The sequence below is a fragment of the Callithrix jacchus genome, chromosome 16, assembly GCF_049354715.1.
Source record: "Callithrix jacchus isolate 240 chromosome 16, calJac240_pri, whole genome shotgun sequence".
Lineage (NCBI taxonomy): Eukaryota > Metazoa > Chordata > Mammalia > Primates > Cebidae > Callithrix > Callithrix jacchus.
Window position 1 is genome coordinate 54,068,463 of NC_133517.1, and position 138,513 is coordinate 54,206,975.

Consider the following 138,513-nt stretch of genomic DNA (forward strand, 5'->3'; position numbering starts at 1 on the left):
AAACAGCAATGACAAGCAGAGATGAAAAGGAAGGGAGATGAAAGTGATTTATCCAAGAGGACATGGCATCAACAAAACTGTGAGCAATAGAATTGTCATCAGGTAATTGTGACCGAGAAAGGTCAATGGCCGAAATTTCTTGCTGCAAACGTGAGATGTCAAGAGAGAGATTGTTATGAGACCAGATGCCCTGTAAATGGGCCTTAATAAGTGGCCACTGCCACTGGGAACCATTGTAGGGAGCACTGGCAACACATATATATTTATAGTGAGCATGACATCTAAGTGGAAGTCGATTTTCTAAGTTATACACTTTGTCCCCTAAGATGGTTACAGTTTGTTCTAAGGCATTCAGTTTAGCTTCTAACTTATCATCAATAGACATTTGAGTTCCCATAGCAATAGAAACATTTTTTGCCAAGTGATTCACATATATAGCAGTATTAACGGATTTTGAAAGACTAACAGCAGCTGTAGCTGTAGAAGCTATCACAGACACAATGGCTATAAATCCAGCAATGAGTATACCAAGGAAACATTTTTGATGCCAAAGGAGCAGAGATTGGGTTTTGTAAAACAGAGAGTATGAATGCTCATCATACCAAGGACCTGGGATATTTACAGGAAGCATAATGTAAGGGGGCTGATGAACAACAAGAATTGTGTCAACAGGGAACATGGGGCATCAATACAATTTGTGAGTAGGCAATTCAAGCAGGAAATAGTATAATGACCATTTTGAACCTGAAAAGGTACTGGCCCTAGTAGAAGGGCATAGGGAGCAGCTATGCATGAACGTATGGAGAAGGTTTGTACAGGCTTATCAACGTTGCTTCCGTGGCCTGTGTAAACTGTAGGATGAATAACCAGGAAAAGCCTCCATAGAGAGGAATCGGTTTTGCCAGAGGCTGTGGTATACAGGGGAGTGTTCCATGCTCCGGGGGACTCATTTCGATGGATACCAGAAAGACGAGGAGAGGGTACAGACCAATCATAAAGAGGAAACCCTGTAACAAGGTGGGAACGAAGAGCATGAGCTGATGGGGAAAGACAAGAGTGCCAGACAGGTGCGGGGTCAAGCGATTTGTTGGTCACATGGCAATGTTGCTGGTCATATATGGGCAGTTGAGCAAGAGTAACTTCTAACGATTCCCTGAGTCCAATATAGGATGCAATCCAATTTCTATTAAATTGAGGAGTATTTCTGGGTAGAGTTTCAAGGCCGCTATAAGCAAAGGAACGGCGAATGCCTAAATTGAAGCAATAGGAGGGTGAAGGCTGAGCAGTAGATACAGGTGTGTAATGTAGATCTTCTATGTAAAAGGGCATAGAGTACAGCTTGGCAGCATGGAAACACATAGGAGGAGAAATGGATTGACCAAAGAAGGTGTAGTTTGCTGATTGAGGATAGATGTGAGCGGCTGAAGGGGTGCCAAATATTGACATGTCGTTAAGGAAGACAGTAAAGGTAGGATCATCCCAGGTAACAGGACGGAGTAAAGGAGGATCAGGAACATAGGCCCAAAAGGCGTCAGGAGAATCATAAGTAGGCACAGTGTGTGCCAACGTAGAAAATGGCTAGCATGGCTAAAAATAGAGCAACCGGATTAAGAGAATGTCCTTGCTGATGGACAATGTGTGATGCGTCAGCCACTGGGTGTCGCATCTGGGTCCAGGTTGGGACTGGAACTTCTTGAGGAGGCGTCGGCTGGTGCCGCTGGCGATGGACACGGAGGGATGTCGTCCTCCGTAGGCGTAGACGTCGGATTCTCAGGGGAAGGGAGTTCGGTGAAGTCATCTGAGGGAACGGCCGACGGGGAGATGTTAGTCGAGGAAGAGGGATGGTCACTGGTCTCGGAGAGGACTGTCTTCTTTGGGGCATGCTTGACGTGTCACTCGGGCACCCAGATAGGTGAGGGGGCAGATCTAGGAAAGACACAAACGTGACCTCTGCCCCAAACTAACACTGGGTCAGGGCCATTCCACTGATTAGAGAATAAATCTTTCCATAACACCACAGGTGTGGCTGAGTCCTTTGGGTGCCAGAATCGATCAGCTGCTGAGTGGCCCTCGGCATCAAGGGTTAAAAAATTTAGAACATAAAGAGCATACCGAAGTACATCATGTGGAGACTTGCAAAAGGAAGGAGGTGAATTATTTAGTTTAAGTAATAAAGTTTTAAGGGTGAAATGAGCACATTCAACAATTCCCTGTCCTTGAGGATTACAGGGAATTCCTGTCTTATGAATCACCTGGAATTGAGAACAAAGGGTTTGGAATGAAGAGCTGGTGGAAGCTGGAGCAGGATCAGTCTTCAAAATGTTTGGTGCACCTAGGCTGGAGAACACGAGTAGACAATGAGCAGTCACGTCTTTGACTGCCTCTCCTGTATGGGCTGAAGCTATTATGAAATGAGAAAAAGTGTCAATAGTTACATGCACATATTTTAAATGACCAAAGGAAGCAATATGGGTGACATCCATCTGAAAGATGTGGCCAGGCTGTAGGCCACGAGGGTTTACTCCGGTATGTGCAGTTTGAGGCAAGTGAGTCACACAAGCAGGGCATTGCTTAACAATGGCAGGAACCTGTTCTCTGGTGATCTGGAATTGTAACCGCAGGCTACGGGAGCCCTGGTGGTGCAGGGCATGGGACGTCTCAGCCCGTTGTAACGAGAAAGGGCAGGGGCTATGACTGGGCAAGTGAGAGCATCAGCACGCCTGTTGCCTGCAGAGAGAGGACCGGGTAAATCAGTATGTGCACGAATGTGACCAATAAAGAATTGCTGAGTCCACTTGCGGACGGTCTGCTGTAAAGGAAGAAGTAGGTGTATTATAGCAGGACTGTCAGAAAATGACAAGGGCACTGTCTCCAGCAGACTGATCAGGTTAACTACATATTGACTGTCAGAGTATATATTAACTGACTGACCACAAGTGCAGAGCACGTGTTGAACAGCAAGCAATTCCACCCTTTGGGTGGAAGTTTCAGGTGTCTGGAAAGAAAAGGGAACATCATCAATCTGTTCAGCGGCAAGTCCGTTTGAGTAACTGTCTGTGAATGCCAAAGCGGCCTGAGAAATTGGCTGCAAAGAACATGGCTTGGGGAAAATAAGATTACATTTGGAATAAAAATGCAGTATTTTGTCTTTGGGATAGTGGCAGGAAAGCTGTCCTGTGACACCTGCAAGAACTAATTGCCATGAGTCAGAAAATGACCACAACCACGATTGTTCTTGGGTGCTGTAAGGAACAATCACAATAGGTGGGTCAGAGCCAGAGAGAGTGAGTGCCCTGAGGTGGCCTTGGGCAATTAGCATAGACACTAAGTCATGATAAGGAGTGACAATACGAGGCCGACCGGCAGACAGGTGGAGCCACTCCAAGACTCCCTTTTGCCAGAAAAGACCTGTGGGGGTGTAAGAGGTGCGTAAAATGCATAAACACCAAGGCACTCCAGTAGTGACACGGTTTAGTTTTTGCTCAGAGAGAGCATCTTGCACCAATTGCAAGGCATGTTTAGCCTCATCAGTAAGTTCTGGGGAGACTTTGGGTCTGCGGGGCCTCTGAGCATATCAAAAAGAGGCTTAAGCTGACCACTAGTTAATTTAAGGCTAGGTCTGATCCAGTTAATATCTCCCAAAAACGTTTGGAAATCATTCAGTGTACTGAGATGGGCAGTAGATAGGACAGGAGTCTTATAGGACACTTGATTGGAGTCAATGAGGCGACCCAAGTAATGGAAAGGAGTTACCTTTTGGACTTTGTCAGGAGATATGACTAAGTTTGAATTTGTAAGGAGGTAGCTTAAATCCCGAAAGGCTTCCTGTAGGAGGCCGGGGGAAGGAGCGGCCAAAAGGAGATCATCCATATAATGTAGCAAAAGGACATCCAGATAGCGCTCACTGAGGGGCGCAATTACTTAAGCAACAAATTTCTGACACAAGGTGGGGCTGTTCGCCATACCTTGAGGAAGAACGGTCCACTCATAGCGCTCAAAAGACCTGTCAAAATTGGTGGCAGGAACACTGAAGGCAAACCTGCAGCAATCTTGAGGTGCCAAGGGGATGGAAAAGAAGCAATCTTTCAAATCAATAACTAGTCATTCCCAATTCTGAGGAACAAGAATAGGCGAAGGGAGACCAGGTTGCAGTGGTCCCATGACTTCCATAATTCATTTACTTTCCTAAGGTCTTGTAAAGGGAAGCTTTTCTCCATGGGCAGAGAATGGACTGGAAACTAGTATTAGCATTTTCATAGGCCAATTGTTTTGTAAATAATTGAGCTGACTCGCTATCTCCAAATTGCCGTTTGACTGCCTGCATTAATCTAGAGACAAAATTTTGGTAAGGTTCCTCATTTCCCGGTTTAATTTTGGTAATTTCATCAGTAAATTCTCCATGAGTGGGAAGCTTTCTCCAGGCACACAAAGCTAAAGCATTTACCTGCCCAAACGCCGCTTCTGGGAGGGCAACTTGTGCCTGAACACTTTCATAATCACCTGTACCTTTTAACATCTGCAAATTAACTCCCACTATTTGTCTCTCATTCCTTTCCGCCACATCGAAAGCGGCATTATCATAATAAGCTTTCCACAATAAGTAGTCGCTGCCTGAAAGGCAGGCGTTGGCGACGTGATGCCAGTCTGCAGGGGTCATGGCCTGAGTACCAAAATTTTCAAGTAAAGAGAGAGTATAAGGTGCAGTAGGTCCGTAATTACTCACTGCCTCCTTGAAATCTTTCAGGAATTTTGGCGGAATAGGTTCATAATGATGGACAATCTCACCATTTTGATTGGTCACTTCTATAAGGGGACAGATGAGGTGGAGGTCAGAATCGGGAAATCCGTTTCATAGATTCAAAGGCATAAGTAGTTGCAAGGATAGGTTATCTTGGGGTAGAGCGCACCACAGGCTTAGAGGAAGGCGTTGTAACTACAGGAAAAGCCTGAGTGGGTTTGGAAAGTGAAGCCAGGAGCCTGGAAAATTGCTCGGGGGTAAGGATTAAGGGCGCAGCTGAAGCCATCACCTGCGTGTTCTCCGAAGCGCCATTTTTTACTTCGGTTCCGATCCCTTCATCCCGAGCTCCTCCATTTCCGGCTCCAGGTCCGACTCCTAGGGCAGAATCGGGCTTGTTTAGAGGATTACAAGGTGGTAAGTTACAGCTGCCCCCTCCATTATCAGGGTTAAATTTGTAAAAGAAAGAAGAGGGATTAGAAGCAAGAGAAGCAGCAGGCAGGCAGACTGGCGCAACTGTGGCCAAACCGAAAGAAGCAGCTCTGCCTGCGGGGAAGATTGATGAGTGGCGGCGTATTCCTCAATATTAGTTCCTATTTTACTCCAGGTAGATTCATCTAATGATCCCTCCTCAGGGACCCACGGGCACAATTCGTAAACAATCTCTAAAAACTTAGAAACATGTTCCATTTTTACATCAGCACCTTTATTTCTTAACATTTCATGTAATAATTTCGTGAACACAGACTGATTTCTGGACTCACATTGCTCCATATTTTACTCCCAATGAATTTTGAGTCCAGAACTACAAGAACCGCAGCCTTATCTTGTCTCCTCTGATTTGGGGTGCGTCCCTGTCCTGGGCACCAGATGTTGGGGTCTGGCATGTCTGCGGGGGGGTACTGACCTGCGGGAGTCCCCGAGACCGCCAACGTAGATGTCTCATTCAACCTGAGGGACAGACTGTGCGGAAGTGAAAGAAAAAAGGAAAGCGGAGTCTGGAGGTCTGCGTATCTTATGGTCAAAACGCAGCAAGTTTATTCTTGTGGGCTACAGCTTTTATACCTTTTTTCTTGTTACACTTACTTTATCTCAGCAGAAAAGGGGTAAACAGAAGAAATAGAAACTCCATAAAAATAGTGATCAGGGGCTTGCGATAACCGCTCACAAAGCAGTTTAAGGGGGCTTGTGATAATAGTTTACAAAGCAGTTTATGTTTTTCAAAGATGCACAGTGCAAACAAACAATGGCGCCTTTAAGGTGGCTTGTTGATCCTGTTTTCCATCAGGGGGTAGATCAAAGGCTTAGCTCCAGGGAAAATATGGGCAGGGGTCTCTTGTCCCTCTTAGGCATCTCGATTGTAGCAAGTTTATTGCTTACACAGAGACTGATGGGGACATGAAAGCAGACAGCACAATGTCCTCATAAACCGCAGACCTTTGCTTTGTATTCTGTTTTTGCCTCAGTGACTCAGCCCGAGGCCTTTTGTCTCAGCTCGACAGCCCTCGAGAGGTGGGAGTGCAGATAGGTCCAGCAGCCAAGATGGGGCAAGTCACGCTAACTGTCTCAAGCCCTTGGCGTGAACGCTGCATAATTTTAGCCTTTTTTCTTTTCTTAGAGTCTTGCTTTGTCCCCCAGGATGGAGTGAGTGGCACAATTTCGGCTCACTGCATGCAACCTCTGCCTCCAGGTTCAAGCAATTCTCCTGCCTCAGCCTCCTGAATAGCTGGGATTACAGGTGCCTGACACCATGCCTGGCTAGGTTTTGTATCTTTAGTAGAGACGGGGTTTAGCCATGTTGGCCAGGCTGGTCGTGAACTCCTGACCTCATGATCTGCCCACCTTGGATTCCCAAAGTGCTGGGATTACAGGAGTGAGCCACCTGGCCCAGCCTAGCCATTTTAATGTGTACAATTCAGTGGCATTGTTACCATCACAGCTTTGTATAACCATCATCACTACTTTCAAAACTTTTCATCACTCCAAACAGAAACCCTACACCCATTAAACAATGCTTCTTCAACCCTCCTTCCCCAGCCCCTGAACCTTTAATCTAATCTACCTTCTGTCTCTAAGAATCTTCATTCTTGATACTTCACGTTAAGTAAATCACACATTTGTCTTTTCGCGAGTGGCTTATTTTACATAACACAATGTTTTCAGGGTTTATTCATGGTGTATCCTGTGTTAGAACTTCCTTGCTTTTTAAGGGTGAAAAGTATTTCATCGTTTGTATGGACCACATTTTGTTTATCTTTCCATCCACCCATGGACGCATGGGCTGTTTCCCTTTGGCTCTTGTAAAAAATGCTGCAGTGAACACGGGGGGCACAAATTAGGTCCGAGTCTCTGATTTCCATTCTTTTGGGAATACAGCCAGAAGTAGGGTTGCTGGATCACACGTTAGTTCTATTTTTTCTTCTAGAAAGGCAGATTGCCACAGGCAGCTCCTCATTTGGATGTGTTTGCAGTCTTGACAACCTTACGTTCTCCTACAAATGGACCTTGAGCGCTTGTTTGGAGCTTCTAGCGGGGGAGCGCAGCACCTCTACCGGGTATGGTTGTCCTCTTCGACTGAGCCGCAGCTTCGGGAAGGACACACTCGAAGTGGCGAGGAAGGGACACCCGCCCAGCCAGCCAGAGCAGCCAAATCAACCCTGGCGGTTACTGGGGTGACAGATGTCACAGCCGGATCGCCCTCAAGTCCGGCAGTTCTACTTTTTTTTTTTTTTTTTGAGACAGAGTTTCGCGCTTGTTATCCAGGCTGGAGTGCAATGGCGCGATCTCGGCTCACTGCAACCTCCGCCTCCTGGGTTCAGGCAATTCTCCTACCTCAGCCTCCTGAGTAGCTGGGATTACAGGCACGCGCCACCATGCCCAGCTAATTTTTTGTATATTTTTTAGTAGAGACGGGGTTTCACCATGTTGACCAGGATGGTTTCTATCTCTTGACCTCGTGATCCACCCGCCTCGGCCTCCCAAAGTGCTGGGATTACAGGCTTGAGCCACCGCGCCCGGCCTGCAGTTCTACTTTTAACCTCTTGAGGAATCTCACCAGCTTCCTGCGGCGCTGCGCCATTTGCATTCCCACCAACAGCGCACTGAGGTTTACACGGGAACACGTTCTTACGGAACCACAAGCTTTCCTGCTTTCAGGGCTCCAACAGCTCTATCCAAGGAACCTTGCTCTCCTACGTCTTCTCCTCCGGCCACAGTAAGAGCGTTCACAGAGCTTCCCGGGCCAACCGTAACTGCTAACTGGCCCTTCTCCCATGGCGCCCCCCTCCCCGTAGAGCCTAACTCTCAACCGGCGCGAAATGAAACGCAGGGACGTGGGAAGGAGTTGCAGTGCGGCCTGGGACGGTCGCAGGTCTCGCCCCTCCCGCAGTTTCCCAAGGGCACGCGAATCCGGGCGGCACAATCCTAGCCGGACGGCCCCCCACAGCAGGAGCCGCCACTTCCCAGCCACGACCGGGCCACTTCCGGGCGCTCACTAGTGACGTCCCGCCTTCTCTGCTTGTGTGCGGCTCCGCCTCCCCGCTGCCACTGCCAGGGCGACGGCGGGTCGTAGGCGGCCGGCCGACATCCGGGCCCGCTCCCCGCGGCTCCGCCCCGGCCCGCTCCGCTCCGCCTCGCCCCGCCCGCGGGGAAACGGTCGCGTAGCGATGACGTCGCGGGGGCCTGGCCGGGCGTCGGGGACTCAGGAGATGGAGGAAAAGGAGATATTACGGCGGCAGATCCGCCTCCTGCAGGGTAGGTCCTACCGGGGCCGGGACGCGAGTCCCCTTCTTTCCCCCTCACCTCGCGGCGGGTCCCCAGCCCCCCTCGTCGGAGGGTCGCCCTCCGCCCGCGGGTTCCGAGTGTCGGCTGGGGTGGGGGACGGTAGGGTCTGTCAGGACTTGCGGGCCGGCCCGGGGCCCGGGGCCCGGGGCGCGGGTCAGTCCCCTGCTCCAGCTTTGTCGAGGGAGGGGTGCTGGCCCTGCGGCGGCTGCGGAAGGTGGAGGCGGGGCCGTCGCTTAGTAACCCGCGGGAGGCGGCGGCCCACCCACCCCCCTGAGCTCTTGGGTTCCCAGGTTCCCCCCCTCTCTCCCCGCGCCCTCCTGCGGAGCTGGGACTGGTTCCTGGCTCACTGCGGCAGAGCAGGCTCGGGGCGCACGCAGGTTCCTTCCTTGACGCCCATTTTTATTTGTTTGTTTGTTTTTTAGAGACAGAGGCTTGCTCTGTCGCCCAGGCTGGAGTGCAGTGGCGCGATCTCGGCTCACTCTAACCTCCGCCTCCCAGTTCAAGCGATTCTCCTGCCTCAGCCTCCCCAGTAGCTGGGACTACAGGCATGCGCCACCACGCCCAGCTAATTTTTGTATTTTTAGTAGAGACGGGGTGAAATATTGGCCAGTGTGGTCTCTACCTCCTGACCGCAGGTGATCCATTCGCCCTGGCCTCCCAGAGTGTTGGGATTACAGGCGTGAGCCACCATGCCTGGCCTCAACTCCTGTTTTGATGGCCCTTTTCTCCGTGCGGTCACATTCCCCTTGGTATTCCAGGCGCAGACTCAACAGGCTTCAGCTTCCACACTTAAACATTAAAAAACCCAAATTGGTCTTTCCAAACTTAAACAAAATAAAACAAACAAACAAAAATCATGGCCAGACTCAGTGGCCCATGCCTGTAATCCCAGCACTTTGAGAGGCCATGGCAGGAGGATGGCTTGAGCCCAGGAGTTCCAGACCTTCCTGGGCAACCTGGCGAGACCCTGTCTCTACAGAAAAATGTTAAAAAATGAGATGGGCGTGGTGGCTCACGCCTGTAGTGCCAGCTACTCAGAGGCTGAGGTGGAAGGTTCGCTTGTGCCTGGGAGGTCCTGGCTGCAGTGAGCTGCGTTTGGGCCTCTGCTCTCTAGCCTGGGCAGCAGTGAAGTCCGTCTCAAATAAAAAGCCAAAACCAACCAAACAAACAAAAACTAATAAAATGAAAAGGAAAAATCCTTTTTGGTTTTATTCTCACAAAGGAAAGACTTAAGGATTGGGAAAGCGTGTGTGGAGGAGAGGCCAGGTGGGCCGCCTCCCACTTGGGGCCACTTCTCAGGCTCCCATTTCACCTGCTCTTGGGTGTCACCAGGTCTGGACATGGCTTTCTGTGCCCTTGGGGGCAGGGGCTGTGGCAGGGGAGTCTGGCTGTTGCTGGTTTGCTGGGTGAGTCGGAGCACCCCAGGCTGCTGCTGTCCTTGCCTGTGTTCCTGGCCCTTCTACTATCCAGGGACTTAACTGTGGTTGTGTCAGTTCATTGCAGTAGAACTCCAGCCCATTGCTCTCTCCTCTTCTGCAGGGAGGACTGTGACATCTGATAGGGCAGTGGTCTATGCTTCTAGTACTCTTGTTTTCTTTTTTTGAGATGGGTCTTGCTCTGTCACCCAGGCTGGAGTGCAGTGGCATGATCTCGGCTCACTGCAATCTCTGCTTCCCAGGTTCAAGCAGTTCTCTGCCTCAACCTCCCGAGTAGCTGGGATTACAGGCACACGCCATCATGCCCAGCTAATTTTTGTATTTTTATAAAGACAGGGTTTCACCATCTTGGCCAGGCTGGTCTTGAACTCCTGACCTCGTGATCTGCCCGCCTCGGCCTCCCAAAGTGCTGGGATGACAGGCGTGAGCCACTGAGCCTGGTAGTATTCTTGTTTCCTTTTGTCAGGCATGGAGTCCTCAGGAGTGCCAGTTCTGTTACACTCAGTGGAGTGCCCCCTTTCCATCTGTGGGCAAGCCAGAGGGCCTGTGCCGTCAATTTGTCTCCTCTGATCCAAATAATACAGAGGGGATCACTGCTGTTCTCTTCATACTGAGTGATACTTCTCATCAAAGGATTGTGGACCCAGTAGACCAGCAAATAGGGGTTGTTTTACCACGTGGTTCATTTTTGTGTTAAGCAGGCAAAACTAGGATTGAAGTGGAGCTGATGGAGAAAAGGCTCATGGAAGCGACAAGCCCATATGACGTGGGCTGAGTTGTCAGTGAGTCCCAGGCACTGGGGGCTGTCCCTCCTGAAACTGGCAGGGGCTCAGATGTGAGATGGGGTCTGGGGGTGTCTTGCCATTGATGCCCTTCGGGAGTGGTCATGACTGTTGCGTTACCCTCTGGCTAGCTGAGCCTGTGGTTCTGTCTTCTCAGGTCTCATCGATGACTACAAAACCCTCCACGGCAATGCCCCAGCCCCAGGCACACCAGTAGCTTCCCAGTGGCAGCCACCCACTTATCACAGTGGCAGGGCGTTCAGTGCCCGTTACCCTCGTCCAAGCCGGAGAGGCTACTCCTCACACCATGGGACTTCGTGGCGCAAGAAATACTCCCTAGTGAATTGGCCTCCGGGACCCTCAGACCCACCTGGCGACCATGCTGTGCAGCCATTGCACGGGGCTAGGGGTGGCCAGGCTCCTGACCCACGGCAGCATGTCCTTGAGAGACAGGTCCCGCTCAGTCAAGGTCAGAACATGGTCATCAAAATTAAACCACCATCAAAGTCTGGCTCTGCCAAGGCTTTAGGGGCCCAGCGGGCCTCTTTGGAAGAATATGAGGACACCCCCTGGAAGGACCAAAGGCCCCAGGAAGGTGAAGGTGAGCCCCCTGGGGGACAGCTGCAGCCCTCAAGACCAGCAAGAGCCAGGGGCACCTGCAGTGTGGAAGATCCTCTTCTGGTCTGCCAGAAGGAGCCTGGTAAGCCCAGGGTGGTGAAGTCTGTGGGTAATGTAGGCGATAGCCCCCTGGAGCCCTGCCGGACTGTCAGTGAGAGTGTGACTGCCGTCAAGGCCAGCTTCCCGTCCTCCACTCTGCCCCCACGCACTGGCACGGCCGTAGGCCGGAAGGTGGCTTCTCATTCTGTGGCCAGCTGTGCTACACAGTTCCTCGGGGATGGGAGAGTAGATGCTGGCCACGAACATCAGCCAGTTCTGTCTGGCTCAGTGGTGGGCCCAGGCAGACCAGCCTCAGGATCCAGGCAGGCCCGGGAGGCCTCGCCGCTTGTGTCCTTTCGAACTAACAAGTTCCGGAAAAACAACTACAAATGGGTGGCCACCTCCGCGAAGAGTCCTCGGGCTGCTCGGAGGGCGCTCAGTCCCAGACTGGCTGCGGAGAATGTGTGCAAGGCTGCAGCTGGCACGGCAGGCAAGGTGGAGAAGCCACAACTCAGAGCCGACCCAGAGCTCAAGCCCAGGAAGCCAGCCACGTCCTCCCAGCCAGGGTCTGCCCCCAGCAAGTACAAGTGGAAGGCATCCAGCCCCTCTGCCTCCTCCTCTTCCTCCTTCCGTTGGCGTTCGGAGGCCGGCAGCAAGGAACATGCCTCCCAGCTCTCCCCAGTCCTGTCTAGGTCCCCGTCGGGGGACAGACCAACGGTAGGACCCAGTGGCTTGAAGCCTCTCTCTGGGGAGACCTCACTCTCAGCTTACAAAGTGAAGAGCCGCACCAAGATCATCCGGAGGCGGGGCAGTACAAGGTGGGCATCTCAGTCGGCTGTGGTGGAGTGTGAGGGGCTGTGAGGAGGGTTTCTTGGCACTCCAGGTGCATCCGCTGAGCTCGGAGCTTCGCCTGCGGTCAGGTTCACGTTTCCAGCAAGGAATGAGGCACGGAGTGCTACTATCTGCCAGAGCTTGTGGGTCAGGCTCTGGGTGGTTTGGGGGCTTGCCTAGGGCCTGGCACAGACTGGGGAGGGTGGGTGTCCCTCCCTCATGGTGCTGGCAAGCCTGTCCTTTCTCCTGCCGGTGAGAGATGAGAAGGTTGCTGGGGGCAGCTTCTGTTCCAGTTGCCCAGGGTTCACAGATGGAAGGCTTTGTGCCAGGCCAGGCGCAGGGGGAACAGCCCCTAGGGACCAGACCAGGGTCCCTGTGTCCCAGGGGGTGAGACAGTGAAAGCAGTGTGTCTGCCCCTGGCCTGGAGCTGCTGGCCACAGGTCTGTGCTGGAAGGTGGATTGGCGCACTGGATCCTGCCAGGGGTGCCTGGTTTTTCCTGCATGCCCTGAGTCTAGGACTTGGGCTCCAGGAGGCCTGACCTTTGCGGGCCCCCAGGCTGAGGGCTGCTCCTGCCGGGCTCAGTGGGCGGGGCTGGTAGGCGGGGCTGAGTGGGCGGGGCTGGGGGGGGCTGGTAGGCGGGGCTGAGTGGGCGGGGATGGGGGCTGGTGGGCGGGGCTGAGTGGGCGGGGCTGGGGGGGCTGGTAGGCGGCAGCCTCCTTGGGTTTTCCTGGCTTTGGGCTCCGTGGCCTCCCTCGCAGAGTGCGGAGGCCACAGCTGGCCTTTGGCTCCAGGGTGGGCAGATGGGTGTTAGGTCCTAGCCCCTTGGCCAAGCAGCTGGGCAGAGTTACTCCCTTGCTTGGCACATATCCGTCCTGGCCTTCCACCCTTGCGGACTTGGGATGAGACTCAGAAATGGTGTCATGGCACAGTGCTTGGTCTGGACTCAGGGACTCCCATCAGGTCGGCAGCTGAGGTGGTGGCTGCACCTTCTGGGCAGAGGGCAGAGGTCCTACCCTCATCGTCAGACACGGAGGCACCTCCTTGCTGTGAACCCCTGCTGTCTGGCCTAGGTTGCTGGCTCCTGTAGCTCATTCTCTCTGGCCCTGGTCCCTCAGACAGGCACTGTCTTGAGGCTCTGAGGTGCCCAGATCCTGCTCCCGGCAGCTCTGCTGTAAACCATGCTGGTGGCTCTCTCTGTCCAGGAATTGTGGAGAGGGAGTGTAGAGAAGCTGCCCCCTTACCGAGGGGGCTCGGAAGGCCATGTGGAGCTGGCGGCCCGCTCTCCTTAGGGATGTCGGCGCCTCCCCTTGCCCCACACAGGGGCTTCTCTGGCCTGGGCCGATGGGGAGGAGGTGGCACGCAGGTGGGGATGGAGTACTGAGGTCCCTCTTCTCTCTGTGACAGCCTGTCCTAGCTTGGGAGTCATCTGGGCTTGTGGGTTCAAGCCCACCACCTCAGTCTGGCTGTGGAGGGTGGGCTGAGCTGCTGTTGGGGGAGGCCTGGCCCTGACCTTTGGGGACTGCTCCCATGCCTCTTGAGTCCTGGTGAGGAAGGGTGAGTGGGCAGAGCCCCCAGGGCCTGTTAAGAGCTGCCTGCATTGTGTTTCCACAGCCTTCCTGGAGACAAGAAAAGCAGCCCCTCACTTGCCACCACCACCAAGAGCCACCTCAGCGTCCGGCGGAGACAGGCCCTCCGGGGGAAGAGCAGCCCTGTCCTGAAGAAGACCCCTAACAAGGGCCTGGTACAGGTCACCACACACCGGCTGTGCCGCCTGCCCGTGAGCCGGGCCCACCTCCCCACCAAGGAAGGTACGATGGGGGCAGTGGCGCTGGGTGCTGGGGCTGGGTACGCCTGCACTGGCTCTGCCGGCCTGTTGGGAGCCATGGGCACCTTCCCTGTCTCATGCTGTTAGAGGCCCTGGCCAGGAGGGCACTGCCTGGCAGACAGTGGGTGGTGGGCTGGCGGGTGGAGGAGAGGGCCTGGGTGCTGTGCCCTGTGGTCCGGGTGTGGGATGTGCTGTTGGACAGGCGCTGTGGCCTTTTCCATATGTCCCTTGGTGTGTACCCAGCTCTGTCCCTCCTGAGGGAGGAGAGGGTGGCTGCCGAACCCTGAGGCGGGGTGAAGCCCTTGCTCGTGCTGTGCTGGGCACCCCCAGGCCTCTGGGTCCTCCAGGGCCCTTCTGTGCTCTTCTGGCTGGGGCTGCAGATCCACCTGCCCTGCCCTTTCCTTTCTGAGTGTCACATGGTGCTGTTTTTTTCTTCTTGAGACAGAATCTTGCTCTCGCCAGGCTTAGCTCACTGCAACCTCCAGCTCCTGGGTTCAAGTCATTCTCCTGCCTCAGTCTCCTGAGTAGCTGGGACTATAGGCTTGCACCACCAACCCGGGATAATTTTTGTATTTTTAGTAGAGACAGGGTTTCACCATGTTGGCCAGGCTGGTGTTTATCTTTTAACCTCGTGATCTTCCCACCTTGGCCTCCCAAAGTGCTGGGGTTACAGGTGTGAGCCCCAGTGCCTGGCTCATGTGAATTTTCTGAGTGGCCTGACAGAGCCGGTCTGGTCTCTTGCCATATCACTAATAGTGTACCTGGTCCCGTCTGAGCCCCTGTGGTGGCCTGGGAAGGCCCTGGTCTGCAGGTTGTGGGGCATAGCCCTTTTGAGGTTGACCCTACCTGCACTGTGGTGGTGGTGCCAGGACATACTGGGGGTGCGGCCTCCAGGTGGGCACAAGCTTGGAGGGTCTGGAGCCTTTGGATGTGGCACCCCCCAGACACTGTGGGGGTCAACGTGGAGCCATGTGCACCTGGTCCTGTGCAGCTCTGTGGTTCCCCAGGGCATGTTAGGGCAGTAGCTTCCCAAGTTTGTATTTGTGACATCTGGGGAAGGTGGGCATTGGGGATTGAGCAGGCTCTGACCTGGACACGCTGACTGGGAACTGGGGCTCAGAACCAGCCAAGGCTGGGAGTGGTTTCTCATGCCTATAATCCCATCTCTTTGGGGGGCCAAAGTGGGAGGATCACTTGAGGCCAGGAGTTCAAGACCAGCTTGGCCAATGTGACAAAACCCTGTCTCTGGCCAGACATGCTGGCTATGCCTATAATCCCAGCACTTTGGGAGTTCGAGGCAGGCGGATCATGAGGTAAAAAATTGAGACCATCCTGGCCAACATGGTGAAACCCCGCCTCTACTATAAATACAAACATTAGCTGGGCGTGGTGGCACGTGCCTGTAGTCCCAGCTACTTGGGAGGCTGAGGCAGGAGAACTGCTTGAACCCAGGAGGCAGAGGTTGCAGTGAACCAAGATTGCACCACTGCACTTCAGCCTGGTGACAGAGTGAGACTCCATCTCAATAATAAATAAATAAATAAAAAACCCATCTCTATCAAAAATACAAAAATTGGCCAGCCATGGCAGCACACACCTGTAATCTCAGCTACTGGGGAGGCTGAGGCACAAGAGCTGCTTGAGTCTGGGAGGTTGCAGTGAGCCGAGATTGCACCACTGCACTCCAGCCTGGGCGACAGAACGAGACTCTGTCTTGAAAAAAAAGAAACCCAGCCAAGGGTACTATCTAGGGAGGCATCAGAAGGCTCAGGAAGGAGTGGGGCCTGGGCAGAGCCAAGAGCTGTGTGGGGGCTGCCACGGGAGGGCAGGGCGTGGGGTCCCAGAGGGAGGGCTGAATGGGGTGATGCAGCGGGGAGGGGTGCTGCAGAGGAGGAAGTGAGGCTGGGGAGGTGCTGGTTGGCTGTCCCCATTAGGTGACACCTGCTGCATGCCAGGACACATGTGAATTTCATCCTGGTGATAGGGAGCAAGCAGAGACCCACGGGTTCCCTGGTGGCTGCAGTGAGGTGGCCAGAAGGGCCTTAGGTCTGGAAGTGGACACTGGGCGGTACCCCCTCACTTGGGGAGGCAGGGTTGAGGAGGCCTCCAGCGCTCTCCCAGGCTGGAGTACAGTGGTACAATCACGGCTCACTACAGACACCCTGGCCATGCCTCACCCTCCTGGGCTCACGTGAGCCTGCTGAGTAGCTGGTGCATGTCGCTATGCCTGGCTTGTTTTTAATTTTTTGTAGGGACAGGGTCTTGCTAGGTTGCAGCACGTAGTCCTAGGCTGGGCAACATAGCAAGAGCCTGTCTTGAATTCCTGGGCTCAAGTGATCCTTCTGCCTTAGTCTCTTGAAGTGCTGGGATTACAGATGTGAGCCACTGGGCCCAGCCACACTCATAAAGACCAACAGGAAGCTTTGCGCAGGGACAGCGTTGTAGCCTGTGAGGGTTATCCGAGGCGCGATTATTGCTAATTGAAAACTCCCAATACCCTACCATGATGACTTGAAGTATAGTCGGCCCTGGCAATTTTTGCCAGTCTCTATGGAGGCTGAATCTGTTATTTATTTTTTGAGACGGAGTTTCGCTCTTGTTGCCCAGGTTGGAGTGCAATGGCACGATCTCGGCTCACCGCAACCTCCGCCTCCTGGGTTCAGGCAATTCTCCTGCCTCAGCCTCCCGAGTAGCTGGGATTACAGGCACGCGCCACCGTGCCCAGCTAATTTTTTGTATTTTTAGTAGAGACAGGGTTTCACTATGTTGACCAGGATGGTCTTGATCTCTTGACCTTGTGATCCACCTGCCTCAGCCTCCCATGGAGACTGAATTTAAAAAAAAACGAAAAAATAAAAAAAGACCAACATGAGGCTGGGCGTGGTGGCTCATGCCTGTAATTCCAGCACATGGGGAGGCCGAGGTGGGTGGATCATGTGAGGTCAGGAGTTTAAGACCAGCCTTGGCAACATGGAGAAACCCTGTCTCTACTAAAAATACAAAAATTAGCCAGGTGTCCTGGCGAGCGCCTGTAATCCTGGAACTTGGGAGGCTGAGGCAGGGGAATTGCTTGAATCCAGGAGACAGAGGTTTCAGTGAGCCGAGATCGCGCCATTGCACTTCAGCCTGGGTGACAGAGTAAGTATCCGTCTCAAAGAAAAAGAAAAAAGACCAGCATGATGACTGCATGGAGTGAGAGGAGAGGGTCCTGTGTGAGGAAGGGCTGGGGAGGCGTCTCACTCACTTGACCACCAGTGACTCATCTGGCAGGCGTGGTTGAGCCACTGTGCCCGGCAGCCTGCTGGCTCCTGGGGTCACTGCGTGAAGGTGCGGAGAAGATGAGGCTGGAGACGCTTTACAGTGGTGGAGACAGGCACTCACCAGAATGCTTGTACATTGGCCAGAAAGGTGCTTCCAGGTGGAAAATGCCTTCTGAGGAACAGGCAGGGGCATACCATTGGGCAAGCTGCAGAGAGGTGCTCTCCGATGGGAGGGCTTCTCTCAGGAGGTGACCTGAGCAGAGAGGAGGGAACAGGGCTCAGTTCTGCAGGCGGACATGGAGGTGGGAACGAACTTAACTGTTTTCCAGGAGCACAGGGAGGCTGTGGGGCCAGTTCACTGTCTAAGAGTGTGGCTTGGAGGGGATGGAGCCAGCGGGGCAGAGGACCAGGGCCCAGGCAAGGGTCTTGTAGGCCGCAGGAGGGAAAGGGGCTGGTTCTGGTTACTTGGGAATCTGGAGAGGTGCAGGGGAGGACCCTGGGAGGGGAGGATCCAGGGTCCCAGGGTGTCTGGCCTGAGTGGGCAGTGAGTCAGGAGGGCCTGTGTGTAAGGCTGTGGACACCAGGCCGAGGAGCAGAGCCTACAAGCTCTCAAGCAGGCAGGGAGCGCGTGGAGGTGAGAGGCCAAGCCTGGCCACTTCCCTTGGTGTGGCCACTCAGGTAGCTGGCTGCAGGGGAGATGGGTATGGCCAGGGCATCTGCTGAGGAGATGGGAGGCCGGGGCCCGGGTAGTGGGTGCGTGGGTCCCTCAGGTACCCTCCTGCAAGGCCCACCATCTCCATCCCTGCCTGCCTAAGAACTGAGGTCTGCCTATCCTCAGCCCTGGCCAGGTGGGCTCCTGGACAGGGCCCAGCTTTGTTTTGTTTAATGCTGCAGTGTCTGGAGAGCCAGGGAGCTCTTCCCGGACCCTCTCTCAGCCCTCATGGGTGGCAAAGGCCTCCATCAGCTGGGGCGTTGCTGGATGCTGCTGTTGTATGGGCTGTGGATGGGGCCAGCAGGTGGGGCTGCTCCTTCATTTGGCTGCTTGCAGTTTTCTCTTTCCCCGTTTTCTGCCCAGCAGAAGCTCAGTTCCAGCTCCACCTTTCCTCTTAAGGAGACTGCAGTGTCCCAGTGTCCAGCGGGGACTGCCCTGTGGGGTCCTGCACTAGGGACGGGGCTTCTGGAGGCTTCCAGGCAGCCCTGCTGTGCTGCCAGTGGCCAGCAGAGGGCGCGCTTGCCCCGCTATCCCCCCCATCCGCCCTTTTTTGGTAATTGATTGACTGATTTCCCCTTTATGTGAGAGAAAGCAGATATCAAGTAATTTGCAGTAATAACCTGCTAATGCCGGGCCAGTATCGAAACTCCCCTGTTCATTTCAAGTGGCAGATAAAACGCTAATACATAATTATCCTTGCAAATTGGATTATTTTAAATAACCAAAAGGCTACAGCCAGGAGAAAGCGATCCCATCTCCCCTGAGTTACTATTGCAGCGTAATTGCCACGTTCAATCAATTTCCCTGGCATTAGAAATTCCATCACAATCAACATTAAGCTTTATTCATTGTGATGGCTAAGAGCCGGGCCATTTCTTCTCTTTTTCTTAACTGGCAAAATTAATCAGGGAAAAGATTTTAAACATTTACCCGTGCGAAAGAGGTCAGCCCTGCCACTATATTGCTCAGCAGATAAGGGGGCTAATAAAAAGAAAATTGAATTACTAATGATCACCAAGAACAGAGTATATAAAACCTGGCAATCGCCAGTTCAGGAAAAGGGAGAATCAATTTTCTCAGGACAAGGTGCGTTCATTTTTTATTTTGGCGCATATGATCAGCAGTTTAATTTGAGAGGCATAAACAGGAGGGAACAGTTAGGGAATAATGAGCCTGGAGGTGTAAAGTGCCGCAGGATCTATGCTGTACACAATTTATTTGGCACAACAGATAATCGCTTTAATTGAATTCAAAAGTGCCTTGTTCAGCAGCAGTGTGGCTGCTTACGCCTGCGGACTGAGGCTGTTAGGAAGGTTCCAGCCTGACTCTTCGGTGCCTCTCCTCCCCTCCCCGCCTCCCCGGCCCTCAGAGTCCTCTGGGCCTGGAGTCAGACCTCGGCTGGCTGCGGGCAGGAGATTCTGGGGGTTTGTCCCTCTGCTATCCGTGTGCCCCTTGCCTTCTGTTTATTCCTTCCCTTTTCTCCTGGGGATGGGTCTGTGGGCAGCCGCGGAATGAGGACATGAGACACTGGCCAGGCATGGAGGCTCATGCCTGGAATCCCAACCCTTTGGGAGGCTGAGGCGGATGATTGCTTGAACCCAGGGGCTCAAGAGCCTGGGCAACATGGCAGAACCCCATCTCTGCAAAAAACACAAGAATTAGCCAGATGTGGTGGCACATGCCTGTAGTCCCAGCTACTCAGGAAGCTGAGGTTAGAAGATTGCTTAGGTCTGAGAGTTCTAGGGTATAGTGAGCTGTGACTGTCACCACTGCACCCCAGTCTGCGTGACAGAATGAGATCCAGCGTGGGCGATGTGGGGCCAGCTTCGTGGTGCGTCCTCCTGGGGCCCATCGCTGTGCTCGGCCACCGTGAGATGACAGGCATGGTGCCCTAAGCCTGGCTGGCCTATACAGAGGGTGCTGACCAGGCTGTACACTCCGGGCCAGGCCAGCTCTCCCACCCACCACCCCGCGCCCAGGCTGGGGAGCTTCTTGGTGGCAGGAGGTGATGGGACTCCTGCCAGCCACATGGAAACATCTGCTGTTTAATGCCAATGAAAAGTTGTGGCAGGTGGGTGGCCCGTGGTGTCATCATCTGCTAGGATGGGAGGGCCCTCTGCTTCATTCACCTGGGATGGCGGACACATGCCGGTGGCCTGCCCCCTTCCCTTATGGTCTGGGATGAGCCTTGGGCCCTGCCTGGGAAGTGGCCACCTTTCCAGACTCATCACCAGCATGCTGGGTGAGCGTGTGGGCCTGGCAGGGCCTGGGCACACCTGTGGTGGACAGAAAGGGCCCAGCTTGCAGAGTGGACTCATGTGGACAACCAGGCTGACCCCAGGCTTTGACAGGAGCCAGGCCAGGCATCTGCCTCTGGCCCAGAGCTTGGTGGACACATGAGGGGCATTTCCTACCCGTCCCTCAGTCTGCTGTTCCGGCCCCAGGGTTTGGAGGAACTGCTGTCAGCACTCCCAGAGGAGAAGCAGAGTCTCCACTCACACCAGGTCACTGGCAGCAAGACAGGCCTGGGTCTTGGATTCCTCTGGCTGGTGTTACCAGGTTCCGGGGCTGCCCTGCCTGGGTTAGTCTACTGGGGCCCAGATGCCCGTTCCTCATAAGCACGGATGTTTATGAGTCCTAGTTTCTCTGAGAAAGTGCCTAGGGAGACCCTGTGTGAGCTGTCGGCCCTCAGCCCCTCCCTGCTACTAGGTCATGGCCTCCCCCAGTCCCAGCCCAGGACCCAGAGTGGGACTTGAGGAGCTGGGGTTCCTTGATCACATGGCGCTCCCTGGATACTGGGTCTAACACTCTTGCCCTGGCAAAGCCAAAGGCAGCCTCCCCAGGGCCCTGGCCGCCCACCCAGTCCTGTGTGGGGTCTCCCCACTGTGGTGGGACAGTTCCTGGACTGCTGCCTCCTGGCTGATGGGTCTCGGAAGGGTCTGCCTTGGCGACTGTTCAGAGAGCTGTGACCCCTCTGAGTCCTCAGTGGTCCCTAGGGCCCTCCCTGTGTCATTGGGTCCTCCCCAGGTACATGGCTCTTTTCTGTGTTGGCTCCCAGTACCTTGGGGAGGGGGTGGTTTGCCAGGCAGCCCTGGTGTCAGAGGCTTGGCTGGATTCTGCACCCGGCCCATGCTGTGGCTTTGCACTGTTTGGCCACGGATACTTTGGGGATGTCACTGAGCAGGCACCTGCTTGGGAGTGTGATGGCCCCTCTGCTCCTCTGTCCCCAGCGGCTTCTCCCAGTGGCCACCACAGCCTGTGGATTCCGGTGCGTGGGAAAAACCCAACTGACCCTGCCCCTTCTCGAAGGCCCTGCCTAGCTCCAACCAGGGCCACCCTCTGGCCAGGCCCTTCCCCATCCGTAGGTGTGCGCAGTTTGCTCCCCTCATTCAGGGATCTGTGAGGTGGGCCACGGTCTGCCTTCCCAGGCCAGCTCCTCGCTCCGCCACCAGGGGCATTCCTTCCTCCTGCCTGTTTCCGATTACAGGAATTGCTGTGTATTGTCCATCCTGCCTGTTAGGAAGGCTCTTTGGGGAGCACCCTGGCTACCCTGTGTGCAGGACAGTCACCACACTCAGTGGGCAACTGAGGGGTGAGGGCCTGGCCGAGGCTGCCCACCAGGAGGAAAAGTCACAGGGCTCCCTGCCCAGAGACTGTCCTGCCCCTTTGAGACACGCAGGCTGCTGGAGGTCGGCAGCAGCACTCAGAGACCCAATGAGCGAGCCCCAAGTCTGGTGCTTGTGGCCTCGATCTTTGCTGGGTGCCAGGAGGAGGGTTATGAGCCCCCAGGCATGGTGCACGCATGGCCTGGTGGGAGACTTTGGGTCCCATCTGTCTGTTTTCCTTGCTGGTGCTCAATTCCGTATCTGCGAATGGGGTCGAGAGTTGTTGCTGTGGGACTGAGTGGTGCCTTCAGGTGCTATCCCCGGCGTGCTGTTCCTGCTGGGCTGTGCTGGCAGCCGGCATTGGCCACCTGGGAGGCTCTGCCTGGCGTCTCTGGGGTCACCATCATTTGCTGTGTGCAGCTGGGCTGTTTGATTTTACTCTGGTGAACCCTGTGAAAGGGCATGAGAGCAGTTACATATGGAGTCTTGCTTTCATAAGGAAAAAAGAAAATGCTGAATTAGGCTTCAGGAAAGGCAGCCACAGCGATCCTTGAATGTTGCATAAATTATCAGCCATGCTGGAGGCCTCCACGGAACTGGTGTGGGATCGAGTGTGTGCTGCGGTGGTGCTGCACTGGTCTGTGGGCGCAGAGCTGAAGACCTGGGCTGCCTGGTCAGGGTGGCATTCTCAGGAGAGCCAGAACTCACGCTGCTGCAGGTCCCTGGGTCCCCAGGCTGGGACAGCATGGTCTGCTCCTTTTGTTGAATGGATTGTCCCTCTCCTCCCAGCCCAGGGCTGGCACATCCCCCAATCACGTGTCCTGGCAGACTTTGAGGTGAGTGCAGGACACCTGCCCGAGAGCCCGGGCGGGTCCCTCTCACCCTGGCGGCCTCTCTCAGGAGCCCACCGGGCAGTAGGCACTGGGGTTCAGGACACAGGCTCTGCTGCCACCTGTGTTGGGGCTGCATGAGCCCCGCCACCTGCCGACCCTCACCTGGCAGCCAGGGGCACGCTGCCAAGTGCTCAGGTGGCTGGGGCCCATGGCCCATGGCTGTCCCCATGGCCATGTCTGCTGGCCTGGTCCTCCTCGCACTCTGCCCGCCTGTGCTCCTCTGTGGGCGGCCTCTCAGGGGTCTGTCTCCAGCATGGCCAGTGTGCCCACCCCCCTGCTTGCCTCCTGGCAGTGTCTTTTCACCAGCGTTCGATTCTCCCACCTGGGGAACGGGGGATATGGCTCTGCCAGCCTCAGCCGGCCTTCTGTTGAGGGGATGGGGAGGAGTGTGGCTCTGGGTGCTAAGGCGGCCTCCTGCTGGGGATGAATGCGGCCTGCGCCTTCTGGGATTTGGCCCCATCTCTGCAGAGGGTCAGGTTGTTGCTGGGCCCCCGTCTAGGCTCCTGCTAGGGCTGTAGCATCCTGCGCCCCATCTGCTGCCTATAAGTGGCCCCTGCCAGCCTCCTCTGTCTCTCCAACTTGAACCTTGCCTGAGGGCACTGCTGTGGCACCGCTGGGTGGTGGCAGTGCTGGGTGTGGTCAGAGTCCACGTGGACTTGGGCATCGGCTGGGACCCTCGTGATCTCCACTGGTTGTTCCCCCTGCACGAAGTTCAAATGCGTGTTGGGCGGGGTCCTGATGGGAAGGAAGTCCTGCTTCCCCGAGGGGTTTCCTGCTCAGCACCAGCAGGTCCGGGAGAGGAAGCAGCCTCAGCCCAGTGTCTCCTGTCCATGGGCACCTGGTCTTCCTGCCACTCATCCCCCAGAGCTGACCCTGCCCTTGCTCTGGTGTTATGCTGGGACTGTGGCTGGTGGGCCAGCCTGGCAAGGCCCTGACGGCACTGCTGCGGCTCTTGGTGGGAGGTGCTGGGCTCTTGCAGACAAAGAATGTCCAGCCAGGGTCTCTCCCACTGGACCCCACTGAAGTCAGTGCCCTCTGTGGCCCCATTGGGGCAGCAGCCTGCACCCTAGCGTGGGTTTCGGTGTGGCCCTGGGTGGACTTGAACTGTGGTGGCTGTGGGGGTTCTCTAGGCCCCCTACACCTTCAGTGGATGTACTAGCCCCCTGGGCTCTGGGCCAGCCACAGGCAAATGCCACTGAAGTGGGGCCAGTGCCAGGCGCAGGCAGATGGCAGGCTTGGGGTTGTGTGGCAGGTGTGGCATCCAGATGGGTGGGGAGGCCTCCTGGGAGGGTGGCGCATAGGCATTGCCCATCCCCCACCCTGGCCTGGCCGGTTCCCTGTCCTCCTGTCCCTTGGTACAGATCTGCTGCAGTGCATGGCCAGCTCTGGTCACTGCGTGTGTACTGGGTGGTGGAATCCCAGCTGGCCATCGAGCCGTGCTCCCTGTAGAAAGGCATGTGGGAAGGTGTAGCAGGAAGACCAGGGCTGTCTGTAGCACCCTTGATTGGAGCCCCCCTTTCCAGGACTGAGCCCCATGACTGTAGCCTCTGGTCCGTGTCCTCATGGGAGCAGGGCGACATGCAAGGAACCCCCTCACATGGGCCCCGGAGATGCTCCTCTCCCAGCTGAGACTTCCCCTTTCTGTGCCGTGGGGTCCCTTGGGTGCTCTGCCTTGGGGGGCACAGAGAGTCTAGTGTGTGGGTCCAGCTCTTCTGGAAAGGGCTGGGCCAAGTGTTCCTTTTCCACTGCTAGGGCTTCTAGACAGCCATGGGAATCCTGAAGAGGAGCCTGCGTCACCCGCCACCCCTCAGGGCCTCCTTTCTCATCCCTCACCCGTGGCTCTCCAAGGCTGTACTGATCCTGCTGTCAGGAGCCATCACTCAGCAGGAGGCTGGCACTGTCACCCGCTCCTGGAGGAGCCTCAGGCCAGGCAGAGCCCTGCTGTGAGGTGTCGCCCAGGCCAGGAGAAGCCAAGAAAGTGCCATGGCTGCATCTGGCCCAGCTGGAGATGCCCAGGCGTGACTCTGCATGGCCTGGGCCTTCTCAGGGCTGACAGAGTAGGTGGAATTTCAGAGGAAAGCTAATGCTAGAAACGGGGACTGCAAACTTGGCAGCTTTTGGGCATGAAGTGTCAAACTTGGCAGCTTTTGGGCACGAAGTGTCAAGTTCTCTGTTGGTTTGCTTGAGTGTCTGTTATGGAGCCCTGGTCTTAGAGATCAGCCCCAGGCCCCCAAGTTCCCTTCTGGTGCCTTTGACCCAGGGGCTGGCAACGATGTGCATCCAGGCCAGGGGCTGGTGTGGTCTGTGTCTGCTTCTGCTGCTGGCTGGTCTGCACAGTGTGGACACAGAGCATGGGCTTGGGGAGGCTGGAAGGTCCCCTGCTGTGGGGTCTTGTGGGCAGAAGCATCAACTGCCCTCCCTGTTCCTCTCGATCCTCTTCCTCCAGGGAGCTGAAGGCAGCCACCAGTGCAGGGAAGCCAGCAGTGCAGCGCAGCACTGCTCACCCTGCTTTGCTTCAGAGTCGCTGCCCAGGTGCAGGTGTCAGGTGTGTGCCTGGAGCTCACGGGCCAGTCTCCTCTCCCCGGGCCAGGGCCAGCTGCTATTGGTCCTTCCTTGACCCACCCTTGTGCAGCTTGCCTGCTGCTAGTGTGACGGGGTTGGGCTGGCTCTGGGGCTGCGTTCTCCTGCCCCAGCCAGGATTTCTTTGAGGCAGGCCAGCGGGCAGTGAACTCCGGGCCCCGCAGCTGGATGTCTGGCCAGTGTAGTCAGGCATGAAGCACTGAGGCTGCCCTGCACTTGTGGTGGCATGGCTCCTGGCAGAGCATGGCACGTCAGGGGCTCTGGGACTCTTAGCCTCGACCCCCTGGGGAGTTCTCCCCTAGGGCCTGGGATCATAGACTGGACTCAGTAGCTGTGGACTCTGGGACAGCATCCCCACCTGCGGCAATTGTGGGGAGGGCTGAGGAGTGGGCTCGGAGACCACCAGGGTCTGCTCTGTGCTGGCCATGTTGCTGCAGGGCCCGTCCCTGGTTTTGAACTCCTGACCTCAGGTAATCCTCCTGCCTCGGACTCTCAAAGTGCTGGGATTACAGGTGTGAGCCACGGTGTCTGGCTTCCAATAATTTTTTTTTTTTTTTTTTTGAGAAAGAGTCTCGCACTGTTGCCCAGGCTGTGTGCAGTGGTGCGATTTTAGCTCACTGCAGTCTCTGCCTCCTGGATTCAAGCAATTCTCTTGCCTCAGCCTCCGAAGTAGCTGGGATTACAGGTGTGTGCCACCATGCTCTGCTAATTTTTTTGTTTTTACTAGAGACGGGGTTTCACCATGTTGGCCAGGATGGTCTCGATTTCCTGACCTCGTGGTCCACCTGCCTTGGCCTCCCACAGTGCTGGGATTGCAGGCATGAGCCACCGTGCCTGGCTTCCAATATATTTCTGATGAGCTGGAGGAGATAGGTCTGTACTCAGGTCAGGGAGTCTTCTGTGCTTTGCGGTGCTGCAGCCCACAGGGTTCTGTGTGGCCCACGTAAAGGCTTGTCAGGAGCTGCAGTGACATGTGCAGCGAGCCAGGCTCTGCTCTGGCCACAGGTCATCAGGTTCTACTTAATGGGTAAACTTGGATCCTGAGGGAAGGCCAGCAGAGGACCAGGCCTCAGTGGGTTCAACACCAGGCCACACGCTTACAGGGTGGCCAGCAGTAGAGGGACCCCAGACACACACCTGGGCAGGCATACCCCTTCTAGTATGACCCTCCACAGAGGGCACTTCATGGGGATCCCCTGAGTCCCCAGCAGGGAGAACCCCCATGGCAGCTGTGCCCGTTGATGTCCCCTCTGTGGCCAGAGGCTGGGGCTGCATGGGCGGGGTGGGGGGTGGGGAACAGGAAAACCCTCCCTCCTGTTTCGGCACCCCCAAAAGATGCATGTGTGCTCAGTTTACGTTCTTCCTGGGGACCCCTTGTCGGGGGCTCAGGCTCTGAGAGCCCCAGGCAGGTATACTGGTAGGAAGTGGGGCTCGTGTCCTGGCCTCACTGCTGTGGGGTGAGAATGCAGTGAGGTGGTGCAGGGAGGATGCTTGGATAGGTCTGGCCTCCCAGGCCATCCTCCATGCCCATCCCACCTCCTGCCTGCTCCAGTGGGTGACTGGGCTGGGGGTGGGGGGGTGGAGGGATGGCTGCAGGTATGGCTTGTTTCTGGGCCCTTTGAAAACACAGCTAGCAGATGCCCCATGTGCAGGAGGCCTGGAGCCGTTCCAGCCTGGGCTTCCTGCCCACAGCCAGTCCCCTGGCCTGCTAGGAGGTCCCTAGAGGTGCACATAGTGCTGGGGGTAGGGCCGTTGGTGGTCCCTTCCTGCCCAACGGGGCAGCATGACTTGAGGAGCTCTCAAGGCCTGGGAGGAGGTCCCACTGGGTGGAGGGTGGGGTCAGTCCCTTCAGAGCTTCGAGGCTTCATACCACGTGTCTGCACTCTCGAGGCCTGGGTCTCAGTGTGCTCAGTAGCCCCGTGACCTCGGCCAGTACCTCCACCCCACGTCTCCAGGTTCCTTGCCTCGACTTACTGGCAAAGGCCTCTTGGGAGGAGCCAGGCTGCCAGGCCATGATTTTCTTGTTGAGAACCCTCTGGACTGGGCAGGGGCTGTGGTGGGTCTGGGTTCACCCTGCCCCGGGTCTGTTTCCATGTCCTCGGCCAGCAGTTTGCACTGAGAACCCGGTGGGCTTGGTAGGTAGTCTGCCTGTATGCTGGAAAACCTGCTGCTGTGATCCTAATGCCCTCTCTGGGAGTTCAGGCCAGAAACCTAGCCATGGGGGCACTGCTGGGCAGAGGTCATAGTTCCCAGCCAGCAAAGCGAGAGGATGAGGGCAGGGAGGGGAGGCTCCTGCCTAGCTCTTGGGCTGGGGTGGGCCCTGGTGGGCACAGTGAGCTGCCCCTCAGTGGGAAATTAGATGTTCTGCCCGAGGATGCTGTGAGGTTTAGCCCCACAGCCCTGTGAGTGGGCAGTGCCTGCCAGCTGGGATCTGCGATGTCTCGGGGTGGATACCCACAAAGGTGGAAAGGCCTGGAACCTTGTGGGAGATGGAAACAGCTCAGCCTGGGCTCTGCCCAAGGGTTTGAGGATGCAAAGCTCAGCTCCTTACAGGGCAGGGTAATCTGGGCGTGTCTGGGTGGGTCCCCCTGAAACCAGCACGCTGCGGCAGATTCCTGACCTGCGCCCCAGTGCTTCCCAGCCTGGGAGGTTGAAGCAGTACTAGGGCTGGGCGGGGCACAGGGTGGGCAGCTGGCCATTGGCTCCACCGCCCCCTGGCCTTTCCTGCAGCCTCAGCTGCCCCTCCCACCACATGCGTGGCTGGGGTGACCCCGGAAGGGTGGTCTCACCTCCTCCCAAGTCAGGGCCCTGAAGGGGAGCCTGTGCCCAGCCTGCCTTCTCAGCCGCCTCTGTGTTCTGTTGAGGAGGAGACCCCACCTGCCTCTTCTCATGGCGGCCCCTGGGCATCGTTTTCATGATGCTGGCCGTGTGTCCAGGACCGGGGCTGCTGTGCAGAGCTCTGGGCACCCCCACTGCTCCTGCCTCCTGCCAGGGTCCCTCTTTGGACCCCAAAGAAGCCCACCCAGCTCCATTGTGCCTTCGTGTGGGACCTGGGGCTGAAGGAAGGGGTGGGGCAAGCAGTGGTGTTCCAGTCCTGCCAGGCGTAGGGGGCAGCCTTGGGCAGGCTAGGGGGTTGTTTTCGTCTGCTGGGATGGCATGGGGCTAACTGTAGCTCCGCTGTGAGACTGGCTCAGAGGTGCTGGGCCGTGGCTTCCCACAGGCAGGGCCCTTCTGGGCCCTGGTGTCATGTGTCCCCTGCGGTGCAGCCTTTGGGCTGGTGAGGAGTCCTGTGCATGGGATGGAGTGGTGGCCTTGGCTGCCCCGGGGCCTGGTCAGACTGTTGTCCCTAAGTGGCCTGCCCGTGGGGCCCATGGCTGTGAAAGGTGAGGCTGGCCACTTGCCCGGTGCTGCTGTGTGGACTGCTGTGGCTCACGTGCACACCTGTCCTTGTGTGGGCGCTGTGTGAGCACACGTGCCCGCTGGTCAGATCCTGCCCGCATTTGGGGCTCGCCTCGGTTTCCGCAGCTGTGGTATGGGGTGCTCAGACCTGGGGTAATGAGGAATGTGGGGCTCAGTCATTCTCAGCCTTTGTGCTTTCAAGACACGTGAGCTTGTCTTACTGAAAGGTGTGCTTACGACGCCAGGTCTCGCCCACTGCACTGTGCTCTGGCACCCTGAAGGCCAGAGGCTGGCACTGGCCCGGTACTTATCACCCCTGCCTTCCCTGCCTGGCCCCGAAGGCTGGAATGTAGTTAGGGGAGTGGAGCTGGTGCGGGGCCTGTCTGCAGCTTGTCTCCCGGCTCCTACCCTGACGCAAATGCTGGGCCACTGCCTGTCTGGCCCTGTGCCCCACTGCCCCCCGTCAGCTCTCAGCACACTCGCTGCCTCCCTTCCCCTGTCCTTCAGAGGGCCATCGAGTCCCCTTCCTGGGGAGGCTGGGGTAGTGCCCGCTGCACCCTGGCCTGGCCTTAGCCCCACAAGACCCCTCGCTCACTGTGCACTGGGGAGGCGTTGCCGGGAGGTGGGCATTGCCGCTGGGGCTACACTTTGTGCTTGGAAATGGAGGGTCCAGAGGAACGGAGATGGGCCTCCCGAAAAGGTAAGGGCTGTCTGCCAGGCTGCTGCCACCGCAGCCAAGGCCCGGGGAGCCTCTCTGCCTTCCCCCTGTGGCCCCGTTGGGTGGGTTGAGGGCAGGGGAGCCCCTTGCTGCCTTCTCAGGGTCCCCAGTTGCATGTGTGTGTGCCAGAGGGAGCACAAGCAGGTGAGCCAGTGCCTCTGAGACTGCAGTTGTGGCTCCCACGCGCCATCTCCAGCCTTGGTGGGCCTGGCCCTGGTGCTGTGCTTCCAAGACCAGCCCTGGAGGAGGCCCTCGGGACACACCTGGTGCCAGGCACCTAGGGCCTTCCCTCTGTGGCCTGCCCACTGTCCCACAGCCATCAGAAAGGCCAGGAGTGGCCCAGAGGAGAGCGGCGTGTGGCATGGGGTCCTGGCAGCCTGTGGCTTCTGAGTGGGACATGCAGTTTCTGTCAGGACTGCTGCTTTCTGTAGAGGGTGTTGCCAGGGCTCTCTTCAAAGAGTCTTTCTCAGGCTGTGCCTAGAGGTAGCAGAGGAGGGTTTCTGAGAGCAGCCTGTGCCGCATGGTAGAGCTGGGGCTCTGTGCTGCCTGGCAGCCACTTAGCCCCAGATCTGTTTTACTGACCTCGGGATCCAGCCAGGCCCAGCCGTGTGAAGTTCGGGTGGGCTGGGAGGGAAGGGCCTGGGACTCCCTGTGTTAGGCTGAGGCTGTTCCCAGCCCAGGCTGTCCAGTGGAATCACCTGGTTCCCTGAGACGGTTGCCTGACTGCGCTAGGCCATGCTGGCCCAGGAGCTGCCCACGCGCCTGTAGCACCAGCCTTTCATGCAGAAGGCCAGGTCCTGTGGCCTGGGAGACCTGAGGCTGTGCTGAGTGGCTGCCTGTAGGTCCTGTCCCTTGAGATGTGGTGGGCAGGGCCTCAGGGCTCGGCTGTGGCTCACTCAGAGCCTGGAGCTGCTGTCCTGCCCCTGAGCAGGTCTGTCCTCTGGGAGCTGCTCTTTCGCCCTCAAGTACCTGGGTGCCCCCAGTAAGGTGTGTAGGGCAGGTGGGAGCAGGGTCAAAGCAGAGACAAGCTGAAGAGGCGTTCTCAATCCTGTCAGAGCTCCCAGCCCTGGGAAGGGCTCATCCCAGGTGCCCCTTAGGGCTCAAGGGCCAGATGGGGAGCAGGTGAGCCATAGGCCTGGGTCCTGGGCACACAGGCTCTCTCCAGGCGGGCTGGGGCTGCAGGCTGGTGAGGAGAGCTTGGGGGACATGGTTCACGAAGCATGCACCCTGGGCTCTGGTCCCCTTCTTTGTGAAGTAGGGGTCGAGGCTGGGTGCACACCTGGCTGGGCCCAAGCCCAGCTGTCCCTCACTGCAGCCTGCCTGCCCTGAGCCTACCACACCTGCTCAGAGCTCGGCCTGGGGTGCAGGCCCAGCTTGGTCCTGTTTCCTCCTGCTCCTCTGTGCCCTGCCCAAGGCCTGTCCTGTGTTCAGCCTTTTTGAGAACCCCCTTAGCTGCCTGCTACACCGTCCTCTCCAGCTGTGGAGGGCAGGGAGGCCCCCTCGGCTCAGGGACTGTGGTAGGTTCCAGGGGTGGGCGGCACTGCTTTTCCCCTCTCTTCCCCTGCACCTGAGGCTGGTGGAGCAGTGGGAAGAGGGGAGGAAGCCCCACCCTCCACAATCTATAGCCACTGTCAAGGAGCAAACTACTCCCATTTCATACAGACGGGTCAGGTGTCGGCGTGCGATCGATGGCTGGCGCACGATAATTACAGGAACTAGCAGCTTGTGTTGCTTGAGTGACTTTAAGAAGAGTAGGGTCTCAATCTTCCCTTTAATAGGGCTCTGACAGTTGCGGCGGCGGCGGCTTTGGTGGTGCTGCGTCTTGGGCTGACAGTGTTGTCATTAAACACCAGGTAGTGTGGAACAACAGAGAGCATGGATCCCACACGGGGGGACAGGGTGGCCGACAGCGGCCATTTGTCATCACCGAGCTGCCCAGACTCCTCAGACTGCACCGCGGACAGCTGCTTAGGGTGACTTATGGTCCTGTCGTGTTGCTGTTGTGATTTGATAATCCGTAAATGTTTGTCAAAGATGAATCCCTGGGTCCCATGGGGCTGTGGCTGAGGGGCCATCCGCTGGTGTGGCTGGTCACGTGCTGCCCACCTAGGAAAGTGCTGGGGCCCAGCCTCCCGGGACAGGCCGGATGCACCTGTGCCTCCTCTCCCAGGGCTGGGGTCCTCTGCCATCTCTGTTGTAGAGTGAGTTTGTGCATGAGAGTGAGTGTGTGTGTGTGTGTGTGTGTGTGTGTAGCTGCAAAGTTTCCTTTCGTGCTGAGGAAGCTTTAGGGCAAGTTTTTCTGCCAATGTGGGATTCTGGCAGGGAGGGCCTAATGGCAGTGCCTGGCAGGCCTCTGCTCTCCACCCTGCTGAGTGGCCTCAGGTGCAGGGCCAGAGGTTTTGAGGGTGCTCAGGAGGGCCCCACGGCCCCATGGCCCTGCTCCCAGACACCACCACCACACACAGGGGCTCCTGCCCTCCATCTGCAGCGCTCGAGGTCCCGGGAGCCCTCACGCACAAGAAAAGTGGAGTGATTTATTAGGTTCATAAAAATTCATACTTTGTGGTTCTAGTCATCCCACATCTGAAGCTTGTTAGAGCGCGGTCCTGGCAGCTCCTGCCGCGCCAGTGTGGGGGCGGGGCACTCACCAGGCGCCCCCTGCCTCGGCTGCCATCGAGGCTCATTTAGAGAAATGGACGGGCCTGAAGCATGCATGCAGCCACGCACGGGGAGGGCTGGTGGGGCGGAGGGCCCAGCCATGTCACCTGCACACTCCCTGCACCTGCGGGGGGGGCCTGGGCTGGAGCCAGCGGGGCTGGCCAGATGCCAGGGTGCTGAGTGAGGGTAACCCCTGGGGCTGGCTTCAGATGGGCTGTGAGCCTGTGCCTGCACAGCCAGGGGTCTGCCCACATGGACGGTGGCCCTGGTGCATAGGTGGAGGTGGCTGGTGTTTCCAGCGGTCTTCGGGGATGGAGGTGGAGCACCTATGCCTGTGTTTCCAGCCATCTTCAGGGATGCAGGTGGGGGTGGCCCGTGTTTCTAGCCGTTTTCAGGGACAGGTGGAGCACCTGTGCCGGTGTTTCCAGGCTCCATGCCCCCCAAAGGTGCCCGCAGAGGCTCCTTGGCCCAGCACCTGCCTGGCCCAGCTGTGACATCCGACGGCATCGTGGGCAGCTGTTATCCTCTAGGCCTTGGCCACATTTCCACATGCGGGCCGAGGGGGTGAGGTGCCCTCAGCTGACATGGCTGGCATTGTGGTTCTGTGTGATGGCCAGGAGGGCCAGAGGCACCTCCCTTCTCGTGATGGGGACATTCTGCTTGAGCTGGCTAGAATCAGGCAGGAGTCCTACCTGGGTCTTTGCCTCCAAACAGTAGAGGGGCCTGGGAGGCCTGTTCGGGTGGGAGAGGCTGAGCTTCCCGTGGTGCCCACTTGGATTCCACTTTTCCGCACAACTACAGGGTTCCTGCAGCCTGCCAGTGCCGTCTACCGGAAGCTCGTGTCACACATGACCAGCTGAGGTCGTGTGCTCATCAGTACTAATCACCGCAGCCTCTCACTGTGCCCCAGGGGCCCTGCCGTTGACCCGCCTGGCTGGCGTGATGGAGAGCTGAGGCGTTGCAGGCAGGGGAGCGTGGCTGCAGCGCAGGCTGACTCTGTCCTGCCCTTCTCGGTGTCTGGATGAGAAAAGCAGCTGGGAACTGCCCGAGCGTGGTTGGGGAGCAGAAGAGCAGAGGCTGGGCTTCTGGATTGGGGGCGGGGTGGGAGCCCCATAGCAGGCCTGGGCCCCAGAGACTGACCTTCATGTTTCTTAGAACCCAGTGGTAGGGACTGGTGAGTCTAGACAGTGGGGGCAGGGCAGAGCAGGGTCCCTGAGCCCCCAGCATCCAGGGGAGGCGGGTGTGTCTGCAGGATGGTGGGGGCACTGGGCTGGGCACAAGCCTCACCCTATGGGAGCAGACATGCAGGACCACAGCAGGTGCAGTAGGCAGGCCTAGCTGCACATGGGCCAGACAGAAAGGGGACTGAGGAGGGCAGAGAGAAGAAACAGACAAAAAATCAAGGAGGCCTTTCCTGTCTTGCCTCGGACAGTGGCCTTGGAGAGTGGCCGTGCAGTCCCACTTCACCGGGTGCCGGTAGAAATTAGTTTGTTGTTCCTGCAGGTGCACGTCCAGGCAGTGAGCCCAGCTCCTGGGCTGGGCCACGTTGGAGCTACTGTTCCCTCTGAGCCTGAAATAGGGAGCACGATGCCCGGCCCCTGCACGGCCTGGCTGGGCATAAAACTCCAGGGCCTGAGGGGAGTGAGGGCAGGGTACAGGTTTGTGGGGTGAGCAGCCCAGCCCTGTCCTGACTGCTAGGGGCTAGAGCCACCAGAGCAGAATGACCACACACGTTCTCACGCATGTGTGCACGTGACTCTCTGCGTGTGCTCCTGGGTGCACTTGCATGTCCTGGCATGTTCACACTTGCTGTGTGGTACCACCGAGTGGACACTATGAGGCAGCCTAGGTGGCCCAGTGGCTCCAGACTGGCTCCACTGTGGACACTGCAGACACTGGGGAGACAAGGGCCCCAGTGGGGCCAGGGTGGGGCCTGCAGTGGCAGCCCGGGTGGGAGTGGAGGGGACCCACGGCCTGAGGTTCCTGGGGAAGAGGGCAGTCTCCTGTGGACCTCATTGTGGCACTTGAGTGCCAGAGGCCCTCTGTTTGACTTCACTGCCCCTTGTACATGGTGGGCCTTGGGGGAGCTGTTCCTCCTTATGGCCCCTAGGGCCTGGCCACACCTCCTTAGAGGCCAGAGTCAATGTCACCCCCAATGTAGCCTTGGTCTTGCTACCTTCAGGACCAGGCACATAGAAGTGCCACGAGTGAGCACCAGGCTCTCAAGGTGGTGACTGGGCGGCTTCAGAAAGGGCCTGGTGGGGAGGGCCTGCTGAACTCAGACTCTGCTGACTTTAGAAAGGGCCTGGTGGAGAGGATCTTTTGTGCAGGCCGTGGCGAGCTGCTCTGGTCAGGGGCCAGGCTGGGTTTTAGCTGCTCCATAGCCCTGCACCTTAGCCTCCACCGTGTCCACCCCTGCCAGCCTCAGTGAGGGCTGTTAGGAGCTGCTGAGGCCCAGTTGCCTTCCAGGAGGTGCCCCAGACTAGGCCTGGCTGCACAGGGAAGGGCATCTCTGCTCATGATGGGCAGAACCTCCTGCCCCAGCAACAGTGAGAGCTGTTGCCTGAGCTGCCCTTAAAGAGACAGACAGTTCTGCGGACGCCACCTCCCACCCAGCACAGACATACGTCACGGTCTGAAATGTAAAAGCCTGGTACCCTTGGGGACATGGGCCACATGCTCTGTCAGAGTTTTCATGGCTGTTTCTCAAAGAGTGTGCTCAGCTGCTGTCAGGGACGCTGCCTGCTGCGGCTCTGTGAGCTTGAGTCTGCAGCGTAGGGCCTGTGCTGGGTGTGCAGCAGCCTTGGTGGGGGCCGCAGCAGAGGAGATGGGGCACCTGGCCCACCCGCCTTGCCAGCCTGCCTGGATCTTGCCTGTCTCCTTCCCTGGGGCTCCCCCTGCTCCCCTGCCTTTTCCTCTTAGCACTCTCCTAGCCTAGTTGGGAGAGTTGGGGGTGTGAGGGCCTTTGAGCTGGGCCTGCAGGGGTGGAAGGTGGGACCTGTGCTGGGCAGGTGCTTCCTGAGGGCAGCATGGTGCCAGAGGCTGTGGAGCCAGCTGAGGCCGCGGGTGCGAGTGTGGTGCCAGCCATGCAGCAGCGCTGGGTGGGCCTAGCCCTGACTCCCATCACCCCCAGCTCTCCCCCACCCCCTGACTTGCCCAGCAGCGCCTGGGCACCCGCTGCCCAGGCTATCCTGGCCTCTTGCAGCCCCTACTCCTCCAGCCCTGGGCCTGTGCCCTGCTATCGCCTCTACCCAGAACCGCGGGCTCTACTCCTTCCAGACAGGCTCAGCTCTCCTGGAGGGGCCCTTCCAGGGGTCCAGCCCACCGTGTGTAGCTCCCCGCACCACTGAGCGCTCTCTGTAGTGATCACAGCTCTAATTAGGCGATTAATCGTGGGAACTCTGCTCTCTGGGAGATGTTGTCTTGTCCTTGGCGCCCTCTCGCGGCTGTGCGGCTGAAGACATAACCCCTGAGCCCTGGGCCGGTGAGGAAGAGGTCAGTGAGTGGAGTGGGGCATGTGACTGGAGCTGTGTCAGGGCGCCGGGTGAACTCCGTTTCTAGGGACGGCACTGGGCCTTCCACCCTCTCTCCGGTATGTGTCCTGCTTGCCTGCAGGGCACTCATGGCCCTGCCCAAGGGTGCCATTCCCAGTCTGTGCTGCTGCCTGGCCCCTCGTGCCTCATGCTCAGGGCAGCGGGGCTGGAGACCTGGGCTGGCACAGAGTTGGCACCGCCTCACAGGTTGCAGCAGGCCTGAAAAGACACGGACCCGGATCACAGGCACCAGGAGAAGCGGGTTTGCAGGTGTGCATGCTTCCTTTAGTCAGGGAAGGGCATAGGGCATGGAGGTGTCAGGGCCTGATTATAAAAAGCGCATCAGGCAATGCATAGAGGTGGAATCGCCAGGAATTAGGGATGGGGGACTGGCTGGGCGCAGTGCCCTTAGCTTGCAGCCATCCGTTTCCCTGGGCAGCTTGGCAGTGGCCCGGGGGCTGCATCTGGACTGGCCCCTTCCCTGCCTACTCCCCTTCCCTGCCCACTCTGCCCACCTGGGGTCTAGGTTGCCCCAGGTCTGTCCATGGGCCTGGTCCATCCTGGCTGCGCCTTGCTGCCACTCATCTGGGGATCTTGGTATGGTGCTAGGTATCTGTTGGGCAGGTCAACATCATCCCTTTGTGGGCCCCATGCTGTCCTGTCTGCTGGTATGGGGGTGGCTGTGGTCAATTCCAGAAAATTCCGTGCCAGTCTTTGGCCTTCGTCTCAACCGTCCGCACTCCCCAGCTGGGATGAAGCCTGTGGAGGCTTTGGGAAGGGGCTTCTAGAACCAGGGTATTTCTTGGACCAGCAGCCTAGTGGTGACAGTTTTGCTGTCTTGGTGCTGAGCTCGTCTGCACCTGGTCCTGCTGTTCTGGAGGACCTGGTGCTTCCATCTCTGTCGTCACTGTGGATGAGGCCCAGGGGCTGGTGGATGCTGGCCTGGGGCACAGCCAGAGGCCTTCTGGGTCTCCACCGCAGTCGATGGGTGAGGCCCTCCCTGATGGAGCTGGTACTGTTCCCGTCGGCAGCCTGGGAGCTGGACAGACAGCTGGACGGCTGCCCGGGACGCTCATCTTGGCCCTGGCGGGCTGGACAGTGGGATGAGGGAGCAGCCTTCTCTACTTCATGGCAGCCTCAGGCAGTTCTTTGCATGTAGTAGTAATTCTAGTTTCATCTTACTCATTAACCAATTGTGAAATTAGCAACTCATTTTCTTCCTAGTTATTTCCCTTTGAAGTTCCATAAAAATCTGAACTCTCCCTCAACTCCTGCTCCGCATAAAACAGAGCAAGGCCGCGACCTCCATCTGATCAGATCAGCCATCTGTGTTGGAATTGTCCGAGGAGAGCAAGCTGGGTGGGCAGGGCCAGGGTCTGCAGACGGAGCAGCGTTGCTGGAGGTGGGACCAGACTCCTGGGCCCCCGATAGCCGGGCCCAACTGAAACGGCTGCCCTCCTGACAGCGCATCATTGGCATGTGGTGCTTGGTACACAGCAGGGCTCTTGGGATGCCCAAGGGCGCCCTACCTGGCCCCCGGCCTGAGGGCATGGTGCCGTGTGCAGGAGCTGGAACCCTGCTGATGGATGGGCTCATATCCTGTTCACATATGATGCCAGCAGTTTTTCTGCAGTTTGTCTTCCATTGCGGTAGTAAAGTTTTTAATTAGGAGAGCTAATGAGATCGATTAGTCATTAGAAGTGACCTCTGGATGGCGGGCGGAGAGGGCTGCATGTGTGGGGCTGATAAGGCGGGCTGGGCAGCGCTGGCAATAAAGGCGCAAGGGCCTTGATGTGCGAGGAGCGTGCTGGGGGATGGATCACACGGAGGAAAGAATTACAGCCCTGGGAGTCTGTGATGAAGGGAATGAAACCAACATCCTGTCTAAATAACACGACTATCTACACAAACCCCAGCCGGCTAGGAGGGATGGGCATCTGGGCCGGCGTCCTCAGGGAGTAGGGCAGAGGCCTGTCTCTGCCTGGGTCCTTGTTGGACACAGAGTAGCATCCTGGAGCCTCCCAAGCCTTGCCACCTGTCCACCCCATTGCTGCACACCCTGGGGAACAGGGCCAGGGAGGGACCCTTCTCCAGCCTTTTCTGGGTCCGTGTGCCAGGCATGGTCTTAGGAGCCCTTGCTCCTGCCAGCCGCTGGGGGCCCGGCTCGGAATTTATCCCCCACTACCAGTCTGTGTGGCTGTGCCCTGCTGATCCTGGGTCATCATGAACTTGTCCAAGCTGCCCATTTGGGAATGAAAGGGACTGCCTGTGGTCTGCAGGGCAAGCAGTGGGGGGCACAGCCTTGCTGTGGGGGTGGGGTGCAGTGCTGGACCTTCACTGGCTGCCGTCTCCCCACTTCAAGCCCCTTGAAGTGCCCCCACTCTGGTGGCGACTGTGGGAGAGGGTCTGTCTAGGGTGACATGTGCAGGACATGTCTGCCCAGCCTGACTGGGCTGTGACAAGAGGCCAGGACCACATTACTACCATGTGGTTTGCAGGAATGAAGGACACTTGGGCACTAAGAAGTAACACGCAGTGAGGCAGAGAAGCCTGGCCTGACCTGACTGCCGCCTGTGCCACGCGGGAGTGTGATCATGGTGCTGCTGCCTGCCGGGTCCTGCCTGCCCCAAGCTGCCCCTCCTGGGCAAGAGTGTTCTAGAATGCAGCGTCCAGTCCTGCATGCAGTGGGGTTGGGACTTCCTGGAGGAGATGGCATGTGCTGGACCTGGGAGGGAGGGTGAGCTCTGGTCCCCAGGGTTAGAGTTGATTTTAGCCAAAGGGGTGCTGTGCACCTGGCGACAGGAATGGAGCTGGCTCAGGTCTGGGGCCTCCCATGCTCAGAATTTGGGGAAGAGGTTGATGAGGAGGGGAACATGAAGCCCCAGGGCCCCAGCGTGGCCCAGTGTCCCTCCTGCCTTGCTGGGCACTGCCTGGCTTCTGAGCAGGATTGCGCCCTAGCTTTGTTGTGCTATGGAGGCTTGTGAGCAGGCCACGGTGGAAAGCAGGCTGCAGGCTGGCACATGGGTCACCTAGGCACTCTGGGGTTGGGAGTGGGCAGGTGGCAGCCCCAAGCCCTGGCCCCATGGCTGGTGGTGCTCCGGTGGGTATGCTGACTGCCCAGGTGCTGAGGCTGGCTTCCAGCTTGGCCCAAGTGGGGCAGGAGCATCCTGGGCAGCCCATGCCCTCCTCAGGCAGAAGCAGGGAGCCTGCAGCAGGGCTGGAAGCTGACACATCACCTCGGGGTTATTGATAACTTCAGGACTTCTATGTTTTCTGGCTCTTAGTTGGAACAAGCTATTACTGATTTTTTGGTTGGTTTCTCTCTGCTTGTAAGACTTGAAAATTCAATTGGCAGACTCTCTGCTGTGGGCTTGCGAGGGCTCTTGGGAAGTCTTTGATGCCATGCTGGGTCCAAGTATTCCTGACTTGCTCCAGGGCAGGCTGGCAGGTGCCTGGGTGGAAGCTGCAGCTTGGACAGTGCTGGGGCACACCTGCAGGAGGGGATCTTTGTCGACAGCTGGACAGGCTAGTGCAGGCAGGAGGGTGCGAGAGCCCGTGGAGAGATGGGCAGAAGCGGGGCTCAGGGAGGGGCCCTGGCTGCCTGAGGTCCGGTGGGTTTCGGGCTCCGGAAGAGATTTCAGGAAATGGTAACAGTTTCTAGTCCTGTCTAAGGAGCAGGGTACCTCAAGGGCTGTTTGGCTGTGGGACCAAGAAGATGTGAGGGAGGGGCTCTGCTGACATCTGGCCGTCTCCTGCGGGATCTCCTGGGCCCTGGGCTGTGAGGGGAGCTGTTAGGAGGGCGGGCCTGTGCCCACTGCTGTGTTGGCTTTAATTATCTGGGCAGTCAGAGCTGTACATGATGAAAGTTGGGCAACTAGACACGATCCTTGAAGCTATGGATAAATTGCTGGCTATCAAGTGGAAGGGAACTCGGGCAGAACAGATTCCTGTTAATTGCATGAAACGTTCAGCAGGAAAAAGCCATTGTGTCTGTCACCCTGCAAAATGTTATGAAAACAGTGCTGAAGTACATGCACCTGTCTGGGCATGGCAGTGAGCAGGTGAGTGCTCCAGCCCCCCATGTACAGGGCACAGTGCTGAAGTACATGCACCTGTCTGGGCACGGCAGTGAGCAGGTGAGTGCTCCAGCCCCCCATGTACAGGGCACAGTGCTGAAGTACATGCACCTGTCTGGGCACGGCAGTGAGCAGGTGAGTGCTCCAGCCCCCCATGTACAGGGCACAGTGCTGAAGTATATGCACCTGTCTGGGCACGGCAGTGAGCAGGTGAGTGCTCCAGCCCCCCATGTACAGGGCACAGTGCTGAAGTACATGCACCTGTCTGGGCACGGCAGTGAGCAGGTGAGTGCTCCAGCGCCCCCCCCATGTACAGGGCACAGGCCAGGAGCCTACCTTGCTGTCATGGGTGGAGGTGGCCCATCTGCCTTCCTCACTGCTCTGCTGGGAGTCAGTCATTCACCTCGAGTCCCCCTGGTGCAGATGCTGTCTAGGGGCCTCCGAGGTGTCCCTGGCTGCCAGGCCCCTGGCTTCTCCTGGTTCTCCCGTGGGCGGTCCCTTGCTTCTCCTGATGGCTAGAGGGTGTGCGGGGCCAGTGCCCGCCTCTCCTGGAGGCTGCACTGGTCACACTCCTGAAGCATTGGCTCCCAGGCACCCGGGGATATATGTGCCACATGGGGTGGGGTTTCCATCTAGGGGGTGACAGAGAGTCTTCCAGCCCCAGAGGAGGCAGCAGGCAGGGCTGGCACCGTGGGCGTCCTCTCTGACCCTGTGCTTGCCGACCTTCCCTGACCTATGTCTGTGCCCTGGGTTTTCTCTGCAGCATCCAGCCTGCATGCCCTGCGGAGTCCACCCACTAGCAAGGTGATCAAGACTCGCTACCGCATCGTCAAGAAGACCCCAGCCTCATCTCTCGGCACCCCGGCCTTCCCCCTGTCTCTGCCCTCCTGGCGGGCCCGGCGGCTCTCACTATCCAGGTAGGAAGGCTTCCTCCATGCTCCTGCAGGCCTGGGTACTGGGCTGTCTGGACCCTGCCCTGAGGTCCGGGGGAGGTGAGCACATTCCAGAACTGCTTGGTGTTTGGCTCTTGGCTGGGGACCAGCTTGATTTTTCTGTTTCTTTAGCAATTTCTGTAGCCAGTAGGAGGCCAGCCTGTGTATACCACACATATATGAGGACGGACGGACATATGCGCACACACAGGCCCTGCTGTTCTCAGCGAGCCTGTTAGCTGGTGGGGGCTCTGTGCCATGGAAGCATCGCCACCCAGACGGTCAGGGCCCACGCCATGTGCTTTCTGAGCATCTCTCAGGGAGAAGCTTCTGGTGGGAGAGGCTGGGCCTTGAGCGGCCTGGCTGGAAGCTGTCAGTGTATGATTGTCAGGGTGGCAATGTGGGCTCCTCCTTGCCCTGCCCGCCTACGGTCTGGCCCCCACCCTCCAAGCAGGCTGGGAGGGCGGCTCCATTGGTGGGGAATAGCTCTTGCCTTCCTGGGGTCCCCACTCTGGGAAGCTCTGCCACCCACTGAGTTGAGGTTGCTCCTGGCCCTGGGGATTGGTCCTTCCTTTGCTTGGTGGGGTGTCCATCTCCATGCTTGGGAGAGGGTGAGAGCCCTGGCAGCAGATGGGAAGCAGGCAGTGGCATGCCCTCCCTCTGTCCTCTGACCCTCGCTGTGAGAGCCTGCTCCTGGAGGAGTGGCATGGGCCAGAGACAGTTGACAGGGCCACGGGACAAGCAGCCACAATGCAGGGCACGGCACCCCACCGTACTGTGGCTGTCTGGTGGGTTCCTGCTAGAGGTTCCCAGGCCTGAGGCTAACCCCAGGGGATCCACCCACTGGTGTGGACAGCCCTGCGTGGCTCTAGGGCCTGTGACAGGTCAGGCAGCTGGCAAGCCCACTGGGCGGTGCCCCGCTGCCTCCTGGATTGCCAGGCCACACTCAGCATGGCCCTGCCGCCGACTTTTCTGGAGGCAATAGCTGGAGTATATTTTAAATTAATTTTACTGTACTTTTTGTAATATTTTTGTTTTAAATAGATTTATAAGCATCTCGGGGGCTATTTCTACAAATTTATGAAGATAATTTTTATTCTCTCGATAAGGTTAAATTTACACCTGCTATTTCCATATTAATTCACAGCGCTAAGTGGATCTAATTTTCTTCCGTTCTTCTATCTGGTGAGCATGGCCTTTCCTAATGCAATTTCCCCCTCAGTAAATCACTGTGATCAGGAGTCATGATCGAGCTAAATTAACTTAAATTAATTTACTTAATAAGAGCCCCGGATCATCGGGAATGAGGTCCAGATTTATGGATTCTCCACTCCTGCCCTCCTCCTGCAGTGGTCGTCAGGCCGGCGTTGAGGGTCCACCTCTCCCAGGGGCACGGCTGGGGGCTGAGTGTTGATGTTCCTCAGGGCAGACCCAGCAGAGCCTTTTCCTCTGGATTGTTAGGCCAGGAAGGCCTTGGGTTTGGGTCCGGCTGGGCCCTGGTGGTGTCGTTGTACACCCCAGTTCTGGGGCCAGGGAGGCTGGGGGGAGGAGGAGTCGGCAGCCAGCCCAGTGCCCAGGGCCTCCTGTTGGCGCCATGTGGCTGAGAGCTGTGGGTCAGCTGAGAGGCTCCCTCCAAGCTCCCTGTCCCTCCAATGTGGATCCTGGCCAGCTGCCCTGCAGGGAGCGGCCATGACTCTCTGAGTGCCTGGGTGTAGGGCTGGACCACAGGCAGGGTGCACAGGAGGTGGAGTGGGTACCACCTTTGATGGCTCAAGGCCCCAGCACCAGGATCCCGAATTCAGCCCACCCCTGGAGGCCCTGGCTGTGGTTGGTGGCCATGGGCTCCAGGCCTCAGTGTCCTTCCTGTGTGTGAAGGCCAGGCTGAGCCCACCCCAGGAGGCACACATGGCTCAGGGGGTGTGTGAGGGGCCCCTCCTCGCTGTCCTGACCACTGCAGCCCAGTCCTGTTCCACCCCTTGCCAGGCATCTGGGAGCCTTTGGGGCGTGAGCCCTGGGCTTATGGATGGGGTGCTGAGTTGAGGGGCACGACTCTCAGGAGGCCCTGGGAAGAGTGGCTGCCAGCAGGCTGGGCCTTCGTCACCCAGGTTTACCTGCGTCCCAGCATGGCTGCTGGGCCTGCTGTTGGCTCAGGGTTGTTGAGACAGGAAGGGCCTGTCTGGCCAGCGGCTGGTCTGGCCTGGCCCATGCACCGTCTCCCTTGCTCCATCCAAGCCAGGCTGCCTGCATGTGGCTGGATCCTCAGCCCTCCCTGGGCAGGCCCCGGTCACCCTTCACTAAGAGCCGCCATGGAGAGGAGAAGGCAGGCTGTCTTGCCAGGCAGCTGGCTGGAGCCTGAGACCAGGGCTATCTTTGGGCCCCAGCTCTCTCCCCCATCCCTGGAGGGGCTGGCAGGCAGGCCTCAGCAGTCCTGGAAGCCACGGTGGTCAGAGTTGGCAGGGGCTGGTGGACACACAGGAGGGGAGGGAGACAGACAGGGTGACCAGCGGCTGAGGGCCATTGCTGGTGTGGGACACCCTCTGCCCACCCCTCACTGTGATGGAGATCTGGTCATCCCGAGAGGAAGTCGTGTGTGGGAGTGGGGTCTGCTGCCCCTCGAGGCCCTGGAAGGCCTCTTCCCCTCACAGCCTCAGCGTCTTGCTCTGTCCTTGAAGCAGACGCACGGGTTCTGAGCGTGGAGCCGGGCCTGCTCTCTGTGAAGCCCCAGTTCCCGGAAGATGGACTATGTGGACTACGCCCGATAGCACTGCTCTGGGAGGAGAGGGAGCCGCTGACAGAGGCCCTGCGAAGGGACAACGGTGGGGAGCGCAGCGAGGCCTAGGGGGCTCTGAGTGTTGAGGGAAGGCCTTGCAGGTCTGGGCAGGGGTCCCAGAGGTCCCAGGGCTGCTGCAGGGAGCAGCTGAGCATCCTGAGCAGGGTGTGGCTGGGGGCAGCGAGGCGCGAACCTGATGGCTTGTCCCTGCCTGCCTGTGCCGTGGGGAATGGGTTAGGGTCTTGAGGCTCAATTCTGGTGGGGGGCTCCGGACAGGGCCTGCCTCTCAAAGGGCTGGAACCCCAAAGACGGAGGAGGGGGCAGGACCCCCACCACCCCTGTCCTGAGAGGGATGGGACTGGGCCCTGCTCAGGGGGGACAAGAAAGCATAACACAGGCTGCCCCAGTGAGGCTTGCAGGGCTCTGCTGCTGACACTAGCCCTCACCTTGTCCCCGCTCTGCGCCTGTCCCTGGAACTTCCCCTCCCCTCCCTTCCCCTTCCCTCCCTTTCCCTCCCCCTCCCCTGCCCCCCTCCCCTCCTTTTCCCTCCCCCAGCTGTGATGCTTATGACAGGGACTGCACTGCCCTGAGGGAGGGGGGTCCCTCCTCCTGGCCATGAGCCCCCAGGACCCCTCTGCAGCTACTCTTGGCTTTCGGTTGGAGAGCCCCAGGTCCTGAGCTGTTGGTCCTAGCTCTGCCCTGGGCAGTGGGGAGGGTGCAGAGTGATTAGGTCTGTTCCCTCCTCTGGGAAGCTCTAAGAACTGCCCTTCCCTGCAGCCCGAGGGAGGAAGGGTGGGTGAGTGGGTGCCCGGCCTGACCCCAGGCTTCTACCCTGTCCCAGGGGGTGATTTGGCACGCACCCTCACTCTCCCCCTCCTGATTTAAGTAGAAACTTGCTGTCGACCCAATGGTCACGTTGGGCCCATGTGGGAGGTTGGAGGGCAGCGTCAGGATCCCTTGACAGCTGGGTTTGTAGTAGAGGCTGGGGCCTCTCCTCTCTGTTAGCAGCTTCTCTGGGCCTGGACATGGAAGAGCTGGTGGGAGAGCCAGCTGGATGCTGGCCCGTGGCCTCATGTTCGTGGCTGGCCAGTATTTGTCTTTGTTGGGTGGAAGGAAGGCAGGGGCTGCTGGGCAGCAGCTCCTGGGGCTTCTGTGTGCTGCCAGCCAGGGTCTCTGAGGATGGCACACCATTGTGGCATGCACCAGACAGTGTGCAGAGATGGCGGTGGGGCAGAAGGGGGAGGAGAGAAGGAGCAGTGCCTGTGTGCCACGGGCAGGGCGGGACTCCTGCCCCAAGGGGCAGCATCCACGGTGCCACCTCTGCTGCCCATCAGGGGCCATGTTGCCTGTCGCCCTGGCCTGCAGATGCCCCGCTGTGTGGCTGGGTGGGGAGGGCAGCAGCTGACAGGGGCTTGCTGGTGGTGTCCTGGCCATGTACCACCTCTCCCCGGAGGCTTGAGGCATGGGACCAGGCTATTCTGCCCAACGTGGTGCCCATCACATCTGCCACACACACGGGGTGGGGCCATTGCTCTGGCCCAGGGCCTCTGGGAGCTTCCTGCACTGCTCGCTGCCTCACATGTGCCTGGCCCTGCTGAGTGGTCCCTGAGAGCCTGCCCTGGCCAGCCCTCCCCGGTGCCACAGGACTGCTGCCTTCATCTGGGGCCTGTCCCAGGGGCAGCAGGCCCAGAGCCAGCCCAGGGGCTCAGAGGGTGTCCGTGCAGGCCTGGGGTGCAGGGGCACAAGGCAGAAGGTCGGCGAAGGGTTTCAGAGGAGCCACCGTGAGGGCTCAGGCTCTGCCGAGGGAATTTAATTTTTTTGTTGTTCTGAGATTTGTGGATTTGCCACTGCCCTCGCCGGCTTCAGCAAGTTCATTAATCTGAACTGAAGCTGAAATGTGACTTATATCCCTAACTGCCTGTCACTTTTTTTCCTCTTTCCAAATTCATTTGACATGAAAGTGCGAAATAAACAGAAGCTGCTGTGCTTAAGCAGATGAATTGGAGGCTTCTCCATCCCGACTACAAATGGTCCTGTCACAGGGCTGCCGCTCGCTAGGCTGCCTTACTTTATTTTATTTCATTTTATTTTGCATCTGTGCGGTAAATCTTAAGTAATCTGTGCAGTTTTGACGAGGGTTAGGCCAGGATTTTGAAGGGCTCTGAAACGCTTCTCCAAAGTGACGTCTCATTAAAGAGGAATTCAGCCCGGGGAAGGGAGGGGTCCCCACGGTGCTGCTGCGCTCCCCATGCGTGTCTCCTTAATGAGCAGGTGAGCCTGCACAGCCCCCAGGACACCAGCCGCCCCGCCCCGCCCCGCCTTCCACCCACCTTCTGGTTTGGGCACTGTCTGCTCTGGCTCTGTCACACGGTAGCACAGACGGGCTTCGGTGGCAGACGCTGACTTCTCACAGTCCTGGTTGGACGTTCAAGACAGGGTGCTGGGCAGACGTGGTGTCTGGCGAGGGCCTCTTCCAGGTTTGCAGACAGCTTTCTTCCCACACGTCCTCATGTGGCCCAGAGAGCAGGGGAGAGCGTGGTGAGTACGTGTGCGCTCTGGGGGGGTCTTTTCTTAAGAGGACGCTCGTCCCATCACGAGGGCCCCACCTCAGGACTGCATCTCACCTCATCACCTCCAAAGGCCCTGTGTCCTCACACCGTTCCACTGGGGTCAGGGCTTCAGCATGAGGATTTCAAAGGAACACAAACATTCAGTCCACAGCAGGGTTCCTGCCACCTTCTGACGTGCCCCAAAGGGTGTGCCAGTCAGAGGAACTTGGGATGAATTCTTATGTAAAACCATTGCTCCGTGGCTAAGCATGGTGGCTCACACCTGTAATCCCAGGACTTTGGGAGGCCAAGGCAGGTGGACTGCTAGAGCTCTGGAGTTCAAGACCAGCTAGGCAACATGGTGAGGCCCCATTTCTACAAAAAGTACAAAAATTAGCTCGGCGTGATGGTTTGTGCCTGTGGTCCCAGCTACTTGAAAGGCTGAGGCAGGAGGATCACTTGAGCCCAGGAGGTTGAGGCTGCATGATCACGCCACTGTACTCTAGCCTGGGCGACAGAGCAAGACCCTGTCTCAAACAAACCAAAACAGTCCAGCACTCCATCACGGCTCAACTCCGGGTCCCCTGGCATGAATGTCTCCTCCAAAACTTATGTTGAAATCTAATGTACGTGGCCCAGTGGAGTGGCTTACACCTATAATCCCAGCACTTTGGGAAGCCGAGGCAGGCTGATCCCTTAAGGTCAGGAGTTCAAGACCAGCCTGGCCAACATGGTGAAACCCTGTCTTTACTTAAAAAAGAAAAAAAATTAGTCGTGGATAGTCAGTGCTCCATGGTGGGAGGGGCCCTGTGGATAGGTCAGTGCTGCTTGGTGGGAGGAGCCTCTGTGGATGGGTCAGTGCTGCATGGTGGGAGGAGCCTCTGTGGATGGGTCAGTGCTGCATGGTGGGAGGGGAGGGGCCTCTGTGGATGTGTCAGTGCTGCATGGTGGGAGGAGCCTCTGTGGATGGGTCAATGCCGCATGGTGGGAGGGGCTCCTGGTCAGAGAGTCTGGGCAGAGCATGACATGATTCCTTTCCGTCTCAGGTACGTGCTTGCGTTTTACAGTAAGAAAACCCTCACCAGGTGCCAGCCCCATGTTCTTGGACTTCTTTGGCCTCCAGAATTGTGGAACAAATACACTTCTTTTCTGTATAAATTACCCAGGCTGTGTTATTCTGTTACAGCAGCAGAAAATGGACTTGGACTTCAGGGCTTGCTCTGCGTCTGGTGAGAGGCACAGAAAGGCCCTGCCCACCCATGCTGGCAGTGTGCAGAGGCTCTGCTCACCAACCCCAGGCCCAGGACCCTGTTACAGACTGGCATGGGGAGGTCCCAGACACCAAAGGGGTGTCAGCGGGTAGGGTCAGTTGTTGAGTGCCCAGCACTGGATGGGTATGGCTCCGCCCACCCACAGATACCTGGGTAGCAGGCAGCCTCAGGGCCTGAGCAGTCAGGCTCTGCCCACAGTGCTCTCCTCCTGGTGGGGGCGGTCAGGAAGCAAGCAGACACCAGAAGCAGATAGTTCTGTGGGTGGTTACTGCTGGATGCCTGAGGCCCACCCAGGATGGATGTGGGGGGAGCTCAGAGAACACCTCTTTGGGGGCAGGAGTCTGTGGGAGGTTGAGTGACCAGCCTGGCCACCCTATGAAGGGTCTGGAGTGTACAGAGAGGATAGGGGCTGGGGGGAGGTGTTGAAGGTGGGATCTACAGTATGGCTGCTGCACTGGTTGGCGGCTGCAGGGCATCAGAGCAGGCCTGCTGAGTGGGCCTCCTCAGCTGTGAGGGCTGGGGTGGCTCTGAGGCACATTTCCCGGGTGTCTGCTGCCGCCCTGCCACGTCCCCTCTGACATGGAACCTGGGGAGCTTGGGTCTTTGCCAAGAGTGCTAAAGCCCTGGTGTCTGCCCATGCCCAGCTTGACCCGGTCCCCAGGGCCTCCATGGAGGGTGGAAGCAGCCTGTCTGTGTCCTCGCTGCCCCGTCACAGCTCTGCTGTGAACACCTCATGCAAACAGCCTGGGGAGGCCCAAGACCAAGGGTGACCCTGAATGCTCTGAAAATGCTGAAGAGTGATGACGTTGGCGCTCCTGATTCTGGTTAATCTGAAAATGCTGAAGAGTGATGGCATTGGCGCTCCTGATTCTGGTTAATCTGAAAATGCTGAAGAGTGATGGCATTGGCGCTCCTTATTCTGGTTAATGGAGTTGCTGAGTTTCGATTGATTCTGTTCAAAGCAGGTATTAGTTTTTCTGGAGGAGAGATGCGCTCACTGCGTTTGCACTGAACACTGGCTGGGCTCAGGTCTGGGTGCCCACTCAGGACAGAGGGGCAATAGCCAGGGCCAGAGCACGGCGGGAGCTGGGAGCCCTGGGGCCTGGCTGCTGGGAGGGAGGGGCTGGGAGCACTTGCTCCTGCCTTCCCGGCTCCCACCATGCTCTGGCCCTGGATGTTGATGCTCTGCGCTGCACGGCATCGTCAACCATCAGGCCCCCTCGTCCCTCTGTCCTGAGAACCCAGGACACGAGGTTCTCCCTCCCGGGCTTCTCTCATGGCCAGGAGCTTGCCTGTGCTGAGTCCTTCGGCATTTGCAGCCTGGGGCTTGGCAGTGGTCCTGGCCAGTGAAAGGCCCAGAAACGCAGCTTGTGTGGCTTTGGCAGCTCTTGGTCCCTTCTCAGGGGAGGCTCACATTGGTGGCTTGCATTTGAGCCGTGGCTCTGCCCCCCACCCTGTGCTCCTCTGCCCCTGCTTCCCATCCCCCTCGGGATGTGCCTGCCACTCTCTGTGGGGCCCTCAACCTGGCTTCCTGTTTGGTCACCACAGCAGTATGGGGGCCAGCAGGCCCAGGGCGGCGAGCAGGCAGAACATGGGGCGACCCCCCTCTAGCCAGGGAGGACAGGGCTGTGTGGGGCAGGAAGCTGGTTGGGAGCACTGCCACCTACCTTGTTGTCCTAGCTCTGCTCTGGGGGTGGCTTGGAGCCACCATGGACTCCGTGGCCTTTCCTTACCTCGGTGGCAGGACAGCAGGCTGGCAAGGCAAGATGCCCGGTGAGCGGGCCACACCCAGAGGCTGTGGACTCAGGTCAGGGGGTCTGGGTGCAAGTGACCGGGGTCTCCTGATTCTCCTGAGCCAGGAGGGTGGGGAGGCTCTAGCACTGCATGTTCTGGGAGTACCCGGCCTCTGACAAGGCTTCACTCAGAGGGGTAGTGGTTTGGGTTGTGATTTTTAACTGGGGAGGAGCCTTGAGTCTATTGGGTTTTGTGGGTGCTGCCGCTCAGGCTGAGGCCAGGCTTCTTGACGACCTTTGCAGGGTCCCCCAGGCAGGTGGCCCTAGGGGCTGTGGCAACCCCTGCCCCAGGCTCTGCTGCACAGCCCAGCAGTTCTTGCCTTTCTCCTTCGCTTGTTCACATTTACTCACTTGGTGTGTATGGAGGGCCTGCCTGTATCTGGCCCAGGCTCCAGGGAAGCTGTGGTCCCGTGGGGACTTAAGGACAGGCTTTCAGGGCCTCTTCGTAGCTGTGGTGCCTGCCAGGCAGAGAGGGGACTCTCTTGGGGAAGGAAGCAGCTGGCACAGCACTGGGGAATCTCAGAAAGCCTGTGGGAGGCACAGCGTGTTCAAGCGCAGAGACCTGGCCAGGCCTCGGGTAACAGATGTGAGACCCAGAGACCACTGGTGGACCTGGACTTGGCAGACGGCCGTGTAGTGATGGCCCTGGTTCAGCTCTTGCTGTGGGGCTGCTGGCCGGTAGGTGTGACATCCGTGTCCAGGCTTGCCCTGACCCCTGGCTGCCCAGGGCCCTCCTGACTACAGCATCACGTCTGTGCTCTGCCTACTCCAGGACCTCACCGAGGCCTTGGCCTACAGATGGCTGCAGTCAGCTCCAAAAGACCATAGCTGCCAGGACGGGGCAGGGGCAGGTGGTGCTGGTCCTGGGCTGTAGCCTGTCCGAGGTGGGCTGCTCTGTGGCTTGTGGCCACGTGGAACCCAGGCTGCCCCTCTGGCTTTGTGGCGCACCTTCAGGGGCAGCTTCCTGCTTCTGCCCACCCAGCTGTGGAGATGAGGTGGCTGTGACTGTCACTGGGGTTGTGGGGGACTGGGAAGGGTGTGTCGCGTGGTGGACAGGTGAGTGCAGAAGCCTCGGGGCAGGCCTGGGTGCTGAGTCCCTCCGTCCTGGCTGTTCTGGAAACCCCTGGGTGGAAGGATAGTAACTGTGTGGCTCCTGGGCTCGCTCTTCTTTCCTCTCTTCCTAGCTTCTTGCGTTTAACTTTTCGGGATAACTTTTAATTTTGATAGACTTTTACGGTCCCAGAAGTTGCAGAAGTAACGCCCAGGAGTTCATTACCAAAGCTCCCGGTTTATATTCTGCTTTCTCACATTCGTGGTATTGCTTCCTCTGCAGTTTTAGATGGCTTTTGCACAGAAGCGGGAGCCTTGGTGTCCTGGAGACTGGTGCTTTTGGGGTATCTCTGTGACCATGTGCAGTTCTCCAGTGCTGGAAGGGCTGGGAGCCTGGCCAGGAGAGGCCAGCTATTTTGTGGACTTTTCCTTCCACTGGGTTTATCTGATGTTGTTTTGTGATAAGATGCAGATTCCCTGTTTTGGCGGGAAAGCTGTGGTGGCACTGGCGTGGCCTCAGGCTGCCGGACACAGCGGTGTTGGCCTGATCACTGGGTCGTGCCGTCTGTTAGTTTTTCTGTGGGGCAGGTTACTTTGGGTGATTGTTGGGGAGAAGGGTGAGGACTGAGGGAGTATCCTATTTCTTATTGGACTTCTGTCTACTCATTCTAGATCTTGGACGACTTTCCCACCCCTCCTTCCATTCTGTGGGTTACGGCCTTCCCTGTCCCTTTTGCCCCGAGTTGCCGTTGATTTGTTTCAACAGTGCGGACTCAGGAGTCTTTACCCCACCTGATAGGCTGTAATCTGCTCTGACTGTGATTTTGGTTCTCAGCGGGTCCCAGCCTTGGCTGGTGGAAGCCTCCACAGGCTGGCCTGCATCCTTTCAGTGTGTCCCCTCATTCCTGGGCATATCCTCACATTCTTCACCACAGGTGCTCCAGACTCTCGCTGGAGTCAGCTCTTTCTCCGCAGAACCCTGGCTCCTTGGGGTGCAGTGGCCCTCGGCCCTCCACAGCCGAGAATCATGAGGCCACAGGTATCAGTGGTGCCGAGGTCCCGGCCTGGGGGCTCACGCTGCTGCCCTCTTGAGTCAGAACCAGGGCACTGAGTGTCTGCTACCCCGCCACGGACACCCCGACCCTGACAACACAAGCTCTGCTCCAACTCTACAGGTTCACTGGCCTTCCCCCATTCCATGTTCCTGGCTCTTCTCCAGCCAGGAGGCACCTGCCATCACCCTTTGTCTGCTCATTTGCTCAGGCCTAGCGCACAAATTCCAGTACTGTTAACAGATTCCACGGAGCAAAGCAGGGCTGCTAACTAGAGGTCTACATTTGTTCACAGTTCTTTTCTAGGTAGAATTTACATAAGGTGGGAGGTATAAATCTAACAGTCTATGAGTTCTAACAAATGTGTCACCAGGTGCATTGGCTTGTGCCTGTAATCACACTTTGGGAGGCTGAGACAGGAAGGGAGGTGAGTCTATGAGTTCAAGACCAGCTTGGGCAATGTAGTGAGACCTCTGTCTCTACAGTTTAAAAAGGAAAATTGGCTGGGTGTGTTGGCTCACGCCTGTAATCCGAGCACTTTGGGAGGCCACCTGAGGTCAGGAGTTTGAGCCCAGCCTGGCCAACATAGTGAAACCTTGTCTTATTAAAAAAAAAAAACAGAAAGAAAGAAAGAAAAATTAGCCAGACATGCTGGCATGCACTTGTACCCCAGCTACTCAGGAGGCTGAGTTGGGAGGATCAGTAGAGCCCAGGAGGTCAAGGTTACAGTGAGCCATCATTGACACTGCACTCCAGCCTGGGCCAAAAAGTAAGACTGTCTCAAAAACAACAACAGAAACCCCCAGTGCACCTGTGCAACATGTACCTCATTGAGATAAGGAGCATTGCCTTTTCCCTTCTCTATCCCCTTCCCGGTGGAGGCCTCCACCCCCAGAGGCAGCTCTGGCTCTGATTCTCACTGTGGATTAGCTGCCTGTTCTAGAGCAGCCTGTGGCTCTGATTCTATGTGGATTAGCTGCCTGTTCTGGAGCAGCCTGTGGCTCTGATTCTATGTGGATTAGCTGCCTGCTCTGGAGCAGCCTGTGGCTCTGATTCTCTGTGGATTAGCTGCCTGCTCTGGAGCAGCCTGTGGCTCTGATTCTCTGTGGATTAGCTGCCTGCTCTGGAGCAGCCTGTGGCTCTGATTCTCTGTGGATTAGCTGCCTGCTCAGGAGCAGCCTGTGGCTCTGATTCTCTGTGGATTAGCTGCCTGCTCTGGAGCAGCCTGTGGCTCTGATTCTCTGTGGATTAGCTGCCTGCTCTGGAGCAGCCTGTGGCTCTGATTCTCTGTGGATTAGCTGCCTGCTCAGGAGCAGCCTGTGGCTCTGATTCTCTGTGGATTAGCTGCCTGCTCTGGAGCAGCCTGTGGCTCTGATTCTCACTGTGGATTAGCTGCCTGCTCTGGAGCAGCCTGTGGCTCTGATTCTATGTGGATTAGCTGCCTGCTCAGGAGCAGCCTGTGGCTCTGATTCTCACTGTGGATTAGCTGCCTGCTCTGGAGCAGCCTGTGGCTCTGATCCTCACTGTGGATTAGCTGCCTGCTCTGGAGCAGCCTGTGGCTCTGATCCTCACTGTGGATTAGCTGCCTGCTCTGGAGCAGCCTGTGGCTCTGATCCTCACTGTGGATTAGCTGCCTGCTCAGGAGCAGCCTGTGGCTCTGATTCTCACTGTGGATTAGCTGCCTGCTCTGGAGCAGCCTGTGGCTCTGATTCTCACTGTGGATTAGCTGCCTGCTCTGGAGCAGCCTGTGGCTCTGATCCTCACTGTGGATTAGCTGCCTGCTCTGGAGCAGCCTGTGGCTCTGATTCTCACTGTGGATTAGCTGCCTGCTCTGGAGCAGCCTGTGGCTCTGATCCTCACTGTGGATTAGCTGCCTGCTCAGGAGCAGCCTGTGGCTCTGATTCTCACTGTGGATTAGCTGCCTGCTCTGGAGCAGCCTGTGGCTCTGATCCTCACTGTGGATTAGCTGCCTGCTCTGGAGCAGCCTGTGGCTCTGATCCTCACTGTGGATTAGCTGCCTGTTCTGGAGCAGCCTGTGGCTCTGATCCTCACTGTGGATTAGCTGCCTGCTCTGGAGTGCCTGTAAATGGAGTCAGATGTTCTCGCATTGCTTCCAGCTTGGCTCACTACTTGGCACCTGATTCAGGCTCGTGTCATTGCTGGCTTCACTGTGCACTTCTCATCTTTGCCAGGCAGCCTCCCTGTCTTGTTCCACTCTTTATTAATTTTACTTGAGTCACTTGCAGTTTTGGGTGACTATGAATAAGCCTGCTGAGCCCTTGTGCATCTCTGTGTACACCTGTGTTTTCATGACTGTTGCACATGGGATCACTGGGACACGAACGTCTGCTAACTTTGTGTGAAATTGCCAAACTGCTTTCCAGTGTGCTACGACCCTTTCTGTTCCCCTCAGCCGTGGTGTTATACTGGCTTTTAAATCTTCATTGCATGTGTGTGGCTCTCACTCGGTTTAAATTTGCATTTCCCTGTATCCAGTAATGTTGCGTGCGTACTTGGGGGCCAACATAGGCCGTTTGCTGTCTTCCCGTGTGAAAGTCTGCTCAGGCTGTTTGCCTGTTTGTGACCGCTGTTCTGTTTCCTCATTCTGTTTTTTTTTTTTTTTTTTTTTGAGACAGAGTCTTGCTCTGTTGCCAGGCTGGAATGCGGTGGCCCAGTCTCGGCTCACTGCAGCCTCCACCTCCTGGGTTCAGGCAATTCTCCTGCCTCAGCCTCCCGAGTAGCTGGGATTACAGGCACGCACCACCACACCAAGCTAATTTGTGTATCTTTAGTAGAGATGGGGTTTCACCATGTTGGCCAGGATGGTCTCGTTCTCGACCTCATGATCCACCCGCCTCAGCCTCCCAAAGTGCTGGGATCACAGGCATGAGCCATGGGGAGCCTGTCCCCGACTCTTGACTGCTGGGCCCCTTCTCTCCCTTGCTCAGGCAGCCTCACCTGGTGGAATGAGGCCTTTGTTCCTGTGCAAGGGCCTCAGGGTGACTGCCGGGGCCGCATTTCTGTGCTCCCGTCTCCTCGTGTGTCTGCCTGCAGTACCCCCATCCCCGGACCTGCGGCTTCCCTCCCATCCTGGCTGGCACTTGCTCTGGGCTCTGCCAGTGCCGCTTTCCTCTGAAGCCCTGACCCTCTCAGGCCTTTCGTGGGCCTGTTTGCAGGGGAGTCACAGGATCCTGCACTGTGGGGTGGGGTCCTGTGCTGCCCCCTGGGGGGGGTGTCATCTGCAGGAGCCTGTTCTCCAGGCTGGCAGGTGTTTGTGCTTTTCCCACCCAGAGCCTGGGGCCTGGTCAGAGGGAGGGCTGGCAGGTGTGTCTGCAGGGCTGCCACTGGTCCAGCGATTCTCATTCATGCTCTCTGAGATACTCTGGAATTTAAGAAAACTGGTAAATAAATCAAAGCGGGAAGTTCAGCCTGAGGGTGGCAGGGAGTCTCTGCTGGAGCTAGGAGGGTCCAGGGCACTCTGGGCCCCTGTGAGATGTGAGCGGGCACCAGTCGTGGACAGCTTGTGGGGTCCTGGGGCCCATCCTGGCCCTGGGGAGGGCCGGTGGGGACACCTCCCAGAGCTCCCCTTCCTTCCCACTCCCAGGCTTCCCCACGTGGTGCTGAGGCAGGACTATGGCAGGTTTTTTAGAGTTTGATTTTATGGGAACAGGCGGCTACGACTCCCCAAGTGCTGTAAAAGTTAATGTGATGGCCTCGCTGTGCCTGTGCTCATTTTTATAATTTTTTATTTTATGAAACAGGACAGGGAGCTTAGTGACTTATTACTATTCATTTCATTTCAATGCAGTAAATATTGATTCAGTTGGGGGTTTTCAATTTAAACCACTCGGCGATTATATAAAATATTACTAGCCTCTGAAATTATGCTTACCGATCCCTTCGGCTGCTCATTAAGGAAGGAGTGCAATTTTTAGATCCCTTTGCCTTCATCATTCTAATAAATGGGCTGAGATACGGTTTTGCACGGAAGGTGCCACAGAAGCTGCTAGCAGGGGCTTGACAGCATGGATGCAACTCTTAATTTGGAAGTCGTTTCAAAGTGTGCCGTGGTGCTTTCTTTCTTTCTCTGTTTGTTTGAGGCAGGCAGGCCTTTCGGCTTGCGCTCTTTGGCAGTGCCCGTGGCAGCAGGGCTGAGCTGGCATCCTCCCAAGCCTGCATGCCCGCCACCTTCTCCAAGTGTGGCCGAGGGCCAGAGCCCTCCTGCAGCCTTGGCCTTGGTAGTTTGGGGCAGGGAAGAGGACGAGAGCTAGCCTGCATCCACAGCGGGGCAGGGATGTCCCTAAGGGACACCTCTGATCCTTTGGGACTTTTTCCGTACAAAGGGAGAGGGACTTTTTCCTGGGGATCTTAGACCCCACCCCTTGCTGGCAGGCAGGGCAGATCGGGTCCAGGACACAGGACCCTGAGGAGGTCCTTCTTGCTTTGTAGGACCAGCAGGACGTGTGTGCAGTTAGATGCCCACACAGGTGTGGGTGCGAGGTGAGGCCCTCCGGGGCCCCTTCTGACATCAGTCCCTTGGGAGCTGAGCATGAAGCCGGCAGTGACTCTGGGTCCAGGTCTGTTTGCTGCCTCAGTCCCTGTCCCCGCAGGTGGGCTGCTGTTGGCAGGGAGCTCAGGATGGTCCTGTGGTCAGTGCTGCAGAGGGTCAGGCCAGTGTGTCCTGGACTGAGGGTCCAGATGGTGGGAATGATGTGGGCTGGGGTTCTGGGAGTGGCCTGATGCTGAGGCCCCAGTGGGAAGAGGGAGGTGGCCGGCACTGGATCTCCCTCACTGGGCCAGTCCGTGGTGTGTGCCCCCTGAGTGTAGTGTTTTCAGTGGGTGGCTGGTGAGGAGCGGGTGCCTGGAGGCCACCAAGGCCTGCACACTCCTCCCCCACCCCAGGCTCTGCTGCCCGACCGGGGCCTGCTGGCCCCCGAGTCTCTGTGCCTCTTAGGCTCCCACCCTTTGGTCCCATGCACATCTGTTTTCCCCTCTTGTCTCCATCCCCTCTCTCCATGGTGTGGCCTCTCTCTACCCTCACTCCTTCTATGCCCTCCCTCCTGGGGGAAGAAGCCACACTCAGGAAACGCTCCTGTGGGTGGGCTGCCAGGAACAGGGTGGCCGAGGGCTTCCTAGCAAAGAGGGAGGCCAAGAGGAGTAGGTGCTGTGAGCAGAGGGTGTCCTGTGCCTGCAGGACTGAGGGAGTCATGCCCTGTTCTGCTCCTTCTCTAGGACCCATCCTGTACCTGGCCCACAGCCCTGCCACCCCACCCCGGGGCAGCCCCGCCCAGTCCACCCATTCCTGCTGCGTGAGCATGGCCTGCTGGGCAAGGGTGGTAGAGGGACCCGAGAGTCCAGGACAACGGGTCCTCTCTGTCCCACTGTGACCAATGCATGGCTCCAGGCCAGCTGGCCCAAGGGACTGGTGAGGGAGCATGTGCCCCGAGCTGCGTGTGGCATGCTGTGTCTCAGCCGTGGGGCTCAAGATGCTGCTTTGCTCTTTCGGGCTGGCTCCTGTGGGGTCAGGCAGGTGCAAGCCTCGTCCAGGCCCAGCTGTGAGTGACTGTCCCTGTCCCGTTGTGGGCAAGCCCTTGGGACAGGACGCAAGAGCTCCCTGGTGAGATGCTGCCACCGTGGCAGAACCGCAGGCCGCAGCATGGCTCCCTGGGGGCCAGCAGTGGCATCACAGGGGCAGGCTGCAGGGAGTGTCTCGTGACAAATCTGGAGGGAGCCTTCCTTTATAGTCTGCACAAGGACCATCAGGGAGGGAGCCCAAGGGCCCCGTAGGTTTCCTGTGGGATCCGTGGAATTCCCCTCAGTCTGGGGAGGGCAGAGCCCCCTGTGCCTGGGCCCTCCAGCCCCATGTGCCCAGCTGTGGACATGTGTGTATCTGCCAGTTGGTGCCTGGGCTCCCTGGAGGGAGGGACACTCATGGACATTCCTGGGAACTGAAAGACCACCCCTGACTGGAAGAAATAAATGTCCTTGTCACCTGGTGCTACCTGGTGCCTTACACAGCTAAACACCATTTTAATTCCGCTTTGCCTTGGTTTTAGAGGTGTTAGTAAAGTGTCATTTAAATTCTCTCTCTCTGTTTGTTTGTTGGTTTGTTTTAAGTTGGAATCTTGCTCTGTTGCCCAGGCTGGAGTGCCGTGGCATGATCTCTGCTTGCTGCAGTCTCTGCCTCCCGGGCTCAAGCGATTCTCCAGCCTCAGCCTCTGGAGTAGCTGGGATTACAGGTGCCCACCACCATGCACAGCTAATTTTTGTATTTTTAGTAGAGATGGGGTTTCACCATGTTGGCCAGGCTGGTTTTGAACTCCTGACCTCAAGTGATCTGCCTGCCTTGGCCTCCCAAAGTGTTGGGATTACAGGTGTGAGCCACTGTGCTGGGCCATCACCATCATATTTAACTCCTTGAATGTATCAGCCCTCCAGCCAGTTCTCACCCCAAAACATGATTCACCTCTCAGGGCTGCGCTGAGTATTTGGCAGATGGACAGGGTCAGTGCATTGCACTCAGACCTGGGGGCCCTTCCAGAACAACAGGCGTTGTGGCAGCTGCGTTGTCTGCCTGCCTCGCCCCAGTGCCCTGGGGAGAAGGGTGGCAGCAGGTTCTCTGGGCTGGGCCTCGGTGGCCACTGCAGTTGGCATGTGGACAGTGCCTGACCGAGGACTGAGGCCCTGACAAGGGACAGGAGTGCTCAGGAGAGCTGTTGAGGTGGGAGTCCTTTGCCTGGCCACCCCCAACCCCTGCCTCCCTACCTCTTTTCTGTTGTATTGCTGTGTGGGCTCTCAGAGATGGGGCTGTGGGTGAGACTCCCACACTGTCCAGGCCCCGGGGGCCTTGCAGCTACTGAGTACCGTGCAGCCCACCCACCTTCTGCACGGCCCCTTCCCCTGGCCCCCAGCACCTGCTTAGGCCCTGCATCAGGTGCCTGCTGGGCATGGTTTAGGAACCACGGGTGTCTGAGGGTGTTTCCCTGGAACCGTGTGGCCTGGAGTGTGAGTGAGAGGCACAGTTCCAGGGACCCGTGGCTCAGGGACAGGCCCAGGGACCGCGGCGGTGGGACGCACCCAGCAGTCTCCTGACTTTCCTGCGAGTCAGCAAGGGTTCCTCGGCCCCGCCCACTCCCCAGAGTCAGGCGCGGTTTAATTTGCGTTGGATGTCTGCTAAGATTTTGTCCACTTCCCAAGTCAGCACATAATTGGCAAGGCGCTTGATTTAACAGCGTGGGAGCCTCCACCGGAAAAATGGCTTGAATAAATCACCGCCTGACGCCAGAAAATAGATATAATCTCAGCATTAACTACATTAATAGTAGCAGGAGCCGAATTAAGAAAGCCATAAAGCACAGGCGGGTGGGCATAAATTATGGCCCAACTCAGTACCCTCAGTGCTCTGGCTCACAGGGGCCGTCCTGGGGTGGCACTGGGACGAGGCACCCCTCCCCCCGCCCCCAGGCTGCTTCCCACTGGCTCCTCCCCTGACCTGGGTGGTGGAGGGGTGGTGGGTGGGGCCAGGTGGTGGTGGGTGGAGTTCTGTGGCCGTGGTGGGAGGGTGCATCCCCCACCCCCACCCGCAAAGAGTTGGCTGAGGGACCCCAGCTCTCTCCTTTCCATTGGCTGCATGTCCTCCAGGACTCCCCCACCCCACCCCACCCAGCTTCCTGGGGCCAGGCTGAGCACTTCCCACCTGGGGTGTCTCCTGCCCAGTGGGTACCAGCAGTCATGGAAGGTGGCAGAGCAGGGGTTTGAGGGCAGGTACTTTCTCTGGTGTCTGCAGCCTAGAAGGGGATGACATTTGGCTTGCCAGGTAGATGCAACGTGATCCCCACCCAGGCCCCATCTCGCTCCTCTCATTGCTGGTCTTACACCCTCCCCAGAGAAGTGCCTTCATCCGGATGAACAGTCCTGGGGGTCAGCACTGCCACCGGCTTGGGGGGCGGAGGGAACATGGACTGCTAGCCCCTCCTGGCCTCATCAGCATGAGCAGCCGTGGGCAGAAACGTGGACAGCAGAGCAGAGGAGGGCGCCAGCCGGGCTTGCCTTGAATTCTTGGTCAAGCTCAACATGGTTTTTGTGTTCCCTGTTCACTTGTCTCCAGCTGGCTTGTTTCTTATGCATTCATGGAACTCCAAGTGTTCGGGGGGGTCACTCTGTCATTTTCTCACTTTGAATTTCATGAGGATTTTTGCAGAAGCTTTTTCTGTGCACTTAAATTGGTCAGTCTCTTGAAACTTCATGAATTGATGTACTTAGAACTGCCTTTCCTACCGAAGATGGCATGGGTTCTAGAAGATTCTCTCAGGCCCTTTCCACTCACATCTATCCTACCAACACCTGCTCTTCTTCTCTCTGCATACCTATGGGCTTTGCCTGTACCTGAGCTTCGAGGTGGTGGGAATGCGCAGCAGGTGCCGTCCTGTGTCAGCTTTGCGGTGCAGCAGGTATCGTCCTGTGTCAGCTTCGCGGTGCAGCAGGTGCCATCCTGTGTTTGAGCTTCGTGGTGCAGCAGGTGCCGTCCTGTGTCAGTTTCGCGGTGATGGGAACGTGCAGCAGGTGCCGTCCTGTGTCTGAGCTTCACGGTCATGGGAACGTGCAGCAGGTACCGTCCTGTGTCTGAGCTTCGTGGTGATGGGAACATGCAGCAGGTGCCGTTCTGTGTCAGCTTCGCGGTGATGGGAACGTGCAGCAGGTGCCGTCCTGTGTCAGCTTTGCGGTGATGGGAACGTGCAGCAGGTGCCGTCCTGTGTCTGACTTCTATTTGTTCATCATTTTTCATGGACTGAATTGTCTCCCCCAAAATTCATAGATTGAAAGCCTAACTAACCTTCAGTTTGACTGCATAGGGGACGAGGTTAGGTGTGATTATACGTGTGTGTGGCTGGAAGCACAAGAAGAAAATGCAGTTCTCTGATTTGGAGGCTGGTTCCTTGGTGAGGCCGAGAACCTGGCCCAGTATTTCTGAGGTGATCTGGAAGAGTAAGTGCTCAGGAATAACGAAGGGCACAGACAAATGAGTCAGTGGAGCAGCCCAGACATCTGCTCACCCAAGTGATGTGGGCGCCCGGCCCTGAGGGGGTCAGGGGCTTATTTCAGTACACGTGTCTCGATGGGGATACAAAAGGACTTTGGCCCCTACCTCAGACCACAAGTAAAAATTAATTCAAGAAGCCTCAGGCTTAATATGTAAAAGCTAAATTAACCAAGCTTTTAGAAGAAAGCACGAATGTGGGGTAGACAAATATCCTTAAACAGGACGCAAAGGCTGAAAACCAGACGCTGTGGAAGAGCAAGCCCTCGGAGGCGTGCAGGAGTGTGGGGCTGGGCAACATCCCTAACAAAACGGATTCCCGCAAATCAGCAAAAAGGCAGATCACACAAAAACAGGCCAACACCCAAAGCGGCCCTTTACAGAAGGGCACCACCACGAGACCTGAGTGAAGAAAAAGACGCCCAGCAGTGGCCGCCGTTGGGATGGGCGTGAGGACCCACACTCCACAGCATGGCGAGAACAGGAGATGGGCCTTCGAATGCTGGCCATGGCCACGGGACATCCCCAGTGCTCACGTACTGCCGCTTGCAGGCTGGGGCAACTACTGGGAAACGCTCTGGCCTCACCTACCACAGCTCAGATTCCATCACCCACTGAGGCAGCAACTCCACAGAAATGGGCTAGCAGGCACCCAGAGACACACCCGAGACAACAGCTTCATAACTGGCAAAGACGGGAGAGACCCCAGACATGCACCCATCAACTGTGGACACACATGGTGTATCTATATCATGGAACACTACACAGCAGAGAAAAAGAACGAGTTCCTGCCACGTGCGGCACTGCAGTGGAGTGGAGGGCAGCCAGGCGCCGGCCCTCCACCTGCCTGGCTGCTGTCACGGAGGGCTCCACACCGGGCAGCTTCGACAACAGAAACACTTTGTCACAAGGCAGGGGGCGCCACATCGAGGTGTTGGCAAGGCTGGTTTCTGGTGAGGTCTCCCTTCATGGTGTGCACTGTTCTCCTGAGGCTTTTCCTCTGGGTGTGCGCCCCTGGTGGCACTGTTTCTTGTAAGGACTGGGCTGGGTTCTTGGCCTCACCAAGGAACCAGCGTCCAAATCAGAGAATTGCATTTTCTTTTTCTTGTGATTTCAGCCACACCCATGAACACCTTGAGCCCCAGCCCCATCTGTCTCCCTCCTGTTCTCGGCCCCCAGAGGGACCCATGCTCTGTAGCTTCCACATGTTGGTCAGGCACACCTGCTGTGGAATTTTTCCTAAGTTATTTTAGAGTTTTGATGGATTTTCTTTTTATTTTCTAACTCATTTTTGCCCGTGTCTTGCAAGGCTGTTGGTTTTCACACGTCTAGACTTCGTAATTAGTTCTGGTTATCCCTCTTAAGCGAGTGGGTTTTTGTTGTTGAGGCCCGTGGGTCTTTCCGTGGCTTTTGTAGATACCATTGTCCTTGCAAGGGCTGCACGAACCTTGCTGAGGTCACCACCCCTCTCCATGGGAGCTGAGCTGGATTTGCTGTGTGGTCTTCCGAGGGGCTTTCCCAGGGTCTGGGAGTGGGGAGATGTGTCTGCTGTCTCTTTAGACAGCAGTGACCTGTGGGGTCCTTGAGGGCCTAGGCAGGATTCCTGGCCAGCCTGCCCCTCAGTAGCCAGCACAGGCAGAGTGGCTCCTGGGCGGATGACCCAGCCCAGAGGGTGGCACAGGTGCAGAGGGTCGAGGGCCCACCAAGGACGGCTGCACCTGGCTGCCTGGCCCCTCTGCCAGATGAACTCCAGAATGAGACTGTAAAGTCCCGCTAATACTTGTTTTTTGCAGCTGCCGTACAAAACACCAATAGCTTCAGCTGAAATGGATTTTTAAAAGTGTCATTTTATGGAGAATTTTACTTTCCATCTTGTTGTTTATTAGGCTCTTAAAGGGAAAGCTTGTAATGCATCCATTGATCGAAATACCAATTGAATAGATGTGAGCCCATAAAATGCATAAAATAGTCCCAGCCCCTCATAATGGAGCATGATGTTTGTAATGGAGGCAGTGCAATTAGTATTGCCCCCTGCCACCCAGCCAGGCTGCAGGGACGCCCCTCAATCCTTTGAGACGGAGTCTCGCTCTGCCACCCCAGCTGGAGTGCAGTGGCATGATCCCGGCTCACTGCAACCTCTGCCTTCTGGGTTCAGGCAGTTCTCTGCCTCAGTCTCCCAAGTAGCTGGGATTGCAGGCACCTGCCACCATGCCTGGCTAATTTTTTTGTATAGTTAGTAGAGACAGGGTTTCATCATCTTGGCCAGACTGGTCTTGAACTCCCAACTTTATGGTCCATCCACCTCAATCAGTCTCCCAAAGTGCTGGGATTACAGGTGTGAGCCACTGCACCCAGCCTCCTGAATCCTTCTTATTCATTACTGGGGTGAGATGGGGTAGGAGTGCCCTTGGAAGGAGCAGTGCCTATTGAGGATGTCATCAGGTATCACAGCAGAGCCTCTACCCCATGAGTCAGCTCAGGGCCTCAGGGAGCCAGCCCTGCCCAGCCTCAGCTGGACCAGCCCCATTCAAGGCTGTCCCCATCCTCTGGGGTCCCAAAACAAGGCTACTGTCCCCAAGGCCACATGGCTCTTTCCCCTCATGGTGCCCCTGGCCTCTGGTGCAGGGGTCTCAGCTCTCAACCAGGCCTATGACCCTGCCTGCCTGCTGGAGGTGTATTCTGGAAAGCCCAGGGGCTGGCTGGTCTCTGCAGGCCCCTGTGCTGGGAGGTAGATGCTGCGGGTGTGTGTGGGGGGTGGTGACAGCAGGAGACTAGAGAGCCCATCTGGCCGTGGTGCCGGAGCCCCTGCTAAACAGCAGCTGCTGCCCTAGGTATCTGGGGGACCCTTGGAGCTGGCGAGGGTCCCATGGTCTGGGTATATGTGTTTGGAGGACGGAGGGCCAGACTTATAGGAGGAAGTTAGGTGGTTGGAAGAGGACCCTTCCTGTGAGATCAGATGGTCATTGCCATCGTGAGGCCTTTGTGGCCACCACGTAGTCAATTGCAGCCCTGGCAGCCTCGAGCCCTTGGACACCCAGTCCTGCCCCTTAGGCCATGGGGGCAGGACCCAGGAGATGGGAACCCGTCTGGCACCCCCATCACACGCCTCTACTCTTTCCAGCCTGCTCGCCCCTCCCTGCCGGCCCCTTGGAGCTGGTGAGGGCTCTGTCTTCAGGACATTCTGTGGGTGCTTGTCCAGTAGAATCACCTCCCCTGCATTGTCCCAGGCTAGGATTCTCCAGGTGAGGGTCCCATGTAGCTGGCCAACCCACTTGGGGACCGCAGCAGCTCAGCACCAGAAGCTGGAAGGGAGGCTTCCAGCCAGCCTCACACTCGCACACCCACGGGTGCACATGCATGCTCACCCTCCCAAGCCAGCACTGTGATGGGGGCATCAGCATTTCCAGTGGAAAGCCCCACTTAAGCAGTTTAGTGCCTGTCACGGCGAGGCTCTGCCTGACCTACTTGGGGATTTGCTGCGCCGCTCCTCTTCTGCTGACTTCGCACTCCCCGCTTGGGCTCCAAGCTTCGAGAAACTGTGTTCCATTTCCTGAAAAATGCTTTCCCTGTTGTTTTCTCTGTGTCCCGGCTGGCCTGCCTGTCTCCTGCATGTCGCCGCTGGCCCGGGCAGCCTTGCCCGGTTTACCGGGTCCCTGGCCCACACACATGGGTGCAACCCTGGAGATTGTGTCCCCACAGCCCGGTGCCTGCTTCTGCGCTCCTGCCTCTTCTGACTGCCAGGGCCAGGCTGAAACCACTCAGCCCTCGGCCTCTCCTGCTGTCGCCATACTGTGCCCCCGAGGGTCTTTCTACATCTGCATGTTGCACGTCCCCATGTCACCTCCATAGCACCCTGGCTATCGTCCCAGGGAGGCAGGGACAGGCTTGCCCTCCTTGGGGCTCTCAGTACCCGAGATCTGACCCTGCCTTCCCCCCTGAGCCCTGCTGCTCCCTTTGTTCTCAGGGAGCCCATCTCGCCCCAGCCTGCATTCCCAGCACCTGGCCCTTGCTGCCTGAGCCCACTGCCTGCATCTGCTGACCAAGCCCCCTTGCCCATCTCCCGACTGCTGGACACCTCCCTGCCACAGGTCTCTTTCCTGAGTGTCTGTAACTGACCAGGGCCTCCTGACGCTTCCCCACCCCACACAGAGCCCCAGAGTGGCACACACTTAGGTGTGTTCTCACAACAGACATTTACAGAGCCCCTGTGTGCCTGGCACATCTTCAGGCCAGGGGCACAGCTGCAATCTTGGCAGATATGGGGGCCCCTGTGCTCAGCTTCCCCAGTGGTAGGTAGTAGGGCCAGCCTCCCCAGTGCTGTGACATCTGTGCTTGGCCTTAGACCTGGCCTGGTATCTGAACAGAGGGACAGCATGTGCAAAGACCGGGTGCCAGGAGGGAGCACGGTGCTTTCCAGAAACAGGAACTTCCCAGGGGGACTGGAGTTCTAGGCTGGAGGGAGGCTGCACAGGGGCCGTGGCCCCGAGGGACCTTCTGACATGGTCACCATGAGAACGGGGGGGACTTGATCAGATGTACAGTCTTCAAATCAACGGGCAGGGCATGGTGGGTGCAGCCCCATCTTCAGCTGGGAGCCAGGGCGGTGGCTCATGCGGGCCTGGGGCTCTGAGTGGCATGGGCACGCCCTGGGTGTTGTCTCAGAGCAGGACTTCTGTCAGAGGTAAGGCTGAGGGCCCTGGGCAGGGGATCCGAGTAGAGGCTAATAAGGTCCCTTGTGGGAAGAACTGGCTGGAGCTGGCTCCTGGGCTTGGCTGTGGGAGCAGGAGGGCCGGCCGGGGCTGCCTATGTTTAACAGACAAGACTGGACCTGGATTGGCAGCAGTGGAAGGTGCAGGGCAGCAACTTGAGGGGTCCTGGAGGGTCCCTGCTGTTCCTCTCTGCCTTTGGTTTCTCTTCCAGGGTCTTATGTCCCCTCGCCGGCTCCACCCTGTGGCAGTGGTTAGCAGGAAGAAAACCAAATCCCAGCCCTCCCTGCCGTGAGCCCCTGGCAGGTCTGGAGGGTCTCTCCCCTCTGCTGGTCACAGGGCCGCCTTTCTGTTCCCAGGGCTTGTCCTCAATCGCAGACACAACCTGCTGGAGTTCTCAGGGGCTCTCGTGGTGGGTGGGGGGCATCCCCGAGACTGGCATGGAGACTTCAGGAGGATGGGAGGGAAGGATGCTGAGGGCCTGTGGGGAAGGAGCCCCTGGTTCCCCTCAACAACTCTCTCTGGCTGAAGGTCTCTGGTCCCACTCTGGTCTGTGTTGGCCTTTGTGCAGCCCTAGGTGGCAGCACTGGCCCTGGGAGCTGGGTTGGGAGGATGCTCTGGAGAGGCCTGGCCTTCCCAGGGCTGCCTGCAATCTGGCCTAGACCTGGAACCCCTGGCCACATGACCTCAGGCCTTGGAAGACCCCCCCTGTTGAACAAGCCACACAGCCTCAGGGAAGGTGTCCTGGACAGCGTGTATCTGAAGGTGCTGTGGGACTGGGGAATTGGAAGGACAGCTTCCAGGCTTAAAAGCTGCTTGGCTGTGTGGCCTGGACCCTCGGGTCCCACCAGCACGTGTCTGGCCAGGGCATCCTGGGGCATGGGCTGCTTCCTGGGGCTGTAGGGTGGAGGAGGCCTCTCCCAGTCTCCGGACCACCTGTGCCTGAGTCAGGAGAGCGGGCCTCTTTCCTGGCCTGCCCACCACGCCACTGTGCCACAGTCACGCCGACTGCCAGGCCCAGCACTCTCTGATTGGTCTTGAGGCTGGGTCCCTTGGCATGGAGACCCTGCAGGCAGCACGAATAGCAGGGAGCGGGGGCTGCTCAGAGGGCTGCGCTGGCCAAGGAGCCACCTCAGTTTGTCAGATGTGTTTCTGCTAAGCTGGGGCTTCTGCTACTGGAAGCATGAGTGCTGAGGCCGTCACCCCGGGGCAGGCAGCGCACGGGTACTCTGTGCTGTTCTTGCGCTGCCCTGGCCTCAGGTCCACTGATCTGTTCTATGTGTGTGCGTATATCTGTGCCTGGGAGCCATGATGTGGCCTGCCTGCATGGCCCATGCTATGCAGCCAGGGGCTGCTCTGACTTGCCACAGGCCATGCCTTCAGGGAACGGGTAGAGAGTGGGTCCTGGCAGCAGTGGCCCAGGCCGGGGCTTGCAGGCCCGGGAGGCTGGCACCTGGCAGGCTGTGTGTGGGCTTGCCTTGTAGATGCCAGCTTGTGCTGTGCCAACTTTGCCCCTGCACTTTCAGGAAAACCAAGACCTCAGAGCGAGCCTCTCTTCCATCTTGCCCAGGAGCCCAGTGCTACTGAAATCCTAGGACAGGCGAAAGGAGTCCCTGGGGGTTGAGGGTTGGAGGTCTGCCTGGCCCCTACTGTTGCTCCCTGTGCCCAGTGGGGCTGGCAGCACTCAGGAGGACAGGGGCCTAGGCTGAGGCAGACAGGGGCTTTCAGAGACAGGGGGTCTGGGCTCAGCCCCTCAGGCACCCTCGCTGCCCTTCGCCAGCCCGGACAGCCTGTGGCCTGGAAGTTTCTGGCTCCTCCTCGGGCCGTGCTGCACAGACAGCTGCTTTATAAACCCACTTTTGTGGTGTGTGTGTCTTTCTCCCCATTACCGCTGCTTTTCATTTAAAATGTTATCTCCCCCTCCTGGCCTTCGTGCCCCCCCGGGGGGAGAGGGGAGGCCCAGCCTCGCCCTGGTGTAGTCAAGGTTATGGTGATAAATCCTGGGGCATTGTCACTTCTATTCGGAGTAAATTGGCTGGCCGCTTTCGGGCTGAAGGAAAGATAATTTGCTGTAGTATTTCAAATGGATTAGAAATGGATTTGAAGGGAAAGTTCATGCCTCCCATTACAAAGGTGAGAAAGAAGACTATCTTAAGGCACTGTTCCCTCCCTGGCCTTCATTATCCACGCTTAATACCTTTCCTATTTTCCAGCGTTAATGAAATTTCCTGGCGGCATGGGCCTGCCGGACGGATGGGAGAGGCCTTTAGATCTGCAGCTCCCGGTGCAGAAAGGAATCACAGAGCCTTGCCGCGAGGCCAGATGCGCGCTCCGGGTCCTTGGCCCTGCTATTATCTCATTAATTTCATCCCCCTTCTCAGTGCAGTTCGTTTCCAAAGGCTGTCCTCTCCACTAGGGTCACAATTTACTGGAGTGCTGTGACACCCACGGGCGTGAAAATGTTACAAGGCCCTCGCCCCACGCCCTCCCAGCACCCTCCTGCCTCAGGTTCCAAAGCCAGCCAGGCAGCCAGGGCGAGGTCAGGGGTGAGGGCAACCCCAGACAGCTCTCTGTCACCCCCGGCAAGCTGCGCAGGCCCTGAGGTTCCACCACAGCATCTTCCCAGGATGTAGCTTCTGGGAGCGAGGCTCCCGAGCTGGATGTGCTGAGCCCTGGGAAGCACCCTGCCCCATTCCCAAGGCCCTGGGCTCCGAGCCGGGGGGCTGGGAACATTCTCAGGCATGGAGAGCAGGCACAGAGCCTGGGGCGGCTTGGCGGGGGCTGCCACACCCCATTCTGCCCAGATCCACGAACGTCCTGTGGGTGACCGCTAACTCCAGTACGTTGTTTTTTAGGAGAGAAGAGAAGGGACAAGCTAATTGTTCGTGTTCGTCCATAAGAATGAGCAGGGACGTGGCCACCATAGGGCCTAGCCTGACGGAGCTGAGGGCAGCCGTGGTGGGTGGGGTGGTCCTAGAAGCTCCCTGACGCCCAGAGGCCCTGTGCCTCTGCCCCCACTAGCCCTTCCCTGAGCCTGGCCAGCTGTGGCTGCCCCTGAGGGAGGGGAGCAGGTGCTACAGCTAGGCCTCGCCCGTCCCCGGGTGCCTTTGGAGAGCCACAAAGGGAGTGGGGGTGGCCTGTGCTCATGTGAGCCTCAGTCAGGGGCACTCTCGAAGGTGGGTCCTTGCAGGCCTGGTTTCCAGGCCTCCCTCCCTGCCGTCTCCTCAGGGTGTCCCGGCCCGAGGCAGAGCTGGGTCACCTCTGCTGCCTGCTTGTCCCTCTTGCTTGGTGGCAGCTGGGGTAGAATCTAGCCTGTGCTGTGGGCAGGGTCGGGCACGCATGAGTGGGTGTTTTGTTTTGTTCTGTTGAATGGGTGTTTTTCCTGAGTGTGCAGCCATTCACCAGAGCCTGTGGGAAGGCAGGGAGCTGGGGGCTCCCAGGAGCAAGTTTGGGCTGGCCCTGAGTGGCCCCTCACCCTGGCCCCAATTGTGTGATGGCCAGAGGCTCTGTGAGTGGCCAGTGCACCCTGGCCACCTGCCCCTTCACCCTCCCAGTGCTGCCCAGCCCTGGGCTGGCGTAGGAAGGAGCAGCTGCCCTGTAGGCAGTAAGACCCCTGAGGGTCTGTGTACTGAAGGGCCGGTGTGGAGGCTGTCCCAGGGGCCTGCCAGCATCAGGCTGAGCCAGCTGTAGTGGCCAGGGCCCTGGGCTCAGCCTGACGGTAGGATTTGGGGTCAAGCCGAGTGTCCCTCAGGCAGTGGCCATAGCTCTTGTGGAAGGTCAGAACCTGCCTCTGAGCCCCAGGGCTGACGGAGTTCTCCAGCTGAGGGGCTGGTGCAGGAGGTCCCACCCGGCCTGGCCCTCCTCCAGGTCTGGTGCCAGGGCAAGGTGAAGGTACAGAACATGCACCTTCTGGGTCTGCAGGTGCCCAGAGGCCAGGGCTGCGCTGGGACCCCAAGGTCTGATGAGAGGCTGGGGGTCTGAGTCTGGCTGGCAGGACGCACACCCTCTGACCCAGACAGTGCCTGGGGGGCAGCTGGAGTGTGCAGGGCACAGACAGGATGGGTGGGAGGTGGGGGCCAGCAGACCACTCAGTACTGCTAGACCCCTTGGTGGGCTCTTTCCCACCAAGACTGGTGTTTGTGAACTCAAATTGTAATTACAGGAAACTGGGTTAAGTGCTCTGGCTGCCGTGCTTGTACTTACACTGCAGCTCCAGTCCCTGGCGCCGGGCTCTCTTTGCTCCCATTCTCTCTAATGGGCCCTTGGAGGCCCCCGGCTGCCGAGAATTACCCCAGCTTGCAGGCGGAGAGACCAAGGACCGACCCAAGGGCTTGCGGCGCTGAGAGGTGGGGATGACGGCTGAACCCGACAGTGGGGCTGCCCCATTCCCAGTGCCCCCAGGTCTGTGGGCTTCTCGAGGGTGGCTCTGATACCCCCAGGTCTGTTGGCTCCTTGAAGATGGCTTTGAGGGCTGTGCTGCTGTCTGCCTGCTCCTGCCCCATCCAGCCAGACAAGTGAGCCTCACCTTCATGCATGCTGCATGCCTGGGTCGGGCCCATGTACTCCACGGCAGAGGGGCCTGTGCGGCTGTGGCAGGGTGGGGCCCATGTACTCCACGGCAGAGGGGCCTGTGCGGCTGTGGCAGGGTCGGGCCCATGTACTCCACGGCAGAGGCCTGTGCGGCTGTGGCAGGGTGGGGCCCGTGTACTCCACGGCAGAGGGGCCTGTGCGGCTGTGGCAGGGTTGGGCCCGTGTACTCCACGGCAGAGGGGCCTGTGCGGCTGTGGCAGGGTGGGGCCCGTGTACTCCACGGCAGAGGGGCCTGTGCGGCTGTGGCAGGGTGGGGCCCGTGTACTCCACGGCAGAGGGGCCTGGGCGGCTGTGGCAGGGTGGGGCCCGTGTACTCCACGGCAGAGGGGCCTGTGCGGCTGTGGCAGGGTCGGGCCCGTGTACTCCACGGCAGAGGGGCCTGTGCGGCTGTGGCAGGGTTGGGGCCCGTGTACTCCACGGCAGAGGGGCCTGTGCCAGCTACAGGGCCAAGGGGACCCATGTGGCACGGGGCACGTAGAGCGGGGCACAGCCGGGCACCAGGCCTGACCTGCTCATCCATACCTCCCACTTGGCTGGTCCCTCTGCCGCCTGCCTACTCATGGCTACCTGGGAGGGATGGCCCAGCACCCGCCTTCCCAGATTACTAAGGGGTGTGGTATCCACCTCACGGGTCATGGCAGCCCGGGCATAGTGTGAGCTAATGTGGAATGAAGCTCAATTTACATGTGCAAATCACTGCCGAAATGTACCCTGGCAGCCCCATGCCCTGCAGAGGGCTATGCCAGGCCCTGAGCTGCCACTTCGGGGCTGTTTGGGGCTCTGCAGGGCTGTAGGTGTGGCTGGCAGCTTCAGGGAGAGGCCTCTGGAGTACAGCTCAGGCCCCTCCTGTCTTGCTCTATCCCTGGGCTTCCCCAGGAGCTGTGGGGTATCCGGCAGGAGTAGGGCTGGCAGGGATCAGGGTCCATTGGCCTCAGTCCCTCCTCTAGCCGGGGTCATTGGCTCCGCTGACTCCAGGCACTGTTCCGGCCTCTTCAGCCCTTGGACTTGAAGCAACATCAGCTTTCCCCAAACAGCCTGCCTGACAGGGGTCTGTGAGGCTGCCCCTGTGCATGCTCAGTGCAGGGCTCTCTGAGCTGTGGGTGAAGGGAGGCAGGACACTTGGAGCAGAGAAGAGGCAGGGCAGCCTGCCGACCCTATGGTGTCTGTGGTCCTGAAGGCCAGGAACGCATGTGCCGGGGCCACATTGGTAGAAACAGCCCCAGCCTTGAAGCAGACTCAAGGGGAGCCTCAGCCCAGGTGCTTAGGGCCATTTGTGCTTCTCATCAATACGTGGACACCTTGCAGTCTCTCTGCCCTGCAGCCCCGGGGACCCTTACCCCGCAGTGCACAGCCGGGTGGTCAGGGCGCAGGGGTAGTTCCATCCACGGGAAAGCCGTGCACTGGAGGAGGATGCTGTCCCCTCACCGTGGCTCTGAAGGGCTCATGAGTGGGGTTGGAGGCGCCATCTCCTGGGATTCCTTGTCAGCATTCCGTGATGACAGCCAAAATGTCCCTGATGTGGGGATTGGGGACCAGAGGGGAACAGAGGTTTCTCGGCAGCTGGGCCAGTGGCCTGTGGTTGCCCCAGCTGCAGTGTGTACCCATCGTGAGTGCTGCTGTCCCCCTTGGGAGGCCGGCCTGGGCTTGGCCCCTGGCATTGACCTCCAGAGCTGTAGTCTGTCCTGGGGCGAGGTTTGATGGGCATTTCCTGTCTCTGCAGGTCCCTGGTGCTGAGCCGCCTGCGTCCAGTTGTCAGTGGGGGTGGGAAAGCCCAACCAGGCTCCCCTCGGTGGCGGGGCAAAGGCTACCGCTGCATCGGAGGGGTCCTCTACAAAGTGTCTGCCAACAAGCTCTCCAAGACCTCCGGCCAGCCTGGTGATGCCGGCAGCAGGCCCCTCGTCCGCACAGGTGAGAGGTGAGGGCGGGGGCAGCAGGGATCACACTGTCCAACCGGTGTGTGGTGGGCACTGCAGGCCAGACCCCTAACCTCTGACATGCCATGGCTACTCCAGGCCTTGGCTCAGGCCCCTGTCTTGGGGTGGTGGTCAGGGGCCTCATGCTTCCAGGGAGCCAGTCCAAACAAGCACTTCCCAAATGGGTCACATCCCAGCCTGGGAGTTAATTTCACCCTTTATACACCCAGCGCCTTCATAGCCATCCCTAGTGAGAGCGACAGGACAGCGGGAGATTGGAGGGTGCCAGGAGGCCTTCCTCTGCCATCCCCCGGGAAGGGCCCTGGAGTGGCAACCGGCTCTCCTGGCTGAGCAGCTCCTAATTTTCCGTGGGGTGGGGGAGAGTTGCTCACTAGCACCGTGTTTCACTTTTGGACAAAGGATAAGGCCAGGTACGGTAAACACGCCCGGGCGAGCGCACACCTGAGGCCGCGGTGCCCGTAATCACATTGGCAACGCCTCGACAACTGTGTCTGGAGGCAGCTGGCGCCACCGCCTCTAACCCTCCCAGCCCAGGGAAACAGGCTCAGGAGAAGGAAATGCTTTGGATTCACTTATCCTACAAATTAACTAGAAAAATATTTTGGTTTCAGTCCAATTTTACCCCTTCTTGTCCATAAAAAAAAAAAACGTGGGGAGATTGCAAGTGGTGTTGAGGTTGCAGAGGCTGGGCGGTGCCAGCTCCCCAACCCACCTGGGGCCTGGAGGGAGAACAGGTTCAGCACCTGGAGGAGGTAGACTCCGAGGGCAGGGTCTGTGGGGGTCAGAGGAGAGGCAGGGAGCATCCCTCCCTGGAAGCCAGCCTCACTGGCCACCCTGCCAGGCTCTGCTCCTAGCGTCCATCTCTGGGCTCCAGGGGCTTCCGGGCCATTTCCCAGGCAGGGTCACTGGACACGTGTTCCCAAGGAGCAGCACGGGGGCCCTGGCACCTGCCTCACAGGGCTCTCCGAGCCACACTGGCTGACCAGTGCCTGTGCCCATGCCTGCAGTTGGTGGCTGGGGCTGGGGGGCCCGGTGAACTGAGCAGGAATAAGCCCCCGCTCGCTGAGGATCTAGTGAGAAGCCCTGGGTCCCCACCTAAGCATTGTGTGACCCCTGCATGTGCCTTGAGGGACTGGGCCGTGTGATCTGTGCATGTGGCCTCATCTCTGCTTCACCCTGGTGATCAGTGCAAGAGCTGGCTCAGAACATGGGGCCTTGGTGAGGCTCTGCCTCTGAGGGATGCTCCCATGGGTTGGGGGACAGGTACTCCTGTCACCCAGCAAGGCCTGCTCTGGTTACCTATGGCCCCAGAGCTTGGTGGTCCATGGGGCCCTACACACAGCTATTGGCATCATGGAGGGCAGCAGCCTTGGGTTCCTTTCCAGCAGGTGCCTCCCTGAGTGAACAGAAGCCCATGCCCAGTGTCTCACACAGCAGGTCCCAGGTACCTGCGGTGTCCAGCAGCCACCAGCCATGTGGCCCAGGGGGAGCCTGAGCAGAGGAGCTCCTGGGGCTGGCAGAAGGTGCCCTGAAGACACCGTGCTTGGCCCCCTGGGATGAAGCCAAGAGGTGGCCTCTCTCTGCTCATGCTGGCTGGTCCCACCTTCCCCCGGGGCCTCCTTGGCACAGGCCAAGCCGCATGTTAGTTGTTGCGGTCCTGAGCACACTGACCCTGCAGGGTCCCACGCACTGAGCGTGGCCCCTGCACTGGCTTTCCTCTCTGGTCCTGGAGGCAGTGGGCAGAGCAGCGGGCTGATCCCTCTGCCCACGGAAGGGCACCTCAAGCCCTCACCTGCCTGCCTGGGTGGGAGGGTGCCCTGTACCTTCCATGGATGCTGCCTCTGATGTGCTAGTGCGGGGGGGCACAGGCTGAACATGACTGAGGATTCCTGGGGTCCAGAGGTGTACCTATGCAGATGTGTGTCCAGTCAGGCGGTCAGGGAGGCTTTTTTCACGAGCTAAAACCTGAGAGGAGGCCATGTGGAGGCCTGGGCCGGGGCGTGCAGGGCATCACCAGGCATTGCAGGACCTTGTGCACAGCCGGCGGGGCGGGGGCATCTGCCTGGCACCACTGCACCCCATTCAGAAAGCTCCTGGTAGTAATGATGGTAGTACTGACTGAGGTTGCTTGTTAAGGGCCAAGACAGCAGCCATGGAGACCATGACGTCCTGATGTCCCCGAGAGCCCCAGGTGGCCAGGACAGGCAGTCAGTCGGTAGGCCCTGCCCTGCTCTGGGAAAGCTGGTGCTTGGGAGGGGATGCCCACTGTCCTTTCCAGAGCCAGAGCCCGTTCCAGGGACCCACCCACTCAGGGAGTGGCCCCTGCTGCAGCAGCTACTTCCCACTCCCTGCACAGCGCCAAGGCTGGCCCCGCCTCTTCACACCAGGTCCGGTATGTCCTCGGGACTTTCTCCCCCATCTTCAGGCTCACACACCATGCGCTTATGGGACCCACGGAGAGGCTTGTGGCTTGGGTCTGTCTCAGCCCTTGCTGGGATTCTGCCGCCCGTATGTTGGGCTGGGTGGGCCTGTGGGGGAAGATATACCTGGTGCCCCGGCTCCTCCCATCCCTCAGTGTTCACGATACACCTGTGGCAGACAGCAGGCAGGTGGCAGGCTTGCACTTGCCCCCCCTAAACATGGTGCCCACCACCTGGACGGTGCAGGGTCTCAGCTCTGGGAAGGAGGGAATGTATGGCAGCTTAGCAGTGGGGAGGAGAGGGAGAGGCTGCCACACTTCTCCCTGGGAGGCTGTGGCGCTGCTGCGTCTCTCCTCCAGTGCCAAGTGCTGAGCTCCGCAGAATCTCGCCTTCCCATTTACACACATGGCAGAGTTCCGGCGGGCACAGAGCCCCTGACGTCACCTCACTGTGAACAGTCCATCCTCTCCACTCTTGCCCACTGGCCCCTGCCTCTGTTGGCCCTTCCTCTGCCCCAGAGCCATCTGAGAGCCAGTCTGGTCCCCCCAGCCCTTCTGGGCCCATCTCACTCCTGCACCAGCAGCAACCCAGAGCTCCCTTGGTCAGCCGCAGCAGTGCAAGCAAGGAGGACCTGGTGCACAGGCCGGTGTCAGCTAGGGTGGGCGGTGGGCCCGGGGCCTCCTTGCTCCCACCTCTGTCCCTGGGAAGGTCCCACCTGCTGTCAGGTAGGGCTAGGGCTGCCGGTGTCCTGCTGGGAGCCTTGGTGGTGACTGTGGCAGTCCTGGGGCTGTGCAGCATCCAGGGAGCCCATACCTGCCCTTTGGGTTGGCAGGTGAAGCCACTGCTGCAGCTGCCTGGGCCCCCACCAGTCCCGCTTCTCTGTGAGGAAGGTAGATGGCTCCCAGCTGTGGGATACCGCTGACCGGCCCACTTAGAGGAATAATAATTAAAGAAATAAATTTTCTCCCTTAGTATCCGCAGAAATTTGACTTCAACAAAAACATGCAGCCTTCTTGGAAGGGGTGGGGGTGCTGTCCTGGCTGACCCCAGGCTCTGGGCTCCTGATGGCAGAGGATAGTATGGCTTCTACCCCAGCTTCCCTACTCCCTGAAGCCCAGCCCTTCCTCCTGGTCCACCTGCCTGAAGCTCCAGGGCCCCTCCCTACATACTCCTGTGTGAGTACCCAATGGCAGGGCCCATGTGTGGCCACCAAGAGCCTGATGGTCCCTGTGGGGGGGGGCTGTCTCAGGCCACAGGGCTGGCTGTGGCTGGTTCTCTGTCCCCAAAGCCCCCAGACCAGAGTGAGGCACCTGTGGCCATGGCCCTCCCTGCTGCTGGCCAGCTGCTTAGTGTTCCTGGCACGTGGGGCCTCTGTGCACCTCTGAACACCTCTACATCCCTCTACACTTACCCTGCTCGTCACCTGCCCAACCTCTCTGGGATGATGAGGAAGGCCCTATCCGCATGCCCCCACGTCGCCTCTCCTGGGGTGTCCTCTGCTGGCCACCTTCTGTCAAGGGTGCAGCTTCCATGTGGCAGACAGATATGCCCTGGAGGACCTGGTGGGCGTGCTCTGAACAGACCAGGGCTTGGTGCAGCTCTGCCTGACTTCCTGGGAGAGGGCTAGTCTGGGGGTTGGGGCTGCCTGCGTGCCCTGCTTTTCATGGATGTTGTCCCTTGGGCCAGGCAGCAGCCATCCAGGGGGTGCTGGCCAGAACGGGCTTGAGGTGCTGAGAAAGCCCTGACCGCAGGCCCCCATCCCACTTGCCCTGCAGAGCCTGACATCAGCAGTGCCTGATGTCAGGAGGAGCCTGGCCCAGAGTGACACTGGGGCACTGAGCAGGGGGTGGGGCTGGCGGGGGCCATGTCTATTCTAGGAAGGTCCTGGGGAAGTGAAGGTTCTCTGGAATGCATGGCACCTTCTGAGTTGCTGGGGGTTATTCAGCTGAACTTTTTAGCACCTCTCAGGCAGCCCTTGCCTCTTTTCCAGCCAGCTACTTTATGTGCATTTTTTAACACTGCAAAGCGTTTGAAAAACTGCCTCCCGTTCTTAGAACTCCTGCCGTGAGCCTCACACTGGCGTTTTTTTTTAAAGAGCGCAGAGTGGAAAGGGAAGTAACAACCCCGAACCCCGGTCCTGCCAGGCAGGCGCGTGACTCCAGCGTGTCCCTGGCCAGGAGCAGATGGCGCCGTGCTGTCACTGGCAGCCGGGTGAGAACCCGGGAACCAGCACCGCTGACAGGCCGCCACGTTTCCCGTTCCTCACCACCCTGTGCTGCCTGGACGGGGGCCTGCTGCCCACTCGAGGATGTGTCCTGTCCCAGCCCGAGAACCCCTCCCGCATTAGCCCCCAGCACCAAGACCCTCATCGCCCTCTGTTTGCCCTTGGCCTCCCCACACCCCCAGGTTTCTGCCTTCCTCAGCACCCCCTTTCCTGCCCCCAGGTACCAGTACTAGCTCCTGCTTCTGCCCCAGCCAAGTCCTCCACTCAGCTCTGGAGCTGCTCTTTGAAACTTGAGATGGACTGAGAATGGGGCAGTAGGCAGGGTCCCAGAGGGCAAAGGGCGGCAGCACCACTGACCCAGCCAGCACAAAGTGAGGAGTGTGGGAGTCTCCAGCCTGGGGGTGTAAAGGAATGGAAGCTTTGGGTCCTCAGGCGGGAGCCTGTGGCGCTGGGCAAGCTGGGAGAGTGAAGACAAGGCTGCTCTCTGGTGCTCAGAGTGGGGCAGGGTGGGGCAGCTGTGGGACATCCCTTTTTAAACCAGGATGGCTTTGTCACCACCTCAGGTTTCCAGAATTTCTGAGTGATGTCATCTCTGCCTCTTAACCATAGTGTCTATTTCAGCATTTGCCCTGTAGGAAATCAGATCTGGTCTGGACAGGGTCATGTGTGTATTTGAGGAACCCGGGAAAGCCGCCCTCAGCAGGCTTGTCCTGCCCTGCCCACCCCGTGATCCTGGGGGTGACCTCTCTCTGTAAAAGGCAGGCAGGGCTGTGCCAGCAGAGCAGACCCTCCTCCTGCACTCGGGCCCTCTCCCTGCCTCTTCCCCTTGGCTCTCGGGCCTCGCAGGCTCGACGGTGTCCAGCCCCAAGGTCCATGCCCTTCTGGCCAGTGCCGCCCCTCAGGCCGTGATGTACAGTTTCAGAAAGGCTGGGGTGGTCCTCATACTCCAGGAGCATCTGATGAGGCACCTCCAAAATTTAGAGCCACAGGCACTGCCAGGATCTGCTAGGGCCAGCCAGGGCCTCGGGGACAGATCCCTTCCCCAGGAGCCCACAGCTGCAGTGGGCAGAAGCCGCCACCGACCGGGCTTCGCCCTAGCATCTTCTCCGCTGCATTTCTTTAGTTTTGGTTTTACAACCCTCTGAAAATCAGAAACTGCTCTTGCTCCTAAAAGGCCTGGTCACAGGTGCCCATGGGCCATATTCATGCCCTGGTCAGCAACCCCACAGGGCCCCACAAGCCCCAGGCCAGGCCCTGGAGAGGGAGGTGTTGCTGTTAGTGGCTGCGCTATTTATAGGGCAGCTTCCCTGTGGCCAGGGCTGAGGAGAGAGCCAGGAGCAGTGTCCATGGGCCAGTCACTGCCTCGGCCCAGGGTGGGCACCCAGGGGCGTGAGGAAGCCAGCAGGGGAGGTCTGGCCAGCAGTCTGTGGCCCTGGGGAACCTCTCCAGGGAGGCAGTAGGAGCAGACAGACAGCACCAGCCCACGTGGCTGAGCCCTCTGCAGGTGCTGCCTGGCTTTGCCAGCTCTGAGGGCATGGACAGGAGCCCTGCCGAGCCCCTACCCTGGAGAGGAGGCAGACACCGGGCCCAGCAGCTCCCCACCCTCAGTGCTGTGTCCCCAGTGGGGCCTGGCAGGGCCCAGGAGGGCCTCTGACCCACCGTGGGGAGGGAAGGTTGTGCCTGAGCTGAGTGCTGGGATCCCGGAGGGCCTTGGCTAAGGGATCAGCAGGGAAAGGATGTGCAGGCCAGGCTGTGGCCCACTGTGACTCAGTCCTTTCTCCACACAGGCCGGCTGGACCCTGCAGGCAGCTGTAGCCGTTCCCTGGCCAGGTACTTCCTTCAGGCTGGGCAGTGGGTGGGCGCCCTGCTCCCTCAGGCTCACGCCCCTCTCTCCCCGTCTGCAGCCGGGCAGTGCAGCGCAGCCTGGCCATCATCCGTCAGGCGCGGCAGCGGAGGGAGAAGAGGAAGGAGTTCTGCATGTACTACAACCGCTTTGGCAGGTGCAACCGTGGCGAGCGCTGCCCCTACATCCACGACCCTGAGAAGGTGGCCGTGTGCACCAGGTGCCCTCTTGTCCTCACCGCGGGGCCGGGGGAGTTTCTGAGCAGGCCCTGCTCTCGGTCACTGCCAGCCCCTCCTCACACCCTTCTCTCCTGGCGCTGTAGGTTTGTCCGGGGCACCTGCAAGAAGACGGATGGGACCTGCCCCTTCTCCCACCATGTGTCCAAGGAGAAGGTGAGTGTGGCGCTGGCAGCCCTGCTCCCAGTCACATGTCTCTGGGGCCTCGGCTGCCCGGCCCCTGGGTAGATGGTGCCGCTTTCCCCGGGCTTAGGACATGCAGATCCAGCCCTGGTGTCCTTAGAAGCTGCCGTGCCGCCTCCACCCCGCTATGGGCCGTGCCGCAGGGCTCCCTCTTCCCGCCAAAGTGGTGCTGATGGGCCCCCCCACCACATGCCGGGGTCCCTTTTCCCTTCTGGCAGCAGCAGGCCTCACCAGATCCGCAGACCCTCCATCCACATGCCCAGGGGAAGCTGGCTTTACAGGTGCCCCTGTGGACCCAGGGCTGAGGCCTCCGGGCCGGGGAAGCTGTGTGGGAGGGGCTCAAAGGGAGGCTGCCTGAGCAGAGGGCAGGAGGGAGGGGCTGGGCACGTGCACAGCAGGGCTCCGGCCTCATGCGGGTGTGCCCACCGCCTGAAACAGCAGACTCACTTTGAGCCAAGGTGGTCCCCGCCGGGAAGAAGCAAGACAGCTCTGGGGTCAGGTCAGTGCTGGCGGGGACACATGTAGCTCCTGTGCCCTGGACTCGGCCGCAATGTGGTCACCACATGCCGGTGAGTGGCGGCTGCCTCGGGCAGGGGTGCTGCAGCAACAGCTTTTCCCCTTGAGGAAGTTGAAAAGAATCAGCATTTTTCTTCCTGATAGAGCTTCGGAACTCTGTTGTGAGCAATTTGGAAATTCACGTCGAGTTTCGGGTTCATTAGCTCCCAGCTCCAAAGTCGGAGCACATTCCAAGCTGTCTAATGTGGACGCCCCGCACCAGTGCCCTGAATTAATGTTATTGTTATTTGTGTGGACGTGGCGGGGTGCAAACAAGGTTAATTGAAATGAGAATGCAGTTTCCTCTTGATAACAGCCCTGCTCTGACAGCCAGGAGGAGCTCCGTTTGGTGGAGATTTGGCTTTATCATCCCTTTTTATTAGAGCTAATTTGGGCTCTATATCAAAAACCACATTAAGGGAATTGTCTACAGCCCACCACTGCCAGCCCCAAACGGGCCCCCAGCCCCTCTCCCCTCTGCGGCTGCAGTTAAAAGACAATTAGAAATAAACTCCCGCTCCTTCAATCACCCTTTGTTTCTTTGCCTTCCCCCTCCCTCTCAGCCCTGGCCGCTGGCTCTCTGGACCCTTTCTTCCCTCCTATGCCTTAGACAAGTTCCTCTCCCCTCCCCAGCCTCACCCAGAAAAGTGACTTTTTAAAGTCTCTGGGTCTGCCCAGCTTCCCCAGGGCTCTGGGAAGGGGAGGGGCCCAGGGTGGGGTGGGGGCCGGGAGGGCAGTCCGGCCCTGGAGGGAGGATGGGGCTGTGCTCCACAGAGGCCATTGGAGGGAACTGAACAGCCAGGGGAGTGGCTGGAGACCCCCGGGGTGCCGGCAGGGGCTCTGTGGGGGCTCCATGCTGAGGCAGGACACTCAGGCAGCCCAGGAGGAGCCCATGGCGGCCCACAAGGGGCAGGGAGGTGTCTCCTGGAGATGGCAGGAGGCCCCTGCTTCCCTCCCTTGGTGACCCTAGCCCCGCCAGTGCTCCTCAGGCCTCAGGTTCCCCAGATGGGAGGACAATGCCTCTCTTCCCTCTCACAGCCCAGGTGGTGACAGCAAGCCCTGACTGTGGCCAGCAGCCCTGTGCTGGGGAGGAGGATGCTGCTGGGCCCTCCTGCTGACAGGCCTCAGCCCCCACAGTGCTGGCCTGCAGCCAGAGCCACACCAGGCCTGCTCCCAGATGGTCCTGCCCACCCAGAGCCCAGGGACACTGATGTGGCCCACAGGTCAGGTGCCTGGGGGGCCCTCTGTTGGCTGCTGGCCGGTGGCTTGTCCTCCCATCCAGACACTGGCCCCATGGCCTGAGGGGCTGTGAGGGCAGCCCTGGCCACAGGCTAGTGGTTGGGAGTCCTGGCCGCCATTTTGCCCTAGATGGTGGACAGGCTCAGAACAGGTGAGGGACTTAGAGGAGAGCACCCTGAGGCTGAGCCATGGGGCTGTAGGCTGCTCTATGCTTCCTCCACAGAGCAAGGGCTGGGGTGCGGCTCCCCTGGGAAGGCCGGGGCCCACTCTGAGCAGCAGCTTCCCTGCCCCGCAGCTCCTGGTGGCTGCCCTTCCTGCCGGCCGGCCAGCGTGTCCATCTCTGTCTTGGGGAGGGCCGTCTGTGGGCCCTGGAGAATGGCTGCCTGCTGGCCCTCACTGCCACCCTCCCCTTCCCCGCAGATGCCCGTGTGCTCGTACTTTCTGAAGGGCATCTGCAGCAACAGCAACTGCCCCTACAGCCACGTGTACGTGTCCCGCAAGGCCGAGGTCTGCAGCGACTTCCTCAAAGGCTACTGCCCCCTGGGTGCAAAGGTGAGGGGTCCGTGGGGCCCGAGTGGGCGGGGTTCCTGTGGCTTGGTAGTCCTCTGCTCACTCCTGGGTGCCTGCCGTGGTGGCTGGATGACCCTTCTGCAGCCCTGAGGTGGTGAGTGCCATCACCTCCACCTCACAGGTGACTCAGAGGTCCAGCAGCTTTCCTGGTGTTGCACAGCACCAGCACAGGGTGGGGTTTGAACTGTGGGAAGGTGAGTTGCAGAGGACCTAGACTTCCAGGTGTAGCGTGCATAGCCGTGGGAGCTGTCCCTAGATGGTGGGGGTGTATCAGCTGGGCTGGGGCAGCCCCTGGGATGTTGCTGGGGTGGCAGTGTGATGAAGGGGATATTGGAGGCCAGGGTCTGGCAGGGCTGCAGGTGGGTGTGCGGCCAGCAGCCTCCCCAGGAAGGCAGGGGGTGGACGGGACACTCCTATGCAGCCTGAGACAGAGGGGTGGGCCGGGCAGAGCCAAGGGGGCCACCTGAGCCGTGGCTGGCGAGGCCGAGTGAGCTGGCACTGGAGCTCGTTGTGGGGCACCACTGCTGGCTGGGGAATTGGGGCCCTGGGCTGTGAGGTTCACCTGCAGCTGATGGCTCCAACTCCCCTCTTCTGGGGGCTTGGCTGACTCCTGCACTGCGGAGGCACTCACAGGCTCACTTGTCTGGGAGATTCCCGGCAGTGGAGCTGGCTCCTTCTCTGCCTCACCGGCCCTCCTGGCTTCACCAGGACTCCCCGCCCCAAGCAATGTGGCCTCAGCCACCCCAGTGATCCTGGTCCCAGGTACAAGCCCCTTTTCCCCAGCCTCTCACACCTGTGGCCCTCCCTGCCCTGGGGACTCCTGCACCTGGCCTATTGCTGGTGGCTAAGGCTGGGGGCCTCCTGGCTCAGGCAGGGGAGGGGCCAGTAGATAGCTGCAAGGGAAGCTGTGGCCCAGAGCTAGGGGACTGGAGATGTTCCTTAGTCCCTGGCACCTTGAGAGGGAGCCCTGGGGCCTGCAGCAAGGCCCACTGCCACCCAGTCCTTGTGAGTGTCGGTGCTGCCTCAGGGTCGGAAATCCCCTGAAACCGAGAACACCAGGCACCCCAAGCACCCTTTCCCAGCCCACCTGCAAGGATGCTAGCCCTAGGCTCTAGCGTCTCTCCTGCCCAGCGAGGGTCCTGCAGAAGCTGTGCCACGAACTCCCTGTGCACGGCGTTCTCTGGTGGGTCAGGCCCTCCCCAAGCATCCTCTCCCTCATCCTCAGTCCTCACGCCCACTTCCCAGGAGGAGCCAGCCCCCACTTCCTCCTGCTGCCAGGCCAAAGGTTGGCCAGGCCGGGCTCCCCGATCTGGAGCCTGGCAGGGAAGCCCCTTCAGGGAGGCAGGGTCTGGCTGGGGCAGCCCCAGACCCTGTAGGGGTGGTGGCTGGATCCCCATGGAGGCCATGGCTGATTATTGTAAACGGTTTCAATTTAAATGAAAATATCAACGTGATATTTAGGTCCTGCTTCTATTAGTGGAAGTGCTTACTGCTGCCTTTCCGCGTGTCCGCGCCGCGGCACCCGCATGATGGATCGCAGCTTGTAATTATATATGGGAAAGCGCTGAGCCGGCCAGATCCAGTGGGGACAGGCGGCCGCTCAGGCCTGCGAGGGTTAATTTTATTCTCTAAATAATGTGAAAAGTGCTGAGTCATCACCTTGCGCCTGAAGTAGAAGTCCTCAAATGGGCCCCAGAGAGTTTATAATATTCCACTGAATCAAGTGAAATTGTTAACCTTGCTTCATAAAGCGATGGCTTGTTAAAGACGCACGTTCCCTTTTCTTGTGAATAATTTAGGCTTGGAGTAAATCTCCGCTCCTTCCCCTTTTGGGGGGCCATGGTTGCGGCTTGGGGGTCAGCCTCCTCCAGACGCCGCCTGTCCAGGATTTCAGGACGGGGATGACTTGAGACTGCCTGTTTGCGCACCTGCAGGGCCTGCCGCGCTTCTCCCTGGTACACATCACTGTCCGGGTGCAGCGCTGGGCCTGCCGCGCTTCTCCCTGGTACACGTCACTGTCCGGGTGCACCTGCAGGGCCTGCCGTGCTTCTCCCTGGTACACGTCACTGTCCGGGTGCACCTGCAGGGCCTGCCGCGCTTCTCCCTGGTACACGTCACTGTCCGGGTGCACCTGCAGGGCCTGCCGCGCTTCTCCCTGGTACACGTCACTGTCCGGGTGCACCTGCAGGGCCTGCCGCGCTTCTCCCTGGTACACGTCACTGTCCGGGTGCACCTGCAGGGCCTGCCGCGCTTCTCCCTGGTACACGTCACTGTCCGGGTGCACCTGCAGGGCCTGCCGCGCTTCTCCCTGGTACACGTCACTGTCCGGGTGCACCTGCAGGGCCTGCCGCGCTTCTCCCTGGTACATGTCACTGTCCGGGTGCACCTGCAGGGCCTGCCGCGCTTCTCCCTGGTACACATCACTGTCCGGGTGCAGCGCTGCTTTCCTCCCTTCCTTGGGCGCTGGCCCCATCTGCGTCAAAGGGATCTCCCTGGCTGATGTGTTTGCTGGGGTGAGACTTTGAGATTAGAAAACCCCACCTTCTCCCCTTAGGCTTAATAGCCAGCCGTGTCTGTCGGCTGTCAAATTCTGATCCACTGCTAGCGCTCTCGAATGGAAGAGTTTTTCCTCCTCCTCCTCGCTCACCTTAACGCTCACACTGCCCCTGCCCCTTCCTTAAAGGTTCCTTTCTTTATGATGCACCTGACAATTTCTGCACACTTTGTGGTGCCCAGATGTTCCCAGCACCCAGCTGCTCTGGGACAGCTGCTCCTGCAGGGTGCCCTGGCTCCTTCTGGGTGTGTTTAGGATTCAGGATCTGGGCGCTGCTTCCGGCAGCTCTGGGTGGGTGGGACAGCTGCCCCTGCAGGGCACCCTAATTCCTTCTGGGTGCGTGTAAGACTCAGGGTCCGGGTGCTGCTTCCGGCAGCTCTGGGTGGGACAGCTGCTCCTGCAGGGCACGATGGCTCCTTCTGGGTGTGTTTAGGACTCAGGGTCTGGGCGCTGCTTCTGGCAGCTCTGGGTGGGTGGGACAGCCGCCCCTGCAGGGCACCCTAATTCCTTCTGGGTGCGTGTAAGACTCAGGGTCTGGGCGCTACGTGTGCTAGTTGCAGCTGTGGGGTGTTGCTGTTAGCACCCAGGGCTGGGAGCATCATGTGCACGTGTGCAGGGCGACAGCGACTCCATCCCCAACTCCACGCACCTTGGCCCTCTCGCATCTGCAGTGCCTGCTCCGTGAGCCTCCACGCAGCTGGTTTCTCCATGCCCTGCATGTGGTTGGTGCCTGTCTGCAGGGAGCTGCCGAGAGAGGGAGGGCCCTGGCTGGGTCTTGGGTTTCAGCTTCCCAGTTTGAGCTGACTGCTGAGTCACCTGGGGTTCTCCTCGGCTCGCCCTGGCTTCATCCTTCGGGCTCGCTGGGGCCGCCTTGTCCTCTGAACTGCGCCTTTCTTGGTGTTGGTCACGCAGCACTTCTCTGTTGTTCATCCTTTATGAGACAGGGTCCTGACAGCCTTTGCTCTGTGATTTGTGCTGAGGGGTCTTGTTTAGGACCTATCCCCACCCACAGTCAGACTGCCTCCTGTGTCGCCCGCAGCTGGCTCCAGACACAGCTGTGGGTGTAGCTTGTCCCTGCACAGTTACTTCCTCCTCTGGCCTCAGTTTCCTTTTTCATACAAGTGGGATAACAGCACTGCCTGCCTTGAATGGGCTTGGTGACTGTTCAGGGGGTCACAGTGGACCTGGCAGTCCTGGGCTGCCCCAGCATGGGAGGCCTCCCCTATGAGTCCGCTGCTGTTTGCTGTTCTTTATTTGGGCCTTGTGTGTGAGGTGGGGCCCCACTTAATTTTTCTTCATGTCATGGGCACATTCTCCTCAACAGTCTAACCCTTTGATTAGTGGTGTCAGCTTAAAAAAACCAAACAGCTTTATTGAGGTACGGTTTCCCTCCCACACGATTCCTCTAGTATAGTTGTATAGTTCCGTGGGTTTTAGTAAACTTAGGTTCCTGGCTGGGTGCAGTGGCTCATGCCTGTAATCCCAGCACTTTGGGAAGCCGAGACAACAGATCACCTGAGGTCAGGAGTTCGAGACCAACCTGATCAACATGGAGGAACCCTGTCTCTACTAAAAATACCAAATTAGCTGGGTGCAGTGGCACACTGCTGGCCTGTAATCCCAGCTACTCGGGAGGCTGAGGCAGGAGAATTGCTTCCACCCAGGAGACGGAGATTGCAGTGAGCCGAGATCACACCATTGCACTCCAGCCTGGCAACAAGAGTGAAACATCTCAAAAAAAAAAAATTAAACTTCAAGTCATACAACCATACCACACACAGCTTTTGAACGTTTTCATTCCTGCTAGAATTCCCTCAGCTCTTTCCATCCTCATTGCCCGCCCGCTTTCCTCCCACCCCAACCCGAAAACACCCATCCGCTGCTGTCTCTGTAGGTTTCTTTTGCTGGCCTTTCGTGTAACTGGAATCATGTGGCACGTGGTCGTTTGCTGTCTTTGATTTTGCATCATGTTTGGAGGTCCGTCCCCAGCACCTCAGCGCTGCGCCCTTTTATTACAGAGTAAAAGCCACTGCAGAGACTCACCACGCTTTGCGTATCTGTTCCTGAGTGGGGAACATTTGGGCTGTTTCCAGTTTGGGGCTGTTGTGAGTGACGCTGCCTTGAACGCCTGCTCACAAGCCTGCGTGTGACCGACGCTTTTGCCTCTCTTGGGTAGACACCTAGGAGTGGAATTGCAGGGGCAGGGGTCACTGCGTTACCAGCCACCTGACTGTTTTCTCAAACTCCTGCCAGTAGCCAGCAAGGCTCTCGTCTTGCTTACTTCCTTGCTGGCTCTTGGTAGCTGTCTTTCCTGCACAGCCGTTCTGGGTGTGGCACGCCACCTCCCATACCCAGGGGTTTCGCTTTGTATTTCCCTGATAGCTTGGGTGTGCAGAGGGTGCCTACGGACCACTCCTTTGTTTTTTGAAAAACAGCTTTATCGAGAGATAATTCATATACCACATAATCCACCCATTTAAGTGTACAATTCAGTGGCTTTTGGTACACTATGTTACTTTTTAAATTGTGGTAAAATATATATAACATAAATTTTGACCTTTTTTTTGTTTTTTGAGACAGAGTCTTGCTCTGTCGCCCAGGCTGGAGTGAAGTGGCACGATCTCGGCTCACAGCAGCCTCTGCCTCCCAGGTTCATGTGATTCTCCTGCCTCAGCCTCCTGAGTAGCTGGGACTGCAGGCACATGCCACCATGCCAGGCTAATTTTTGTATTTTTAGTAGAGACGGGGTTTCACCATGTTGGCCAGGCTGGTTTTGAACTTCAGACCTCATGATCCACCCACCTTGGTCTCCCAAAGTGCCGGGATTACAGGCGTGAGCCACTGTGCCCGGCCGATTTGACCATTGTTAGGTGTCAAACAGCATTAGCTTCATTTACAATCTGCAGCCGTCTCTACTGTTTCCAGTATGTTTTTACCGCACCTGACAGAAACACTGCGAGTATTAACCAACAGCTCCCCGTTCCCCACTGCCCAGACCCTGCTCAGACAACTAGCTGGTTGTCTCAGTGAGTATGTCCTGTGAGTGGAATCATACAGGATCTGTCCTTTGGCATCTGGCTTCTTTCACTTAGCACAATGCCTTGCTCACACATATGACACCGCTTCACTCCTTTCTTATGGCCGAGAAACATTCTGTTGTGTGCCCTGCGTTTGTCTGTTCCGTCGTGTTGGGTGTGTGGCTACTGTGAATAGGGCTCACTGACGGGCAGGTATCTGTTTCAGTCCCTGCCTCCACTTCCTTTGGGTGCACATTAAGGGGTGGAGCTGCTGGAGTCTGGGGAATTCTGTTTAGCTTTTTGAGGAATTGCCAAACGGTTTTCTGTTGTGGCTGTACCATTTGACATTCCCACCACCAGTCACAAGGGCTCCGGTTTCTCCACACCCTCCCCACCACTTGTTGTGGTTGAATTCATTTGTTCTAACATGTGTGTGTGTGTGTGTGTGTGTGTGTGTGTGTGTGTGTGTGGATTCTTTAGGGTTTTCTTATACATAAGATCATGTCATTGGCAAACATAATTTTACTTCTCTCTTTTCAATTTGGATGCCTTTTATTTCTCCCTCCCTCCCTCCCTCCTTCCTTCCTTTCCTTTTCCCTTCCCTCCCCTCCCCTCCCCTCCCCCCTCCCACCGCTTCCCCCTCCCCCTTCCCCTCCTTTCCTTTCCTTCCCTTCCCTTTCCCTTTCTCTTCCCCTCCCCTCCCCCCCTCCCCTCGCCTTCCCTCCCCCTTCCTTTCTTTTCCTTTTCCTTTCCCTTTCCCCTTTCCTCTCCTCCCATTCCCTCCCCTCCCCTCCCCTCTGCCCTCCCCCCTTCCTTTCCTTTCCTTTCCTTTCCTTTCCTTTCCTTTCCTTTCCTTTCCTTTCCTTTTCCCTTTCCCTCCACTCCCTTCCCCCTTCCCCCTTACCTCCCTCCTCCCCCCTCCCTCCTTCCTTCCCTTTCCCTTTCCCTTCCCCTTCCCTTCCCTCCCCTCCCCACCCTTCCCCTCCCCTCCCTTCCTCTCCCCTCCCCTCCCTTCCCTCTCCCCTCCTCTCCCTTCCCTCCCCTTCCCCCCTTCCTTTCTTTTTCTTTTCCTTTTCCTTTCTCTTTTCCCTCCCCTTTCCTCCCATTCCCTCCCCTCCCCTCTGCCCTCCCCCCTCCTTTCCTTTCCTTTTCCTTTCCGTTTCCCTTTCCCTCCCCTCCCCTCCCCTTCCCCCCTCACCTCCCTCCTCCTTCCTTCCCTTTCCCTTCCCTCTCCCTCTCCCTCCTCCCTCCTCCTTTCTCCCTCCTTCCTCTCCCTCCTCCCTCCTCCTTTCTCCCTCCTTCCTCTCCCTCTCCCTCTCCCTCCTCCCTCCTCCCTCTCCCTCCTACCTCCTCCTTCCTCCTTCCTCCCTCCTCCCTTCTCCCTCCTCCTTTCTCTTCCTTTTTTCATACTCTCACTGTGTCACTCAGGCTGAAGTGCAGTGACATCATCTCTGCTCACTGCAACCTCCACCTCCTGGGTGCAAGTGATTCTCCTGCCTCAGCCTCCCGAGTAGCTGGGACTACAGGTGCATGTGCCACCACACCTGGCTAAATATTGTATTTTAGTAGAGATGGGGTTTCACCATGTTGGCCAGGATGGTCCCAAACTCCTGACCTCAGGTGACCGCCTGCCTCGGCCTCCCAAAGTGCTGGGATCACAGGCGTGAGCCGCCGCGCTCGACCTCGAGCTTGAACTTTAATCTTATGTTGAATTAAAATGGCAACTGTGGGCGCCCTTATCTTTCGTCATCTTAGAAGAAAGGCTTTCCTTTTTCACTGCTGAATATGACATCAGCTATGGGCTTCTATGTATGGTGTTTACTACGTTGAGAAAGTTGCCTTCTATCTTATTTATTGTTTTTTGCTTTTTTTTAATCATGAAATGATGTTGAATTTTGTCAGGTCTTTTTCTGTATCATCTGAAATGATCTTGTGGTCCTTTTCCTTTATTCTATTGAAGTGGTCGGCTCATGACACCACATCGCATCACAATCTCATTAATTGATTTTTGTTTATGAAACCATCCTTGCATCTGGGAATAAATTCCGCTTGGTTATGATGTGTAATCATTTGGTTTTTTTTCTTTGAGACCGGGTCTCACTCTGCCACCCAGGCTGGAGTGCAGTGGCACTGTCTTGGCTCACTGCACTTGCTCACCTCCCAAGTTTAAGCGATTATTCTGCATCAGCCTCCCAAGTAGCTGGGACTACAGGCACAAGCCACCATGTGCCCAGCTAATTTTTGTATTTTTAGTAGAGACAGGGTTTTACTATGTTGGCCAGGCTGGTGTCAAACTCCTGACCTCAGGTGAGCCACCACGCCCAGCTTTTTTTTTTTTTTGAGATAGAGTTTCTCTCTTGTTGTCCAGGCTGGAGTACAGTGGCGCCAGCTCTGCTCACTGCACTTGCTCACCTCCCAAGTTTAAGCGATTCTCCTGCCTCAGCCTCACAAGTAGCTGGGATTTCAGGCGCATACTGCCACACCTGGCTGATTTTTGTATTTGTAGTAGAGACGAGGTTTTGCCATGTTGGCCAGGCTAGTCTCAAGCTCCTGACCTCAGATGATCTACCCGCCTCAGCCTCCCAAGTGCTGGGATCACAGGCCTGAGCCTGGGCCTTGATGTGCAGTCCCTTCCATGTGTTGCTAAACTTGTTTTGCCGAGGATTTTTGCATCAGAATTCATAAAACACATTGGTTGATAGTTTCCTTTTCTTGTGTCTTTGTCTAGTTTTGTTTTCAGGGTAATACCTGCCTCACAGAATGAATTAGGAAATGTTTCCTTCAACATTTTGTAAGAGTTAGAGAAGAATTGGTATTCTTCTTTTAAATGTTTTAGTAGAATTCACCAATGAAGCCATCTGCTCCTGTGCTTCTGTGCTTTGCTTTTCTCTCTCTCTCTCTTTTTTTTTTCTTTTGGAGAAGAGGGTCTCGCCATATTGCTCAGGCAGGTCTTGAACGCCTGGGCTCAAGTGATCCTCCCACCCCTGCCTCCCTAAGTGGTGGCATGAGCTGCTCTGCCCAGCTGTGTCCTGGGCTTTTCGTTCTTGGAGATTTTTGATTACTGACTCAACCTCCTTGCCATGTAGGTCTGGTCAGATTTTCTGCTCTTCAGTCAGTTTTGTTGGATTGCATATTTCTAGGAACTGGTCCATTTCATCTAAGTTGTCAATTTTACGTGTGTACAACTGTTTGAAGTTTTACTAATTGTCCTTTTGATGTCTGCAGAATCTGTAGTGATACTGGAAATTTCATTTCTATAACTGGAAGTTTGTGACTTCATTTTTTCATTGTTTGTTTTGCTAGAGGTTTGTCAATTTATTGATCTTTTCAAAATACCAGTTCTTAGTTTGACTGATTTTTCTCTATTGGCTTTCTGTTTTCAATTTCATTGGGCTTTCTGCTCTTATTATTTCTTTCTTTCTGCTTACTTGTGGTTTATTTTGCTGTTTTTTTCCCTCTATATTCTTGAAATGGGAGCTGAGATTATTGATTTGAGTAATTTGAATATTTTCCCCTTTTTTTGACAGGGTCCCGCTCTCACCCAGGCTGGAGTGAGTGGTGCAATCATATCTCACTGCACCCTCAATCTCCTGGACTGAAGCCTCCTCAGTAGCTGGGATTACAGGTGCACACCAACGCACCCAGTTAATTTTTAAAATTTTCTGTAAGACAGACTCTTGCTCTGTCACCCAGGCTGATCTCAAGCTCCCAGCCTCAAGCAGTCTTCCCACCTCAGCCTCCCAAGTAGCTGGGACAATATAGGTGCATGCCACCAAGCCCGGCTGATTTTTGTATTTTTATAGAGACAGACCCTCACTGTATTGCCCAGGTTGCTCTCAGACTCAGGAGCTTTTGCAATCCATCCGCCTTGGCCTCCCCAAGTGCTGTGATTATAGGTGTGAGCCATGAAGCCCTGCTCCTGTGGATTTTTGTTTTTTTATTTCTCTTTGCCCTATGGATTATTTAAAAGTGTGTTATTTAGTTTCCAAGTGTTCAGAGATTTTCCTGTTACCTTTCTTTCATTGATTTCTAGTTTGATCTGTATTGATTAAAAGCACACAGATTTAATTCTCAGCTTCTCAAAGTTTGTTTTCTGGCTGAGGATGTGGTCTGTCTTGGTATATGTCATGGGCACTGTTGCTGGTGCTCTATAAATGTTGGCCCATAGATCTTGCTAGTTCAAGGTGTTTTTGAGTTCTTCTGTATCCTTGACGGCGTTTGGTCTAGTTTTTGTTGTTGAGAGGGGTGTTGAAGTCGCTGACTATGACTGTGGATTTCTGTTTCTCTTCTCATAGCTATCAGTTACTGCTTCATGTATTTCATGGCTTTTTTGTTTCGTGCATATGCATCAGAATTGTTGTGCGTTCTTTTCGTGGTTGTTTATTTAGAGACTGGGTCTCCCTTTGTTGCCCAGGCTGGAGCTCAGCGGCACAATCAGAGTTCACTGCAACCTCAAACTCCTGAGCTCCACTGGTCCTCCCACCCCAGCTTCCTGAGTAGCCAGGACTGCAGGCATGTATAATGCTTCTCTCTGTCGCTGATGATTTTCATCACTTTGAAGTCCTTTTTTTCTGATGTTAGTACAGCCACTCCTGTTTTAGAGTCACGTTTTCATGATATGTTTTTTTTTCTCTTTTTACCTTAAATTTACCTAGTGTCATATTTGAAGTGACTTTCTTGTAGACAGCAGATGGGTCAGTCATGTTTTCAAGTTCACTCTGCCAATCTCTTTTAGTTGATATATTTAGGACATTTACATTTAATGTGTGGTTATTGCTCTATGAGGGCTTAAGTGTATCATTTGATGACCTTTGTTTTCTATCAGTTCTTTTTCCCTCTGGGTTTTCCCCCCTGCCTTCCTGTGGGTGACTTGAACACTTTTTGGAATTTTTATTTGATTGACTTACAGTGTTTTTCAGTATAGATCTTTATGCAGTAGTCTCCCCTTCTCCGTGGGGGTCACATTCTAGGATATGGATACCTGAACCCATGGGTGGCATGGAACCCGATTGCTGTCATTTGGAACATGTTTCTGTTGGGTCTTCCACCCACAAATTGAATGCCTTTTTAAATCTTAACTAAACATTTATCACACACTGTTGTCCTAACTTTGCAGTTTGTGTTATGACAGCAAAACTAGCATGAATTTCTTTTTCTTCACAATTTCATGGATAGAAGATTCATTCTTACTATAGATCTCAGCGACCTCAGAATATTATTATTATTATTATTATTATTATTTTGAGACCAAGTCTTGCTCTGACCTGCAGGCTGGAGTGCAGTGGTACAATCTCTGCCCACTATAACCTTTGCTTTCCTGGTTTAAGCGATTCTCCTGCCTCAGCCTCCCATGTAGCTGGGATTACAGGCACCCATCATGATGCCTGGCTAATTTTTGTATTTCAGTAGAGACAGGGTTTTGCCATGTTGGCCAGGCTGGTCTCAAATTCCTCACCTCAAGTGATCTGCCCTCCTCAGTCTCCCGAAGTGCAGGGATTACAGGTGTGAGCCACCATGCCCAGGCTGTTTTTTTTCTTTTTTAAGCCAAGAACTTTCACCTTTTCATCTAACAGAAGCATTTTAGAGCTTCTCTTATCCAGATTGTTAGCATCACTACTGTCGCACTTTGGGGTCATTTTTTATTAAAATAAGGGTTACTTGGACTGAAGTAGCTCCGCAAGAGTCCGTCTGGTGAGTGAGGCAGCTGCCCTGTGACTAATGGGCAGGTCGTGTGTACAGTGTGGGAAAAGGAATGGTTGGTGTCCTGGCAGGACAGAGTGTGACCGTGCAAGGTTTCATCACCCTACTCGGAATGGCATGCATTTAAAAATTTATGAATTGTTGGGACGGGCGTGGTGACTTACACCTGTAATCCCAGCACTTTGGGAGGCCAAGGTGAGTGGATCACCTGAGGTCGGAAGTTCAAGAGCAGCCTGGTTGGCTGGTCCGAGTGCAGTGGTGTTTACAAGACCAGCCTGGTCAACATGGTGAAACCCCATCTCTACTAACAAAAAAATGTAGCTGGGCATGGTGGTGGGTGCCTGAAATCCCAGCTACATGGGAGGCTGAGGCAAGAGAATCACTTGAAACCGGGAGGTGGAGGTTGCAGTGAGCCAAGATCATGCCACTACACTCCAGCCTGGGCAACAAGAGTGAAACTCCATCTGAAAAAAAAAATTATGAATTGTTTATTTTTGGAATTTTCTATTTAATATTTTTGGACCACAGTTGACTGAAGGTAATTGAAACTGCAGAGAAGTGAAACAGTGGAAAAGGGAGGACCACCATGTAGCTTTTTTAGTGATTACCCTGGGTATTATTTTATATTTGCACGACTGATCAACGTCTACCGGTGGTAGCATTTTGCCAGTTTGAGTGAAGTGAGGAAGACTGCCTTCCCTCATCTCCCTTAACCACCCCCTTCTATAACTGTGTGGAATACTTCTTCTACACACATTAGAGCCGCAACAAACATGGTTATAGTTTTTACTTTAACCATCAAACATGATTTAGAAAACTCAAGAATGGAGATGGAAAGCCTAGAATGTTCATCCATGTTTCGCTTATCTTGTCCTTTATACCTTCCTGCTGTTCCAAGGGCTCTTCTCTTGTTTCCTTTTTGTTTCAAGAACTTTCACCAGTTCATAGGGTAGAACTGGGGGTGACAAATTGTTTTTCTTCATCAGAAAATGTCTCGATTTGCCCTTTATTCCAGAAGCGTAATTCACTGAGTATGGGATTCTGTGTTGACAGTTCTTTCTGTTCAGCTTGAAACATGTTATGCCTCCTCCTTACGTCCTCCATGGTGTCTAGTTAGAAATCCACTGTTTGAATTTTTCCCCACAGGTAATATGCAGTTGCTATGACTCATGCCTGTAATTCCGACACTTTGGGAGACCCAGGTGGGCAAATTGCTTGAGCCCAAGAGTTTGAGATTAGCCTGGGCAGTATGGCAAAGCCCATCTCTTAAAAAAAAAAGCAAAAACCAAAAATTAGCCCAACATGGTGGCATGCGCCTGTGGTCCCAGCTACTACTCAGGTGGCTGAGTTGGGAGGATTGCTTGAGCCCTGGAGGTCAAGGCTGCAGTGAGCTGTGATTGTGCCTCGAGGCAATAGAGTGAGACCCTGTCTCAAAAAAGCAAGATGCAGTTTTTCTCTGGCTGCTTGGAGGATTATTTCTTTGTCTTCAGCTTTTATTAGTCTGACTCTCATGTATTCTGGAGTAGATTCCTTTTTTTTTTTTTTTGAGACAGAGTCTCGCTCTGTTGCCCAGGCGCCCAGGCTGGAGTGCACTGGCCCAATCTTGGCTCACTGCAACCTCCGTCTCCTGGGTTCAAGCGATTCTCCTGCCTCAGCCTCCCAAGTAGCTGGGACTACAGGCATGTGCCACCATGCTTGGCTAATTTTTTGTATTTTTAGTAGAGACGGAGTTTCCTTGTGTTAGCCAGGATGGTCTCGATCTCCTGACCTTGTGATCGCCCACCTCAGCCTCCCAAAGTGCTGGGATTACAGACAAGAGCCACTGTGCCTGGCCTCTGGGGTAGATTTCTTTGGTCTGTCCTGTTTGAGGCTTCTTGAATCTATAGGCTTATGTGTTTTGCCAGATTGGTAAGTTTTTATTATTTCTTTGAGCTCTTTTTCCTCTGCTTCTGAATCTCCCGTTACACGAATGTTAGGTCTTTTGTTGTGGTCCTAAGGTCGCCAAGGCTCTGTTCATTTTTTAACCCTTATTTTCTTCTCCTGTTTCTGTTCTGTCTTCTTGTTCTGTCTCATCGATTCAGCTGAGCCACACCCAGAGTCTCTTATTTCAGTTACTGTTTTTTTAGTTGTAAAACTTTCATTTGGTTCTGCTGTCTCTTCTTTTTCTCTGTTGCACTTTCTGCTTCTTTTGTTTCGAGCATGTCTGTATTATGTCTAGGAGTGTCTTTGTGGTGCTGCTCTGGCGTCTTCATGAAGTAATTCTGAAGCCTGTCTCAGCATTGGCGTGTGCTGCTGTCTCTCCTCACTGAGCTTCAGGTCGCCCTTGTTCTCAGTGTGAGCACCACTCTCTGTTGAAGCTTAGTTGTGCTGCCTGTTACTGGGTGGAGGTGCTGCCTCCTCCTTGCCAGCTGGGAGTAGAAACCCATTTCCCTGAACTTGGCCTCACTACACTGTGCAGGGTGGCGTGGAAAACAGGCCTTCCATGAAGTCTCCCTCCCGGTTGGGGGAAGGAGTTCCACAATATTACTCCCACATGGCCTCCATGGACTCTGTTGGTGGGATGGGGAAGAGGTGAATGTCCTGGCTTTTAACTGTCCTGCCGAGGAGGAGAAGGGCCTGGGATGCAGGCTGGAATAGGGTGGCGGTTGTCCGAGAACTCTGTCTTGCTGGACTGTCCTTCGCCTGTACCTATTGGCATTTCTGTGCTGCTTTGACTCCAAGTCTTAGATGGGGACAGGAAACAGCTCATGGGAGCCCAGCACTTGATCCCAGCCATCAGCACCTTCGCCGCAGCCCAGAGCTGGCTTGAGCTTGTTATGGTAGCACTTAGCAGGAAGTACAGGGACGGTACTTTGGGTCTGTCTTCCCAGCAATGCAGGCTCCTTTTTTTTTTTTTTGAGATAGAATCATAGGTTTTATTTAACCCAACCTATCAAAAATTTCAACATGTAATCAAGGTTAAAAAAGAATATACCAGAGCAGGTGAGGTGGAGTCTCTGTCGCCAGGCTGGAGTGCAGTGGTGCAATCTCGGCTCACTGCAACCTCTACCTTCTGGGTTCAAGCAGTTCTCCTTCCTCAGCCTCCGGAGTAGCTGGGATTACAAGCATGTACCACCATGCCCAGCTAATTTTGTATTTTTAGTAGAGACAGGGTTTCACCAAGTTGGCCAGGCTGGTCTCGAACTCCTGGCCTCCCAAAGTGCTGGGATTACAGGTGTGAGCCACTGTGCCCAGCCTACTTCTTTCTAATACCAGTTTTGACTTATTTTCCCTGAGAACGGATTGGTTTTACTAAGGTTTACAACGTATTGGTGCATGTTGGTGTGTCTGCAACATCCTTTGTTGCATCTAGAGGTTTTTTCATCTGTGTTTAATTTGCATTTCCTCACTTGTTTCTGGGAACAGTCTTGCCAAGGGCATGACTATCTTAGTGCCCTTTCCAGACAAGCAGCTCTTGGTTTTTGCTAGCATTCTTCACTGCGTGTTTCCTTTCTTCTCCGTTGACTTCTGTTGTTCTTTATTATTCCCTCCTTGCTTTTGGTCTTCCCTGGGCTCCTTTCCTGCTTCCTGCCTTCTGCTCTGGGGACTGTTGGGAATGAAATGATGGGATTTTGAAATAGGAGAAAGAGATTTGGGAGGGGCCAGCATGGAGTCAGATGGTTTGGATCTTCTGTGTGCTTCCAGTTTATTTTCTTTCTTTTTTTTTTTTTTAGATGGAGTCTTTCTCTGTCGCTCAGGCTGGAGAGTGCAGCGGTGCAATCTCGGCTCCCTGCACCCTCCGCCTCCCAGGTTCAAGCAATAATTCTTCCTCAGCCTCCTGAGTAGCTGGGACTACAGGCACACGCCGCTACGCCTGGGCTAAATTTTTTTTTTGTATTCAGTAGAGATGGGGTTTCACTGTGTTGCCCAGGCAAACTCCTGAGCTCAGGCAATCTGCCCACCTCAGCCTCCCAAAGTGTTGGATTGCAGGCATGAGCCACTGTGCCTGGCCTGATTTTCTAATATTAAACCAACCTTGCATTCCTGAGATAAACCCAACTTGGTCCTTTATATATTAGTGTTTTTACACATTGCAAGACTCTGTTTATAATTTATGTAGAACTTTTGCATTCTTTTCATGAGTGATAATTGGCCTAAATGTTCTTTTCTCATATAGTCCTGGTCAGATTTGGTTTCAAGATTATTCTGGCCCCATAAGCTGAGCAGTGTTCTTTGTATTTCTATACTGTGGATTTGTTCATGGAAGACTGGAATTGTACACCTGGAGTATTTGGTAGAAGGACAAGTAAAACCCTTTGGGTTGGAGCTTTACTTTTTAACTGCTGATTCCAGTTTCTTCATGGTTATAGAAACACTTGGATTTATTTTTCTTGTCAGTTTTCCTAGAATTTGTCAATTAACTAGTGTTTTGAAATGTACTGGCACGATGCTCGTCACAGCACATGGCGTCTTTCATCATGTGCCGCATCTTGAGTTACACGCTTGGCGTTCCCAACATTGTTTGCATCTTCTCTGTAGTTCCCGATCAGTCCTACTGGACACAGTTATTACTGTTTTCAAAGAACCAGCTTTTAACTCTCTTGGTTTTAATTCTTGTTTTATTTTTCTTTCCCTCTGCTGTGAGTTCATGTGCTGTTTTCCCCTGTTTTAAGGGAGGTCTTCTGTTGTGATATAAGCATTTCAGGCTATGCATTTTCCTCTAAGCCCTGCGGTAGCTGTTTCACAGATGGTGATACATTTCCAGATCTTTGGAGGGTTTTCTGGGGCTTTCGTTTGGCTCGTTTGGGTTTTCCGTTAGTGAACATTGAAGACTAAATGAACTTGAGATGAAGGTCTCAGGCCTTTTGAAATTTAAGATTCACTTCATGTCCAGGGTTTTCTTGTATATTTTCTTCTATCATTTTACTTTCTTCATAGCTCCTAGGTAATTTCAAAAAGTGACTTTATTTTTAGAGACAGAGTCTCACTCTGTTGCCCAGGCTGAAGTGCAGTGGTGCAATCTTGGCTCACTGCAACCTGTATCACCCAGGTTCAAGTGAGTCTTTGCGTCAGCATCCCGAGTAGCTGGGACTACAGGTGTGTGCCACCATGCCCAGCTAATTTTTGTGTTTTTAGGAGAGGCAGTTTAACCATGTTGGCCAGGCTGGTCTTGAACTCCTGACCTCAAGTGATCCACCTGCCTTGCACTCCCAAAGTGCTGGGATTACAGGTGTGAGTTGCTGTGCTGGACCTCGGAAAGTTCTTTCCGGTCCTGGGTATTTGGTTGTGTTCTGCAGGAGGGTTAGTTCTGACTGGCGCTGTCCAATACAAACGTGAGTCATATGTGCATTTCAACTTTTCTAGTAGCCACCTTTAAAAGGTTAAAAAAGAGCAGATGGAATCATATGTTTTATTTAACCCAACCTATCAAAAATTTCAACATGTAATCAAGGAAGAAGAAATGTATGTTTTACATTCTTTTGTTTCTACTCTCTCAGTCCCGGCACATGGTTTTCACCAACACGCACACCTCAGCTCACACTGGCTGTGTGGCAGGTGCCTTCTGGCCACTTCAGCTGGCACTCCGCATCCAGTGTTGCCACCAGCCATTGTTGGAGCCATGGCTGCATCTGATAAAATGGACCCGCATGCCCCCAGGCTCGTCCCAGCACACGTGTGATGCCTGTGCTGGGGGTAGGGCTCTCCCTGTCAGGCACAGCCACCGCCCCTGCCCCCCAGGATGCCTCGCCCCCAAGTCCCTGCAGGACCCAGCATCTCTCCAGCCGCAGGCTCCTGAGCAGCCCATGGGTCTCTGGGCCCCACAGCACTGCCAGGCCCTGCCTAGAGGGACTTGGACTCTGTGTAGCAGGAACGAGTGAGCAAGGGTGTGGGCACTGGCCTGAGCCTGGCTTCCACCTGGGGGGCGCAGCGGGGGCCACACCACAGGAGCCAGGGAAGGTATGCGGTGCAGTGGGGCCCAGCTCTGAGGAGGTGCTCACGGCCAGCCCCAAGTACAGGAACAGTACCTAAGATCACAGATTCTTAGGTCAGGTGCCCGGCAAGCAGGGGCCATGTGGCTGGGAGGACATGGGTTCAAGGCTGTGGCACCCCACGAGCTGGAAGCACTCCGGCCACTCCAGTGCCATGGCAGGTTTGAGCCACTCTTGGTGCGTTAGGCAGGGAGCTTGTCACAGTTTGCGCTGGTCCCATGAAGAGCAGTTTGGGTGCCCCATGCAGTGGGCTCTGCAGGGTGGCGGGGAGGGAATACCCTCCCTGAAAGGCCTTGGGCACGAGGTGGCAGGCAGCTGGGCTGCAGAGCAAAGGCCAGGAGCGGTGGGCAAAGGACGGGCAGGCTGGGCACCCTGCTCCCTGAGCTGGGCTCAGCCACTGGAGCCTTGGGCAGCCTCTTCGTGTTTCCCTGTGGGCCTGGAAGGAGAGCTGGGGCCATGTTGCTGCCCAGAGCACCTGCTGGCTGGCACGCCCCCTACCCCTCGGGTATAATTAGTGCTGTGACAGGTGCTAGGGATCACGTGCCAAGCCCAACCCAGCCCTGACCCAGTGCGGCCTGGCCTCAGCTGACCTGCCCCCCTCCCCTTACCCAGCTCAAGCCCCCTGCTCCTCCCGCTGCTTGTCTCTAGCCACACCTACCTTCCCAGGCTCCCTCTGGGCTGCCTGGATGGGCGAGCCAGTGTCTGGCAGAGGTAGCGGGCAGGCAGAGCCCTGAGCCCATGGCCTGGCTGAAGGCTTTGGGAGTCCCCAGGCTGGCTCCGCCCCACCATGCTCTCAGTCTGTGCCCAGGGCCTCCAGTTGCTGAGGGCCTCTTACAGGTAGGTGAGGGCCCACGTGGAGCCTCTCTGGCCTGGTGGCCTCAACCTTCCAAAAGGATACCTTTGGCCCCAAGACTTGGGCAGAGCCTGTGGGGCCTGTGGGTGCTCAGGGGGCTAGCCTGGCCCTCCTTGCTCTCGCCATGCAGGGCCACAGCCTCCAGCAAGCCCACCTAGCTGCACCCCTTCTCTCTGCAGTGCAAGAAGAAACACACACTGCTGTGCCCTGACTTCGCCCGCAGGGGGTCGTGTCCCCGGGGCACCCAGTGCCAGCTGCTCCACCGTACCCGGAAACGCCATAGTCGGCGGGCAGCCACATCCCCCACCCCAGGACCCAGCGACACTGCTGCCAGGAGCACAGCCTCGGCCAGCCACGGGTCCAGGTGATGGGGCAGTGGGCACTATACATGTGAGCCTAGGTGTCTCCTCCCTGTCTGAGGAGATTCTCAGGGCCCTCTGCGTGAGCGCTCCCCCCACCCGACTCCAGCTCTTCAGGCTTCAGATCCAGAAAGGAATCTCAAGCCGAGGCTGGGGTCGTGTGACCCCCAGAGCTACCCCTACCCAACTTCCAAGTCTGGACAGAGCCAAGGGCATCCCTCGCCCATGGAGGAAGGTGGGGCTTCACAGACACCTACTCACCGGGAGAGGGTGGGAGTTCTAGCCCCTGGAGGAGTCTGGGGCTCCCTCGTCCAGCCCCCATGTAGACCAGGAAGCCAAGGCCCTGGAGGTGAAGGGCAGGCTTGGTGTGGAGCTGGGGCCTTCCCCGCACCTGGTCTGTCCTTGTGGCCAAGGGCCAGGCTTGACCTGTGCCTCCAGCTTTGCCCTGAGTTCAAGGGGGCCACAGAGGCAGGAAGCAGCTGAGAGCATGAGTGGCCTGTCGCTGGGACCCCTGCCCATCATCCCCTCCTCACACGTCTGTCCCTTCCTTCCCTGCAGGAAGCCCTTGGCAGCCCAGCGCCCCACCAGGCAGATGCCCAGCTCTCCTGCCCTCACTGTGGCTGCCCTGGCTGCGCCTCCCCACTCCCCAGGGGTGTCAGCCTCTCCCTCATCCTCCAAGGCTTCCTCCTCCTCTTCTTCCTCCTCTTCTCCTTCCTCCTCCCCCGCCTCCCCCTCCTCCCTGTCTCCTCTCAATTCCTTGGACCAGGAGGCCCCCTCTCTCCAGGAGGCCGCCTCAGTAGTGGCGCGCTCCAGCAGGCTCTGCAAGCTGCCTTCCTTCATCTCTCTGAAGTCCTCGCCGAGCCCAGGAGGCCAGCCCAGGGCCCGGGCCCCCAGGGTCCCCTTGACCAAGGACTCAGGTAGGCAGCATGGCCTGGCTCGGGCACGGGGGAGTTTTAAATGCCCATCTCAGACCACCACGTCAGAATCTCCAGGTGGAGCCTGGGTGAGTCCTGAGGGCGCCAGGTGTGCACCTGCCAGCCCGGGGGGCAGGGCCAGCCGGGGGCGAGTGTAGCGGTGGCCGCTGCACAGTCTGCCCCAGCTGAGGGCTGATTTAATTAGAAAGCACCCATTTCTGTTAATTTGTTCTGGAAGATCACGGCGCACTCCTGGAGAGAACAGATGTTCCCTCTCCCCCAGTGAGCATTTGGGGCTTGGTAAATGGCTCCACTCAGCCTTGTTTAGGAGAGAAAAGAGGATTTTATGGCTGCAAACGACCCTTTCTGTAAACATTTTACAGCTCTCCGCGCGTTTGAGTGACGATAAACCCCACGCAGCTCGGCGGGCAGCAAATCTGCGGCCATACGGCTATCGTTTTATTGTCATATTTCACGGTCGTAACGTTAATGGGAGATGCTTGCTGCAGCCTTCTCCAGCAGCTCCGCTGAGCACGCCCAAACGCCTGCCTCGGAGGGGCTGCCTCCTGCTCACAGCCTCCACATTGGGCATGGAGTGTGGCCAGACCCCGCCCCACGAGACCTGGGCACCCGCTCCCTCCGTCTGGGCGGGTGTCTCTGGGGTGGGGGAGCAGATAGGCCCCAGGCAGCCACCTCTTCTATTTTTTTTTTAAGATCAGGAACCCGGCAGCCAATTCCAGAGCCAGCAGAGGTGGGCAGGGTGCTGAGGGGTCCCATGTGCAGCTTGGGTGGGCCCCTCAAAAGGCTGCTGTGGCCGGCACTCGGGCAGGTGGAGGTGCCTGGGATGGTTTCTGGGTAGGAAGCTGGGCTGCAGTGCTGGCACCGCCACAGGGTCAGGCTGACAGGTCAGAGCAGGGTAGTCTGCTGCCTGGGCCCACAGCAGTGTTCGGGCAAGTGGGCTCGTCTGCCCTGAAGAGGGTCACTGGGGCAAGGCCAGTCTTGGGACAGCTACATGGAGGCGTCTGTATTCAGTGGGCTGCTATGGTGTCCGTGGGGTGGTCTGGAGGAGATCTGGGGAGGGAGGAGAGGCGCCGGCACCTAGTGAGTGGGTGCTCACAAGGCAGGAGCCCCCGAGGTCCCCCCGCTGTGGGGAACTGCTTCCTCCCACACCTGCCTCCAGGTCCTGCCCGCCTCACCCTGGGGCCTCTGTCCTGCCCTGCCCCTCCTGCCACAGCTTGTGTGCACCCCAGCTTTCCCCATGGAAGGTGCAGCATGGCCGCCTCACGGGCCTGGCAGCCTCACTGCAGGTGTGAGTGTGTGGGGTTGCCTGGTGCTGTGTGTGCTGGGACCCATGGCTTAACCTGCAGACCCTGTAGCTAGGACCGCTGCCCCTGCCAGGAGGACCCTTGGTTTGCAGGCAGAAGCCTCAGTTTACCCCATAGTCTGAGCCTGCACCACGGTTGGACAGGCACAGTGGCTCACCAGGACCCATTGGCCACAGGGTCAGGAGCTGAGGCCTGTGGCCTGTGTGTGCTCTTCTCTCTCGAACCCAGATCCTGTTAGCTTGGGTTGACAGAGCTGCCCTGTCCTGAGCCCCAGACCAGGAGTGTTGCAGACTGCAGAGGGTCTTCTGGGGCTGACAGAGCTGCCCCGTCCTGAGCCCCAGCCCAGGAGTGTTGCAGACTGCGGAGGGTCTTCTAGGGCTTTCCTGGCACCTGACTTTTGCCCTCTTCCACAGGGAAGCTTCTGCATATCAAGCCACGTTTGTGAGGACCCCAGGAACCCACCTGCACCTACCTCAGACCCTGGTCCTTGGAGAGGAAAGAGGCTCTGTCTGCCACTCTGCCCCAGAGGAGGGCTGCCCACCACCAAGCCCCACCTGGGGCCACAGGGACACTGTTCTGCCTGCCTGGAAACTTCCGTGACCAGTGTGTGCCCAGGGCCTGGCCCCTGTCCCCACCCACCACCCTCCAGGGTGCCAAGCAGGGGTGGCCTCCAGGCCTGTTCCCCACAGCCGTTGGCAGCAGTGGCCCTGCGGCCCCCCAGCCCTCTCCACCCAGGTCTTGAGCCCAGTAAAGAGGCCACTGGCCAGGCCTCCCAGGCAGGTGTTTTATGTTCAGCAATAAAGGTTCTGTCCATAACTGGTTGGCTTCTCCTGACTGCCACCACACCACTACCAGGCGGTTGGCACTGCCCCTCTGGGCAGGAGCGTGGGGCCCCTTTCCTACCTCCCAGGATAGTTCGGAGGTCAGAAGGAGCTTCTCCCCAGGCCTGAGCCAGTGCCATCTGGGGTGGGGAAGGCCTGGGGGGCACTCTGGGGCCATGGTGAGTGGGGCAGCTAGGCTGGCTCCCAGCTCTCTCGCCCTGCACAGGTGCCCATGCTGGAGGGGCCTGGCCGGAGGCCTGGCTGAGGTTGTGTCAGGGACCCTGGATTGGGAGAGGCAAGGCCTGGAGGGGCACAGGCTCCTCTGGGGATCTGCTCCCCACTTCTCTCACCTCCAGAGAAATAGAGGGTGGCCCCTGGGCGAGGCACGCCAGCAACTTTCAGGGGCCCCACAGCGCAGCCTGGAGTCAGATGCTCAAGTCTCGTGCCCTCTGCCTGCCTGGGCTCCAAGTGGGTGGCCGTGCCACTGCCCACCCCACACCCCGCAGGGCCCCTTGGCCTGGTCCACACTCTGGGTGGGGAGAAGGCTCTGTCCCCTCAAGGCCCTGGCCTCCACCCTGGAGTGGGGCGTCCGGACGTTGGCATCAGAGGGCATGAGGCGTGTGAGGCTCACGGGACAGTTCCACCAGAGCCCGTGCTGAGTGACATGGTGGTTTCCAGTTCTCTCCATGGTGGCCATTGCCATGACCTCTTCCCTGTGCTCCTGGGCCCCAGCCTGTGGCCTTGGTCCTGCTGTAGCCGGATTGGGTAGGACAGTGGATTCTGGAAGCCTGAGCTGTGGGTGGGGTGTGCCCAGCTGGCTTCAGTCCCCTCCAGCACTGGCCTGGCTCACCCAGACATGGGCCCAGACATAGGGTCTCATGTCCATGCTCCGGGCCCATCATGGAGCAGTAGGCAGTAGGCAAACTGTGGCTGCTCTCAGCCACACCCTCCTTTCTCCAGGAGCAGAGGGGGCCGTGGGTCCTGCACTGGGCTGATGAGGGGAGACCAGGGACACGGATTGGAGCCCGCAGCAGCAGGCACCAAAACCAACAGCCTCGGCCTGCAGGGCCTGCTTCCCAGGCTGGCTGGACAGAAAGAACCAGGGCTGGCGGAGGCAAGGTGTCGGGGCCACCCATAGACCCAAGCCTCCTATGCCTGTGGGGCCCCTCAGCCTTGTGCCTCCTCCCCGTGGCTCATTGTGAAGGGCTACTAGGCAGGACTGGGGGTCCCAAGCTGTGACCACCTCTTAAGATCACCTTGCTGCCTCCCTCCTGGGCCACTTGATAAATGGGGTCATGGGCTTGCACCTCAGACTGGGCTCTCTGGGACCACTCATGGGCACCAGGTGGACACGAGGCAGCTGATGCTCTAACCTCACTTTGTACCACTGGCAGTGTCTGCTGCAGGCCCCCTGGGCAGCTGGACCCACCCATGGGTGCCACTGCATTCGGCCACCCTGGGGCTGGCACATGGCCCCTGAAACATGAAATGTTTGTGGGTGGTTGGGAGTGGGGAAAAGACGCCCCGACCACCCAGTCAGTGCCTGCCTGGGACCATGAGCTCTGCCATCTGCCACATGGCACAGCCTCTCGCAGGCCCCAGGCTTTGCTCCTGGACAGGGGGTGTGACGGCAGTTCAGGGCTAGGCCCACTGTCCCCAGGAGTGGCCAGCAGGAAGGCTCAGAAAAGGCCGGACACTGTCTTCGGGGGGGCACTATGGGGTCCCAGTCCCCCACCTGGGGACCTTGTGCAGCCTGGGCTCTGCCTGGTCACTAGTCCCTGCTAGTCCCCTGCATGGATGGAGTGTGCCCATTTGGTCACATGAGGACCCTCATGCCAAGGGGCAGCTGGCCCAGGGACCCGGGCAGGTGGAACTAGGGGAGTGCCTGTCCCTGCCCTATGGCCTCAGCTGAGGACAGCTTAGTGGACTGTCCCCTGCTGGGGTGGCTGGAACAGGGAAGGCCTCCTGAGGAGAGGGGGGAAGCCTGCACCCAAGCCCATGTGTGCAGCAGAGTGGTGTGTGCTGGGGCAGCTGGACGGAGACCCCACAGCGGAAGGGCACATCCCCTGGGGGGATCCTCAGCCCTGGCGGGGCATGGCCGGGTCTCAGGCAGGCAAAGCATCCCACAGCGCCAAGAGGATTGGTCTTAGGGTTGCTGCCTCATCTGAGGGAGATGTGATGCCAAAGAGGTGGGAGACTTCGGCAGAGTCCATGGCCCCTGGGGGAGGTGGATGGGGGGAGGGCAGGGGGCGCAGCAGTGATTTCTGAGTGTGGCTCTGTGCCCCCTGTATCTGGAGGGGTGCTGGCCTGGACCCCGCCCCAGGGGCTGTGAGGTGACGGGAGAGTGTCTGGGGGTCAGCCGGGAGCCCCTGCACCTTCCTGAGCTAGACCTGTGCACATCCTGCCTCTGAGCTGAGGACGCTGGCCCTGCCTCACTTAGTGCCCACCAGCACGAGAGCTCCAGGAGGGCAGGGAGCTTGGGTGTGCTCATTCATGGCTGAGCGAGCGCCCTAACTGGAGCTCTCGTGCACCATACGTGCTTGAGTGGGGGCAAAAGGAAGGGGCGGAGCAGTGGACAGGCTGAGGAGGGACTCTCCGGAGGCCCAGGATTTGTTTTTTTTGATTGTTTTGCTTTTTAACTGCAAATCAGCCCCTGCGAGGAAGAGGGCCCCTCTCCCCAGCAGCAGGAGCAGGTTGAGGTGGAGGCAGCCCCAGCAGGCTCCTAGCCCAGAAGACGCTGAGCCTCTGTCTGTGGGACAGAGAAGGTTCCGTCTGCCATGATAACTTCCAGGGAACGCTGGCACCGGGGGCGTGGGAAGCACGTGGCTCCCTGCTCAGGCTTTCCAACCTAAATAAATGCCACAAAAATGACACTCCAGACTCTACAAGAGCTCTGCGCAGAGGACCTACTGTTGGGGTGGCAGGGTGGGGTTCCGGAGGTCTGTGCGCAGCCTGGCAGGGTAAGCTCAGCCCTCCTGTGCGGCTGTGCTCTGGCAGGGATGGAGAGCTGTGCCGGATAGTCCCCTCTGCCCCCTTCCCGCAGTAAAATGCATGAGCTCGGGGCCCCAGCAGACAGCAGACTGCGTGGGGTCCCATGGTGGACAGCAGAGGGGGCCACAGGGTTCAGGTGGTGGGCACCCCAGTCTCCCTGTCCCTCCTCATACCAGCCTCCTCGGGTTCAGATCTTGACCCAGCCACCTTGGGCCCTTCCATGCCCCTCCCAGGCAGGGGCTCTGGGCTCCCTGCTCCCGGCCTGAAGGGCTTGACCCCTCCATCTGCTCAGGTGTCCATGAGGCCCCACCAGCCCCACCAACCCAGCACTCCCCACCCAGCCAACCTTCCACCTTTTCACAAACATGCATGGGGGTCGGGCCCTAAGGTGGCCTCGTAAACCCCTAGTGTTGATACCCACAGGTGACCCCTTTCCACCAACAGACTCCAGGAGGGTGGCTGGATGCTACAGCTGTGATCGCAGCACCTTATGCCCTGCTGAGAGCCTCTCCTGGCTGGCCTGAGGAGCAGGGCCCGTGCTGGGGACCACACCTGGTGAGGAGCTCAGGGAGGCCTCCAGTTCTACAGATCTGAGGAAATAATTCTGCCAACAGCCTGATGGTGCCCGGTGACAGAGACCTCCCCATCCCACATTGAGACTGCAGCCCGGCCACCTCCTAGACTGCATGCTGGACAAGGGGCCCCTGCTAAGCCCTGCCTGGACACTTGGCCCACAGAAGCCATGAGACTATAAATGTGTGTTAAGTTTCTAAACGTGAGATAAGTTGTGAGACAGCAATAGAAAGCAAATCCACTGTCATTTGACTTATTTTTATAGCTGATACTCTGTTCTCTGAGGCCTACTCAGGAGACTGTATTTTACAAAAACTGCAAGTGTGTCCCAGCCCACATGCCCCTTCCTCACATGACCTACACAGACAGTGTCGGTGCCCCTGCCCAGGGTGGTGGCTGACCTCTACACACCGGGACCGCCAGCACAGTGCAGCAGCTTCTGAGGCACATGTGTCCCTCCACCTTCCTCTCTGGGACACAGACACTGGGAACCAGCAGCCATGCTGTGAGGAAGCCCAACCAGCCAAGGGGAGCAGCCCTGTGGAGGAATCACAAGCAGCTGTTTTGGCAGACAGCTGCCACCATCTGCCAGGCCTGGGTGTGAAGACGCTACTCAATGGCACCATCTGTCTGCTGTCCCATCACCCCAGACCCCAAGTCCTCCCACTGTCAGGATCAGAGGCAAGCCCTGCCCCTATTGCCAGGACACATCTCCCCAGAGCCCATGGATGAAATAATACTGTCTTGTGCTATCAAGCTTCAGGGGGCTTCTCAGCAAGGGACCCTGGCCACCTCCCTGATGGAATGTGCCCCTAGGCAGATGGGCTGAACACTAGCTGCTTAGGAGAAGCTCGTTGGGTGCATGAGTTACCCGCCACACAGGCTGCCCCTGTGGAATTCTGTGAGGACCAAATGCTGGAAGTTTGGAGGGTGTAAGAAGCCCTTGGGTTGGGGGGCTGGCGGGAAGGGAGAGCACCTCTCCTGGGAGCCCAGGGAAGAGCCGTGCACAGGTGAATTCTAGGCAGCCATCCTGGCCTTGAGGTTGGGGTGGGTGGGTTAGGGAAGATCTTTGAGGCCACCCCAGCCTCCGACAGCTTCTCCCCCATCTCAGAGCAAGATGAGTCACTAGTGCTTCCTGTGCCACTGAGTCCAAGCATGGCTGGGGAGTCAGCAGGCAGCGTCCCTTGGCCTGAGATCAGGAGCTATAGCCCCCCGGAGGGCTCTCACTGCAACAACCTGGGGTCAGGCACCTCCTTCATTCCCACGGGTGTGCCGGAGTCCTACTGGGCTGGTGAATGAACACCCTCCCCTGGTCTACTTGGCTTGGCAGGAGCCACAGTGTGACGGGGAGCCAGCAGGGACAGTGGAGGCACAGCCCGATGGAAACACTCTCTCCTTCCTCCTCAGCCCCCTTTCCAGCGAGCCCAGGGCCGCCAGGGTGTGGTGCCCAGAAATGCTGCTACAGCCTTGGAGGGCAGTGTAAGGGCCCTCCAGCCCCAACGACTCTTGCTGGGCTGCAGGTGCATTCATCGTGACTACCACCAGCTCCGCCGCACGGTGGCGTCTCCCTCCCGGGCCTTCCTCCCTCTGAACACGGGGTGCCATAAAGGAAACCCCACAGCCCTGGCTGGCTGGTCACTCGTGGTCTCAAGTCCAGGTACCCGGCATGGGGACTTGACTGCTGTGTGCCCACTTTTCTGAGCCTTCATTTCTTCATCTGTGGAAGGCTGACGATACTGGGATGGTGGCTGTGAGTTAGCCATGGGAGATGGGCTCCAGCGTTGAGTACTGAGCGAGCTGAAGCAGGTAGGGAGCTCAGAGCCCCGGCTGGGACAAGATCGGAGCAGAGGGGTCCCTGCAGGTGGGTCTCATGCTTTCCTTAGTCCTGTCACAGGGTGGAAGGCCTGGCCTTCCCACATCTGCAGTCCTGGCTCTGCCCAGAGGAGTGGGAGGGCCAGGGACACCTGGGACACCGTGGGAAGCAGGTGTTCAGTCCTCACCGCATGGCTGTCTTCTTGCTATAAAATCATAAATATCTGTAGAGGGAAAGAAAGGCTGGTTCAAAACCCGTGGCACCGGGACCAGGCCTCCCTTTGGCCTCTGCCCAACTCTTCCAGGCTTTTTTCTCTACGCAGGTGGTTACATTTTAGATTTATTTTTTTAATTGTTAAAGTCATAGAAGAGCAATGGAGAGAATTGAGAGAGAAAATAGTAGGCCCACTTCGGGTCACCGCCCTGTAACTCCTGGTGCCGGCCTTCCATCAGCCACTCGCTGGCTCGAGGACCTGGGGTCACAGGCCCACCGCCCATGGTCCCCGCCGTTGCCCCGTTTCCCTGAGCTGTCTCCTCCCAGCAGGTGCAAGGCCGCCAGGTGGAAATCCTGCCTTCCCGTCTCAGTTACCCGGGTCCCACTACCCGCCCAGCAAGGCGCCTCCAGCCCCGGGCGGTGAGCAGCTGGGGCCCGGGATTCCCAACGCCCTGAGGGGCCCTGCCCCCGCCGCTCTCACCCACCCGCGTCGTTCTGCGACCCCCACAGTCCTGCGCCCTCCGCGGGCTCCCACACGCCGGCTCTCCGTTCCTGGCCCCACGCGCGTGTCCCCCCTCCTCCCGCCCCGCGTGTCCTGACGCCCGGAGGTGCCGGCAACTTTGTTGACCAAATTCCTGAACGCGCTGAGCCGCAGGCTAAAAATAACCGGCTCAGCGCGTCGCGCCCTGACGGGCCGCGCGGTGTCACCCGTGTCCAGAGGCCCGGAGGTCCCGCCGCCGCCGCCGCTAGCGCAGCTGCTGACGGAGTCCAGGCCGGGCCGCGAACTCAGGGGGCCGAGGGGCGCCCCGCCACGTGGCCCGAGGTGGACGAGGCCCCGAGGGAGTCCCCGGGCGCGGCCCCGCTCTGCTCCCCCGGACTCTCCGGCCGCCAGATCCCGGAGCTGAGGCCCCTGGGGACCGCGGTTACCCCCCGCGCCCCCAGTGCGCCCTCTGCCCGTGCAGTGCCCCGTGATGGTCGCCAGAGGGCCCTATCCCCTCCTCTCGCCAGCGGCCGGTCCCCACCCCTTCTCACAGCTGTTTCCCGCAGGAGATTGACAGCTGGGCTCCGAGTTGCCATGGGGATAGGCAAATGAGGGAGGCGGGGAAGGGGCTCCGATTGGCCCGGGGGCGCGCGCCCCACCCAGGGAGGCGGGACCGGGCGTCCGGCTCTATAAAGGGGCGCGCGCCTCTCGGCGTTCAGCCGTGGGAGGCGGGGCCGGCCGGTGGCGCGGGTGGGGCGCGGGAGCGGACAGGGAGCTGCCTGAGGCGGCGGCCGCGGGGAGGAGGCGGTAGCGCGGGCCCTGAGCCGCCCGAGACACCCGGCCGGCGGCGCCCCCAGCGCGCCGCCCCGGAGTTAACCACGTGAAACTTTTCCCTGAGCCCCTCGGCGCCGCAGCTCCGAGCCGGCGCCCCCCCGCCCCCGCCGGGACCGCCGCCCGCGGGGAGCAGGGGGGCGAGAGGCCCGCGGCTCCCCCGACCGACGCCGCCCGTCGGGGCGCGGCCGGGCTCGGGCCCCGGGCGATGGCCGCGGAGCTGGCGATGGGCGCCGAGCTGCCCAGCAGCCCGCTGGCCATCGAGTACGTCAACGACTTCGACCTGATGAAGTTCGAGGTGAAGAAGGAGCCGCCCGAGGCCGAGCGCTTCTGCCACCGCCTGCCGCCGGGCTCGCTGTCCTCGACGCCGCTCAGCACGCCCTGCTCCTCCGTGCCCTCCTCGCCCAGCTTCTGCGCGCCCAGCCCGGGCACCGGCGGCGGGGGCGGCGGCGCGGGGGGCGGCGGAGGCGCGTCTCAGGCCGGGGGCGCCCCGGGGCCGCCGAGCGGGGGCCCCGGCGCCGTCGGGGGCGCGTCGGGGAAGCCGGCGCTGGAGGATCTGTACTGGATGAGCGGCTACCAGCACCACCTGAACCCCGAGGCGCTCAACCTGACGCCAGAGGACGCGGTGGAGGCGCTCATCGGCAGCGGCCACCACGGCGCGCACCACGGCGCGCACCACCCGGCGGCCGCCGCGGCCTACGAGGCTTTCCGGGGCCAGGGCTTCGCGGGCAGCGGCGGCGGCGCGGACGACATGGGCGCCGGCCACCACCACGGCGCGCACCACGCCGCCCACCACCACCATGCCGCCCACCACCACCACCACCATCACGGCGGCGGCGCGGGCCACGGCCACGGCCACGGCGGCGCGGGCCACCACGTGCGCCTGGAGGAGCGTTTCTCCGACGACCAGCTGGTGTCCATGTCGGTGCGCGAGCTGAACCGGCAGCTCCGCGGCTTCAGCAAGGAGGAGGTCATCCGGCTCAAGCAGAAGCGGCGCACGCTCAAGAACCGCGGCTACGCGCAGTCCTGCCGCTTCAAGCGGGTGCAGCAGCGGCACATTCTGGAGAGCGAGAAGTGCCAGCTCCAGAGCCAGGTGGAGCAGCTGAAGCTGGAGGTGGGGCGCCTGGCCAAGGAACGGGACGTATACAAGGAGAAATACGAGAAGCTGGCCGGCCGGGGCGGCCCCGGGGGCGCGGGCGGGGCTGGTTTCCCGCGGGAGCCTTCGCCGCCGCAGGCCGGGCCCGGCGGGGCCAAGGGCGCGCCCGACTTTTTCCTGTAAGCGCCAGACCCCGAGCCCGCGCCGCCGTCGCCGCGGACAAGTTCGCGCAGGCCTCCCGGGGCTGGGCTTGGACTCGGCGGTCCCGGACGTGCTGGCCCCGCTGCGAAGTCTGCGGGCGCGGGGCTGGAGGCCCCTTGGCTCCTGGCCCCCGTTCGCGCGCGTCTGCCCGGGTCGCCGTCTTGACGTTGCGCAGAGGACGGTGATTTCCAATGAAACTTGAGCCAGGTCTAACTTCTTTCCAAGCGTCCACTTGTACATATGTCGAGCGCGGTTCTCCGTTCCCACTGTCGCCCTGCCCGCCGAGGGGCCGCGCAGCCGTGCGTCCCTTCCCAGGTAGCCCCTGCCTGCCCCCGCCCTCCTCCTCTGTTCTCGTCTCAGCTTCCCTTTCCTTGACTTTTTAAACTCCTCCTCCCCCTTTTAAAATCAGTCTTATTTTCGAAGTATTTATATTTATTATGCTTGGTGATTACGAAAGAAAACCTCGGAGGAAGCCCCTTCCTTCCCCAGCCGGCTCCGCCCTCAGTCGCGAGTCTCAGCATGTGTCGCTCGCCAGGAGGGGCCCGGCCCCTGCCTGCCCCCTCCCCGCTTGCCCCCGACCCTGCTACTGGCGTTCCCTGGGGGTGAAGCCAGGGACGTCACCTGTGCTGTGTTCAGGCCTGCTGTCCTACTATGCTCATGGGGGGAGGGGGGTGGGTCCTGTGCTCAGCCGGGTGGGGCTGGCCCGGACCCCGAGCTGCTGTCTCTATGCACCAGAACGTATCTATGACTCTTGGGAAAATATATCTTATTTTAATCTTCAAGAGAAGTGAAAGAAAAAAGTAATGCAGAGTATTTCTAGCAGAAAAAAAATTTTTTAAGAGGAGGCTTTGGCCAGAGCCTCCCGCATGGGGAGGGTGGAGAAAGTATTTTCATTTTAATTTAAGTTGTGTTTCGTTTTGTTTGTGGAATCTTCCTTTAATGCTTCATCACGTTTTGGACTAGCGGGGAGAGAGAGCGAGGAGGAGGGTGCCCCGGCCCCTGCAGGCTGGGCCAGGCCCCTGGGGGACCTGCCCAGTTTTCTGGGGCCCTCAGGGGCCTTCCCCGGGATTGCAGCCGGTCCGCAGCCCTCCCTTGAACACTCCGAGTGGAAGACGCGCCTACTCGTTGAAAGTTTTGTTGTGTTGTTGGTTTCCGTTGGGTTCTTTTTTCATTTGCTACGAAACTGAGAGAAAGAAGACAATACACACAGAAAATAAATTCTTTAGATCCAGTCACTGCGGCCTGGCTGGTTTGTCGGCGGCTTTTGGTTTTGCGGTGTTCCTCCCCGAAGCGGAGGGCCCTGCATTGGGCTTGGTGCTGGCCCTGGGTGACGGACGGGCCCTCAGTGACAGCAGGACCAGGGAGACACTGAGCATCGAGGCGACGTCAGCCAGCCCGCACCCTGCAGACCTGTGTCCTCTGCAGCTGCCCTCGGCGAGGAAGGCCAAGGGACTTTTGGGGAGAGTCACTGAGGCAGGCTGGGGGTGCAGGGCAGGTGGCGTCCTTGGGGAGATGCACTGCTGCATCCTGTTGGCCAGAACTGTCCCCAGCCCTCAGCCCGCCCGTCTCCTCTCCCACCTGAAGGTGCAGCCTGCCCTCTGTCCTCTGTACTGCTGGCTGGGCATGGACTGGGGTCGCCAGGGAGGAGGCAGCACCCCAGAAACCTCACCCCACAGGGCCCCAGGCCAGCCACAGGCTGGTTGGTTCCCTCCCTTCACCGTCGGAAGAGAGGCAGGTGAGGATCCGTGGTTTGCAAATTTTGAGAGAGGGCTTCTGGCCTGCAAGGGCTCCCCAGACTCGCTGTCCTTGGGAGGACGCTGCGCTGCTTTTCTGTCTGGGGGAAGCAAAGGTTCTTTCTGGGGATGGGACAGAGTTCTCTGCGAGTGAGTCTCCTGAGGTTGTTTTGTCGTTTCAAGCAGAGAGACCTGGAGGAAGGTCCCTGCCCACCTCCGCCTGTGCCTTTGGGTCTCTGTGGGAGTTCAAGCGGGAACCGTAGCAGGGGAGCTGGCGGGCCCTGTCTCTGAGGTGGGAATTAAAGAAATGTGGGTCGGAAGAGAAGCTGAAGGGACGAAGCGGCAGAGACTAGCAGGTTTCAGCCCAACTCTGGTGGCTTGGTTGCCAGGGGCGCCGTTGCCAGGGGCTCCACCCGGCCCTGCTCCTCACAGAGGCCATCCCTCCCCGAGGAGGGGCGGGGAACCTTGGGCACATTCTCCAGTGGGAATCAGCTGGCTCATTTCTTGTAGTCCGAAGTTGTAAAGAGCAGAGGACATGGGACACCTGAGTTTTCACCATCGCTGCCCTGAGGAGCCCTTTGTACAGAACCTTTCTCCTGGCTGAGAAAGTGCAGGACCCAGTGACTCCTGGCAGCCTGGCTCAGAGGCCTTTTTGGGGTGGTGGCGGTGGGCAGGGAGATGTGTCACCCTCACCCCAGGTGTCTGGGAGCCTGGCACTCAGGGGTCAGAGCTGGGCCTCCCGGGGCCTGGGGCCTGGGGATGCTGCTGGAGGCTACCTGGGTTTGGGACTCAGGAGCCTAGGGACCCTCTGCTGTGCGCGCCGGCCCTGGGGGCCTTGGGACTCCGGCTACTGCTGCTGACATCAGTTTACTTTCCTATTTTCTATTTTCTCTCCTTCTCTGTCTTTCTCTTTCACCTGTCCCCCTCCCCCCCCCCCACCAAACACAAGGTACAGCAGACAGGTGAGCATGGGAACCAAGGGACCCCCGTGGGGTCTGCTTATTCCTGTGTTCAGATATAAAGCTTTTCTGAAAACCATTCTCGGGAGCTGTGAACCCCGAGGGAAGACAAGACGGCCACGTGTGGAAAGCGCCTTTGGCTGCCGGCACACCCCTGACTCAGAGCTCTGCACGGCTCCAAGGGCTGGCTGGAGGCCTCGGTTTGCCCTGAGGGCATCCCTGGGGCCAGTGTGACCCTTCGGAGGCCGTGCTGCAGCCAGGCCTGGCTGGGTCCAGCAGCGGGGGTGGGGTGGGTGGGCAGCTCTGGGGTTCCTGGCTGAGGGAGTTTGGGTGGACACGGAACTGGGGAATTGGACCCCTCAGCTCCTCCTCACTGGGCCTGGGGCCCTGGAGGGCAGCAGAGCTAGAAAGCCAACAGCACTCCCGAGCACGTGTGTCGCTGTGAGTATGGAGGCAGCTGGAGGGTGCCTGGAAGGGCAACCACAGCATCCTCAGCTCAGCTCCTGGGACCCCAGCCCCTGACCCGTCCTGTAACAGCTGTCCTCATGCACGCCTGGATGCCCCCAGAGGTCAGTGATGGTGCCTGGCCTGGGTGCCCCCGCCCCTCGTCTCCCGGAGCCAGAGCAGGCAGGGCCTCCTGGCACCTCGAAGGTGCCATCCTCTGCCTTCCTGGAGGAGGCTGCCTGGGCCACAGGGTAGGACTTGTCTTCCACTCACCCTGGCCACCACCCCACCCACCCCACATGCCCACCGGGGGCCCACAGCAGGGACCCAGGTGACAGTTCTGGCCCAAGAGCTCCTGAGGGAGGCACCAACCTGAGTCTCCTGCGGTGGCCCCCATGAGAGCCCTGTTTGAAAGCAGGAGCCTGGGGCCTGAGGCTGCCTTAACAGGGCCGCAAAGCCTGAGAACCTCGTGTTCCCAGGGCAGCTCAGATGCGTGGCCCCAGGAGTCCTACCAGTGGGAGCTGCCACTTCCCAGAGAGCAGGGAGAGGCCAAAGGGTCCGGGGTCAAGGCCCTGGGCCTGGGTGGACACCCATGGCACACGCTGGACATGTGCCCAGGAGCACAGGTTGCACTCAGCCCCCCACACTCACTTGTGCCCAGCAGCTCACCTGGATGGGTATCAGCCTCCTGCCTTAAGCACCCATCAGCCACACGCAGTGCTTGGGCTGGGGGTGCTCGAGGCAAACGGGCCGGCCTGGGCTTCACCTCCTTCCCCTACAATTCCCAGGCTCTGGGCTGAGTGTGCCGTGTCTGCAGCCTGCAGCCCCAGTCTTTGTCTCCCTCTCCTCCACGGCCTCCCAGCTCGCCACAGTGGGCGCTGTCCCCGGCCTCCTATAGAGTCCGCTCTGAGATTATAGCCAGCACCAGGCCGAGGTGTCCTGGTCCTCTTCCCCAGCCCCAGCCCAAGGCTAGGTACACTGTGGCATGTGCACACGGGCATGGGCACGCAGGCATGCAGACAGCCCAGCACGTGGGAGCAGACACATGTGCAAACAGACTCTACCACTCGGACACACAGCAGACATGCCTCTGGCCCTGCGTAGCGCATTCGTCCACCTGGCCAGCACATGTAAGGGTGGACTGACACCCAGACACACACCTGTCGATCCTCCACCCCACATGCACACTGACCCCGTGCCAGTCCTTCCTGCCAAGCCCACCTGACCACAGCGGGCTCCTGACACGGGCCACTCCAGTGAAGTGGGGTCTTCAGTCGCTGTCCGCTTTGTCCCACCCTGTCCGGGCAGAGGGGTCCAGGCCCCGCCCTGCCTCTCCTTGCCACCTCTCTCCCAGCCCTGGTTCTTGGAACCACCCACCGTGAGGGGCCGAGATGCCCTCCAGGATGGAGGCCTCGTCCTCCACGGCCAGGTGGGCTCCCTAGGGTCACGCCCTCTTCCAGGGATGGATGTGGGGCGCAAGGCCCAGCTGCCCATTGATTGGAACGATCACTAAGCAGCCCAGCCAACTGTGTGGGGGCTGAGGGCTCCACTGGCTTGGCTCAGCCCTGGACACCCTGAAGGGGCCTGTCCAACAGATAGGCCTATGGCAGGTCACAGTGTCATGAAAGGACTTGGCCTAGGGCCAGCACTGACCTGCCCCTGGAAATGGCTGGGAGCCTGGGGACCCAACACCCCCACCCTGGGTCTTGAGGAAGGGCAAAGCCATCCCTGGCCCAGGGCCTGGGGATGGTGAAGGGCGTGGGTGTCAGGAAGAGCCTGGCCTTCTCCCCAGGGAGCCTCAGTCTCCCCACCTGCCAGCCACTCTGGGAAGCAGACACTCAGGAGCTTTGAGACAGCCACAGAGGCGATGGGGACATTTGGAAAACAGGAAAGGGCCACCACCCCTGTGGGGTCCATGCTCTCCCTTGCCCAGCCCCCACCCCTCCTCGCTGTCTCACAGCTGGACCAGCCCTGCTGCTTCTGTCCCTGGGCCTGGCTGCCTGGTCAGCACTTCCCAGCCACGGAGTCCAGCCGAGGGCTGGGGAGGCCCAGCAAGGGTGCAGGGCAGGGTCTGAGCCCAGCCTGGCTCCACCCTCACAGGGCCCACCACCCTAAGGCTGGGGTCCTGGCAGGTTGCAGGTGGGCAGCAAAGGCTGAGGTGTGGGCAAGGGCTGGGGTGGTCCATCTGGGAGAGTGCAGATGGGGGAGACCTTTCTGAACAGGAACTGGGAGGGGCATGGAAGTGTCGGGGGGGGGGGGTAGATGCAGGGTCTGGGTTCCACCTTCATGGTGGAACCGCTGGGGTTGCACGGGGAGGGGCAGCACAGGGTGGACTTTGGGGGTGCAGTGTGTGGGTCAGCAGGGAGAGCCCGAGGCTGTGGGTCAAGCCAGAAAGGGTGGTCTGTGGGGTCCGGGCTGAGCCTGGCTCCTGTGGGGGGCCTCGAGGTGGGGGTGGGCAGCTCCAAAAGGAGTGTCCTCTGGGGTCCCTGAGAGGAGGTATTCAGATCCCCGGGGTCCCTGGGAGAGGGTGGCGGCCGGGGGAGTCTGAATTAGGGAGTCTGGGGCGGCAGGGGAAGCTGGTGGGGAGTGGGGGCAGCCAGGGCCTGGGAAGTGGGACGGCTGCTCAGAGGGCTTGACAGTTGTGGAGGAGGAGGCAGGGCCTGGGTGGTCCGAGAGGGAGGCTGACCCAGGAAGAGGGAAACCTGCTTCATCACCTGGAAGGAGGAGGAGGTGGGGGGTGGAGGAGGAGCGTGTACCCCCAATCAGGAGGTGGTGGGAAGGTGGAAGTAGCTAGGACCCCACACTCTTGACCCACACATGAAGTCGGCAGCCACACAGGGAGCAGTGACAGTGTAATCTGCGGCTGGAGGGCTCAGCGTCTGCCTAATTCACAGTGACACCGCTCAGCTGCCCAGGGCTCCAGCTGTCACAGCCAATTAGCCCGAGGCCAAGGAGGAGGGGTGGGCGGGGCGGGCATGAAGGGGTCAGCGGGGGAGGCCACGGGGATCGAAGGAGGGGCGGGCACCGGAGGGGGCCTCTAGCCTTCAGGCACCCTAGACTGGCTGTGGAGAGCAGGAAGGTGAGGCACCCGAGCAGCCGTCCAGCAGGCCTGAAGCCCCTCAGCCCAGCTCCCGCTGTCTGCTTCAGCCCTGGTATCCCCGAGCCTGGCTGCCTCCTTCACGCCAGCCTCTGGGACCCCAGCGCCCTTGACACCTGGCACCCCAGGTAGGTGTCCTGAGGCCAGCTGGGATCAGTTCAGCCTGGAGGATAATTTCTTCACTCAGGCCACTGCCTTCCCAGACAGAGCCACTTCGGCCCCTCCCTGGGTACTCCCTACCCACACTGCACCTCCTGGCACCACCTCAGCCGGGTTTAGCTCCTGGTGACGGCCCCTTCCCCTCTCACCCACCCAGTCCTCAGAGGCTGACACAGGGGTGTCTGCAACATGACAGGCACCAGCCCTGAGGGCCCTGACAGCCCCCCTGGGAGCAGCCTGGGAGAGCCGGCGACGGTGTGGGCAGGGTGCTGGGCACAGAGGAGCCCCAGGCCGTCGGCGGGGCCCCCACGGGACTCTAGGGGCCTCTAGCTTCTCTATGAGGGAGGGTCCTGGAGCCCCTTCTGCAGCATCCTTGCCCCCGATCCTGGCTGGGACCCAGGTGTCTGGTCACCTCCCCCAGTGCGGGGAGGGTCTTAGGGATAAGCCCCATCCTCGGGGAATTCACACACCCTCTCCAGCCGCCGCCTCTGCGCCTCTGCCCACCTCTTGGTACAGGTGCCCCAGGGGAGCTGATGCCCTGGAAGAGGGGCATAGCCCACTGCTCCTCTGGGACTAGGGAGTTTCAAATATGGGGCCCCTGGCTGGGTGCCCCCACTCCAGCCCCAGCTTCTCCCTGGAGCCTCTGGTCTCCATCTTCAACTCTAAGGCTACCCTGCCACACAGAAGCTGCCCATGGCTGTCCCTGCCTTGGAGCCCACACTTCTGAGGGATCTGTCACCCTCCGCCCCCTCCCCCAGCCTCAGCACTCCTGGGCGTGCTCCTCATGGGAAGCCCTTTGCTGACCCCACAGCCCACAGCGTCCCGGAGCACAGAGCGCAGCTCCTCTGTCCCAGAAGCTTGGGCAGCGCAGGCGCCTGTCCTGTCCTCGGCCCCAGCTCCACCCTCTACTGGGGCCCGGCGGTTGCCCCTGCCTCACGGCCGGCCGAGGTCTCCTGCCCGTTTGCTGCAGTGTTGGGGAGGGGCTGTGCTTTGCCAAGTGGGGCACTGGCGGCGCAGTAGACATGTCAAGAGGACGCGCTTCTAGACAGACCCACGTCGGAGTGTGGGAGACGCTTGGGCTTGGGCACCGCAGGACACACAGCAGCGGTGCTGGCACCGTCACCCCAGTGAAGTGGCACAGGCAACATGGTCCTGGGCAGCACAGGGCGCGGTATGGGAAGAGAACGGGGTGGTGTGGGCGGCACGGGGCTGGCTGTGGGAAGAGAGACCGGAAGATGGACAGCAGGAGGCAGAGTAGGCCAGAGGGTGGGGGCCAGAGTGGGAGGGGAAAGGGCGGGGAGGGAGGGGGGGGCCTTGGTAGGTGGGCCCCCGTGTGGAAAGTGGGGCTGGAGCAGCTTCAGGGAAGCAGCCAGTGAGATGGGAGCAGGGAGGGCAGCCAGGAACTGGGGACAGATCCTGGGGCCACTGTGGGGGCAGCAGGGGCTCCTGCTTCTGTTTAGAGGATCACGGGGGACACTGACTGGAGCTGCCACCATCCAGGGAGGTCACCGGCCAGGCCCACTGAGACCCTCAGTTTCTTCCTCACTATTCTGCCCTCAGTTTTCTGTCACGAGCTGGGGGCCACCAGCTTTCTCCGCTGTAAAATGGAAATTATAATAATAGAACCTGCCTTCCTGCGATTTCTTGCAGATTAAATGGGTCACAGGGCACATGCAGGGCTGTGGGCTGACCCCTCACCCTTCCATTCCTGCTGGCAGTTCCCTGCAGAGATGGTTCCTCACTTCTGGGTCCTGGGGGTGTTGCATCGGGGACGGGACACTCTGTCAGCTTGTGCCCTTCCTGGACCCACCACCCCCATGGAGGAACAGGAGGCTGGCCTGGGTGCCTCGGAAGGGCAGCCCCACAGCGCATCTGAGGGCGCTTGGTGCACCGTGCTGGCACCACCATACTTAAGAGCTCAGGAGGCATGGGGGGTGCCAAGGGCTTGCACAGGGTGGCAAGTCTGGAAAGGCCCTGGTTTCTCCCCAGCATGTCCAGGCCTCTTCTCTGGAGCAGGGTGGGGGTTGCCATTGCCTTGAAGGTGGGTCAGGCAGGGGAGTGGGGGTGGAGGCGGGTGAGTCGGTGGGGTGGGGTGGGGGTGGAGACGAGTGAGGCAGTGGGGTGGGGGTGGAGGCAGGTGAGTCGGGTGGGGGGTGGGGGTTGGGGCGGGGCCCTGGGCCTCATCACTGGCTTTGGCTGGGTAAGGCAGGCACCTCCCAGCCACCCCCCCTACCCAGTCACCAGGCCATCCCCACCATGGTGGCAGAGGGGCTGGACCGGAGGAGCCCTGACCTCTGCCCCTCCCCAGCTGGAGGGGGAGGGGGAGCAATCTCTTTGGGCTCAGTCGCCTCATGTGTAAAAAGATACTGAGCTCTCCCCTCCTCCCATGCTGCATGCACACAGGGGCCTCATGAGGAGTAAAGAGAGGGGTCGGGTCAGCAAGCCCTTCGTCAGTCTGAGAAGGCTTCTCGGAAGAGAAGGCTCTGTTCAGAGGGGAGGGGGTGGAGTGAGATGTGCCTATCCCGGTGCACTGGGGCAGTTTACAGGGGCACCCCCAATCCAAGGCCAGAGACATCTTGGCCAGGTATGTGGGGCTTGCAGAGGGGCCGGGGGAGCAGAGCTTGGCTCCTGGCGGGAGCAGGCATGGGAGGGGCATCCAGAGTCGCCGTCCATGGGGGTCCACAGCTCAGCCCAGCTCTGCTCCTGGAAGCCTTTCCTGCCCCTACTCAGCAGCAGTGTGCTGTACGCGGCACTCCAGCCCCCACTCCTCTCCTCAAACTCCGTCACCCGCAAGCCAGGTCTGTCCCTTCACCCCTCCCTGCACAGCCCTTCCCAGAAGACCTGGGCACTAGGGGCTGTTCTTGGGCACAGAACCGCCCCAACCCCTCCCACTTTCTGCTGAGTTTGGGGAGCTGACCTGAGCTGAGAAACTCTGGGGCCCTGGGGAGGGCACTTAGGGCCACGTTGAGATTAGATCCAGGAGGGCATGACATTTAACATTCTCCAAAAAAGAATTCTTTCTGCAAGAATTCACACGACAAGCCCAGACACACTCCTGGATCCCGCTGTCTAGCACACTTTAGCCATTAAATCTTCCTACCCACATACACATAAATAACACTGAAAATGCACTCTATAATAACAAATAAAAAATATGTTGTCTAATCATTCTTACCTGGAAAGATGTTTACAGAAAATCCCAGGGCTAGCTGAGCTGCTACCCACATCCCCAGGCCAGGAGAGCTCAAGAGGCAGTGTGGGGTGGGAAGGTCACGGGGACCCCTCCCTTCCCCCCGACTCCTTTCCTGGTGACAGGGAGAAGGATCAAGGTGAGGAGGCTTCTCCACTGTGAGTCTCAGACCGAGAGCTGGGCCCTCCTTCGCCTTTGGAACCTCTGGCCCGAGGTACCTTGAGGCTCACTGATAGTCACCCCTTAACCGCAGACCTCGGCAACTCACCGAGAAATCAAGTACAGGTAGCAGAGAGCTAAAGGGACAGTGACTCCAACAAGTGAAATGGAAATTAATGACTCTGTTGTAAAAGCCAGAAGCTGGTGGCCCAGGGCGGCCGCAGTGGCTGCTTCACAAAGTGCTGGATTCAGGCTCGTTCATCTTGGCCTGTTCTCCCAGGGTCTCCTGGTCTAAAATGTCAGCTTGTACTCCAGCTGTCTTGTGGGTAACCCCCCATATAGGCACCGAGGAATGAGAGCTAAGCAGAACCCTGGCACCGTTAGGGCTTGAAGAATATCCCACTTTATAGTGTTACGACTCAGCTATTTCCTTTTATATAATCCTTTACATAATCATATATTAGTTTATAGAATTAGGGCTTGAAGAATCCCTTTATATAATCCTCTATATATAATCATATAATGGTTGATAGTGTGAGTGCCTAAAGAATACTTCCCTACATATATACCTATAATTATATCTTAGTCCATATCGGAGGAATGCCTAGAGTGGACACAGTACAGAGCATGAATTAAGGAATAAGCAGCTTATAATCAGAGGAATGCCTGGAGCAGACACAGCGCAGAGCATGATTTAAGGGAAAACAGTTATACCAGGACAAGAATCCATGGCCCAGGCGGCAGCGTTCAGCTGTGTGGCAGGCTTGGGGCGAGAGCCACTCCTCCTGCTGAAGGAGTTGTAGGATCCTGCTCCAGTTCTTGTGGAGGGCCGCCCTTAGACCGGCAATCCACCTTGGTGACTGTGAACTTTATCAGCTCTTGCTGCTGTGCTGCCCGAAAAGCATCTTCCCATAGAACCCACTGGAAGCTGCCAGCAGGTGGCGGACAGCTCTGTCACTACTGTGTGACTTAAAGCATCTTCCTATAAATCTTCTTAGAAGTAGTTTGCCCATAGATAGAAGTCTTGCACACTGCACCCTCCTCACTGCGCACAGCCCACCTTTAAGCCTCGGTGACCTAATGGAGGTGGACCCCTTACTGCGCACAGCCCTTGCCTTCGTGGGAACGGGCCCCTTGCTGTGCACTGTCCACCTCCTGGCCTAGGTGACCTAATGGGGGTGGACCCCTTGTTTTATTGCTGATGACCCTATCACTATCCTTAAAGATTATTTCACTCACTGCCCTGCCTCCTAACCTATACATAATAAATACTCAGGCTTCTGGACATTCGGGGCCCTGCCTGACTCCGCTTATAGGTGGCGTGGCCTCCTGAGCCCAGCTGTTTTCCTTGTACTTCTGTGTCCTGTCTCTTTATTTCGTGGATCCTGCACCTCAGCACAGCATGAGGCACACCCCTACGACCTTGTGGGGCCCTCAGCCCTACACCGTCTCGTCTCATCTGCACTTCAGGAAGGAGGAAGGTGAAGGAGGTAAAGGGAAAAGGGGCACATGAGGCGGTGGTGGGTGGATGGACGGACTGGCGACGGGGAGCGGCAGCACGGGGAGGAACAGGGGAGGACAGTGCTGGATGGAAGGGCCTATGGATGGTTCTTGGTTGGTGAACAAATGACGTGCAGTGGATGAACAGGTGGACGAGTAGATGGGTAGATGGGATGGTGGGGGAGTGAGGGGTGGGGCAGATGAGTGGGTGGATGATGGGTGGGTGGGTGAGTGGATCAGTGGGTGTGTGGGTAGGAGTGAGGGGTGGGTGGGTGGGTGGGTAGGGGTTGGGGTGAGCAGGAGGATCAGGGGTGTGTGGGTGGGTAAGGGGATGGGGCTGCCTGGGTGGGTGGTTTAGGGAGCTGTGGACTGACTTCAAAACTGGAGTGAGGGAACCAGTTTGTGCACCAGAACCTCTTCACATCTCTCCCCTGCACCCCTCTTCCCTCTTCTCTCTAGGGCCCTCCTCAGATCTCACACCTCAATTTTTGGGAAACTGGCCTCACCCATGCAGCCTCTCTAGCTGTCCTTCCCTCCAAGCTTGTTTCTCCCCGCTGCGGCCGTGGGATTCCCGAGCTGGTTCTGGCTGCTTTTCTTCGGCTCTAGCATTGGCGCTGGGAGGGCAGGGTCGTGTGTGTCCAGGGTTGACTTCATAGAGGCTGCAGCAGCGCCTGGCACTGAGGAGGTGCTCCGTTAGTATATGTTGAAAGGAAAGAAAAGGAAAGCACGATGGTGAGATGGACTGCCCCTGCCCAGCCCCTGCCCAGTCTCTGCCCGGCCCCTGCCCAGTCCCTGCCCGGCCTCTGCCCAGCCTCTGCACAGCCCCTGCCCAGCCTCTGCACAGCCCCTGACCAGCCTCTGCCCAGCCCCTGCCCCTGCCCAGCCTCTGTACAGCCCCTACCCAGCCTCTGCACAGTCCCTGCCCCTGCCCAGCCCCCTCCTGTCCGTTTTCCAGACACCGCTGTCTTGTGGCTTCCTCTAAACCCTTCTCTGGCTGCATGGCTTTTCCAGGTCAGCCTGGGTTGTTCCGGGTCAGCCTGGGTTGACCTGTCCCCTCTTGTCCCTGTCCTCACCTGCCCCTGAGAGCTTACACTCCTCCTTTAGGATCTGGGCCAAAACGGCCCCCTCCAAGAAGCCGCCCAGGCTGTTCTGTGAGCTGGGTTCCCCCTGCGCCCACCCTCACCCCCAGAGTAGTGAAGCCTACTGTCCACCTGCTGCCATCAGACTTGGGGCCAGTCTGGGGCCTGGCACACAGGTGGGGCACTCCACAGGGTCTGACAGCCCCTCCCACTGGCCTGGCCTCTGCTCTGTGCCCACCAGGGATTCCATACTTGGGCCTGGGGGTCTCATTCTGCAAGTCCCCCTGGGCCCTGTGGTCTCCATGGCCTGCAGGGCCTCTTGTGTCCCTCAGCAGCTGTGGGCTCTGCTCCCAGCGCTCTGCGGCCTTCTGGGATGCTGCTCTGCCAGCTGATCTTCTGGGCAGCTCACTTTGGCATCAGCCACATCCAGTTTTGTTTTGTCAAAGTGACGTATGCACATCTGTTTTTCAGAAATCAAATGTGGTGAGATGTGAGACAAAACCCAGGCGTCTCCTGCCCATGGCCCGAGGCCCCCACTCAGCTGTTTCTTCCAGTAAGCTCCTGATATGTCCCGCTGTGTCCCCACCCCAATCTCATCTTGAATTGCAGCTCTCATAAGCCCCGTATGTTGTGAGAAGGACCCGGTGGGAGGTCACTGATCATGGCGGCAGGTTTTTCTCATGCTATTCTCATGAGAGTGAATAAGTCTCAGGAGATCTGATGGTTTTACAAAGGGCAGTTCCCTGCACACGTGCTCTTCCCTGCCACCATGTGACATGTGCCTTTACTCCTCCTTCAGCTTCCACCATGATTGTGAGGCCTCCCCAGCCATGTGGAACTGTGTGTGAGTCCATTAAACCTCTTTTTCTTTATAAATCACCCAGTCTTGGGCACATCTTTACTAGCAGTGTGAGCACAGACTAATGCATCTCCACATCTCCAGATAAAATGCTTATATTACTATTTCTTGATTTATTAATTTTAGACATTGTTTAGGATTTCACTCCATGACACATTCGCTCTTTCTCTCCCCACATCCTCCTGATATACTATCTCAACATTTTTTAGTTTAGGCTGGGTGCAGGAGCTTATGCCTGTAATCCCAGCACTTTGGGAGGCCAAGGCAGGCAGATTGCTGTAGCCCAGGAGTCCAAGACTAGCCTGGGAAATGTGGTGAAACCCCCTCTCTACAAAAAATACAAAGAAATTAACTGGGCATGGTTGGATGCACCTGTAGTCACAGCTACACAGAAGGCTGCGGTGGGAGGATTGCCTGAGCCTGCGAGGTCTGGGATGTGGTAAGCTGTGATTGCACCATTGCACTCCAGCTTGAGTGACAGAGTGAGACCCTGTCACACACAAAAAAAACCCCACAATATTTTCAGTTTAAAAATATTCCATATTTACATTATCATGACTACATAAGGATTATTCTGAACAAAGTGATATATTATAATTAAATGCCCCTTCCTGAGCAACTTCTTTGTTTTTCCTGGAGTTAATAATTGCCTCCTGGTTTTCCTCTGTTTGGTTTCCTATGTGTCAATAACAAATTATTCCTACATGGTCTAATCATTTTAGAAATCTCTCGTGACATGGCTTCCACACAGAAACTTGCATTGTGTAACCTAGGAAGGCCATTTTCCCTGGATACGTTTCATCCAGTTTCCTGCTGCAGCTGGACTAGCTGCTCTCCAGGCCTACTGGGAGTACCCCTCCTGCCTCACCTGTGTTGGCACCCCCTTATCTTTCTCGGTTGACTTCTCCTTGTAGGGGAGCATCCTTCAGATACATCTTCAGAAGAGATTCATGGGAGATATGTGTTTTGAAATTTAAACATCTAATAGTGTCATTAGTATTTCCTCACACTAGACAGATAGTTTGGCTGGGTATAGAATTTATTTATTTAAAATCTAATAGTGTCATTAGTATTTCCTCACACTAGACAGATAGTTTGGCTGGGTATAGAATTTATTTATTTAAAATCTAATAGTGTCATTAGTATTTCCTCACACTAGACAGATAGTTTGGCTGGGTATAGAATTTTCTATTAATCTCTTTTCCTCAGCATCTGTAAGGTACTTTGTCTTTGAGCTTCTGTGTGGCTACTGGAAGTCCACTTCCATCTTTACTACTAATCTTTGGTATGTGTGGAGGCTAAAGTAACATCACATGGAAGCTAATCCACCATGTTGACTTCTGACTAACACTGGTTCCAGGAATCCCTCTAAGATTTTCAGTTTATCTGTTGTTCCTTGCATAAGAGCATGTTGACAAGTCCTGCTTTTAGGTCAAATTCCTCCCCATTCCCTAAGAAGCACATGTACCCTTTCCCTATGGTATATAATCCCGGGGTCTGGGAAATAATGGTGTGGAGATCTGTGTTTCTTGTGGCTACCCAAGACCACTCTTCTGTTCATAAGATACCCAATGAAACATGCTAACAACAAGCTGGATGTGCCTGCTTCCTTCTTTGGTTTCTCAGCTCTTTTTGCATTTGGGGGTTACCTTGCCCTTTTTTGCGACAGTATGTTACTGGGTATAGTGGGACATGCCTGTATTTCCAGCTCTTTTGGAGGCCAAGGTGGGAGTATCACTTGAGTCCAGGAGTTTGAGACCTCCCTGGCTGCAGCCTGGGCAACATAGTGAGACCCCCATCCCTATTAAAAATAATTTTAAAATTAGCTGGGCATGGTGGTGCTCACCTGTAGTCCCAGCTACTCAGGAGGCTGAGGTGGGAAGATTGCTTGAGCCCAGGAGTTAGAAGTTGCAGTGAGCTATGATGACACAACTCAGCCCGGGCAATAGAACAAGACCCAGACTCAAAAAAAAAAGAAAAAGAATTCCCTTTATCTTTATAAAGAGAGAGGGCTGGGTGTGGTGGCTCACGCCTATAATCCCAGCACTTTGGGAGGCTGGGGTAGGCGAATCACAAGGTCAGGAAATTGAGACCATCCTGAGCAACATGGTGAAACCCCATCTCTACTACAAATACAAAAATTAGTTGGGTGTGATGGCACCTGCCCGTAATCCCAGCTCCTCAGGAGGCTGAGGCAAGAGAATCGCTTGAACTGGGTAGTCAGGAAGGTTACAGTGAGCTGAGATCATTTTGCTGTACTCCAGCCCGGAGTCAGAGCAAGACTAGGTCTCAAAAAATAAACAAATAAAAAGTGGGACCTCTGGAGCCAAGCTGCCTGGCAGAATCCCAGCTCCCCACTCCCAGCTGTTGACTTTGGGGAGGCGGTGTGACCCTTCTGTGCCTGAGTTCTCTCATAATAGTGGCACTGACCTCCAGGTTTATCGTGAGGATTCAATCAACTGGCACACCCGAGGGGTGTGGCCATGCTGAGCTCCCTGGGAGCCAGTTGCTTGGCGCAGCTGCTGTCATCACAGTTCTCTCGACTCCGTGGGTCTCCCTGGCTCCGTGGGTCTCTGTGGCTCCATGGGTCTCTGTGGCTCCGTGGGTCTCTGTGGCTCTGTGGGTTTCCCTGGCTCCGTGGGTCTCTGTGGCTCCGTGGGTCTCCCTGGCTCCGTGGCTGCTTGACCCACTCCACTTGAGGCTCTTCTCACCCATCTGCTGGTGCTCAGCTGACCAGAAGTGAGGCCTGGCACTCCAGTGCCCTGGAGGAGGGTGGCGGTGGTCTTGTTGGCAGATGGACCTTTCTGTAGAGGACCAGGCAATGGGCTGGTGGCTTCATGGGGAATCTGTCACTTTCAGAGGCTGGTCTTGTCCCTCTGGCCATTGAGTTTTTCAGAGAAGGCTCCTCTGCTCTCCTGCCTCGGGGGCTGTGGGCTGGTGGTGTGATTGCTGGGAGGAGGAGAGGCGGCTGAGCTTGGTTTGTGATGGTCCTCAGTCCCTGTCTTCGGTGAGCACCTCATGCCCACCCTCCAGCAAGCCTGGTCCCAGGCCCAGTTTCCCCAGGGTCTCCTGTGGCTGGGGGAGGTCACAGGGAGGGGCCCAATGGCTCTGACAGATGCCCACCTGGGCCCAGGAGAGCCTCTGGCTCACCATCCGCTCCACTCTGCCAAGACAGGCGCCCCAGCCACGGAGTGCCTCGCCACCTCTTCCCTCCCTGGTGGCTGCTGCTCCACTCCCATTCTCTGTGTCCTGCAGACGGCACTTCCCTCTTCCTCTTCCGTCATTTCGGTGGCATCTGGGGAAGGCCTGTGTGCTCCAGAGGCCGCGTCTCATGGAGCCTGGTTCCCAGGATTTCAAGGGCCTCTGGATGTTTCTCACTCACTCAGGACAGGCTGAGCCAAGACCCTCCTACTCCAGGGCCTTCCCCTGAGGGGCTGACGGGGGCTACCTCAAGGGAGACCCGAGCCACCCAAGCTGGACTGAAGCCAGGTTTGGGAGGGGACAGCAGAGCCCCCAACAGCTGGGCAGGGCCAGGTCCAACTCTACCCATGGCCCCCAGCTCTTCCTGGGCTGCCAGTCCCAGGGGCGTGCCTTGGCTCCCAGCCTGTCAGGTCCTTCGTGGCCCCAGACAGTGGGCAGGGAGGTGAGGTCAGGGAACAGGGACCACTGCCTCTCTACCCCTTGTCCCCATTAAGGGGACAATGGGAGAATAAGCACTTTTCTTTCTTCATTTCCCCCGCTGCCTGCTAATATCATATTGATGATAATTTCTCTTTAATGGGCTATTTGCAGTAATTATGATACACTGAGAGAGTAATTGTATCTGACTCCGAGTGCCCACCATGGTTGGGGGGGAACATGGCCTTCCGCCCTCTCAGCTGGGGCAGCTCTGCCCTTTGCCTGGGGCCAACCACCTGCCCAAGGCCCCTGGTGCCAGGGCCCTGCAGGGCTTTACCATCTGGGAAACAGCCTTCAGAGACCAAGACTCCAGGCTCTCAGCCTCCCAGAGCTGACCCCAAGAAGCACTCCCATCAGGGCTAGAATGAGGCTGTATACCGCAGGACAGAGCACTCCCGCCCCTCCGGGGCAGCTGCCGGCTTCCATCTGGCTCTGACTTGGGCACCCAGATTCCCCAGAGGACTCTGAGGTCCTCATCACAGCCAGCCAGCCCCCAGGAGCTGCTGGCTTCACAGGGCAAGCCCTGTGGCCTCTCTGTCTCTCCTGGGACATGAGTGTTCCCAGGCAGGGACTTCCCTGCCTTGATCTGGTTGCATGGAGTGCCTGGCACAGTGCACGAGTGCCACAGATACTTGTTAAATGAAGGCAGGAATTGTGAAGAACATTCAACCCAGGCTGGCAGCTTTGGTCACAGCAGGGTTATGCCACGTGGACACCTGAGGGGCTCGCTCCCAGCTGCATTTCTTAGGAAGCTGCTTCCACAGGCACCAGCTGTCTGCACCACTCACTACCTCAGAGGCATGGACCCGGCCCCTCCAGAGCCCCTCCCAGGGCTTCCACCTCCCCCCATTCCTGCCACTCACTCTTTGCAACGCCCACATTTGCCATCCAGGGCCTAGGCCCAGTTGGACAGAGAGTTCTGGAGTACCCAACAACAGTTGGGGTCTTCTCTGTTCCTGGGACACCCAGCCCAGGTAGAAGCCAGAGGCCATCCAAGGGGTGATGTCAGCCCCAGGTCTCAGGAGACACAGGAATTGCAGAGTGCACTGGGTCTCTGGCTAGGACTCCGCCCTGACTCAGTGACCTCCCAGGCCTGCCCTACCCTCACTTAACAAGGGGACCATTCTTCAGACACTCAGCAGGCTGTGTTCAGGATAGAAGCTACCAGAGCCAGGCAGGGCCCTCATGGAAGGGTTGGCTGTGTCTACACCACTCTCAGTCCCAGTCACACGATCCTAAGAGCCCCCTGGCTCTATCCCCACTATCACCACCATCATCACCATGACCACTACCACCACCATGACCACCACTATCACCATGACTGCCACCACCATCACCACCATCACCAACACAACCATCACCACCACTATCACCACCACTATCATTACCACCATCATCACCACCACCACCACCACCACCACCACCACCATGACCAAACAACCATCACCACCTCCATCACCATCACCATCACCACAACCACCATCACCACCACCACCACCACCATCTCCACCACCATCACCACCATCACCACAACCATCACCACCACCACCACCACCATCACCACCACCACCACCACCTCCACCACCATCACCACCATCACCACAACCATCACCACCACCACCACCATCTCCACCACCATCACCACCATCACCACAACCATCACCACCACCACCACCACCACCATCACCATCACCACCACCATCACCACCACCATCACCACAACCATCACCACCACCATCACCACAACCATCACCACCACCACCACCATCTCCACCACCATCACCACCATCACCACAACCATCACCACCACCACCATCTCCACCACCATCACCACAACCATCACCACCAGCACCACCATCTCCACCACCATCACCACCATCACCATCACCACAACCATCACCACCACCACCACCATCTCCACCACCATCACCACCATCACCACCATCACCACAACCATCACCACCACCACCACCATCTCCACCACCATCACCACCATCACCACAACCATCACCACCACCACCACCACCATCTCCACCACCATCACCACCATCACCACCATCACCACAACCATCACCACCACCATCACCATCTCCACCACCATCACCACTGCACAATTTACCATCAGTTTCTCCTTGGACCAGAGCCTTGCTAGTTGCATGATCTGTTGGCAGATAAGACACAGCCTCTTGAAATTCTGAGAAAAACAAAAGGTCGAGCCTGAGCAACACAGCAAGGCCCTGTCTCTACACACACACAAAATATTAGCTGGGCATGGTGTCGTGCACCTATAGTCCTAGCTACTTGGGAGGCTGAGGTGGGAGGCTCGCTTAAGCCCGGTAGGTCAAGGCTACAGTGAACAGTGATTGTTCCACTGTACTTCAGCCTGGGCAACAGAAGGAGACCCCATCTGAAAAACAAGAAAGAAAGAAGAGGACTATTTTTGCTCACAAAGTAGCAAATAGGGCAGTGTCTCCAGGGCTGAGGTTGTCAAGAGGGCCTTGCACCTGGCCACTGGGGTTGGCAGTCGGGAAGAAGGTTTGAGAGACTGAACATCATGGCCAGCAGGCCCAGAGGGTGGCAGAAGGAGAGGATGCCTGGAATTACTGTCAGCCCAACAGAGGCTACAAAAAAACAAAAAAAGGAGGCTCAAACACATCTGCTCCTGGCCCCCAGAGCAAGGGCTGGGATGGGGTGTGACCTCCACTTGGCAGCAGCAGGCCATGAACCCACTCTGCCTGGATCCCTTCAGGTAACTGCAGTCTGAGGGCAAGAGGCAGGTACAGGTAGGAGTCAGAGGCCAGAGGTGTGGAGTGGGAGGACTCCCTCCCAGGGGCCTGGTAGCTGAGCAGAGGGGATGGGAACCCCTGTAGACACTTGGGGTGGGGGACTTCCCGCCTGCCTCCCTACCCCTCCGCCCATCCTGCCCCACACCAGGAAGCAGGGCTGCGGGCCACTATCTCCTCATATGTCTTTTCTGGTCAATAAACCCTGGCTCCTGGGGCTGGGGGAGCTATGGCACTGCCTGCCCCCATCGGAGCACTCTGTCATAATTAAGCGCATGCAGCCTAACTAATTGAGTGGTCAGGATGCTAATTAGTGGCTTATTGAGACTGGAGGAGGGTGAAGGGCAACCTTGGCACCAAGCCCCCCTCCCCGGCCTGGATGGTCTGCTCTTTGCCTCCCCAGGACCTGGCCCCCACGCCTCATCCTGGCCCCCACCCTCGACCTGGCCCTTGTCCACCCCATGCCCTCAGCTCTGCCTCCTGTTGCCCTGGCCCCAGCTGCTGGCTGTGCCGCCTGCACCTCTGGCCTGGTCCCCCAGGCCCTGCCCTCTTCCCAGCCCTGGGCTGACCCCCAACCTTGAGGGCCCTGGATCTCCCTTGTTCTGGCCACGGCCTATGGCCTCTCTTGTCTGTCTGTGATTCTCACACCTGGTAACCCCTCCCTGCGCTGGGCTCTCCCCTCTGTCACACACCCCTCAGCGTCCCTGCCCAAGGAGAGCCAAGAGTCCTGGGGGCTGGGCCTCAGGCCCTCAGACCTTCTCTGGCCGGCCTTCCGGGACCCGTATGTCCTGGAGCCTCCAGCCACCAGCCTGCCCAGGCTTGGCCCCCAGCACAGCACACTCACTCCTCACCACAGGGGCCTGGCCCCATATATGACCCCGGCCTCTCCAAGCAGCCACAAGTCCATGGGGACCTGAACAGGGCATCGGGTGAGAGGCAGGTGAGGGTGGCCAGACCCCCACACCTTGAGAGGCCTTCTCCGAGCAGCTCCTCCTCAACAGGCTCATTGGCTGAGCAGAGGGGCCAGGGGGTGGGAAGGCTGATGGAGGGAAGGCTGGGAAAAGGTGGGGAGCCGAGGGCTTAGGGACTGTCCCCAGAGCTCCTGCCACTCTCCTCCAGCCCACCAGCCCAGTCACCATCCCAGCCAGGCCTGGGTCACCGGGGCGGCAGGAGGACCACGTCCTCTTTTCCCTGGAGGAGAGCAGAGGGGCCCTGTAGGTGGGCCACACACTTGCTGAGCTTCAGAGACATCAACTGTAAGGGGTGCTGATGACAGGCTCATTCCTGGTGAGGAGCGCCTGGACCTGCCAGCAGCCCTTGTCCTCCTCCTGGCTGCTCTGCCTGAGGCACTCTGGGAGAGCAGAGGGGCTCCGGAGACCGGAGGCACTTTGTGAGGCTGGAGCAATCCCAGTGCTGAGGTGGGCACGACAGGGCGCGGCAAGGGCCCGAAAGGGAGCGGGGGCGGGGTGGGGCCGAGGCCGGAGGGGCAGGGCAGGGAAGGGGCGGGAAGGGCGGGGCCGAGGCCGGAGGGGCGGGGCCGAGAAGGCGCGGGAAGGGCGGGCCGAGGCCGGAGGGGCGGGGCCTAGGCCGAGGCCGGGTAGGGACTAGGGCGGGGAGGGGCGGGGAGGGGGCGGGGTCCTGGGCACCCCAGCAGCATTCCAGGACCCAGGGGTGTCACTGGGACGGGGAGGGAGAGGCTGAGCCTGGGTCTGGGGACATCGGGACAGGGGGAGGGACCGGCGCTTCCCCCTGGCTGGGAGCCCATGGCTTGGCGCGGCTCCACGACAGACAGATGGCAGCGGGCGTGAGGGGCAGGAGCGCGCAGAGAGGGGGCGTCAGATGGCGCCGCCCGGGCTGTCCCCAGCCCGCTGCTAGGAAGAGAGCTGGGCTCTGCGCATCTGGAGGGGCCACGTGCCCGCCGCGCCGCCCGGGTGGCAGGAGAGGTGACACGCCGACTGCCACTGCCGGTGCCCGGGGCTGCCTCTACTTGGCAAGTGGGGCCGGGGGCACCGCGCAGGCACAGCTGTTTCCGGCTAGGCAGCCCTGGCGGCTAGTGCACCAGCGGGAGTTCGGCTCCTGCGGGGTGTGGGGAGGGGTTGGTCCACAGCGAGGGCGGGCGAGGCGCGAGGAGTGGTGAGAGAAATGCCCGCACAGGGCGAGGAGCTCAACCTCCTGGGAGGATGAAAACAAGGCCTGCCCCCCAAGACATCCCCATGCTTTCTGAGCTTCCAGTGGCCACTAAATCAGCAGCTGCTGGCCTCTCCTTGTCAGGAGTCCTGGGGGCCCCTTGTCACGGAGACCCCAACTGAGCACCCTCAGGATGGCGCCTCACAGGGAAACAGGGCTTGGGTTGGCCTTGGGGACTCCCTGCCGAGGGGATCCCCCGGGTCAGTGGCACAGCCTGGGACTGGGCTGGAGCTGGGCAGCCTTTCAAGGAGGACCCCAGCTAGTGGCCAGCACCCCGATTCCACCCCGTGGGCTGGGCTGGCACCTGCCTTCTCCTCAGACTCTGGGTGTCAGGACCCCAGGCTCCCTCCCAGTTTTTGTCAGGCCAGCAGCAGAGCCTAGGATGGGGTGTGAGGGGCACAGGTCGGCTAGCGAATGGCCACAATAGGGCCCGGCGCAGGGTGGGGGACCTGGGACAGTGGCTTTGCCCCTGGGGTGATGGCCAGCCCCACTCGGGTTCGTGATCACCTGTGAAGTCCCCTTACCAGGAAGAGGCATAGCCTACTGGGCGGAGATTCCAGGCCCTGCCGTCCTGGGCTCTGAGCCACACTAAGGCCCAGGCCAGGCTGAGGCAGGCAAGGGAGAGCTTGGTGGAGCAGAGCAGGGTTCTCCCAGCCTCCCCTCCTGCCTCTGCTTTCTCCAGGGGCTGTGGGCTGAGAAGACTTTCAGAGGGGACCCAGGAGAGCCTCTTGTGGTTAGCTGAGGCTGCCTGGGGAGGAAGCTCATGAGGAGGTGGCCTCCTCCACTCTCCCTGAGGGCCACTGTGGGGAGCATGCCCTGGGCCAAACTCCCTCCCACCTGGGTCCTTCGGGGAAGCCAGGCCATCCTACAGGGTCCCCTGGCTGGAGGGGAGGGACCCCAGCCTTCCCTCCTGGCTGCTATGGGTGGTCTTGAGCCTCACATTCCAGCAGGCCCAGTGCTGTGGGTGGAGGTGGACGTGGGGTCCCAGAGGGGCACATCCCCCCAGACTTTGGAAGAGGAAGTCATGGCAGTGGGCAGTGTGGAGTGGAAAGTACTTGGGCTGGCCAGGGCCATTCGGGGCCAGGGAGTTGAGGGAGTGAGGCCTGGGGTGCACCTGCCTTGGTGGCGGGTGGGCAGGAGGCTGAGATCCCTGGGGTGTGGCTGCAGAAGGGCCTGCAGGCTTTGGGACCTCAGCCTCCATCTGTGCTGAGCTGGGCATACTGCCCCCCTGGGCTGTGACGGGGACACCTCAGAACTGCCTTGGGAGCCCCAGCTGGCAGAGAGTGAGTAGGAGACTGGTGTAGCCCTGCCCAGGGGCAAACGGCTGGAGGTGGAGGCCTGGCCAGGCCTGCTGAGGACCAGGGTGCTAGGAGTGGGTGGAGCTTTCTCCTAGAAACCCCTCAGGCCAATGCACTTGATTAAAAGCAAAAGAATTTAATTCCAACCAGTGTTTACAGCAATGAAATTTTTTCTCATGGTTTCCCCAGTCAAATACGTTTGAGCAAAGTGGGATCTGTCGATCACAGACAACAAATTTTGTCAGGGGTGGCAGGGACTCAAGGCTGAGAAGGAGCAGCCAGGGAGGGAGGCCGGGGGCTTCTCGGCTGCAATTTCCTGAGCCCCTTCCAGAGACTCTGCTTCTGTTGGGGTCCCAGTGAGGGGTCCGGGGAGGAGTCCAGGGACAGGCTCCCTCCAAGCCCCTTCCTCGGCCGGGCTGGCCACAGGGGCACCAGGAGTGACCCCAGTGCAGATTCCTAGCCCCGCCCTGAGGATTCTCAGGCCCGGGCAGGAGGAGCTGCATTTTTACAAACACCCTGCAACGCTTCCACTTGCTCCAAGGGGACCCCTGGCATCAGGTCAGGCATGTAGGATGGGACGAGAAGGGAGTGGGATCTTGCTGGGGAAGGCAGGTGGGCCTCCCTTGCTGACGGCGTTCCCCAGCAGGGGCAGCAGGTGGGGTGTGGGTGAAAGCCCACAGGCTTCTGGGAGAGATGTGCGGGGCCCAACTGACCATGTGGCTGGATCACCAGGGCCTGCAAGAGGTGTAGGGACAGCAGGCAAGATGGAGGGCTTCCTGGCGGGGGTGGCATCTGACATGACCCTGCAGGGACCCACAGTCAGGCAGAGAGGCCAGAGACCAGCCGAGCTGGGGGACCGAATGGCAGAACACTGGCTAGAGAGGCCAGGGCCCCAGCTGTGTGGCAGGACCAGTGCTCCCTGGCTGGGTGGCAGAGGTGGCCAGCTGTGTGGCAGGGCCAGGGCCCCAGCTGTGTGGCAGGACCAGTGCTCCCCGGCTGGGTGGCAGAGGTGGCCAGCTGGGTGGCAGGGTCAATTTGCCCTCTCTAGTTGTCTCTGATTTGTACACTGGGCCACCCACAGGGCTCCTGGGGGTTTGGAGAAGGCATCCCCAGCCAGCCCAGCCCTCCCAGCACTGCCAGAGGGAACTGGAGACTTGGGGTTGGGTTTCAGGCCACTCTGATGGGCCATGAATAATGCAGCCAACTGAGATTGGAAGGTGACCTCAGCCCTGGGGGCAGGGGGCACCCCCAGAGCCTCCCACCTGCCCTGGCATCTCCGATGACCAGGGGTTTCCCCTAGGACCTGCCTGGATATCCAGCCAGCTTCCAGCCTGGATCTGGCCTCCCATAGCCACCAAATCAGGCTGTGACTGAGGGGGGCAGGCATAGGTGGGGTGGCTCCGGGATGGTCTGTCAGCGGATGGGGACCCTCCACCAGATGGAGACGTGGGAGCTTCCCTGGGAGGGTCCCAGAGTGCACACAGTTATCGCTAGGGCACCAAGGATTGCACAGGACCAGCCAGGGCCTGCCGACGACAGTGACACGGCCTGCCGACGAGAGTGACACGTCCTGCCTTTGGGTTGTGGGCGTCTCCTTTGACACTTGGTGACCTACAGGTCAGCACAAACTTCAGAGCCCTGAGGACAAAGGGGAGCTTCTAAAGGCTTGGGAGCTGGGGGAGCAGGTCACACACAGAGGAGGGCATCAGAAAGGCAGGGACCTCCCCGGAGCAAGATCACCGACCAACAGCCCCTTCACAATCGGTTTCCAAACCAGGGTTTGCCGCCAGGCCATCCGCCACCGTGGGGATTGGAGAAGGACACTCCAGGGAGGGCAGAAGCTGGGAGGTCTGCCTTCCGCATTCCCTTTTTTTTTTTTTTTTTGAGACAGAGTCTTGCTCTGTCACCCAGGCTGGAGTGCAGTGGTGTGATCTCGGCTCACTGCAACTTCCACCTCCCGGGTTCAAGTGATTCTCGTGTCTCAGCCTCCCGAGTAGCTGGGACTGCAGGTGTGCACCACCATGCCTGGCTAATTTCTTGTATTTTTAGCAGAGACAAGGTTTCACCATGTTGCTCAGGGTGGTCGTGAACTCCTGAGCTCAGGGTGATCCACCCACCTCAGCCTCCCAAAATGCTGAGATTACAGGCGTGAGCACCCAGCCCTGAGTTCCCTTTCTCAGACATGAGCAGGCAACGCACTCGAGGAATGGGAGAGAAAAGCAGGAAGGAGGAAGACCAGGGTTCCAGGAAAAGCCTGGGGAAGCTGCCACAGGGCAGCGAGTGCGTCCTCCCAGAATGTCAGACAGACTGGAGACAGACGGCTCTGAGGTCCACCTTGGGAGGCCAAGGTGGCAGGAGCCCTTGGGAGTCTAAGACCAGCCTTGGCAACCTAGTGAGATCCCGTCTCTACAATAAATTAAAAATGAGTTGGTGTGGTGGCAGCAGCCTGTAGTCTCAGCTACTCTGGAGGCTGAAGTGGGAGCTGACTGAGACTGGAAGGTGATCTCAGCCCCAGGGTGGGAAGGGGGCACCCCCAGAACCTCCCACCTGCTTGAGGATTGCTGGAGTCCCAGGAGGTCAAGACTGCAGGGAGCTGTGAAGGCACCACTGCAGTCCAGCCTGGGCGACTCTGTCTTAAAGCCGAAACAAAAGGTCCTGAAATCATGCTGTCAACACTCAGTGTGGGGACAGGCCACGTGCTGGCCAGGACAGAGAGGCATGAGTGAGCAGGAGAGACGGGGCTGAGGGTGGAGACACAGACAGAGAGAGATGAGGGAGAGAAAGAGACAGAGAGCGAGACAGAAACAGAGTGCGCGCCTGACTTCAGGACGGTGCAGCCGCAGGCCACCATGGCTGTGGGCAGTGTCTGCACTGTACGCTCTCCAGGGTGACCAGCCAGACCCTGTGCTGTAACCACAGCTCCTGATGACAAGGAAGAGGCAGCCAGGGTCAGGGGCAGGAGATTCGTGTTCTGTCGGAAGAAGGCAAGGGTGAGCTTCCAGAGCTGGAAGGAACATGGAGGAGGCCACGTGGCTGGCCATGTACAAGCACGGAGAGGAGGCAGGAGCGGACGGAGGCACCGTTGTGGTGGCCAAGCAGATGGGGTGGCCTTGGCAGGATGGCTGGCACTGCTTAGGACACAGCACGCTATTGGGTAGACACAGCACAGGGTCCAGGAGTGGCCCCTCGGTGTCTACCCAAATGAGCAGAAACTGACGAAGCCGAACTTGGACTTGAGGGCAGCTTTGTTCCTCAGTGCCAAGCCTGGGGGGTCAGCCCCCAACCTCCAGATGGTGGGATGTGACTCAGCGCGGCAAGGAAGGAGCTCTCCAGCCCCGGAAAGACCGTGAAGAGCCTTCAAGGCGCGTTTCTAAGGGAAAGACACCCTCCGAAAGGGCCACAGCCTGTGTGAACCCCACCAGAAGGCACTCTTGGAAAGGCACAACCTCGGGGAAGGGGAGAGTCCCTGGCTGCCAAGGTGCAGAGGAGGAGGGCGGGGGGCAGCAGGGGAGCTGAGGGCGGTGACGCGCCTCTGTGCGCTGCCAGATGGTGGAGGAAAACAGCAGTGCGTGTGGTACACCTGGAGTGAGCCCCAGTGTCTGCAGACTTGGGGTGAGCCCTATGTCTCTGGGGCAAACAGAGCACAGTGGGGCTAGCGAGGGGGGCAGGGGAGGGTTGAGGGCAAGGTGGCAGAGGCTCCACACTTTCTACTCACTTTTCTGTACATTTTAAAATGCTCAACAAAAAAAGTCTATAAATTCTACAAACAAATGGAAACAGCAGAAACACTGCAAGCCAAGGATGACCACCCAGCATTGGAGGGAAGCGGGCAAGGGGGTGCTGAGGGGCTGGGACCCACCTGTCCCAAGGGTCCCCAACCCTCCTCCCAGCCCTGGGTCACAGGTGGGAGAACACTCGGGCTGTGGGCAAGGCAGCCCTGGATGTGCCCCTCCTCTGTCTCTGTCTCTGTCCATCTCATCGCTCTCCCCCACATTGCCCTCTGTCTGTTTCCCCTACTCTGCTTCCCCTCCCCTCCCCCTGCCCTCCCCTCCCCTCCCCCTCCCCCTCTCCTCCCTCCCCTCCCTCCCCTCTCCTCCCTCCCTCCCTTCCTCCCTCCCCTCCCTCCCTTCCCCCCTCCCCTCCCCTCCCTCCCCTCCCCTCCCTCCTTCCCTCCCCTCTCCTCCCTCCCTCCCTCCCTCCCATCCCCTCCCCCCTCCCTTCCCCTCCCCTCCCCTCCCCTCTCCTCTGCCACTGGGCTGGCTCCCCTGACAAGCTGATCAATTGCTCATCTCTGCTTGCAGGAGATTCTAACTCAAGTGTGGCATCTTAATCAGCGCCTCTGCTGTCCCAGGCCATCAACTGCCTGCCCCAGCCAACAAATGAGCCCATTGACCAGGCCCCCTTACCGCCCCCGGGGCTGCGTGTGCCTGCTGGGCTCTGCACGCCATCTGGTGGCTGTAGGGCACAGCATAGCCCAGAGAGCGGAGGGAAGGCGAGGGAGGGGAGGCCGGAGAGGCGTCCCTGAGGTCTGGGCGCTGGGCAGCCCGGAAGAGTCTCCAGCAGACGCCCCCCTCTCAAGCCAGCTGCTCACCTCGGACCCCCTTCTCCCACCTCCCATACGACTGGCACGCCCTGTCACCCCTGCACAGCCTCCTCTCAGCCCTGCAGCTGCTCACACCTGCACAGGGGGCCACAGACACTGCCCACATACCATGTCCTTGAAGGTCCCCACCCTGTCTGCAAGCCCCTCCCGCCTTGCCGATAGACACTGTGGCTGAACCTGCTCCCACCCAGCTGCACCCCTCGGCCCTGGAGGGCAGGGGTCTTAGTCCACTGGGTCACAGCTATTCCTCAGGGCCCAGAGCTCCAGGGAGGTTCAGCAGGGCCCACTGCTGAATGAATGTACTGAGACGTCTAAGAGCAGGAGAGCCAGTGGTTATAGACCCGAGTGGGGCTCAGCCCAGGTAGGCGCTGGCCTCATCTCGGGGGGCCAAGCTGCTCCCTACTCCCAGGTGTGTCTGTTGAGGTTATAAGGGTTTGGGGGACTCCTGGGAGTTGTGGGTCAGGGTCTTTCCTGGAGAGGGGTGTGGAGTGGCACCTGAAGGCACAGGACGATTCCTGGGGGCTGGCCTGGCACATTCTGTCCACTCCTCCCCGCCTCAGGCGGCCTGTGGGGCCGGCCTGCAGGCACAGGGGTCCCAAGACCGGTGCCCACCCCATTGAAAAAACTCAGTGCTCC

At 58.2% G+C, this 138,513-nt stretch overlaps 2 protein-coding genes and 1 non-coding gene across 6 annotated transcripts; all 3 read left to right on the plus strand.

Moving 5' to 3' along the window:
- The first annotated feature begins 8,418 nt into the window (after positions 1 to 8,418).
- On the plus strand, positions 8,419 to 102,094 carry ZC3H3 (zinc finger CCCH-type containing 3). Of its 4 annotated transcripts, none has more exons than XR_004735497.3 (12): positions 8,419 to 8,488; positions 10,894 to 12,211; positions 13,837 to 14,033; positions 40,248 to 40,401; positions 70,955 to 71,142; positions 77,600 to 77,642; positions 77,717 to 77,875; positions 77,978 to 78,047; positions 80,289 to 80,420; positions 98,711 to 98,895; positions 99,449 to 101,113; positions 101,543 to 101,945. XR_004735497.3 is itself a non-coding variant. In XM_035277435.3 (12 exons), the coding sequence occupies exons 1-12, from the start codon at positions 8,443 to 8,445 to the stop codon at positions 101,572 to 101,574; spliced, it is 2,883 nt and encodes a 960-aa protein (XP_035133326.2). In that variant the 5' UTR covers positions 8,419 to 8,442; the 3' UTR covers positions 101,575 to 101,945. The 4 variants fall into 4 exon arrangements, 2 of the variants coding, with proteins under 2 accessions (XP_035133326.2, XP_035133327.2); XR_013527983.1 differs by having other exon boundaries at positions 99,449 to 100,555; XM_035277435.3 differs by having other exon boundaries at positions 99,449 to 99,807.
- LOC118148751 (U4 spliceosomal RNA) lies at positions 16,470 to 16,607 on the plus strand. Its single transcript, XR_004735653.1, has one exon. It is a non-coding gene; the product is annotated as a U4 spliceosomal RNA (small nuclear RNA).
- Positions 102,095 to 108,738: 6,644 nt separating the features above from the next.
- On the plus strand, positions 108,739 to 111,380 carry MAFA (MAF bZIP transcription factor A). Its single transcript, XM_008983084.4, has one exon. It carries the CDS (start codon positions 109,061 to 109,063, stop codon positions 110,129 to 110,131), a length of 1,071 nt encoding a protein of 356 aa, XP_008981332.2. The 5' UTR covers positions 108,739 to 109,060; the 3' UTR covers positions 110,132 to 111,380.
- The last annotated feature ends 27,133 nt before the right edge of the window (positions 111,381 to 138,513 follow it).

Excerpts from the sequence above, each read along its gene's own strand:
- ZC3H3 (XM_035277435.3), top strand. The coding sequence starts at position 8,443 with ATGGAGGAAAAGGAGATATTACGGCGGCAGATCCGCCTCCTGCAGG. Across the intron at positions 78,048-80,288 it reads ACCATGTGTCCAAGGAGAAG|ATGCCCGTGTGCTCGTACTT; the intron begins GTGAGTGTGGCG and ends CCTTCCCCGCAG. Across the intron at positions 98,896-99,448 it reads TCGGCCAGCCACGGGTCCAG|GAAGCCCTTGGCAGCCCAGC; the intron begins GTGATGGGGCAG and ends CCTTCCCTGCAG.
- MAFA (XM_008983084.4), top strand. The coding sequence starts at position 109,061 with ATGGCCGCGGAGCTGGCGATGGGCGCCGAGCTGCCCAGCAGCCCGCTG.